General features: G+C 36.0%; 2 protein-coding genes across 2 annotated transcripts; both read right to left on the bottom strand.

Moving 5' to 3' along the window:
- Positions 1 to 617: 617 nt before the first annotated feature.
- VTA1 (vesicle trafficking 1) lies at positions 618 to 82,174 on the bottom strand. Its single transcript, XM_010354965.2, has 8 exons — positions 81,938 to 82,174; positions 60,327 to 60,421; positions 56,982 to 57,109; positions 56,226 to 56,301; positions 31,969 to 32,077; positions 23,186 to 23,362; positions 17,760 to 17,840; positions 618 to 2,872 (listed from the first exon to the last, which is right to left on the bottom strand). Exons 1-8 carry the CDS (start codon positions 82,047 to 82,049, stop codon positions 2,727 to 2,729), a joined length of 924 nt encoding a protein of 307 aa, XP_010353267.1. The 5' UTR covers positions 82,050 to 82,174; the 3' UTR covers positions 618 to 2,726.
- An 8,962-nt stretch (positions 82,175 to 91,136) lies between these two features.
- Positions 91,137 to 92,907, bottom strand: GJE1 (gap junction protein epsilon 1). The gene is given in 4 exon segments (XM_030928793.1): positions 91,137 to 91,370; positions 91,372 to 91,530; positions 92,025 to 92,219; positions 92,869 to 92,907. Coding segments are annotated over 4 exon segments (627 nt in total).
- Between the last annotated feature and the right edge of the window lie 28,989 nt (positions 92,908 to 121,896).

Here is a 121,896-nt window from a genome sequence, read left to right as displayed (position 1 = left end):
CTATGTATGTATCTGCCTAACTACTCTTTTCCTTCTTTGCTCAAATGTTACCTCGGGGAGGTCTACGCTGGCTATCCTATTGAAATATGCATATGTCTGTACACACGTAAACATCTCCTATTCTGTCCTCAATGTTTCCTCCATAGCATTTATCACTATTTAATACAGAAGTTCCCATAGTGTGGTCCCCAGAACTTTAAAGTTCGCAAGTGATGCTGATGCCGGTCATCCAGACACCACACCTTTGAGAACCAGTTTCAGGAGAATCTGTTCTCAGACTTGCAACATTTCTAATTTGGGTAGAACTACACCACTCAAATTTTAGGGACCACCTTAAGTGTCTCTTAAAACTCAGAAGGCTGGGACCCATCCCTAGAGTTTCTGATTGGGTAGGACATGTGGGGCCCAAGATTTGTATTTCCAATCACACTCAGAGAGCCACTGATGAAATGTACTGTATATTTTATTATCTATTTCCTGCCTTTTAGAACGTTAAACTCTGTGACGGAGGGACCTTTTTTTCCCTGCTGTTTCTGCTTGCAAAGAACAATACCAGGCACATAGTAGCTATTCAGTAAATATATATTGAAGGAATAGATGAAAATTGCTCATCCTATTGTTACATCAGAACACATCTCCTAATTTTACTGTAACATTTTATAGGAAAAAATACAAATACAAAGTTAACAAACATTGTATAGTTCAATCCCCTCATGCAAGAAAGCATTTTTAAGCACTGGGCCACATAGACAACTGGGATTTCCTGATACTTGGGAAATAAATTATTAACAATTTACATTACTAGAGCATTACTATTGACACTAAACATTTATGAAATGCTACCAAGGTACTAAGCACTTCGGGTACTGTCTCTTTTAATTCTCGTTAACTATTGAGATGGCTAGTGGTGTCATTTCCATTTTACAGAGAAGGGCTCTGTCACACCATGCAGCCCACTATCAGTGAACTCCATAGTTTCTATATCATCTCCTTCCCTTCATGTGCTCTCCCAACTGGGAACCAAAAGGTACGGTATGAAATAGGAGGTGATAGGTTTACTTTTTAGTGTCCAGACATACCAAGGTTTAAATTAAAATTTGCTGAACATCGTATAACACTAAAGGTCATCCTGGCGATCTAGTAACGTTCTGAAGAGCACTGGATTTCTAGATGCAAATGTGGAACCCTACAAATGTTCATACATCTTGTAAAAGATAGGAAAATGTTTTTTAGGAGGCATGTTTTTTGGGGATATTTTTGTGATAATTTAGAATAGTCAGTCTGAATATTTATTCTACCAAACCTTGTACAATAGCATTACATTTATGCAGAAAATAATGGATATAAATGATTATGAGTTAGTGATGCGTTTTTTCCCAAACAGGCCATTAGACTAGGTGTCTTTTTCTTAGAGGGCCAAACAGTAAATGTTTTCGGACTTGCAAGCCATACAACTCTGCAGTTGTGAAAGCAACCACAGACAAAACATAAATGAATGAGTATAGGCTTGTTTCAAAGAAACTTTATTTACATTAACAGGTGGCCAATCCATGGGCCAAAGCTTGCTCACCCTTGTGTTTAAAGATTTCCATCTTAGTAGCATGAATAAAATGGACCAGATAAATTTCAGGTAACTTTGTCAAATTTATCTTTAAAAACAACAACAACAAAAAAACTGTCTCTTCCTATAGAAACACCCATATTCCTATAAATAAAAATGACTTTTAAAAAAGACAATTCTAGCAGGCAAATAAAAACAGACATTTGTCTTTGTAGTAAGTTGAATTAGCTAAATGAATCCTTGTATTTATTTTTCACACAGTACAAATGAAGGTGGTACACAGTAAGTTCATAATTCCCCACAAAACTTATAAACTTAACAAATGGGAATCTAAACGTAATATTCTGAATCATCCATAGCTATCCACTGTGTGGAATCCATTCTACAGCAGCAGAGGAGTACCTTAATTTAAAGCACCAAGTTTCCAGGCAAGTATCTGCTTTTCATTCTCTAATACATGCAGTCAAACTGCCTACTGCAGCAAATACCAATTCATCTTATGCTTTGATAAGGTAAAGCAGTTGGGAAATCAACATTATTCGTAAGTCTGAAAGTGATTCTACCTCTTTACCTTATCGTATTTTCTCCCATGAAATACTAAACTTTTAATGGAGTTATATTTAACATGAGAATAAAAAATAAAATTGAACTGAATGTCTTTTCAGATTAATCCAGCAGTTTAGAATGTTCATATTTGTTTTATGTCTTGAGGGAAACAAAAACATAATTTCTAATTTAGAATATTCTGGCAATCTTTATTAAAAGTTACATTTATAATTTTATAGCAAAGTAATATCATCTGTTTGTCCAAACATTAAAGATTTCAAAAAATTCCCCTAATGTATGTAAATACAAAGGTTATTCCCAGTATACGTTTTATAGAGGTGTGTTTTCATTTGTTGAAGCAGGGTTCAATGGGAATTTTTAGGGTATTGCTGACATCAGCCCTATATACTCAGAGATGACTGAATCTACTAAATGGACAATGAAAACTGGTTGAGGCTGCTGATGAATGCTTCAATAAAAATCTGATACACACAGATTTCATTGTCATATTAAACGAAACCAAGTCTTCCTTAAAACTGTGATCCTGATAGGCTGAAGATAGAGTAATGGACTGTTAGTTCCTCATGCCAAAAATACATGGGTCTGTTATACAAAGGCTTCATTCTCTGCCTGTCGTCAGTAACTTGAGCGCCTTTTGTAGATTCTGTACAGCAGTGCTTACATCTTCATACTGCAGAGCACTGCCAGCATATTTGCAGTACTTCTGAGCTCTAGCAAAGTCCTCTGGGGTTAGACGAATATCCCCTAGAAGAAAAAAAAAATCAAGATATTTATAAGAATATAAAAAGTGTTCTGTAAGGTTGGGCAAATGCTTATGTTTAAGATTAAAAAATATATTTAAGGCTATGTAAAAACCGTAGTTTTAGTCAATCTCATAAGAACTTTGATACATTTTCTTCATTCTTTTCAATTGTCTTTTTATTACTAAAATAAACCATAGACACTTAGATGAATAAGATTTTCCTTCAAGAAGCAATAAGGACAAACAAGGATAGTAGCTTTGGTGTCTATGCTAGAATCACTCAGCCTTTCTCTTCATGGAACAATACACACAGACTAAACCAATTCAACCCTCATTTGAGCTGGAATATAAATATCCCCTTCAATAAAAAAAAAGTGAATAACAAACTTTATGTAAAGAAAACCAGGTTGCTTAGCTTATTTTAAGCATGAAAATATTTTACATTTTTGTGCCATCTATGTAAAAATCTCTTAAGGTTTCTTAAATTTTATATCACTGAAATATGCAATTAAACAACCATTACATATTATTTCTCTAAAATTTATTCTTAGCAAGTTTCCTAGTTATACGTATGATGAATATGTAGGGCCCAACTAAACAATTTCAGTAACAAAAAATTAAAAACATTTCATTTAATCTAAGATGCAAATTTCCTTGAATATACATTTCTAAAGACAAAATTAAAAATGGACATTATATCTTGTCTTTTGAAATAACCACCATTTTCTTTGGAAATTTTTATGAGAATTCTAAGGAGTACTAATCAGAAGGCTGGGAGGCATAGAATATAACAAGCAGATAACATATTTCAATTCTGTTTGAAATAAGTGCAAGACTGCACTGATAAATAGAATGACTTCATTTAGTTGCTTTTAATTTTGCCATATGTATATATTTTATGCTGTGTGTGTGTATACACACACACAGCATTTCAAAGATTTCAAAGTAGGTAGCAACTCCAGGCAAGCTGATACAATATTCTGATCCAAATTATTGCTTTATAAAATTTTCAAAAAAGAGTACTGAAACAATATATGCTACAGTTTCCAGCACAGTGCCAGGCATCTGTAGGTACTCAGTAACTTCACTGCATGAATATGAAAAAGTTATATTTTAAATTATTTAGTCTATTTTAAAACTAAGTTCATATAGAATTAAACATTAATTGCAGATTTTAAAATACACATATATTTACTAGTGTAGGGTACCACAGTAAGTCTTCGAATATTTGTTGAACTAGTAGTATTTAAGATTACATAAAATTTGGCCTTCACTGTTGTGAATCAGGGATTACCGATTCCAATTTTAATAGAGGTTACTGACTTGGCGTTTGTTGCCCATTAAATGTAAACATCAGCTATCCTGCAGTTCTGTTTACAATTTAGTCAGGTATGCTCCAGTTCATATTTCTGATCTTGAAAAATACCTACCAGATTCTTTAATGGTTTTTCAAAATATATTTACCCTACATATGCTGTCTAGGTGAGAAAACATCGTTGAAAATTGAGTTTACTTTAATGCTACATTTTGTGCTTTAAGTCTCTCCTGTCTCAGGGCACTCTTTTAAATATACAGGGCATCCATCCAGAATTTACTGGACGTGCTGAAAGAAGGCCGTAATGGTCAGATTAATCTTATTTCTACAGCATTGGCTTTAGCACTGTTTGGCTGATGTATCACTTATTAATAAGGTAAAAAGGCAAGATCTCTGTTACTATTTTTGTTTTATAAACTTATCTACTAAGGATTAAATTATTTTAAAACACAAATATAGTATTTTTGTGAAATAATTTCAATATTTATAAAATGTGAATGAAAATATATTAACAGAAAAATATAATTATAAAATATATAGTTTACAGACATGCATAACTAATTATATAACTCATATATAAAATGCAAGAACTAAATAACAACCAGTGTATAGATTTAGATCCAAAATGTAATTCATAGACAGATATTAGATTTATTTTCAACAATGAAAAATATAAGCTAAAAAACCATGTTACTTGCTATTTTGTAACACATAGGCTCTCCTTTATTTTAAAAATATAGTAGTCTACAATTCATTAATAAAATATGAATTAAATTCTTAAACTAAGTAAAAATAAAATGCCACCTAATTATGAGTCTTTAAAATTAGCATTTAAAAACTCAACAAACAAAAAATATATAAGGGTAAACACATTTCAGAAAGAGAACAAGTGTTAAATTTCAGTTTATCTGATTTTATACTCAAAATGGTCAATATAAGCTTAATGCACCAAAATAAAAGCTGTTTTTCTATCATTAACATTTACTAGAGGCCATAATCAGAACCACAGTATGTGCAAGTGGACCCTAAAGATGTTTCAAAGATTAGAGGGGTTGCCTAATATATCTCTCTTCTGAAATTTTAGCTTATAAGTTCCAGATGAGTTGCAGACAGGACCATCTATATATAAGAAAGCTTCATCTCTTCAGAGGTCAGGACAAGATCAGGCAGAAGAGAGCTAGAACTATCAGTTAAATTCTCTACTACAGTGGCAAAGAGAGCCTGGGTCAGCACTGGATCAAAGATAACATTACTTGGTGTGAAGAGAAAACATTGTGTGCCCAGTTGACATAAGCATCCATTTCCAAGGTTGATATATCTAACGTCATAAGAGAGGATAGAACACTTGTAAATAATCTCCAAAATGAGTCTTTAGAGGCTCTTTCCAATTTTACTATATAGTTCTAGAAATTCTTATGTCAAAGGCCTTGGATGATCTCATTCTGGTATACTCTATTATCCTTTGACTTGGATGGAATGCACAGGACACAGACAGAACCTTCATACATACAGGCATTGCTAAAAGATGTCACTTAACAATTTCAACGACAGTAGTAATGCATACAGGCAGAATTTCATTATGTCAAGGGCTGTGCTAAATACTATTCAGATATTATATCACTTAATGCTCAAAAACCTTTTTTTTTTGTTTTTTTTTTTTTTGAGACAGAGTTTCGCTCTGTCACCCAGGCTGAAGTGCAGTGGCGCAATCTCGTCTCACTGCAAGCTCCACCTCCTGGGTTCACACCATTCTCCTGCCTCAGTCTCCCGAGTAGCTGGGACTACAGGTGCCCACCACCATACCTGGCTAATATTTTTTGTATTTTTTTTTTAGTAGAGACAAGGTTTCACCGTGTTAGCCAGGATGGTCTTGATCTCCTGTCCTTGTGATCTGCCTGCCTCGGCCTCCCAAAGTGCTGGGATTACAGGTGTGAGCCACCACGCCCAGCCAATGCTCAAAAAACTTTATGAGGTAAGTTGTCATTCACACTCTCATACTATTCAGAGATGTAAAAGTAAAAAAAGTAAACACTGTGCTTCAAATACCTACCTATGCAATCCCACTCTCCAGAGTCAGCCACAAATTCATTACAATATATTTAATATCCATTAATATCACACATATATGCATTAAAAGGTGATTAAGTACTAAGCACTAAGGAGAAATATGTAGCAGAAAAGGGATATAAGAAGTACTAGAAGCGGTGGTAATGGTAGTCACAGTGATTATAAATGCACTATTTTTTAAAAAACACTTTATTTTTTAGAGCAGTTTTAAGTTCACAGAAAAGTTGGGAGGAAGGTACAGAGATTTCCCTTATCTTCTCTTCCCCACCATGCATAGCTTCCTCCATTATTAAACTCCCCAACTTGAGTGGCACATTTGTCACAATTGATGAATCTGCATTGATCCATCAGTATTACCCAGAGTCCATGTTAGGGTTTACTCTTGATGTTGTGCATTCCATGAGTTTGGACAAATTTATAATGACATATATTTATTGTTATAGTGTGATATGGTTTGGATTTGTGTCCCCACTCAAATCTCCTTTTGAATAGGAGGAGAGGCCTGGTAGGAGGTGAATGGATCATGGGGGTGGATGTCTCCCTTGCTGTTCTTGTGACAGTGAGTTCTCATGAAACCTGATGGTTTAAAAGTGTGTGGCACCTCCCCCTTCATTCTCTTATTGCCGTGTGAAGAAGGTGCCTGCTTCCCCTTTGCCTTCCACATGACTGTAAGTTTCCTGAAACCTCCCAGTCATGCTTCCTGTGCAGCCTGTGGAACTGTCAATTAAATCTCTTTTCTTCATAAACTACTCAGTCTCAGGTACTTCTTCATAGCACTGTGAAAACAGACTGATATAGAAAATTGGTACAGGGAGTGAGGCACTGCTATAAAAATACCTGAAAATGTAGAAGCAATGTTGGAACTGGGTAACAGGCAGAGGCTGGAACAGTGTGGAAGGCTCAGAAGAAGACAGGAAGATGTGGGGAAGTTTGAAACTTCCTAGAGACTTGTTGAATGATTTTGACCAAAATGCTGATAATGATATGGACAATGAAGTGCATCCAGCCTCAGGTGGTCTCAGATGGAGATGAGGAACTTATTGGGAACTGGAGGAAGGTCATTTTTGCCACGCTTTAGCCAAGAGGCTGGAGGCATTTTGCCCCTGCCCTAGAGATCTGTGGAACTTTGAAACTGAGAGAGATGATTTAGGGTATCTGGCGGAAGAAATTTCTAAGCAGCAAGGCATTCAAGAGGTGACCTGGCTGTTTCTAAAAGTATACGCTCATATGCATGAACAGATTATCTGAAACTAGAACTTATATTTAAAAAGCAGAGCATAAAGGTTTGGAAAATGTGCAGCCTGACCATGTGGTACAAAAGAAAAACCTATTTTCTGGGGCAAAATACAAGCCTATGCATAAGTAAAGAGGGGCCAAATGTTAACAGCCAAGACAGTGGGGGACAATGTCTCTAGGGCATTTCACAGACCATCATGGCAGACCCTGCCATCACAGGCTTGGAGACCTAGAAAGAAAAAATGGTTTCATGAGCCAGATACAGGGCCAGCTGCTCTGTGCAGCCCTGGGACATGGCACCCCAGCTGGTCCAGCTCCAGCCATGGCTAAAAGGGGCCAAGGTGTGGCTTGGGCCATGGTTTTAGAGGGTATAAGCCCCAAGCCTTGGTGGCATCCACATGGTGTTGGGCCTATAGGTGTGCAGAAGGTAAGAGCAGAGGTTTGAGAACCTTTGCCTAGATTTCAAAGAATGTATGAAAATGCCTGGATGTCCAGGCAAAAGTGTGCTGCACTGGTGGAGCACTCATGGAGCACCTCTACCAGAGGAGTGCAGAGAATAAATGTGGGGTTGGAGCCCCCATGCAGCATCCCTACTGGGGCACTGCCTAGTGGAGCTGTGAGAAGAGGGCCACCATCCTCTAGACCCCAGAATGGTGGACCTACTGACAGCTTACATCATGCACCTGGAAAAGCCACAGACACTCAACACCAGCTTGTGAAAGCAGCCAAGGGGGCTGTACCCTGCAAAGCCACAGGGGTGGAGCTGCCCAAGGCCTTGGGAGCCCACCTCTTGCATTGGCATGACCTGGATGTGAGACATGGAGTCAAAGGAGATTATTTTGGAGCTTTACGATTGAATGACTGCCCTGGTCGGTTTCAGACTTGCATGGTGCCTGCAGCCCCTTTGTTTTGGCCAATTTCTCCCATTAGGAATGGGAGCATTTACCCAATGCCTGCATCCTCACTGTATCTTGGAAGTAACTAACTTGCTTTTGATTTTACAGGCTCATAGGTGGAAAGGACTTACCTTGTCTCAGGTGAGAGTCTGGACTATAAACTTTTGAGTTAATGCTGAAACAAGTTAAGACTGGTGCACTACTGAGAAGAGATACTTGCATTTTGCAATATGAGAAGGGCATGAGATTTGGGAGGAGCTAGGAACAGAATGATATGATTTGGACTTGTGTCCCTGCCCAAACCTCATGTTGAACTGAAGGAGGGGCCTGGTGAGAGGTAACTGGATCATGGGGGTGGATGTCCCCCTTGCTGTTCTTGTGATAGTGAGGTCTCATGAGATCTGATGGTTAAAAGTGTGTGGCACTTCCCCCTTCCCTGTCTCCTGCTGCCATGTGAGGAAGATGCCTGCTTCTCCTTCACCTTTCGCCATGATTTAAGTTTCCTGAGGCCTCCCAGTCATGCTTACTGTTAAGCCTGTGTAACTGTGAATCTTAAACCTCTATTCTTCATAAATTACCAGTCTCAGGTAGTTCTTTATAGCAATATGAGAACAGACTAATACACAGTGTCATGCAAAACAGATTCACTGCCCTAAAACTTCTCTGTGATCCACTCATTCATCCCTCCCTCTCCCCCTAACTCTTGACAACTACTGATCTTCTACCTCTTCTATTGTTTGCCTTTTTCAGAATGTCACATACTTGAAATTATACAGTATATAGCTTTTTAAAATTTCACTTTGTAATATACATTTAAGTTTCCTCCATGTCTTTTCATAGCTTGATAGCTCATTTCCTTCTAGCACTGAATAATATCCCATTGTCTAGATGTACTGCAGTTTATTTATCCATTCACCTACAGCAAGATAATCTTGGTTCCATCCATGTTTCGGCAATTATAAACAGAGCTGCTATAAACCTTTGCTTGCAGGTTTTCATGTGAATATATGTTTTAAACTCATTTAGGTAAATACCAAGGACACAACTGCAGGATCCTAAAGTAAATATATTTAGTTATGTAAGAAACTGCCAAACTGTTAAAGTGGCTGTATCATTTTGCATTCCTACCTGCAATGAATGAGAGTTTCTGTGGTTCCACATCGTCACCAGCATTTGGTGTTGTCAATGTTGTACATTTTGGCCATTCTAACAGGTGTGTAGTGGTATCTCATCGTTTTAATTTGCATTTTCCTGATGATATATGCGGTGAAGTATCTTCTCATATGTCTGCTTTCCATTTGTATATCCTCTTTGGTGAGGTGACTGTAAAGGCCTTTTGCTAATTTTAAAAGAGGGTTGTCTGTGTTATTGTTTTTTAGGAGTTTTATGTATGTTTTGTTAACAGTCCTTAATCAGATAAGCCTTTTGCAATGTTTTCTCTCAGTCTGTGGCTTGTCTTTTCATTTTCTTGACAGCATCTTTAGAAGGGCAGAAAATTTTAATCTTAATGAAATCTGCCTTATCATTTCTTTCTTTTATGGATCATGCATTTAAAAAGTCTTTGCTCAGCCCAGGGTCATCTGGATTTTCTCTTTGCTATCTTTCAGAGGTTTTATAGTTTCGCATTTTACTTACTTCTTAAACTTATTTTTATTAAGGTAAAGTATTCATATATAATTTGCCATCTTTATAATTTCAAAGCATGCATTTCAGTGGTAATAAAAACACGTATATTCTTTTTTTTCCATTTTCATCCTCCACGCCTTCCCCCTTTCCTTCCTAGCCTTTGGTAACCACCAATCTACTCTCTATTTTCATGAGATCCACCTTTCTTTGCTCCCACATGTGAGTGAGAACATATGATATGTGTCTTTCTGGGCTTGGCTTATTTTATTTAAAACGATGACCTCTAGTTCTATCTATGTTGCTGCAAATAATATAATTCTTTTATTTTTTTGGTTGAATAATATTCCATTGTGTATATATACCACATTTTCTTTATTCATTCATCCACTGATGGTCATTTAGGTTGATTCCATTTTTGGCTACTGTGAATAGTGCTGCAATAAACATGAGAGTGTAGATTTCTTGCAGCATATTGATTTCCTCTTTTGGATTTTCCTTTGGAATTGTTGAATCATATGGTACTTCTATTTTTAGTTATTTGAGAAACCTCTGCACTGTTCTCTATGCCTGTCTTTTGGTATGAGCCATTTTAACTAGGGTAAAATGATACTGCAATGTGATTTTGATTTGTATTTCTCTGACGATTAGTGATGTTGAGCATTTTTTCATATACTTGACATTTCATATATGAAATGTTAGATCTTTTGTCCATTTTTAAATTGTATTATTTGTTTTTTGCTATTGAGTTGTCTGAGCTTCTTATATATTCTGGTTATTAATCCCTTGTCAGATAGATGGATTGTGAATATTTTCTCCCATTCCATGGGTTGTCTTTTCACTTTGTTGGTTTTTTCCTTTGCCATGCTGAAACATTTTAGCTGGATCTAATCCCATTTGGCCATTTCTGCTTTATTTGCCTATGCTTTTGAGGTCTTCCACAAAAAAATCTTTGCATAGACCAATGTCCTGGAGCATTTCTCTAATGTTTTCTTGTATTAGTTTCACAGGTCTTAGATTTGAGGTTTCAGATGTAAGTCTTTAATCCATTTTGATTTGATTTTTGTGTATCATGAGAGATGGGGGTCTACTTCCATTATTTTGCATATAGTTATCCAGTTTTCCCAGCATTATTTATTGAAAAGATCGTTCTTTCCCTATTGTAGGTTCTTGGCACCTTTGTCAAAAATGAGTTGGTTGTAAATGCATAAATTATATCAGGATTCTCTGTTCTGTTCCACTGGTCCCTGTGTATGGTTTTATGTCAGTACCATGTTGTTTTGGTTATCATAGCTTTGTAGTAAATTTTGAAATCAGACAGAGTGTGATGCCTTTAGCTCTGCTCTTTTTGCTCAGTTCTGCTTTTGCTATTCAGGGTCTTTTATCATTCTATATAAATCTTCGGGTTCTTATTTTTTGGTGAAATGTCATTCTGCGAAGAATGTCACTGGCATTTTGATAGGGATTGAACGGAATCTGTAGATTGTTTTGGGTAGCATTGTCATTTTAATAATATCAATTCTTCTAATCCATAAGCATGGAGTATCTTTACATTTTTTATGTGTCCACTTCTATTACATTCATCAGAATTTTATATAGTTTTTCTTACATAGATATCTCATCTCTGTAGTTAGATCAATTCCCAGGTATTTTATATTTTTTTGTAGCTGTGGTAAATGGGATTGCTTTCTTAATTTGTTTTTCAGATTATCTGCTGTTGGTGTTTATAAATGCTACTGATTTTTGTATGCTGATTCTGTATCCTGTAACTTCACTAAATTTATCAGTTCCAACAGTTTTTTGGTGGAGTCTTTAGGTTTTTATAGGCATAAGATCATGCCATCTGTGAACGAGGCTAATTTGTTTTCTTCCTTTTCAACTTGGATGAACTTTCTTTCTTTCTTTTGCCTAACTGCTCTATTCTCTATATTATAAAATTGCTCTATACTAAAAAATTCTATAGAGAGTATTAATTCTACCAGTGGATTTTATACCTTGAAATGTTTTCTTCTGCACATTAGTGTTTTCTTTCAGACTGAAGAACTCCCCTTAGCTTTTCTTGGAAGATGGGTCGGCTTTTGTGTCTAGGAAAGACTGTACCTCTCCTTCATATTTAAGTGACAATTTTGCTGGATACAATATTCTTAGATGATAGGATTTTTTTGAAAATGTTGTTCCAATCCCTCCTGGCCTGTTGAGAAGGCTGTCGCCAGATGACTTGGAGCTCCTTTATATGCTATTTGCTTCTTACCTTTTGCTGTTTTAAGGACCTTCTCTTTGTCCTCGGCCTTTAGCATTTGATTACTACATGCCTTTAGGTAGTCTTATTTGGGGGTTGAATCTGTTCGGTGTTAAAAAAGACCTTCCTGTACCTGGATATTTATCTTTCTCAAGTTTTGAAAAGTTTTCAGTTATTATTTCTTTGAATAAGCTTTCTACCTCTCGTTCAGCTCCCTCTTGAACATCAGTGGCTCTTAGATTTGGTCTTCTGAGGTAGATGTCTATATCTTGTAGCCAGTCCTTTTCATTCTTTTTTCCCTCCTCTGACTGTGTATTTTCAAATAGCTGGTCTTGGAGCTCACTGTTTTTTTTTCCTCTGCTTAGTTCATTCTGCTGTTGAGAGCCTCAAAAGACTTTTCCAGTTTGGCAAATGTATTTATCAGTTCCAATATTTTATTTTTTGTTTTGAAAAATTATTCCAATATCTGTCAAATTTCTTTATGGCTTTTCTGTATTATCTTAGAGGTCAATGAGTTTTCTTAAAATTGTTATTCTGAAGTCTTGGTCAGAGAGCTCACAAACTGCTGTTTTGTTAGGGTCAGTTTCGGGATTTTTTTTTTTTTTTTTTTTTTTTTTGACGGAGTCTCATTCTGCCACCCAGGCTGGAGAGTGCAGGGGGGCGATCTTGGCTCACTGCACTCTCCACCCCCCAAGTTCAAGTGATTCTCCTGCCTCACCCTCTCAAGTAGCTGGGATTATAGGCATGCATCACCACGCCTAGCTAATTTTTTTTGTTTGTATTTTCACTAGAGAGACAGTGTTTCACCATGTTGGCCAGGCTGGTCTTGAACTCCTGACCTCAGGTAATCCGCCCACCTCAGCCTCCCAAAGTGCTGGGATTACAGGCTTGAGCCACCGTGCTCGGCCAGGATTTTTGCTTTGTCCTTTTGAGAAGGTCATGATTCCCTGTTTGCTGTTGTTTCTTGTGGGTCTTTTCCATGTCTTTGCACTGGAAGAATTAGTTATTTATTCCAGTTTTCTCTGTCCAGCTTGTTTTGGTTTTTATTGCATGTATTTGCTGACAAATCTTCACTGTTATGTCGCTACCTCCTTTTCAGCTCTAGGTGGCGCCGTACGCGCAGGTTTCCCTCAGTTTTAGTAAATGTTTGGAGCACTGAATGTCACAAATGGATTACACTGGCAGTGTGGGAAGGCAGACTAGGTAGGGGTTTGTGCTTACAGGACCTAGGAAATATACCTCCTGCAGCTTGGTACTGCTGAACAGCCACTCTGATTTGGTGTCTCCTTTGGCCAAGATGCAGAGTGAAGTCCCTGGGGCTGGGAATAATAGTCTCTGCTGGTCTTCAGTGATATTTTCCCTTCAGGCAGTCATGATGCTACCTGTGGGTTAAGGCAAGGACAGGTCTCCTGCCAAGGAACCCAAGAAGGTGGGGACGATGGTTGACCACTTCAATTTTACTTCTTCCAGTGTAGAAATTATGAGGTGGCGGAGATTTTCTGTGTGGACATAAGGGCAGGGCAGAAGCATCAAGAAAGTGGAAGTCCGATTCTCCTACTGGAGTTTTTCCACTTCTCTGTGGCCCAGGAACTATTTCTTCCTCATACTTGGGCTCTGGGTTGTTGCTGGTGTCGATCTCGGTGCTGTATATTTGTTTTTTTTTTTGTTTGTTTGTTTTCTGTTGGTGGGGAATGAAGTCAGTATGCTTCTACATTGCCATTTTGGAACCAGAAGTCCCTAGTTTTGGAGTTCAAATTTAGGCATCAGACTATTTTGAGTTAAATTTTGAGATGAGTGGAAGGTCTGTGTCTAGATTCACTTTTTTGTTTTTTTGCTGTATGTGACTGTCCTGTTATTCCAGCACCATTTGTTGAAAAGAGTATCTTTTTTCAATGGTATTCCCTTTGCTCCTTTGCCAAAGATCATATGACTTTTTCTATATGGGTCTATTTTTTGGACTCTCTGTCTCACTGATCTATTTGTCTGTTCTTCCGCCAATACCATACTGTCTAATTTACTGCAGATTTATGTTTTGAAGTCTAGGTGGTGTCAGTCCTCCAACTTTGTTCTTCTCCTTCACTACTATGTTGACTATTCTGGGTCTTCTACCACCCCATATAAACTTTAGATAGCTGGAGTTCATATGCACCAAATAACTTGCTGGGATTTTGATGGGAACTGTCCATAATCTATAGATCAAGCTGGGAAGAACTAACATCTTGAGAATACAGAGTCTTCTTATGCATGATTATGAAATCTCCATTTATGTAATTCTTTGATTCTTTCATCAGCATTTTGTAGTTTTCCTCATACAGATCTTGTAATGGGTTTTGTTACATTTATACCTGAATATTTTTGGTAGAACGCTAATGTAAATGGTACTTTGCTTTCGATTGTTGTGTTTATGTAAATACAAACACAATGGCAGTGTATTTTAATTTGAAATCCCACTTGTTTTGTGCTATGTGGAAAGCAATTAATTTTTGCATATTAATCATGTATACAGCAATCCAGCTATAATTGCTTATCAGTTTTTTGCTTGATTCTTCCAGATTTTCTACAGACCATCATGTCATCTATGAACAAAAATAGTGTTATTTTTTCTTTCCCTATCTTTATAGCTTTTATTTATTTTTCCTTTCTTACTGCACTAGCTAGGACTTCCAGTATAATGTTAAAATGTCAGTGTTGATGTTTATATTTCATCCTGAATGAAGTACTCTATGTTTTGTCATAAGCCTGGTACCTTTTGAAGGAGAATGTTCTTTGTGTCTAAGTCAAATGAAATCCTTTTCTTTTTTATTCCATAATTCTATTACTGTTCAAAATCAAGGCATATTTTTGTTTGCTTCCAAATTAAGATTTCTTATATAATATCAAAATTTTTCTTAGATGTTTTGTTTTAGTTTTTTTTTTTTTTTCTTACTGGCAGGATTCTACGGCTTCTTATCTATGTCTTTCATATTCTGAAGCTTCTATTCTATATATTACATGAAATTCATGTTACTTTTCTTAAAGGAGGGGAGTTCTCCAATTTCCTATTCTAATTTTGGAGCAATTGCTTTCCAAGCATGTGGGAAAGCTATCATAGAATCTTTCTTCTTTAGAGTATCTAAAGAAGTATATTTCACCATTTCTTATATTCCATATTTCACTTTTGCTTGATTACCACCCTTATCTTGATGGAGTACATCCTAAGTTCCTTAAAAAAGGTATGTGCTAGGCAAAAGGTGAGAGTTCTTACATATATAAAAATTATTTTGCCCTAACACCTGCCTGACAGTTTAGATGGGTAAAGAATTCTAGGTTTCTGGTTCTACGTGGTAGACTAAGCATATATAATTAACTATTCTTCCTCCTGAAACCATAATGAAATGATAAAGTAACACAAAAGGAAATAAATCCACAAAATTGAAAAGGAGAAGAGAAGAGAAAAAGAATGAAAAAACTGAAAAGGGAAAATTGACAAGAGATTTAAAGAACATCTCCCTAAAACTGTGTAACAAACTGCCCAGATAGTGTTAGGACTCTTAAGGTAGGTATGATATCCAGCTCACCCACAAAAGGCTCTCCTCATTCCATGGCTGAGAGGCAGGAAGGCTTAATTAGCCAGTTCCCACTCATACAGGGAGAACAGAAAATTCGAGGTGAAAACACACTGACAGACAGTATTAGAGGAAACTTAATAACAGCTATTAGAAATAAATGGCTGGGCACGGTAGCTCAATTAAAGCTTACCAAATATCCCAGCACTATGGGAGGCTGAGGCAGCCGGATCATGAGGTCAAGAGATCGAGACCATCCCCTGGCCAACATGGTGAATCCCCATTTCTAATAAAAATATAAAAATTATCTGGGCATGGTGGCGCACGCCTGTAGTCCCAGCTACTGGGGAAGTTGAGGTAGGAGAATTGCTTGAACCCAGGAGGCAGAGGTTGCAGTGAGCTGAGATTGTGCCACTGCACTCCAGACTGGCGACAGAACGAGACTCCATCTCAAAAAATAAAAGAAAACAAAAAAGATCTTCACTTTAAATATAAAAGGATTAAATATCATCTGACATAGGAAGAAAACAAAAGTCTGAATGAGAAAGACCAAAATAAACACAATGCCTGATTTGGGCTAAAAATCAGAGAAGTAAAGATTATACTTAAACCAATCATTTAGCCTGTAAACCAAACAACCAAAGTAACCTCAGAGATTTTTATTTTCAATAATGGTCAGTTCCTTTCTTTTTAGATAGATAAGTCACAATCAGAACTCACAATAATCTTTTTTTTTTTTTTTATTATTATACTTTAAGTTCTAGGGTACATGTGCATAACGTGCAGGTTTGTTACATATGTATACTTATGCCATGTTGGTGTGCTGCACCCATCAACTCGTCAGCACCCATCAATTCATCATTTATATCATGTATAACTCCCCAATGCAATCCCTCCCTCCTCCCCCCTCCCCCCTCCCCATGATAGACCCCAGTGTGTGATGTTCCCCTTCCCGAGTCCAAGTGATCTCATTGTTCAGTTCCCACCTATGAGTGAGAACATGCGGTGTTTGGTTTTCTCTTCTTGTGATAGTTTGCTAAGAATGATGGTTTCCAGCTGCATCCATGTCCCTACAAAGGACGCAAACTCATCCTTTTTTATGGCTGCATAGTATTCCATGGTGTATATGTGCCACATTTTCTTAATCCAGTCTGTCACAGATGGACATTTGGGTTGATTCCAAGTCTTTGCTATTGTGAATAGTGCCGCAATAAACATACGTGTACATGTGTCTTTGTAGTAGACTAATTTATAATCCTTTGGGTATATACCCAGTAGTGGGATGGCTGGGTCATATGGTACATCTAGTTCTAGATCCTTGAGGAATTGCCATACTGTTTTCCATAATGGTTGAACTAGTTTACAATCCCACCAACAGTGTAAAAGTGTTCCTATTTCTCCACATCCTCTCCAACACCTGTTGTTTCCTGACTTCTTAATGATTGCCATTCTAACTGGTGTGAGATGGTATCTCATTGTGGTTTTGATTTGCATTTCTCTGATGGCCAGTGATGATGAGCATTTTTTCATGTGTCTGTTGGCTGTATGAATATCTTCTTTTGAGAAATGTCTGTTCATATCCTTTCCCCACTTTTTGATGGGGTTGTTTGTTTTTTTCTCGTATATTTGTTTGAGAACTCACAATAATCTTGAACTAAATTAATATAATCTAGCATTGGCTTCCATGGCAGCCTTGGCTATACGTCTGTTCTATATTCGGTAGTGCATGAAGAAAATAACTGTAACAAAAGAGGATACCTTTGGATGTTGGTATTTTTAATATCAAACAATCCTGGTTCATTTGAGAATCTAGTGAACATAAGCATTCAAGGAAATTTATTTCAAATTACCTAGAAATTCAAATTTAAGTAACAACATTTAAATATATGGTACTGTCAAGGTAAAATTACAAAACAGCAACCCAAAACAGGAGATAAATGTATCTCACAAAACAGTCAGCTGACTTACCCTGGGAAATTGTATTGAAAAGTGCGGGATCAATGGCAGGTATAGTCTGTTGAGTAGGTTGGATAGTATTACTTGCTACACCTGCAAATCAGAAAAGCATAAATGGGTATAAAAGTATTACACTTTTTAATTATACAGTAGGGCAGCACTTAAAAATCATGAGGCAATTTCATTATTTTATTTATTTTCTTGAAACATCAATGGATTCTAATTGGATATACTTATTTGATGTTGGAGGATATCGAGTGTTTACATATGTGTATGGGTTATGCTTTCCTAATATATATTTTGTCTAATGCTTCAGATTACTTCTCAATTAAAGCTTACCAAATATCTGTAGAAGTAACAGACTTCCTACCTTTAAATTTCTCAGCCAATTTAATTTGGTGATAAAGTAGGACAAAATTCTAATTTAGTTTAACTTAGAAGATGAATCCAGTTTCATCACTGTGCATGAAATTATAAATTAATATTTGTAATTTTCTAGTTTACACATTTTAAGATATTTTTATATATCCTAACAATTATCCAATAAATAACAGTTTTGACTTTGTTAGAATGTTTCAAAACTGTCATATTAATGAGTAACTTAGCATTCTTGATTAATGGTAAGGAATATACTAAAGTTGAAGATTATTCATTAATCATCTAAAAAACTAACAAAAAGTGTTAAAAGCTCCCCCCCGAAAAAGGACTGAAATGATTCTATCAGCAGGAAAACAAAATGAGGAAAAGTTGATTATGGCAAATCAATGGAGTTAAACAGTCTCTCAAAATGGACTGTTTGCCAAACTAATACACTGAATTCAAACAGGCGATTTGTAGAAAGGGTAAAGTGGGAAAAATACTGGAATAAGAAAAAGGAAACAGAGAAAAAGGTTAAATAAAGAGGAAGTTTCTAGGGGAATGGATATGTATCCACTGAGAGTTCTAGAATAACGGTTTCACAAAAGATGGCTGAAGTTCTAAAATTTTCTAAAGGTCTAAAGTTTTTCTCGTATGAAATTCCAAAGTTCTTCTGGTGTGAAGTTTTGACTTTTAAGATTTTTCTCATTCCCAACCTAAGAGAAAAAATGGTTTAAATATACATTACTTACCTCACTTAATTGTGCTTAAGGACAAACTCGCTCCATATTTATACCCTTTGGAACTATTAAAAGCCATACAAATCTTGTTTTTTAACTAAAAATTGAAACATTTTAAAGTACATAGGGATACAGATGAACGGTGAAGTACAAATTTTATATAGTACAAAAAAATATAAAGGAGAAAGCCTGCCTCTCCTACTCCAAAGCACTTTAGGGCTAGCACCAGTTTCTATGACACCTTTCCACCCACCTACAAATAACTGTGTGTCCAATCCAATCCATGTATATATGTCAATGCTGTTCTTTGCTGAGAAATTTGTGTACTTGTCTAAACCAAAATCCTCTAGAAGGCATACTGTGTGTGTGTGTGTTTTGCAAATGGTAGTAAGTTCTGCATACGATACTGTTTTATGCATTTTTCACTTAATGTGTCCTAGCAATAATTCCAGATTAATATATATAAGTCGCGCTGTTTTTAATGGTTAGTGTCCCATCCTCTGCATGCATAGTTTATAAAGCAATCCACTACTGATGGACATTTAAGTTTTAATTTCCAATCTTTTGCTATTACAAATAATCCTACAGTAAATATTCTTATATACTGTGTATATGAATATATTTATAGAAAACTGTATAAAATATAAATCCAAAGTGAGGAGACAGACCAGTTTTAGGCTGATATATTCAATGACTATTTTTTGCTTGATTTTGATAAATACTCACCGAATGTATTTAAATTATAAACATCTGACAATTTTCTCCATAAAAGTTGCCAAACACTGAAAGGCATATAAATATATATTATTTTAAAAATGCTAGAATGTAAAATCTGAGATGGATCTTCAGAGACTAGTCGTGTCTAGTGCTTTGAAACAGGTGTACCTATAGCTTATGTAGATTACATGTATTTTTCATATATATCCTTATAAACAAGGTAAATCTACTACACTTTAACGGTCCAATCTATAGATCAATGCCATTCGTTGCTAAGTAATTTGCATTTCTGCCTAAATTAAAATACTCCAAACAAATCTCTAAATAGAGAAGGCTATCCAGAAAGTGTGATTAAACAGACTCCTGAAAGAACATAACATTTGGAGAGACACAGAAAAAGAGAGAAAGACATGTTACCTACATTACCTATGAGGAACAGCATAAGCAAAGAATGAGTGAAACCTTAATCATGAGAGATAGTGTTGACAGAAATGTGTAGGCCAGAGTATCAACAATAGGATATCAAAGCTTACAGAAGAATGCAAACATGGTACTTCTGACACAAGTACACAGCCTATATTTTGATCTATGAAGTGAGTTGCATTTTACAATGAAAGGGTAGCTTTGATCATAAAATAACTTCATTATTTAATCTAGCTTTATTATTAAAATCTTCTCCTGTAATATGAACTATAAAAAGCTTTTGTTTCTTGAGAAAGAAAAAAACACACTGTATCAACTACACGTGATATCTGCGCAGTGGTGAAAGCACAAGAAGCAAACATTTCGCCTGTTTAAACAATCACTATCCCTGTCCTCATTGAACTCCCTTTGCTTTTTTGTGGAAGAAGTAAAAACTGCAAATTAGTACATACTATTCTTTTCAGCTATCTTAAGGATTTCCCTTTGATAAAAGTGCATCCTGGACCTTTATATGAGAGAAAATAAATCATTCTTAAAGTGAGTAAGAAGGGAAACATTTGCTATTATTTATACATTAAAAACATTATTTTGTTTTTTATTAGGCAACTATGAACTTCTTTTTTTTACCGTTTCAAATATAATAGAAAAAAAATCTGGGGCTAAAAGGAGATTTCAACATCTCAAACCAATCTTAAGGGGAAATATACTATCAGAAAAGTAGGTTTTGAGAGGATTTGAGTTCCCTAGAGGAAGGAACATAGAAGGCAGGTGGCCAAAACATGAAGTCAAGAAAACTTGGATTCAAATCCTGGTTCTGTCATTACCGGGTATGTTTGTTTTCTTAGAATAACTGCTTAGTCTCTTGAGAGTTTGTGAATTAAAGACAGTAACATATAATATAGTTGCGCGAGAATAAGTGTGGAAATTAGCTATGATAATCATTTGACTGGTAAGGCTACAAGAGTGTATAAAATATGATAGGATCTCATTCTATAAAAGTTTTAAGTTTTTTAGTTTTATTCTTCCCTCTAAGGAACAAAAGAGAGAGAAAACAAGAGGCTCATGCTAGAGTTAACTGGATCAAATTGAACTGTTTATGACAGAAAACTTTGTAATGGAAAACCACCTAATATTTATCTTTATGTCATGACTATTCTAGCCAGGAGATACATTGTGTATTAGTTTGAACATATAAAACTACCAATACTTTATCGTTTTTGTTACACAAAACTAGCAATTTCATATGGATCAATCTACTATAGCCCTCCTACTAAAAGTGTTCTCTTTCGTATACCCATAGAGTTTACCTATATATAAAATATACATTGATATGCCTATGCCACAACTCTGCCTGGAGATATACTGTCTAAAACAAAACTTTTTGGACAGTCTTTCTATAAGGTTAATATCCTACCCCCAGTTGTGATACTTCTCTTGATTTGCATAATAATTTTAAGTGACCATTAACTTGCCATTAAATACCTTGTCTCTCCTTGGCACAGAAATAGGAAGGAAGAGGAAAAAAAAGAGGGAAAGGTGGCTAATTTACTGAACACTCATTTTGCGATAGGCCTACTACTAGTCCATTTTTATAGTTTTTTCCCTTTTAATAATTAAAATAACCATGAGAAGTATGATTAATTTCATATTAGAAAGAAGAAAAATTAAGGTCATGAGAGGTTAAATATCAGCTGAGTTTATGCTTTAGCACGGGGTAGAAACAAATAACCAATATGATTTGCCTCCTAAATGCATTTTATTTCCTCTTGGCTCCTCTATAGAATGCTTGTGTCTAGGACTCTTGATCGGATTTAAACCTTCAAGTATAATTTGAACAGTATTCATCTAAGGCAAACAGATCTAAGTAGCTGGTTTCACTTACATTATTCTACACTGGAAATAATGAATATTTCTAAACATAACAAAATACTTATCATTGTGTTCCAAGAAATTTTACTTCCAAAACAAATGCAAATAGGTTTGTCTATTAATGTCATCACACAGGCCATAAAATATTGAAATGTCAGGGTAAAATATGCTGAATGAAGACACAAAAAGAGATCAGTGCTAAAATTATCATTTCATCAATAATCTTAAAGAAAATGTTAGCAATATTTTTGCAGATAATATAAACTTGAAAGTTTAAAACAGAAGGAAAGACACTAATCATACTTGATGTTACAATGATCAAAATAGAAAACTTGCATATAATGTAATTCACGCAAAATAACTTACAAGGTTTGGGTAAAGTAAGGCTGACAAATGAAAGTCAATAAAGTAACAGTGTGTTACATAATAGGAACAGTAGAAATCAGGGCTCGAAGGATGACTATCATTCCATTCATTAAGTATTTTAAAGCATTTATATAGTTTAGTACCATAAGTCACCTGGGATAAAAGTAAATTTTTAAGAAAAGTTTTTGAAAAAATTAAATTAAATGTAAAATTTAAATAATAGTTGCAAGTGTGCTACTTGGAGATAAAGGTGACACGTTGTCAACAATGCAATTAAAGGGAAGAGTAACTGAAATTTTGTCAAAGTGTCTTTACTGACCCTGACTTAACTACTGAGGACTAATTTTGTCAGATTTTTAAAAATAAAAACATACACATACAGCACTGATTTATTCAAAGATAGGTCTTTCCTTCCTGTTAGTTTTTTAAAGTGTCACATTTGTAAGGTTAAAAAAAAAATAACCCAAATCCCTCCTTTCACTTGTCTTATGATTTCATTGTTACTGAGATTTTATGCCTTAAAGCCCACTCCCTATCACGGGCAGAGGCATAGTCCCAAGGGAATAAAACAAACTTAGGTATCACAGTGAGACCCTAACTGACACATCCTTTAATCAACCCCACTCACCTCTGAGCCATTCTAAAACAATAGTGAGGGGAAAAGAAAGGGAAGAGAAGAAAAAGAAAAACAGCATATATATGAAAAGCATAGAAACTAATCTTATTAATAAAATATAAAGTTAATAGTAATCAATGCACATAATACTTGTCATTTCTCAAATAACGAGAATACAACTTTTATTAAAACTTTAATGAAAATAATTTAATGTTTCTTGTGGGTTCAAATGGAATTCAAGGAACTTGTCATGTTTCACGACCATCATTATGAGGCACATATATGATAAGAAATGCAGTTCTTATTTATAAAAGGGGAATTAAATAAATCATTCAGTTATAGTTTCCTACCTGTGCTGTGAGGCACTTCTGCTGGTGTATTAGCTGGAGCGTGTGCACCCGGAGGAATCTGTATTCCAGTATAGTTGCCTGATGGCATGTTGCTTGGGTCATAAGTTGAAGATGATGATGGCTGAGTTGGCTGAGTGGGCAGAGAGGCTGCTCCAGCATCTTCATTTTCTTCAACATCTATCAGATCACATATACACAATGTTATACTAGCTATTTTGAAATACAAATGCTAAGTATTCTTATTTCACTATACACATGACAAATAGGAATCTTTAAATGCAATTCTATTTAATGCAGTGGAGAAGCAGGCTCTCTATGCTTAAAACAATATTTTTAATTTTTTTATTTTCTTAAAAAATGTAAACGTACCTGACAATATGATTACCACGTCTTTCAGGTTAATATTTTCTAATTCTATAAAATCTCTGCATATAGTGTGTGTGCGTGTGTACATATGTGTGTAGATATATATATATATACACACACATATATATATGTATTTTTTTTTTTTGAGATGGAGTCTTGCTCTGTCGCCCAGGCTGGAGTGCAGTGGCATGATCTGAGCTCACTGCAAGCTCCGCCTCCTGGGTTCTCACCATTCTCCTGCCTCAGCCTCCTAAGTAGCTGGGACTGCAGCGGCCCACCACCACGCCCGGCTATTTTTTTTTTTTTTTTTTGTATTTTTAGTAGAGACGGGGTTTCACCGTGTTAGCCAGGGTGGTCTTCATCTCCGGACCCTGTGATCTGCCTGCCTCGGCCTCCCAAAGTGTTGGGATTAAAGGCGTGAGCCACCGCGCCTGACCTATATTTTTCTTTAAAATAAACTTTCTTTAAACTTATGAAGACTCAAGGACATTTCTGGCAAAACATGTCACATTTACGCTATCCAATAAGAACTCCATTTTCTGACAGCTGACTTTCACTTAAGATTTACTGTGTACTAGCTACTAAATGATTGTGAGTTGTTCAATGCATTTAGCTAATAAAAACAGAGGAATAAAATTTTGCATTTAGCTATGTAGAAAGAAATGAGATATTTCATTTTGAAAAGTCCTGAAATGTAAACTTTTAAAATATACTGTATCATGAGCCGAATTTGAAAACTACTTTGAAAAACTGAATTTTGAGTATAAAATAACAATCAGCCACTATTGGTAATCATAATAACTTAGAATAAAAGCAAGCTAGAGCTACAGGTTCATCAAAGAGAATAGATCTTACTGCTTCCTACCACATTTTTAAATAACTTTTTTGTCTGATTATAAACAGGTTATTCAATGTAGTTAATTTCAAATAGGAAAAAAGTTAAATTTACTTACTAATCTGAGATGAGCATTTTATCAAGCAACCTTGTGGATGTATTTATACTTTACACACATTAACATGACTTTTCCCAATACTGGAGAACTCTAACGTTTTTACATTCTGAGAAAGAAAAAAGCTCCACAACATAAAAGCACTAGAGCATGATCAAAAGTTGGTAGAAACGAGAGTAAAGGTAAGAGGAAATCTTACCAGGTAACATTTGATTTTATGTGGCTTTTCATCTGAGGGCACTCAATAGTCTACACAAAAGAAAGAGTTGCCAAGAAGTGAGTCATGAAATGTTTGTATGAATCCCAACTAAATACCTACAAGTTCCTGAATTATGCACACTCAGGTAAGACTCTAGGGGGCCCTGGAGAAAAGCAACAACTTACAGCTGAAAGTGGGGGACAAAGTTTGAGTTCTGGCAAGTCAATGGTCTGCTTGAACAAGAATCAGGACTTTGCAGAGAAAGATAACAGGCTGCAGAGGAGCTTCAACATGTTATCAACAATAGAAGTTATTAAAAATCAGGGAAGAAAAGGAAAATGTGAAAAAAAAAAGAGTCTACAAAAAAGACCTCAAAATGACTCTGATACTGAAAATCAGCAAAAACGCACTTTAAAGCAGCTATGACAAATTTGTTCAAGGCCATAAAGAAAAACATAGACATAACAAATGAAAGAGAAAAAACTAACCGGAGGGGGGAAAATTGTAAGAGGAGAAAAAAAACAGATGGGATTAACAGAAAGGTAATGGCAAAACAGGTTTAAATCTAGCTATAGCAATTACATTAAATGTAAACGAACTAAACACTATTTCTCACACGGGCCGAGAGTCAGAATAAAAAAGTGCTTTTATGTTTTTTGCAGGAAATGCACTTCAAAACACAAAGATCTAGATTTGTTTAAACTAAAAGGAGGAAAACTGACATACCATGCGAATATCCAGTAGACAAAAGCTGGTGACTAATTTTAATAATAAACAAATAGAATCAATGACAAGGAATATTAGCTGAGATAAAAAGGACCATCATAATGATAAAAACGTCACATAAATATCAAGCTGACAAAAGCTGGGGTAGTAAACTTTAAAATCAGGACAAACAGAATTAATAACCTGGAATATCAGCAAGATATAGTGGGATGTTCCATAATAAAAAGGTTAGTTCATAAAAAATAACTATAAAGGTACATGTGCCTAATATAATAACAGAGTCTGAAAATGAAACAAACTGACAGAACTAGTAAAACCACTATAGTTGGAGACTTAACACAGAACATCATAACGAATAACTGCAGAATACATTCTTTTCAACTGCACATGGGACATTCACCAAGACAGATCATATGCTGGGCCATGAAATAAATCTTGGTAAACTACAAAATACTGAAATCTTTTATAGTATGTTCTCCGACTAAAATGGAACTGAATTAGAAATCAGTAAGATATCTAGAAACATCTCCAACATTCTGAAATTAATATATTTAAATAATCCATTACTCAAAGAAGAAATCACAAAGAAAACTGTAATTATGGTGAACTGAGTGATACCAAAATTTGCAGGATGTCACTAAAAACCAATGCTTAGAGGGAAACTGATAGATTTAAATTCTTCTATCAGAAAAGAGAGATTTAAAGATCAAAGATCCACATTTCCTCCCTAAGAAGCTAAATAAAACAAAAGTAAATTAAACTCTAAGTGTGGTGCAGGAAAAAATAAAAGGAATAGAAAAGAAAAAAGAAAAAAACTTACTAAATACTTGTTGAAATAATAAAAAAAAAATTAAAACATCTCTGTCAAGAGGTTGGGGGGAAAAAAGAGGAAACAGCTATTATGAATATGACAAATGAAGGAGGTGATATCAAATACATCCTACAGACATTAAAAGGATAGTTAAGACAATAAGAAAATATTATGCCATAAATGGCACTACCTCAGGGAAATGAACAAACCACTTGAAGATACAAATACCATAACTCACCCAAAAAGAGATGATCTGAATAGTCCTAAATCTATTGGGGAAATTGAATTCATGGTTAAAAACCCTCCTACAAAGAAAATGCAGGGCCTAGATGGAATAAGCAGTGAATTACATCAAACATTCAAGTAAGAAAAAATACCAATCTTATGCAAACACTTTCAGAAAACAGAAGGGATTACTTTCACCTTGTTTTATGAGGCCAGTGTAACCCTGAAACCAAATCTCACAAATACTGAAATGTAGACATATAAATTCTTAATATCAGAATCAACTCCAGTCATATAATACAAGGCCTCATCATGACTAAGTTTACCAATGAGTGCAGGGTTGGTTCAACATTTGAAAAATCAATGTAACTCATATTAACAGAAGAAAAAAAGTCCTATGACAATTTCAATTAAGTGCATAAAAAGCACTTGACAAAATTCAATATTTATGACAAAACTTCTCAGCACCCTAGAACTAAAGAAAATTTCTCAGTATTGCACAGGGCAAAAAACCAAACAAAACAATGGACATATTTATTGCCACTGGCACAATAGGCAGGAAAAAGAAATGAGGATTGGAAAGGAAGAAGCAAAACTGTCTCTCCTTGCAGATGACATAATTATCTACATACAAACTCTCAATGAATTTACAGAGTAATTATCAGAATCAACAGGTAAATTTAGCAAGGTTGCAAGATAAAAGATTATACAAAAATCAATTGTAATTCATATTAGAAGCAAACGACTGGAAAATTAAATTATAAAATTAATTTCATTTACAAGAGAATGAAAGGACACAAAATACTTGAAGTAAATTTAACAAAAGAAGTATAAAACCTCTACTCCAAAAAATCTAAAATACCGCTGAAAGAAATTACAGAAAGCTTAAATAAATGGACAGATATATTATGTTCATGTACTAAAAGACAATTAATTCTCCCTAAGTTTAATACTAATCATAATCCCAGTAGGCATTTTTTTCTAAAAAAGAGAAACTGAAAATCTATTTCTAAAATTTATGTGGACGCTCAAAGGACAGAATAGTTAAGATAAAGGAAAAAGAAAAGAAGACTGAGTTACTCAGCAGATGGGTCAGAGTAATACACCCAAATGAGGAACGTGTGGACTTCAAAATCCAAATAGGTCCACTAGGCACTGTACCTCTATTCTTGGTTATAGGAGTGGCTAGATACGACAACATCACCTTAGTATGAATATCTTGACATGCCCCATATTACTAGAACTTTAGAAATTTCACTGAGGTTCCTGAATTTTAGTCAGACTGATTTCCCATTCTCTGAGAAGCAAATGTCTTACCACTAAGTTCAGATTAGTTGCTCACTAGGTCCAATCAGCATAATGTCATCAATATAATGGACCAATGTAATATCTTGTGGAAGGGTAAGAAGGCTATTGAGATCCCTGTAAACTAAATTGTGACATAGAGCTGGAGAGTTGATACACCCCTGAGGTAGGACAGTGAAGGTGTACTGGGGCCATGCCAGCTGAAAGCAAACTGCTTCTAGTGAACCTTATGGACAGCTATGAAGAAAAAGGCACTGGACAGATCAACAGCTGTATACTGGGTACCAAAGAATGTTAATTTGCTCAAGTAATGAAACCACAACTGGTGCAGAAGTTGCAACAGGAGTCACATAAAGGAACATAATAAAGAATAATGGGTAATGAATTATAATCACTGAATATAAATTCATGAGCCCGTATTGATGTAAATAATTAAATAAACACACACATTTATTTATGTATAGACTGGAAAGTCCATCCTCATGGAAGAGTGCCAACTAATTAAGACAAAAAGAATGATAAATCATCAACCTAGGGGGTGAAGTTGCATAAAAAATATAGGATATTTACGTAATATCCAAGTATCTTCCTTAAATTAAATAGCAAAGGGAAAAATAACTTTAATGGGGAATAACTCAGAAGATACCACATTACCCAAGTGATCACTTAACATCACCAATATTTCATCAAAATCGTATACTTCTAATATAAGCCAGGGAGGATAAAACCTTATTTTGGGCTATTCTGCAAAAAATGCATAGGGTTAAACTAATTATGAGGCAACATCAGACAAACAAATTGAGGAAAAGTTAACAAGTAATTGTACTTTTCAAAAACATCAAGGCAAAGAAACACTGGAAATCCTGGGGAGCTACTCCAGATTAAGGACACTAAAGAGATATGGCACCCAGATGCGACGTATGATCTATTTGCATGAGGAAAAAAACTACAAAGGGTATTACTGAGTCAACTGCTGAAATCTGAATACAGACGGAGATCAGTTGATACACTGAATAAATACTATACTTCTCAATTTTGATAAGTATACTGTAGTAAAAAGAATGCCACTATTCTTAGAAAACACAGAAGTATTCAGGAGTAAAAGAGCAGTATCTCTAATTTCCTAACAAAGACCTCTCTCTCTCTCTCTCTCTCTATATATATATATATACAGAAAATAAATAAATATATATATAGAAAATAAATACATATATAGAAAAAATATACATATATATATATATATCGTCTTGTGAAGCCATAAGCCATTTCTAAAGAGATACAGCTAAAAATCATGACATTAACACCAGATTATGATACCAGGTTGTATTTTAAAATTTTACACACACACACACACACACTATCTATCTATCTATCTATAAATAAAATAACCTCATGTCCTTTCTTGTGTATGTGTGGTAGGGAGAGTGGGGAGAGAGAAAAGGGGACAAGGGGTGAGAAAGAGAAAGAGACTATGAATCAATGAGAGAATGTTTAATGTGGGATCAAAGGCATATCGGAATTCTTTATATCATTCTGGCAATTTTCCAGTAAATTTGACATTGCATCAAAACAAATTTACCATATAAAATGAGTGGTTTCAATGATCTATTGTTCTTTTTTTATCATTAATTCTACAGATGCTCATCAACATATGATGGTGTTACATCCCAATAAACCCACTGTAAGTCAAAAATCTAAGTAAAAAATGCATTTAAAATACCTAACCTACTGAAGATCATAGCTTAGCCTGGCCTACACGAAACATGCTCAGAGCACTTACATTAGTGCAAAATCATCTAACACAAAGCCTTTATGTAATTTAATAAATACTGTACTGAAAGTGAAAAACAATGACTTTGTAAGGGTTCTCGAAGTACAGTTTCTATTGAATGCATATTGCTTTGCTATCTTCTTAAAGGTGAAAAAGTATACGTTAAACGATAAGTTGAAGCCTGTTTGTAATATCTATTAAAATGTCATGGTGATGTGGTATTCAGCTAGAACTTAATACACAGTACTGTTTTCAAAAGTATATACTCTTGTTCTTTATCTAAGTTAACTAAAGTACAGTATCTATTATTTTATACTGGTTTTACTAGAAATTCAATTCCAGAACAATAAAAAATTAGGTTTTTGTGAAATATACTATCTTTTACACTTAGACTATGATCCAAGAGTTAATCCTAAAACACAACAGAATATAATTCTACATTCAGAAAAAGAAAACAAATCAAAGTCTTAAGACTTTTCTCACACAAATTCAGATTTAATGACATTATATCTTGTAGATATATAGGCTATCTTTGAGAAGACATTATTAGATATTATGACATTAAGCCCTGATTATGACACCAGGTTATGTTTTAAGTTAAAGAGTTGAAAAAGTATGCAGTGAACATATTCTTCTTTATATTGTAGAGGATTTATTATTAATATTCTGTAGCTTACAATTTTCTACTATCCAGAAACTCCATCAAATCTGTATGAAAATAACAGAAATGACAATTTCCATTTAAGCTGACTTTTGGAAAACAAAAACTATCTACATTAAATAATCTATTTGGTATTATTAGTAGTAAGGGCCTACAATAACCATTTCAGAACAAAACAGATCAACGTGATAATCAAAATGCACACTTCCTACTTTCAAAGGCAAAATGTTAAAGAGTTTTTAAAGAAGTCATTGATATTGAAAGAAAGCCAAAAACCCCAAATTGACAATTTATTAGGTATTTCAGTATACCTAAAATGAAACATCTAAAATAGTCCTGAAAAGTAAAATGGCTAGCTGGTTTCACAAAAAAATGTCTAGGATGAATTTAAAGACCAGATAATTCCACTGTTCCAAAGCATAGAAAAAGACTAGAAACATTCTATTTATGAAGTAAGCATAACATCATAACATTGATACCAAAAAGGAAAACTGTAGACCATTTTTAGTTAAAAATGTCAATGTAAAAATCCTAAATGATATAGTAGTGAAATGAACCTATCAGTATAATAAAAAAAAATATACCATCACCAAGTGGGGTTTATTACACAATGTAGAGCTGGTTCAATAATAGGCAATATTTCAATATAATTCATTATAATACTAGATCTAAAGAGATTAATCAGATTGGGGTTAGCCAACTATGGCCAGTGGGGTGGTAGCCTGTTATTGTAAATAAAACTTTACTGGAACACAACCACACTCATTTTTTTACATATTATCTATGGCTCCTTCTGTACTATAACAGCAGAGCTAAACAGTTGCAACAAAGACAGTATCATTCATAAACTGAAAATATTTATTATCTGATCCTTTAAGAAAGTTTACTGATGCCTGTAATGGATAATTATCTTCACATATGCCTAAAAGTGTGTAGCAAAATGCAAGGATCGTTTGGAATTTTCTCAGTTCCAAGAACAGTGGTCATTCTCTTTATAACCATCTATTTACTACGTCTAATACATAAAAAACAAGTAAGTGAAAAAAGGTTTCCCTTTTCTATTACACATTAACTGAAAGGCCAAGTAAAATAATGACCTTTATTTTTTTCATGATTAAAATTTGTAAAACACATTATGTGATGGTAAAATTTTCCTGTATATATAAAGTTTTAAAAAAAACACAGCCAGGTACAGAACAGCATGTATATTACCAGTTGTGTGAAAAACGGGAGCATATATGTTTCTACTCGGTAGTAAATTCATAAAAAATGATCTCTGTAAAGATACACAAAAAAACTAAAAACAATGCTTACTTAAGTTTTGGTAGGAGATGTGGTAGACAGGAGAAATTCACTTCATATTTTTTATATACTCTATGATATTTGTTTTGAACCATGTGAATGTAAGTTACTAACTCCCCAAATAACCTACACAACTCAAAGACATTTACAAAAAATTATACAGTATTCTTCGTGGTTTAAAAACATTTTATAAATTATAAATGGATTGCCTTTCCTATATAACAGGAATGAAATCTGATTAAAAGTAGGAGACAGATAAGTCATTTTGTTGACATGGACAGGTATTACAAGTTTGACCTTTATTTCTATTTCTCACTGTCCCTAAGTTTATGATTTTATACTTAACTTTTAGAGATTCTGGGCCTGATGAAAACAAAATTGTATTGTTCCCTCCAAAAACTCTGAATAATCTACTGAATAATTATGATTCTACCAAGTCCTTTTACTCAGAATAAATAAATACATACCATTATCTTCTTCAATTCCAACAGGGCCTGCTTGAGGAGTCTCCCCATTCTTTAAACAATTATGGATGTATGTTGCCTTCCATCTGGCATACTTCCTGTGTTTCACATTCTAAAAGAGAGCATTTTTATATCAACATTGGACTATAGTAAAGAAGTAAACAGTAAACATTTATGATGATCTATCTCATATTTCTGAGATAAAACCTATTTATGCAGATTACAGCTCTGAAAGAAACTGGCAACTGCCGCCCTATTGCTAGAATCCACCAAGTATTTAAGGCTTGACAGAATTCATGAAAAGCTATTGTTCTCAAAACGCATGCCCAGTTCTCTTTTATCATTTAACATTTCAGAAAGGATATGCAAGGTAAAAACAGGAGTGTCCTTCCAGGAAAATCTGCATCTCTTCTGCACAGGGGAGAAACAGGCTAAAGTAGAATTCTAAGACTAAATATAAAAATAACAATAGATTTAATTATTTTCAGTAAAGACAAAAAAAAGACCTGTACAAATGAAGAAAAAAAAAATTAAGATGATGTAGTGGTTAAAGCAAATGCTAGACTGATAGGTAAACCTGACTTTTTAACTAGTCACGTGCTAGTTAACAGCTCTGAACCTCAGTCACACTGATTCTAAAAAGGGAAAAATAATACCTAATTAGGTTGTTGTAAGAAGAACTGAAAAGATGAAGAACCTGTTAGTTGCCTCTTCTATGCCTTAAAACTAATTTTACATGATATGCTAATGTTACAGGATATAAGATTAAAATTTGCTTTAAAAAATATAAAAACCTCTTAGAATTTTGGATGTGCTAGTGATTTTTAGTTTATATTTTCAACTGACCTTTATAGTGGCATCGTTATAACTTGGGAACTTGTCAGAAATGCAGAATCTTCAAGCCCACCTCAGATCTACTGAACCTGATCTACCAGTGCCAGTCTGCACCTGCACTACAAGAACCCCAGGTACACATTATAGATTGAGAGCAAAATATGCACATTAGAGTTTGAGAGCGAATGTGGTTTTACTATCTGAAAACAGGCATGGTGGCTCACATCTGTAATCCCAGTACTTTGGGAGGCTGAGGCAGGCAGACCACGAGTTCAGGAGTTCGAGACCAGCCTGGCCAACATAGTGAAACCCTGTCTCTACCGAAAATACAGAAATTAGCTGGGTGCGGTGGCAAGCGCCTGTAATCACAGCTACTCGGGAGGCTGAGGCAGGAGAATCACTTGAACCCGGGAGGCAGAAGTTGTGGTGAGCCAAACCATGTCACAGCATTTCAGCCTGGGCAACAGAGCAAGAGTCTGTCTCCAAAAAAAAAAAAAAAAAAAAAAAAAAAAAAGAGAAATAGCTAGGCACAGTGACTCATGCCTGTAATCCTAGCACTTTGGGAGGCCAAGGAGGGTGGATGGCCTGAGCTCAGGAGTTGGAGACCAGCCTGGCCAAAATGGTGAAACTCCATCTCTACAAAAAATACAAAAAATTAGCCGGGCATGGTGGCAGACACCTGTAATCCCACCTACTCAAGAGGCTGAGGCACGAGAGTCATGTGAACCCAGGAGGCAGAGGTTGCAGTGAGCCAAGACTGCGCCACTGCACCAGCCCGGCTCCAGACCTCCTCCCAGCCAAAAAAAAAGAAATAGAGTATCCTTTTGCAAAGATCCACTAGGTCATTGATGAGTACAAATGCAGCATGTGGTCCAGATACTTAGTTGAGTATTCTATAATGTGAGTCTCTAGATACTACTAGAGGTAGCTTCTGTACAGAAAACTAAAAAAATTAACCCCTAAATTACTGAATTTGTATCACATTTCCTTCTTATCAAACACTCCTCTTACATATTCAATTAAAAAATCTATACATGGATTCTGATTTTTCTTCCAGGTATGACATTTTGCTCCACTTCACAAATGAGCTTTCCAACAGAAGTATCCACATTTAAAGTCTTCACTTCTTTACCATTCAGTTCACTCTGGGGCTGGGGAGGGTGTATTTCTTTTCTGTTTACTTCATATTCTCCAGTAACACAAAAGGTTAGGGAATCTGAATATGCCTGTGTCTTTCACTGGTAGGGCGCCCACATCTATCAGCCTGTACCTCACTTAAGTTTTCAGTTCATTTGAGGAACTGACCTTGTTAATATCAACTGCCTAGTCCATTCTAGAAAATCCAAGGCACACTTTTTAGGTATCATCTTACCAAACTGCTACACTCTGTAAATATATTAAAAGCCCTGGACTATGCCAATCTTTGGGAAACATTCTCTATCTCTGGTTTGTGACACTCAATTCTCTTGGTTTCTTTCCTATCTCCTTTGGCTCCTAATCTTCCAGCTGACCTTCAAGTAATTTTAAATACTCTGTCCTAGCAGAGAGTGCAAAACAGTGGGTGCAATCAATAATAACACATATAGAATTTTTAATAAGAATTATGTTTTCTATATTCAAATATGGGAAAACTTACAGAAAAGCCAAATTTCTAACTTCTCTTTTAAAAATGAAAGATCTGGGCCCACATTTATTTAGTAATAATTATCTGAGCTGAATGAATACAGGCAGTTCCCTTCAGATAATGTACATTCATTCATTCTCCCTCTCCCCCATCTCAAGTTCATACAACATATCAGTTGCCATTTGTTATCTTACAGTGGGCTGTCTTAAGTCATTATACCACCTACCAGATTCATACAAGCATCATGATCCTGCCATCTAGCTTATTTTTTTTTTTACCACTTCATATGCCTTCCCATAGCTTTAAGTACTATTGATAAATTTATTATTCTTAAATTTATTAATCTAGCCAGAATCTGCTTGGACAAATATCCAACTCACTATGTGACATCACCACTTGGATGTCTCACATACAATTAAAATTAAAACTGTTCTTTTGATCCCCCTACCACCTTTCCTTTCCTCTGGGAACTTCACTCTCAAGTAAATGGGAGGAGTCATTTTTAACAGTTATCCCTATGCTTTGCCTCTCTCCCCACTCCCTTACCTAATTCACTAAGAATCCAGTTGATTTTCCTTCTGAAACATACCTTGATTGGTCTTCATCTCCCCATTTTCGCTGCAATAGCCCCCTAATTTGTCTCAACTTCCATTCTTGCCCTAGCCCCTACCACATCTTCCTCATCTAGTACTCCGAGTACAGGGATCTTTCTAAAATATAAATCCATTCATATCAATCTTTTCATTTAAAATGCAAAATAAATTCTAAGTTTGGATACAAGGGTCTACTCTACCTGATTCTTGATTGTCCAACCTCTTCTCAATGTCCCTATCCCATTCACTGACTACTATCCAGCTATGTATTTTTCTGTTACTACACATGCCATGGCCCATACAACCTATTTGCCTGTTGTCTTTTTTCTTCCTTACCCAGCTAACTCACTCCTATTCAGCTCATTCCTCATATGTCAGATCAAATGCCACTTCCTAAGAAAGGTTTTCCTAATGTTCCCAATCTAAGGTCAGACTCTCCAGTAATCTTACATCTTTTTTTAAAACAACATTTATCACAGTTTGTAATTATATAAGGATGCTGACAAAGTGTCCTCTCCGACTCTCAAAACACACACATACGTTACAATATAAGCTCATTAAAAGAAGAGTCTATCTGTTTATACCAACCACTTGGCTTTGTGATCAGTATGTAGTAGCTGCTCAAGATGCATACATATCTCCAACGTATGAAGCTTAACTGATTCTAACTGAAGTTTCTGAATAAAGAGATCATTATTTCTGTCGTACGTAAGGGGCTATTGGATTTAGCAAGTTCTGTTACATTTATGATACAGTTAGATAGAATGACTTGAAATTTCCAGTGTTTGTTTTAGGCCTATAGAAACAGCAATAACCTGTGGTTCACCTTTTTCTTTCGTTTTCATTCTTTCAGAGCAAAGAATATATGCTAAAGCACTGACTTTTCCAGACTTTTAATTTTTCAAAATCTTGAGTGATTAGAATTGAAGGGCTACAAATGTTAGATTATTATCAGATTTGAATTTCTATGTTCACATGTCCACTTGAATTCAGTATCTGCAAAATGACATTCTTTTAAAATGTTTATTATTAACCTATGCTCCAGCAATGAAAACTAATGAAGCTAATTAACTACTCTACATTTTTAGTGGTTTAAATTTTCCCTCTTTGGGGGAAAACATAAGATATGTATAGTTAACCTCAACATACTTTTAGGCTCTGTAAAAGTTTGCTATTAATTAAGACCTTTAATTAGCAATATGGGATATATAAAGTAAGTCAATACGTTATTTCTGCCCTTAGGGAGCTAATCATCTGGCTATGGATATGAAATTAAAATACAAAGAACTATTACTATAAAAACACACTTAGTAGGAAGTATTAAACTTGTTTCCTATAGTAAGTACATGGAACAATTCAGAGAATAAAGAAAAAACAGAATAAGGTAAAGGAAATGATGCTTTAGTTTGGCCATGCAGGATGGGTAAGTTATGAAAAAAACTGAAGCGGTAACAAGATTCTGGAGAGAAGGAAAAGTACAAGCAAAGGTAGAAATAAGGAAATATTTGGGGAATAAAGATAAAGAAATCAATATGCCATGGATAGAAGACACATATTAAATGCTAGTTGGATAAGATAAATCCAAGGCAAGATTAAAGTATTGGACTGACATCTTTAGAACATCCTACAGGTTATAAAGTATTTCCACACATTTTCCTCTACTTGGTCCTCATCAGAACCTCGAAATTTAGGCAGGTCACATTGTACTCACACTAAGGCTTTGAGACATTATAGGACTGGCTCAGTATAAATACAGTTTAATCTGGCATTCAAGGCCCTCCACCTTGTGGACACTCAGTCTTATTTCCATTTCCCTCAATCAAGATTGGATTCCTGTCTTACCTGCATTCTCTTCTCATGTTATTCTCTCTTATCTAATATGGTTTCCTTTCTGCCCAGTCTCGTTTCCTCCAAGGCTAAGTGCAAATGCTTACTCCCTATGAAGCGCCCTAATTTCCACTAAGTCAACAGTTATTTATTATTTACTCAAGTCAGATACTATGCTAAGTGCTGGGGATCCATGAGATGAATGAGTCAAGCATGAGCTTTACAGTCTAATGTGAAACCAGGCAATAACTGACATTCCTAAATCTGGCACATGTCTTATCTGAAGTCCCATATTTCTTCATCCTTCTTTCTTGGGATTCAATAATCCTATCATTTTAGAGACGAAGAAATGTAATTACAAAAATAAAGTAATTTACTAAAGGTCATACTGTTTTAGTAGTAAAGTTAGCCACTCATTCGGGTCTATCTTGGTAAACTACAATTACCACACTGCAATTTGCAACTCAGATTAAAATATATGAAATAATAGAAAATAAGCCTTAAAGGTCAGCTACTTAATGTTTATCAATGTAGAATGTATCTTTTGGTAGTTACAAAGAAAACTATTTTAAAAGTAGATGAATAAATTGCTAAGGAAAGTTTAAACTGCCTTCTTTGAGGGTCTTTAAAATTAGGCCAAATTTTTTTCTATCTGAAATAATTTAATCCTGTCTAAAGACCTAGTGGAAAAGTTGTAATGACTTTAGAAGGTTCTTTCAGTCCTAATATCTAAGTATTAGCAGTGTAGAGAAGTTTAAAACAATTTGGGTTTCTGCATTAGTAAGCGAAATTTAAGAAACTAAGTTGAAAAGAGCTCATTTCAGTAAAGCAACTTAACATTTTTTATTTCATACTGTTTCCAAAACATCCCTATTCCTAGACACTGATGCATATACTATTTAGCAGAAATTTCTGGCAGTTGTAACCCCACTAATTCACTTTTCAATGTTGTTTTATTTAAAATAAAGGATGTAAAGGATGCTGGATACTAAACATTATTTTAAAAAGAAATTTTCAAGATGTATTTTTGAAATTCATTAACTCCTTTTTGCTGATTAGACATCCTTTCTAAGAAACAGGAACTGCAAAAAGAACTTTTACTTTTGTCCTTGGCCTCTAAGTTCCTGTTTTGTTACTGGATTCATGAGAATCACTGACAACTGTAAATTTTGGCCACTTAAGAATTACCGTGAATTTTCATTTAATTTTTAAATCACTTGCTACACTGAAGCATGACTGGTTAGAGAACAGCAACTGCAGGCTGGAGCAGAGATTTTCAAACTTAGTACCTTTAAGAATCACAAGAGTGTAATAATAAATTCCTGGCTAGAACGATGAAAAATTTGATATAAATTATTCTCCGTTAGCATACCAAAAAGTCACCTTGAAAGACAAAGTTTTAATTCTTCTGTCTCTATCTAATTCTTCCTCTTTGATTTTTATATTGGACCCATCCTAGGCAAGTTTTTAATCCCCACTACTCACTGCAACAGTTTTCGTCAAGGTTACAGATTACTTCTATATTCCTATTAGGTTGGTGTGAAAGTAATTGTGCTTTTTGCCACCTAAATTCAAGGCTTACATGCCATCTTCCTTGACCCCTATCAGCATGAACAGGTGATTATTTCCCACCCCATTCCTTGATGCCCTACTTTATACTTGCTTTCTTGGTTATCAAGACCTCCTGGTTTTCCTTCTCCCTTGCTGTGCTCCTTCAGTCCTTTATACTGGTTCTTTTTCATGTCCCAGTGTCAGGAGTACCTCAGGCTTCAGCTCTTGGATTACTTGTCTCCTCTTTCTACACTTGATGATCTCATGCAGTCTAATAAATATACCACCTTTAAATACCATGAGGTGTATTTGCTAACTTCCAAATTTATATCTTCTGTTCAGACTTCTCTGAACCTTAGGATTTTGTATAAGTATATATCCAATTCCACATTTCTTATGTATATTTGATAAGTCCTGATTTTCCCCCACAAGTCTATAAATGGCTACAGTGGTTAAGAATGATCTTACAGTTGTCAGGTCCAACTCTTGGGAGTCATTTTTGAGTTCTCTGTATCTTTTACAGTTTGCCAATGAATCTGTTAAATTTTGTCAGCTCTACATTCAAAATACATCCAGAATCCAACTACTACTCACCATGTCCTCTTCTGCAAACTCTGATCCTAGCAAGATCTTTTTTACCTTGATTATTTAATAATGTACTAATGAGTTTGCCTTTTCCAATCTTGTCCATTACAGAAAGGAAAAAATACTTTAAAAATACAAGTCAAAATTTATCAATTCTCTGTTTGAATCCTCCCCCCCACCACCCTCATCCTCATCTCCTATCCTATCACTCCTTCTCATTCTGGATTCTGCCACATTGTTCTCCTTGTTATTTCTTGAACAAGAATAGGTAGCTTGTACTGTAGTCTCAAAAATGTAGCACTTTATCTTGCCTCTTCCTGGAACTCTCCCCAAATTACATGCAAAAATGCAATACACATTAGCCTGAGAATCCACAGCTTTCATAACACTTTCAAAGTAGTCAGTGATAACAATGGGATTAATAACCTCTAACTTTGTGGCAACATCACATATACATTTATACTCTTAGTCCTTCAACCTCCCAAGTTATTATATAAACAAGACTTCCACATAACTCCGAGAACACTGAGAAGTGGTATAAGAAATGCTTGAAAAACACATACTAAACAAATGTATTATTAAAATGATTCAGATACTGAAATATTTATAGTCACAGATTACATGTATTTCCTGATATTTATTCAACATTTTAATCTCTTTATATTTTTCAAAGCAACTATAATTTCATCAAACAAGTTTTTAAAAAGGAGTAACTATAACTTAATACACAAATACATAAATATAACTCCTCTATTTTTAAAATATCATAACATTGGAATATACATTCCAAGTAAACAAAAGATTTCCAAACAAGGTATGGTCAGTAACTGTTTAATACTTAATCTACTGGGGTAAGACAAGAAACCAATGTTAATTATTTTCTGGGGAAAAAAAATATATAGTTTTCATCAAACAGGAAGTTTTAAAAATAGGACAACATACTCTCATATGTCTTCTACTCAGATTCTCCAACTATTTAATTTTTGTTTTATTCATTTATTTCTATATATAAATATATAAATGTATACATATATATATATATATATATATATATATATATGAAAAGTGTGTGTGTCGGGCCAGGCGCGGTGGCTCACGCCTGTAATCCCAGCACTTTGGGAGGCCGAGGCGGGTGGATCATGAGGTCAGGAGATTGAGACCATCCTGGCTAAGAAAGTGAAACCCCATCCCTACTAAAAACACAAAAAATTAGCTGGGTGTGGTGGGGGGCGCCTATAGTCCCAGCTACTCAGGAGGCTAACGCAGGAGAATGGCATGAACCTGGGAGGCAGAACTTTCAGTGAGCTGAGATCACACCACTGCACTCTAGCCTGGGTGACACAGCGAGACTCCGTCTCAAAAAAAAAAAAAAAAAAAAGCTTGTGTGTCTGTATGTATCTATTTTTTTTTCTGTACCATTTAAGAGTAAATAGAAGACACTGTGTCCCCTTTCCCTTTCATTGCACTTTCCAAAATCTAGGACAATCTCAAAAATCAGAAAATTTAATATTTCAACAACACTACTGTCTGATCCACAGTCCCAAGAAATTTTGTCAATTGTCCCAATCATGTCCTTTGTAGTTATTTCCCCCCCAGGCCCAGATCTAATCTAAGGAGCATGATTAGTATTTCTTGAACTTACTTTTTTTTGTTTGTTTTTTAAACAACACAAATTTATTATCTTAGAGTTCAGTAGGTCTGCTACACATCTTATCAGAATAAAATAAAGCTTTCAGCAGTCTGTAGCCCTTCTGGAGGCTCAATAGAACTATTTCCTGCTCATTCAGGTCATCATATGGTTGTAGGACTAAGGTGCCTGTTTTCTTTCATTTATTTATTTATTTTATTTTTATTATACTTTAAGTTCTAGGGTACATGTGCACAACGTATAGGTTTGTTACATATGTATACATGTGCCATGTTGGTGTGCTGCACCCATTAACTCATCATTTACATTAGGTATATCTCCTAACTGCTATCCCTCCCACTGCCCCCACCCCCTCCACAGGCCCCGGTGTGTGATGTTCCTCTTCCTGTGTCCAAGTGATCTCATTGTTCAATTCCCACCTATTAGTGAGAACATGCGGTGTTTGGTTTTCTGTTCTAGCGATAGTTTGCTGAGAATGATGGTTTCCAGTTTCATCCATGTCCCTACAAAGGACATGAACTCACCCTTTTTTATGGCTGCATAGCATTCCATGGTGTATATGTGCCACATTTTCTTAATCCAGACTGTCACTGATGGACATTTGGGTTGGTTCCAAGTCTTTGCTATTGTGAATAGTGCTGCAATGAACATACATGTGCATGTGTCTTTATAGCAGTATGATTTATAATCCTTTGGGTATATACCCAGTAATGGGATGGCTGGGTCAAACAGTATTTCTAGTTCTAGATCCTTCAGGAATCGCCACACTGTCTTCCACAATGGTTAAACTAGTTTACAGTCCCACCAACAGTGTAAAAGTATTCCTATTTCTCCACATCCTCTCCAGCACCTGTTGTTTCCTGACTTTTTAATGATCACCATTCTAACTGGCGTGAGATGGTATCTCATTGTGGTTTTGATTTGCATTTCTCTGATGGTCACGGATGATGAGCATTTTTTCCTATATCTGTTGGATACATAAATGTCTTAAGAATTGTCTGCTCATATCCTTTGTCCACTTTTTGATGGGGTTTATTCTTGTAAATTTGAGTTCTTTGCAGGTTCTGGATATTAGCCCTTTGTCAGGTAAGTAGCTTGCAAAAATTTTCTCCCATTTTGTAGGTTGCCCGTTCACTCTGATGGTAGTTTCCTTTGCTGTGTAGAAGCTCTGTAGTTTAATTAGATCCCATTTGTCAATTTTGGTTTTTGTTGATATGGCTTTTGATGTTTTAGACATGAAGTTCTTGCCCATGCCTATGTCCTAAGTGGTACTGCCTGGGTTTTCTTCTAGGGTTTTTACGGTTTTAGGTCTAACATTTAAGTCTCTAATCCATCTTGAATTAATTTTTGTATAAGGTGTAAGGAAGGGATCCAGTTTCAGCTTTCTCCATATGGCTAGCCAGTTTTCCCAGCACCATTTACTAAATAGGGAATCCTTTCCCCATTTCTTGTTTTTGTCAGGTTTCTCAAAGATCACACGGTTGTAGATGTGTGGTGTTATTTTTGAGGGCTCTATTCTGTTCCACAGGTCTACATCTCTGTTTTGGTACCACGCTGTTTTGGTTACTATAGCCTTGTAGTACAGTTTGAAGTCAGGTAGCGTGATGCCTCCAGTTTTGTTCTTTTGGCTTAGGATTGTCTTGGCAATGCAGCCTCTTTTTTCATTCCATATGAACTTTAAAGTAGTTTTTTTATTTCCAATTCTGTGAAGAAAGTCGTTGGTAGCTTAATGAGGGTGGCATTGAATCTACAAATTACCTTGGGCAGTATGCCCATTTTCATGATATTGATTCTTCCTATCCATGAGTACAGAACGTTCTTCCATTGGTTTGTGTTCTCTTTTATTTCGTTGAGCAGTGGTTTGTAGTTCTCCTTGAAGAGGTCCTGCACATCCCTTGTAAGTTGTATTCCTAGGTATTTTATTCTCTTTGAAGCAACTGTGAATGGGGGTTCACTCATGATTTCGCTGTTTGTCTGTTACTGGTGTATAAGAATGTTTGTGATTTTTGCACATTGATTTTGTATCCTGAGACTTTACTGAAGTTGCTTATCAGCTTAGGGAGATTTTGGGCTGAGACGATGGGGTTTTCTAAATATACAACCATGTCATCTGCAAACATGGACAATTTGACTTCCTCTTTTCCTAACTGAATACCCCTCATTTATTTCTCCTGCCTGATTGCCCTGGACAAAACTTCCAACACCATGCTGAACAGGAGTGGTAAGAGAGGGCATTCCTGTCTTGTGCCAGTTTTCAAAGGGAATGCATCGTTTTGCCCATTCAGTATGATATTGGCTGTGGGTTTGTCATAAATAGCTCTTATTATTTTGAGATACATACCATCAATACCGAATTTATTGAGAGTTTTTAGCATGAAGGGCTGTTGAATTTTGTCAAAGGCCTTTTCTACATCTATTGAGATAATCATGTGGTTTTTGTCTTTGGTTCTGTTTATATGCTGGATTACATTAATTGATTTGCATATGTTGAACCAGTCTTGCATCCCAGGGATAAAGCCCACTTGGTCATGGTGGATAAACTTTTTGATGTGCTGCTGGATTTGGTTTACCATACTTTATTGAGGATTTTTGCATCCACATTCATCAGGGATATTGGTCTAAAATTCTCTTTTTTTGTTGTGTCTCTGCCAGGCTTTGGTATCAGGAAGATTTTGGCCTCATAAAATGAGTTAGGGACGATTCCCTCTTTTTCTATTGACTGGAATAGTTTCAGAAGGAATGGTATCAGCTCCTCCTTGTACCTCTGGTAGAATTTGTCTGTGAATCCGTCTGGTCCTGGACTATTTTTGGTTGGTAGGCTAATAATTATTGTCTCAATTTCAGAGTCTGTTATTGGTCTATTCAGGGATTCAACTTCTTTCTGGTTTGGTCTTGGCAGAGCATATGTGTCCAAGAATTCATCCATTTCTTCTAGGTTTTCTTCTTTATTTGCGTAGAGTTGTTTATAGTATTCTCTGATGGTAGTTTGTTCTGTGGGGTCGGTGGTGATATCCCCTTTATCATTTTTTATTCCATCTATTTGATGCTTCTCTTTTCTTTTTTATTTGTCTTGCTAGTGGTCTAAAAATTTTGTTGATCTTTTCAAAAAACCAACTCCTGGATTCATTGATTTTTTGAAGGATTTTTTGTGTCTCTATCTCCTTCAGTTCTGCTCTTAGTTATTTCTTGCCTTCCGCTAGCTTTTGAATGTGTTTGCTCTTGCCTCTCTAGTTCTTTTAATTGTCATGTTAGGGTGTCAATTTTAGATCTTTCCTGCTTTCTCTTGAGGGCATTTAGTGCTATAAATTTCCCTCTACACACTGCTTTAAATGTGTCCCAGAGATTCTGGTATGTTGTATCTTTGTTCTCATTGGTTTCAAAGAACATCTTTATTTCTGCCTTCATTTCATTATGTACCCAGTAGTCATTCAGGAGCAGGCTGTTGTGTTTCCATGTAGCTGGACGGTTGTGACAGAGTTTCTTAATCCTGAGTTCTAGTTTGATTGCACTGTGGTCTGAGAGACAGTTTGTTAAAATTTCTGTTCTTTTACATTTGCTGAGGAGTGCTTTACTTCCAACTATGTGGTCAATTTTGGAATAAGTGCAATGTGGTGCTGAGAAGAATGTATATTCTGTTGATTTGGGGTGGAGAGTTCTGCAGATGTCTATTAGGTGCACTTGGTGCAGAGCTGAGTTCAATTCCTGGGTATCCTTGTTAACTTTCTGTCTTGTTGATCTGTCTAATGGTGACAGTGGGGTGTTAAAGTCTCCCATTATTATTGTGTGGGAGTCTAAGTCTCTTTGTAAGTCTCTAAGGACTTGCTTTATGAATCTGGGTGCATACATATTGGTATTGGTATTGGTATTGGGTGCATACATATTTAGGATATATCATTAGCTCTTCTTGTTGAATTGATCCTTTTACCATTATGTAATGGCCTTCTTTGTCTCTTTTGATCTTTGATGGTTTCAAGTCTGTCTTATCAGAGACAAGGATTGCAACTCTTGCCTTTTTTTGTTTTCCATTTGCTTGGTAGATCTTCCTCCATCCCTTTATTTTGAGCCTATGTGAGTCTCTGCACGTGAGATGGGTCTCCTGAATAAAGCACACTGATTGGTCTTGACTCTTTATCCAATTTGCCAGTCTGTGTCTTTTAATTGGAGCATTTAACCCATTTACATATAAGGTTAACATTGTTATGTGTGAATCTGATCCTGTCATTATGATGTCAGCTGGTTATTTTGTTCGTTAGGTGATGCAGTTTCTTCCTAGCATCAATGGTCTTTTACATTTTGGCATGTTTTTGCAGTGGCTGATAGCAGTTGTTCCTTTCCATGTTTAGGGCTTCCTTCAGGACCTCTTGCAGGGCAGGCCTGGTGGTGACAAAATCTCTCAGCATTTGCTTGTCTGTAAAGGATTTTATTTCTTCTTCACTCATGAAACTTAGTTTGGCTCTATATGAAATTCTGGTTTGAAAATTCTTTTCTTTAAGAATGTTGAATCTCTTCTGGCTTGTAGAGTTTCTGCGGAGAGATCTGCTGTTAGTCTGATGGGCTTCCCTTTGTGGGTAACCCGACCTTTCTCTCTGGCTGCCCTTAGCCTTTTTCCCTTCGTTTCAACTTTGGTGAATCTGACAATTATGTGTCTTGGAGTTGCTCTTCTCGAGGAGTATCTTTGTGGCATTCTCTGTATTTCCTGAATTTGAATGTTGGCCTGCTTGCTAGGTTGGGAAAGTTCTCCTGGATAATATCCTGCAGAGTGTTTTCCAGCTTGGTTCCATTCTCCCCGTCACTTTCAGGTACACCAATCAGATGTAGATTCTGTCTTTTCACACAGTCCGATATTTCTTGCAGGCTTTGTTCATTTCTTTTTAGTCTTTTTTCTCTAAACTTCTCTTCTTGCTTCATTTCATTCATTTGATCTTCAATCACTGACACTCTTTCTTCCAGTTGGTTGAATTGGTTACTGGAGCTTGTGCATTTGTCATGTAGTTCTCCTACCATGGTTTTCAGCTCTATCAGGTCATTTAAGGACTTCTCTCTACATTGGTTATTCTAGTTAGCCATTCGTCTAAACTTTTTTTAAGGTTTTTAGTTTCTTTGCGATGGGTTCGAACTTCCTCCTTTAGCTTGGAGAAGTTTGATTGTTTGAAACCTTCTTCTCTCAACTCGTCAAACTCATTCTCCATCCAGCTTTGTTCCATTGCTGGTGAGGAGCTATGTTCCTTTGGAGGGGGAGAGGCGCTGTGATTTTTAGAATTTTCAGCGTTTCTGCTCTGTTTTTTCCCCTTCTTTGTGGTTTTATCTATGTTTGGTCTTTGATGATGGTGACATACAGATGGGGTTTTGGTGTGGATGTCCTTTCTGTTTGCCAGTTTTCCTTCTAACAGTCAGGACCCTCAGCTGCAGGTCTGTTGGAGTTTGCTGGAGGTCCACTCCATACCCTGTTTGCGTAGGTATCAGCAGCAGAGGCTGCGGAAGAGTGAATATTGCTGAACAGCAAATGTTGCTGTCTGATTGTTCCTCTGGAAGCGTCTTCTCAGAGGGGTACCCAGTCGTATGAGGTGTCAGTCTGCCCCTACTGGGGGGTGCCTCCCAGTTAGGCTACTTGGGGGTCAGGGACCAACTTGAGGAGGCAGTCTGTCCGTTCTCAGATCTCAAACTCCATGCTGGGAGAGCCACTGCTCTCTTCAAAGCTGACAGACAGGGACATTTAAATCTGCAGAGGTTTCTGCTGCATTTTGTTTGGCTATGCCCTGTCCCCAGAGGTGGAGTCTACAGAGGCAGGCAGGCCTCCTTGAGCTGTAGTGGCCCCCACCCAGTTCGAGCTTCCTGGCTGCTTTGTTTACCTACTCAAGCCTCAGCAATGGTGGGCACCCCTCCCCCAGCCTCGCTGCTGCCTTGCAGTTAGATCTCAGACTGCTGTGCTAGTAATGAGGGAGGCCCCATGGGTGTGGGACCCTCCAAGCCAGGCATGGAATATAATCTCCCGGTGTGCCATTTGCTAAGACCCTTGGAAAAGTGCAGAATTAGGGTGGGAGTAATTTGATTTTCCAGGTGCTGTGTGTCACGGTTTCCCTTGGCCAGGAAAGGGAATTCCCTTACCCCTTGTGTTTCCCGGGAGAGGCGATGCCTTGCCCTGCTTCGGCTCTCACTCGGTGGGCTGCACCTAACATCCTGCACCCACTGTCTGACACACCCCAGTGAGATGAACCTGGTATCTCAGTTGCAGAAATCACCCGTCTTCTGTGTTGCTCACACCAGGAGCTGTAGCCTGTAGCTGTTCCTGTTGGGCTATCTTGGAATCACCTCAACCTTGACTTTTTAAAAAATATCAACCAAGCAGTAAAATGTCTATTGATTTGTCTGATGTCACCTCATGATTAGGTTTGGGTTATACATTTTTGGCAGCATTATCACTGAAGCGGTATTTGTCTTTTTCAGATCATCTTATTAGGATGCACATGATGTGGGCTGTGCCAACATCAGTGGTGTTAGGTTTAATGACTTGGCCTAAAGAGGTATGTGACAAGTTTTCTCATTATTGAATTACTATTTTCCTCTGAAAGAAATAAGCAATTTGATAAGATATTCATAGATATGTATATTTACTTCTTTTTATCAAACTTTCCACCTACTACTTTTAAAGCTCACTAATAATTTTCTAATTTTATTATTATTTGTACATTTATAGTTAGAATCCTATGAAAAAGAGCCTTCTCTGCTCTTCTATTATTTATTCATTCATTTATTTCTTCATGTGTATCAGTCTGGACCTATACAGATTCTTTATTCAATGAGTTATCATCCATTACTATCATTCTAATTTTTATGCTCAAACTGTCCCTGGCTTGGACAATGGGAACCCTTTCAAGTCGGCTTCTGGGTCCTATGATTATGATAACACTTTCCTACTTTCTGTCACAAGAAGGTCCGGCCTTATCTATAGCTTTCCTGGACTCAGTCCTAGATTAAGCACTTTCTATGAAAGTCCTGGTTTCTTATGCAGAATAAAATTAGAATAGAAAATCAGGTACTAGGGATGCTCACTGTGCACTCACTGCTACTGGTGCATCATTGCTCCTAGGAGAGCACAGAGACACACAAATAGTACACATACAGTATACATATTATACCTATATATCTATTCATCTAATATGTTTAAAAGCATGAATTAATAAGATTACAACAATTCCAACTTAATAGCATAACACAATCTAGTCTTCTCTCATTCCACATCGTAACTAAATTCCCCAAAAGTGAGAAAACTGTCTCCCTCAATATATTTAATCATTTGGTCACTCCTAGAATACAGAATAAGCAGGTTTAGAACTGCCAACTCATACTAAGACAAACCAAACTTATAAGCAAAATAGTTCAATATTTAACTTCTGCAGTAAAATGAACATACTTTGAGATGTATACATCTTCTGTGCACAATATTTTGACAAACAGATTAGTATACCTGGGTAAACCATACTTCTAATTATATCCCTTCCTAGAGCAACTTCCTTTGGTGTGCATGCATGTACACATACATACACACACGTGTATGAAGGCAGTCATATAGTTTGCATTCTTCCGGCTTTCTTCCTCAGCATAATGTCTACGAGATTCATCCATGTTGCAGGTTATATCAGTAGTCAGTTCCTTTTTGTATCTAACACCCCAATGTGTTTGCCAGTGCTCCTGTTGGTGGACATCAGGGTTGTTTCTAGCTTTGGGCTATTATGAATAAACTTCCCATAAGTGCTCCTGAACTAGTCTTTTTCTGGACATATGTTTTTATTTCTTTTGGATAAAAACCAGAAAAGGAATTGCTGGGTAAAAGGGAGTATGTTTAGCATTTAAAAAAAAAAAAACTGGCCAACTCTTTTCCTAAAGTGGATGTAACATCTAACATCTCCATCAAGCAATGTATGAAAGCTCTTGGTTTTTCACATTCTAGACAACAGTTTATGTGGCCACTCTTTATTAGTGTTATTTTATTGATTTTTAAAAACTATTCTATCAATGACTAACGGGGGGTGTTAAAATTTCCAACTATGATTATGAATTTTTTCTTATTTTTCTTTTCTTTTTGTCAATTTGTTTCATATAGTTTGAAAGTCTTATTCTTAGGTGCACAGATATTTGTAACTGTATTGTTTTCTTGATGAACTGGCCCCTTTATTATTATAAAATGTTCCCTTTTATTTCTAGTAACACATCTACTCAAAGCCTATTTTATCTATGGCCACTTGGGATTCTATTTACTTAGTATCTGCATTGAGCATCTTTTTCCATATTTTCATTTTCATAATATTTATCTTTATATTTGAACAGTACCTGCTATAAACAGTATACAGATAATTGAGAAACAGAATAGTGGCAGACAAAATATTAAAAAATAAAAAAACAAAAATGTTGAAGGACTGAAGAAAATAGACTTTAGTTTTATAATGACATGAAATTAAAAGGAAAAAAAAAAAAATCAAGAAATGACCAAGAAAAATATCACTGAGTAAATGAGATCTATTTTAGAAAAGTTATGAAATAGAAGTTATATATAAACAAGTATAAGGTATTTTTCCATCTACAGATTAAAAAATGAAACACTACCGCAACTTTTCAAGCAGAAACTAATCAAGAAGACAAAGCCCCCTCTTCAAGTTCTTGCAATATAATTTATTCAAAAATATAATACACAAAAATGTAGTTAATACATTCATAGTGTAATATTCATAAAGTTAGAACTCTAAATACAGGTGGGGGAGAGCTGAGAGAATGGAGAAATTCATGTAAGGACTAGAATAATGTAGGTGAGACTCGAAGAGAAGATAAAACTTAGGCAAAGCCAGCTAGAAACAAAACATTTCCAAGGGTGAAAAATGAGAAGACAGTGAGCAGCCTGAACTACAAAGAAAGTAGGACTGGCAAATAGTGGTGCAAGCAGAGTACGGAGCATTACAGAAAACCTGAAAATCTGACAGAGGAGTTTGGACTTTGTTCTTCAATGACAGAAGAATGAATTGCAGGGAAAAAAAAGCTCAAAATAGGACGCATTAGTTATGCACACTGCATAATTCATCTTGTGAATCAGTGGCCTTTTTGAAAGGGGATGGAATTTTAAGTAAAAAGAACTTAATTAGAATACCCCAAATCATCACATACAGATATCATACAGAAGGCTTTGGCTATTCAGATTGTTTACATCTTGTATTAGTCTATTTTCACTGCTATAAAGGAATACCTGATGTTGGCTAATTTATACAGAAAAGAGGCTTCACAGTTCTGCAGGCTGTCCAAGCAAGAGTCGAGTATCTGCTTGGCTTCTGGTGAGGCCCAGGAAGCTCTTACTCATGATGGAAGGCAAAAGGAAGCCAGCGTGTCACAAGGTAGGAGAGGCAGCAAGAAAGATGCCAGACTCTTTTAAACCACCACTTCCCACATGAAATAACAGGGCGAGAACTCACTTATTACCATGGGGAGGGCACCAAGCCATTCATAAAAGATCCACCCCCATGACCACTCCTCCCACCAGGCCTCACCTCCAACACTGAGGATCACATTTTAACATGAGATTCGAGGGGGACAAACATCCAAACTATATAATTCCACCTCTGCTTCCCGCCCCGCTCAACTCTCATGTCCTTCTCACATTGCAAAATATAATCATCCCTTCCCAAGAGTCCCCTAAAGTTTTAACTAATTGCAGCATCAACTCAAAAGTCTGAAATCTCATCTAACAATCAAGGCACATTCCTTTCACTTGTGAGCCTGTATGATTAAAAGCAAAGTATTTACTTCTAATAAAGAATGGTGGTACAGGCATTGGGTAAGCATCCCCATTCTAAAAGGGAGAAACTATCCCCAAAAAGGCGTGATAGGCCCCACACAAGTCCAAAAACCAACAGGGTAGACATTAAACTTCAAAGTTTCAAAATAATGCTTTACTCCATGACCAGCATCCAGGGAACACTGGTACAAGTGGTGGCCCTGGGCAGCTCTGCCCCTATGGGTTTGCAGGGTGCAGCCCCTGTGGCTGCTCTCATAGGTTGGAGTTGAAAGCCTGCACCTTTTCCAGGCTCAGGGTGCAAGCTGTCAGTGGCTCTACCACTCAAGTAGGCCTGGGTGGTGGCAGCCCCGCTCCTACAGCTCCACTAAGCAGTGATCCAGGTAGGACTCTGTGTGGGAGCTCCAACCTCACATTTCCCTTAGCACTGTCCTACTAGGATCTTTCTGTGAGGACTCTACCCATGAGGCAGGCTTCTGCCTGGGCATACAGGCTTTCCCACACATCCTCTGAAATCTAGATGGAAACTGCCAAGCCTCCTTCACTCTTGCATTCTGTGCACTTGCAGACTTAACACACCATGTGGAAGCTGCCAAGGCTTACAGCTTATGCACTCTGGACCAGTGGCCCAAGGGATACCTGCAGCCCTCTGAGGCACAGCTAGAACTGGAGCAGCTGGGACAACCATAAAAATTTTCAAACTTTAAATCAATTAAAAATAATTGTCTGCATTATAAAGATGTTTAAATTAAAAGACAAATATACAAATAAAAATTATGCCATTCCCTTGCCCATTTTCTTTTTTTATTTTAGATTTCAGTGTTTCCCAAAACACATTCTATGAGAAGGAAAACAACCAATTTTGAAGAAAGTTTCAGCTTTGTTAAAAAGCTACGGAATATCAAGCAGTTAAATTAACACCAGTGCCTTTCCTTATCAACAAACAAACCAGTTATGGTGAGTCTTGAACTATATCTAAATGTATCTAATGAGTATACATTAAAAAAAAATTCTGTCTACCTGAAATCTTCAAACTCTTCTTTTCCCACTTTTCTGTTTCCTGTCTTTGTCTCTACCAGTGTTTTCAAATTACACAATGAAACTAAAGTGGAATTGTAGAGGAGGAAATGAGTTAACACTGCTAAATGCTTTGAAGACCAGTTTATATCCATGGTTTTGGAACAACTCATCTTTTTATAGTATTTGAAATAAAGGTTATAATAGTTTGTGTCTTGTTTTAGGCATATAGTGCTTAAATGACAGGTAAATAAAAAAACATTACATGTTCTTAGACAACAATGAGGACCTGTGAGAGGGCTGATGCTGCTGACTATCTTGCTTATCAATATTTGTAAGGGCTGGTAAAATCACAGCTGAAGTGTACTTCTCCCTTTTCCACCTAAACAAGCATTACTGAAAACTCCTGGCATTTTAAATCATTATTATTATTATTATTGGTTTTTTTTTTTGGAAACAGAATCTTGCTCTATCACTCACGCTGGAGTGCAGTGGCACAATCCCGGCTCACTGCAACCTCCGCCTTCTGGGTTCAGCAATTCTCTGCCTCATCCTCCCAAGTAGCTGGGACTACAGATGCAGGCTGCCACATCTGGCTAATTTTTTGTATTTTAATAGAGAAGGAGTTTCACCGTGTTGCTCAGGCTGTTCTCAAACTCCTGAGCTCAGGCAATCCACCTGCCTCGGCCTCCCAAAGTGCTCGGATTACAGGCGTGAGCCACTGCACCCGGCCTAAATCATCGTTTTTTAAAAACCTCAGTAATCACCATGAAGACTCTGTTTCTAAAATGGAAAACGATGGAACAAAATACAATACTGAAAATAAGAGAAAACAAGTCTGAATAAGGCTGATCACACTGGTTGGCCTGAGGCATATGGATAGACTTAACAGTATTTTCCTTTCCTTGGCTGACTTTATACAGTTAGTCAACCTTAGTTTGTAGTCAAAAATCAGTTTACTAGCCATGTCAGATCACTGTAATATACTGCATATGAGAAAAGTTAGTATTTTGAGTGTCAAGCAATTTGTACACTTCTACAAATGTACAAATATGTACCTATACACAATTTTTGCTGAAAGTGCAAACTTTATATATAACAAATTTAAGTTAGTAAAAAGCACCTACATAATTACATATTAACTGTGTATACACATTTTTCAATACAGATATGCAGGATTTATGGAAGGCCCAAGAATATACTTCAGCCCAAAGCATATGACCACAGAGATGTCCCTTTCCACTCTGGCCATAGAGGTTTAATTTCTTCTTTCCATCCCATTCCAGACCCCTCCAACTATCTAGAATCCTTTATCCACCAACGAAGATGCAATCTCCTACTTTATCCTAGCACTAGTGCAAGGCAAAGGGGCTTAGGGAGCAGGTTATGTAGTGAGATAGGGGGTAAAAAAAACCCTTTACCCTTACTCTTTAGTAACTCTAATATCTACACAAATCCCATCCCATCACCCCAATCTCACCTGAAGCCTTCTCATTGGCCTCATTTACAGTGTTTGCCCTAGTTTCTATGTTCAAAAAACTAAGGAAGCTGGTTCTTCATTAATGGTAGCTAAAAGTAGCTAAAAGTAAACCTAGATTTTTCTCCTGAAATACAGATAAATTATGTAGTTTATGTATGTGGAAGTGTTACATATTCTTTAAGTGAAAAGAACCTATTACTTACTTAAGATTTCTGGAAATTTTGTTCTTTTTCCTATGACTATTACTTAACCTGTTAGCTGGGTTCACCAGTTAGCAGTTATAACTTTAAAGGATTATGTGCTTGCTTCTAAAATGCATAGGTGAAGGTAGCTTCCCTAAGTAAGAAATAGGAGAAGGCAAGGAGAGCACAATAAACCATGTGGCATTCTGATCTGCTACTCTGCCTTATCATGATCCTCTCCTCTCGTATCTTGAATTTCCATTCGCATCTACAAATGTGTTTCTTTATTAACTTCTCCTCTTACATTGCAAAAATAGGTATTTACCAAGGGTTTTTACTTAGTTATCTTCTCTCTCATTCAAAACAATCCACTTACCTGAAGGGTTGGTCTAATCTTATAACTTGAATTGTCCCCTCTACTTTGCTGTCTTTTGCTTATTTATTTCCAAGAGGCTTCTGGTGATTCCTTTTTGGTTGTCAAACTTGCAACTCTAATTTTAAAATCTAAGTTTCAATAAATTATTGCTTCTCAAATCAAAAACAACTCATCATGTACGGTTCTCCACCTCTCAAATAAGGCCCACAGTTAATCATCAACCAGTTTTTTTTTTCTTTCTTTTTTTTTTTGTCAAATGGTTTTGTAGTTCTCCCTCACTCCAGTTCATTGTACGGACTCCTATTATACAAAGCACCCCAAGGCATAATTCTTTACTCAGAAATACAAATTGAAGATTGCAGGTCTTCCATCATCTGTCTGACCTGGCGTATGACTTACTCTTCTAATCTGAATTCTCACCATTCTCCTTCACCTACCTAGGACTCTCCAAAGTTCTACTGAACCACTCAAAGCTTTCCATCATGTCATATTTATATTACCTCTGTATCCCCAAGTATTTAGCATAGTTCCTCACACTAGTAAAACAGAGAAGAAAAGAAAATTTGGATCATTAATAACAGGAGATGAGGTGAAAGGGATTTAAAAATGTGGATCCATGAGGTTATCAGAATATAAAAAGGTAATACCCATAGGTTATCAGTTCTCCTTTATATGACTCTGTACAAGAGTTAAAACATCTGAGAGCAGTGGCTCTGAATGGGCATTGCTCCATACCTGAAAATATCTCAGGTGGTTTCTGGTTAGCTCAGTTACTGGGAAATGACACTGACAGTGTGTGGGCAAGGGCCAAAACTGCTTTATGTTTTGGAATAAAAGGGACAGTCACATTAAAAAAAAAAAAAATGTCCTGGCTGGGAGTGGTGGCTCATGCCTGTAATCCCAGCCCTGTGGGAGGCCGAGGCAGGCGGATCACGAGATCAGGAGATCGAGACCATCCTAACCAACATAGTGAAACCCTGTCTCTACTAAAATACAAAAAATTAGCCAGGTGTGGTGGCGCATACCTGTAGGCCCAGCTACTTGGGAGGCTGAGGCAGGGTAATCGCTTGAACCCAGGAGGTAGAGGATGCAGTGAGCCGAGATTGTGCCACTGCACTCCAGCCTGGTGACAGAGTGAGACTCTGTCTCAAAACAAAACAAAACAAAACAGTCCTTCATTTGTCACAACTCTGAAATGTCCTGAACAACTTTCATGCTGACAAAACCCCTGCTTATACTCATCAAGCTTAGAGAGTAACTTCATTTTGAATATAAAGAAAAAATAACTTTTTGCAGTTTTGCTATACAATCTTTTATAAACATGCCTTATACACTGATTGTACTTTGTTTTGTTTGGGACTTTAATAAGAGCTAGTCATCATTTTGAAAAACAAAATTCTATCACAGAAAACAACATTGCCCATAGTGTTCAACATTCATATATACACATTTGTATCCATCTCATTTATAACTCTTTCTTTTTCTAGATTAATACATTCCCTCTCAGAAAATAAATTCTCCACATGAATGGTAAAGCCTGTTATGGTGAAAATAATACTGAACTTAAGGCAGTAAATTTGTCATTGAGCCCCCATTTGCCCATGTATAAAATGGTTATGTGCTTTGCTTACCTTACAGTCATTATGGGAATCAAACTGATAAAATGAACAGGAAGTATGTTATAAAATATTAAGTCCTATATGCATTTTACAAGGGAAACAAACCATTAACAATAATGCCGACTAGAAATGAAACAGAAAAAAAGGTCATAAAAAGATTCTACCTCCAGTGGCAGTGTGTTGGCTCACACCTGTAATCCCAGCACTTTGGGAGGTCAAGGCGGACGTATCACCTGAGATCAGGAGTTCGAAACCAGCCTGACCAACATGGTGAAACCCCGTCTCTAGTAAAAATACAAAAATTAGCTGGGTGTCATGGCATCTGCCTGTAATCCCAGCTACTAGGGAAACTGAGGGAGAAAAATCACTTGAACCCAAAAGGCAGAGATTGCAGTGAGCCAAGATCGCGCCATTGCACTCCTGCCTGGGCAACAAGAGCAAAACTCTATCTCAAAAAAAAAAAAAAAAAAAGATTCTACCTCCACTATGTTCAACAAATTACAGTGTAAAAACTTAACAACATACAGGATTAGTAATATGTTAATACTTAATAAGATCAAACTCTAAACCTATGCTGTCCAATACTGTAGTCACACATATGTTGAAGTATAAAATACATGCTGGATTTAAAGAACTTATTACAGGCCAGGTGCAGTTGGGTTCACACCTGTAATTTCAGCACTTTGGGAGGCTGAGGCAGGCAAGATTGCTTGAGCTCAAGAGTTCGAGAGCAGCTTGGTGAAACCATGTCTCTACAAAAAAATACAAAATTAGCCAGCTATGGTGGCTTGTGCCTGTAGCCCCAGATACTCAGGAGTCTGAGGCAGGAGAATTGCTTGAGCCTGAGGAGGCTGAGGCTGCAGTGAGCTGAGATCACACCACTGTACTCCAGCCTGGGCAACAGAGCAATAACCTGTCTCAAAAAACAAACACAAAAATAAAAATAGAGAACTTAGTACAAAATTAAAGTATATTATTGGAAATAATTTATTTTTTAAAAATGGCCAATAAAAAATGCAAAATTACATTTTTTGCTTGCATTAATTTCTGACAGACATTCTGCTGTAAATAAACAATGCAATAACAATATTCATAAACAGAAACATTACTGATCTTCGGCTAAGAAGACAATAAAGAATGTACACTCACTTCATCAGTGAGTTCTCCAAATACTGTTATGACATCTATCAAAAGACTTGCAGTATAGAAGGACTTGATCATGTTTCTGGAAGAGAAAAGAGAGTCGGTCTAGTTTAAATATGAAACACATTAAAATGTAGTTTTGTCATGTAGCTGTAAGAAAAAAAAATTCCTATCTTTATAAAAGCACTCTGAAATTATTGTTTTAAATAAAATCAGATTTCAAGAAAGTAACAAAAATGGTTTTATAATCTGTTACTATGAGAAAGTAACAAGGCTCATATTACAAGTAAATGCGCCACGGCAAGACTTTTTGTATGTTTTTGATTTTAGAAAAATGTAATTATAGTATTATCTGACTCCATATGAAACCATAATGTATTTCTTTACATGCAAATATTATACTGAAAACTCATTTGAATTGACTGGGGTGGGTACCTTCAAAATCAAAATCAAAATTAAAATCATGAGGCGAGGTTGTGATTTTGGCTAAAATCAACTCAGATTTTACTAAATGTTAAACAACAGCTAAGTAGAGTATATTTACTAAGTAAATAAATCTGCCTGGGTATTTCTTCTTTCAGCCATTTTCTTTTAAGAGAAAGGCCAGAATTTGTAACCTAAAATTACTGTGAGGTTCGATAATTTTTTCTAAAAAAACCTAAACCAATCAGCAGGTTAGAAAGTGTTCCAGAGAAAACTAGTTAGTTTTGGTTATACAGTTACAAAATTAATAAAATAATTTTTATTTTTCTCTTTACTTACTTGTGAAATCGCCCGGCACGATCTTCATTGTCTGCATACAAAAACATTTTCAAAGCATAATTCTCCAAATGGGCACAACCCACTATTTCTTGAGTAATAGCTTCATTATCACCCAACTGCTTCTTTAGCTAAAATAAAATCAGATACATAGCTTATGATTTTGGACTCTTAGAAGTGTTGGCTTAATTACAAATAATTCTAATAATCATTTTAAGTAAATTATTTTACATTCATTTCAATAAAAGATGTTATCAATGAAATCTTGCAAAAATAGTTGGTATGCCTCTGCCCAATGCATTTAAAACAAAATCCAATGCTTACAACTTTGAAGAAACACACTTATGATAAACTGAAAATATAATTTAGCTCTAACAATCAAAATAACCAAGCATAAAACGATAACATATTCAATTATCCATATGAAGGAAGCATCAAATACTTCAAAATGATGTTTTATTACCCAAACTATAAGTTATTCTAAAAATAGAATTAGAAAATAATTTCTAGGCATATATAACTTAAAATTTTAATTTATTCCCATTTTTTCTGTCAAATCTAAAAAAAAAAAGACTAGAAGGTTCATCATGTCCTAAAATAATATCTCTAGGCTGGCCACAGCGACTCACGCCTGTAATCCCAGCACTTTGGGAGGCCAAGGGGGCGGGTCACGAGGTCAGGAAATTGAGACCATCCTGGCTAACATGGTGAAACCCCATCTCTACTAAAAATACAAAAAGAAATTAGCCGGGCATGGTGGTGGTCAGCTGTAGTCCCAGCTACTCGGGAGGCTGAGGCAGGAGAATGGCATGAACCCGGGAGGAGGAGCTTGCAGTGAGCCAAGATCGCGCCACTGCATTCCAGCCTGGACGAATGAGCTAGACTATGTCTCAAAAATAAATAAATAAATAAATAATAATAATATAATAATGTCTCTCAGAGCACATCATGTAAAAAACAAAAAAGATCTAATTCTAAGTAAGGTATAAGACAACAAACTCAGAATCAAATTATGGAAGCTTTTAAAATTTAGACAAATATATACTTGCAATCAGTGCAACTTATATCTGTAAATTTTTAGCCCTTTTCTATAGACAAAATAATTTAAAACATTAAAAAAAAGTTCCTAATTTTTACTCAGACTACAATACAGGAATAAAATAACTCCCTGGAGTATCAGATCTGAGCATCATACTAGTTGATGAAAAACTGCTTTTTTTTTTAAAGTAAAAAATTAAAATTAAAAGAAGCCCCAGGATTTTTCATAAAATCAGCAAAGTAAATACTTTCATAATTAAACAGAATAACTTACGGTCCAGAAGAGATTTAACGCTGAAATTTAAGGAAATTTTATCTATGTTTATCCTGAACAAAACAGAAAAAAGAAAAAAAAAAAAAAACCCACAGGTAACAGTAATTTATGTATCCAAACTGCAAAATCATTTGTAAAGGCAGATTTCGTTATAGAGTAATTTTAGTGAGGGTAGGCCACTTCATCTCATCTTCATCAGAAAATATCTGACAGCAAAAACATAATATATTTGAAGTTTTAAAACTGTAATACAAACATCATAGTGTGCCCTCACCACAGAATAAACTTACCCTACCTGTCATTTAATGTAGGTAGTGATAAATTCCTGATGAGTCCCTTTATAAATGTGATTTTACACTTCAGAAAACTGTTTGAATTTTGTCTTATCCAAGAACTATTATCTGAGCTACTACTGCTATGCAGTGAAGTTAATAAAGAGACATTATACTACACAAAAAGCTAGAGTTGGATTTTACAAATATACTGCTATGTGTGAGAAACATTCTCTTCTACCCCAACCCATTCCCTAAAAAGAGAGTACTCAAATTTATCTTGTATCCACAGAAGCAGCTGTAGAAATGGAAGGCCAGATAGGTTCCAGGAACAGCTGAATTTCCTCAGTGTTGCCATGAGGCTGATTTTGGGTACTTAACAGTAGCAGATGACAGGAGTCAATAAGCCAGAGAGCCAAACCAAGTGAGAGAACACTACTGCCCATGGCTGCTTTATACAACTAGGTAGGAAGTTCTGTCTTCGCATAAGTCTTGTTTGAATGATAACCTCCTAAAAATACATAAAAACAATGAAAACAATGAAAAGCTCTGGGCTGACTAGTATAAGTGTTCTCATTTTGGTTTTTATTTGTCTAAATTTTCTCAAAGCAAAATAATACAACTGATAGAATAAATAGGTTTCTAATTCTCCTGAGGTTGGATATCCAAATAAGCAAATAAAAAGTAAGTCACGACTATTAATGTAACAGTCTTGGAGGAGATGAATTAATGAGTGTACCCTGACTTTGTTAGAAGAGAAACCAGGTATGGCTGAGTCCAGGAGTTACAGGACAGAGTCCTCATTACTAAGTGTGACTACTAAGGTTGGCACTGCCGTCTTTGTGCACTGACATCCAATCCAATAGGCACTTCTCAGTAAGTACCTCTACAGTGATCTGTGAAGTTATATTAGGTTCAAGAAGGTGATTAACTAGTCACCTACCACTTTCCTGCTAGCAGGGAAGGATGCCTAAACCCTAAGAATATCTTGCCCTTGGGAACCCAGAGAGGGAGGAAGAAAAGATAAGTAATTGGCATCATTTCCTTCATTGTTCCTTTCACTAAATACACACCCTATTATTTCATTATTACAAGAAATATTAAGATTCCCAAATTAATCACCCATGTAACTGCAAGGGAAGGTTAGAAAGGGTTTTTTACGGTTGGGCATGGTGGCTTATGCCTGTAATCCCAGCACTTTGGGAGGCTGAGGTGAGTGTATAACTTGAGGTCAGGAGTGGGAGACCAGCCTGGTCAAGAAGGTCAAACTCCATCTCTACCAAAATATACAAAAAAACTAGCTGGGCGTGTTTAGTGAGTGCCTGTAGTCCTAGCTACCTGGGAGGCTGACGTAGGAGAATTGCTTGAACCTGGGAGGTGGAGGTTGCAGCAAGCTGAGAGATCACGCCACTGCAACGCACTCCAGCCTGGGTGACAGAGTGAGACTCTGTCTCAATTTAAAAAAAAAAAAAAGAAAAGGTTTTTCACCTATAAAAGGATGAGCCAAAGGCTATCTATAATAATGTGGAACAAGATACGATGGCATATGCAAAGATATTTGAACATACTTTAATTAACACTCATAACTCCTCTGGAAGTATACAGTAAATAATTGAAAAAACTTATGTACTAGTTTTTCCTCAGGTATAATGGCATTGTTGATTGTTGCCAAGGGAAAGAACTAAAATGACAACACAGACACACAAATGAATAAAATGGTATTTTAACCATAACCGGAAAATAAATGATTAGTGTTCAACTTACAGCTTCTAACTGATCCATTAACTTTGATAAAAATTTGCGACATTCAGGAGTTTTACTATCGATCTTCATTCCAGTCTGCATTGCGTATAAACGACCTAGAAAGAAAAGATAATTTGAACAATTTCATTTTTAAAAATCCATGTTTATGAGTGTTTAAAATATAATTGCTAATAAATAATTTAAAATTCAAGTACATTTAGAAATAAAACTGATTTACTATGGAAGTTATAAACCTAAAAAGCACAAAAATATTATCCAAAGAATGCAAGATATCCATAATGATAAATTTTTTTTATCAAGTAAAGCCTTCTCTTCTGGCATTATGCAAAAAAAAAAAAAAAAAAAAGAATGACTAGGTATGTCCTAAGCTATCAAAGGCAACTATAATTTAATTGGTAAGACAAAGCACACAGCAAACAACCATACGTACAAGAGCACCTGCCAAATGCCAAATAAGTGATACTGACAAAATATATAAAATGGGCTGGGATAGTGGGAAATGAGACTTGAACTGCGGTTTATAGAAAGAATTGCTACAGTAATTTTACATATACTCTCTCTTTGAATAAATATATCTTCTCTTCAAAGAGTTAATAAAAACAACTGAGATAAGGCTAAACCTAAACAGCTGACACCACAATTTTAGTTGTTTTCCCAGTGATAAGAACTGTGAACAGTTCTGGTGGTAATTGCTGTTACCACTGATGTATACATACGATGTCTGTAATTGACCCCTTACATTCAACAATATGCCCTGGAGATCTGTGTCAGTGTTAATGTTCTACAGTATGAATGCATCAAGGTAACAAAAGCACATTCAGGCAGCTCTCAAAATTTCATTATAACTAATGTTGTGCATAAATGCAACAACAAAATGCAACGAAATTTTTGAATGAAGACTGATGGTAAAACTCATGAATTGCAAAATACCTCCTTGTGCACAATGCAAGAGAGTTCCCAGGGGAACCAAGAGGTGAGATTCCTGGGTCATAGTCTCTGTGCCTTTTTCATTTTGAGACCTACTGTTAAGCTGCCCCCACAAAACAAAAGTATCAATACACAGTTGTATCTGCAATATATACAAGCACTCATTTTGCCTAAACTCACAAAACACTTATTAAACTTACATTCCTATCAACCTGAAGACTAAAAGCACTCTGTTTGATTTTATATTTTCTTTCCTAACCACTAAAAAACTATTAGGTATTTACTGAACAGCCCTATATTCTCATTTATGAATTAAGGATAGCTATCAAAATAAAATAATCTTCTGCCAAATTGGTTTGCTTTTAAACAAATTGACTTGTAGCAATTCTTTACACAGTATGAAGTAGAGATATAATGTTCCCCCACCAAATGAAATCTTCTACGTGTTTATTCTGTCTCTACCCTAACTAGAATTTACACTCCATGATGACAAGGATGTTAGTCTATTTGGTTTGCTGATGTATCCTTGGCATCTAGGATAGAGGTTGGCCCTTGATAAACATTTTCTGAATAGATAAACACATGAATGAAAGAATAGCTCATTTTATCCTACTGATTTAAATGTCATTTTTATCATTCATTATCATATATTAAGTTTCCATGGTATACTAGGGCCCAGCTCTGTATACTGCCTACCCTGCTGTGCTATTCTATGGGTCTATCGTTGTTTGATTTACTAGAGCTTTATAACAAAGCTGAATATATGAAACTCTCAGAATTTCCAACACAATTATGTTTACATGTCAAAAATTCTCTTTAAAAATTAATACATGCGTGAAACAGTTACCTATTTATCATATCTGTGTGTTTTAAATTTTAATGGTTTTATCTGGAGAAACTGCTTTTTAGTGCTTAGGCTTTGAGGGCGTCATATTACAGAGCTTGAAGTTTAATTTAATAACGTATTCATAACCACATATCAATTTTAAGGATTCGATCCATCTAGATATTAAGGAGAGAGAGAGAAAAAACAGAGTTCCAAAAGTTTCACCGAGATTTACTGCTACCCAGTGTAGTGCATGTTGCTTTCACTGCACACTAACTAGCACTGGAGATCACTTTGACATACAAAGGGATTCTAATTTGATCTCAGATTAAATGTTACCTTCTCACAAGGTAATATCTATAAGTCTTAATATGCCCTTTCCTCCTCAAATTTAAGCTTATTGTATTTTACTGTATTGCCAAAATTTCCCAAAGAATATTAGGTATCCCTTATCTTATTTTTAAGAGGATACTTCTAGCAGAAAGTAGGATCAGTTCCATGCCAGGTGGCTCATATTCCCCTAAGAGAGCCACCACCCTAAGTTATACTGAAGCTAGCTAGGTCCTTGAGACCCATATGATCCAAGGGATTGGCAAAACAATTGGCTAGAGTATCAAAAATAAAATATTAGCATTTCTATTGATACTTTATCTAATTCTTTAAAAATTTATATTTTACATATCTCTTATAATACAGTATTAGTACATCAATATGTAAATGTAATTCATAAATAGTTTACATAACATATTGCAGATTTGTGTTCAATGTTTTTTCTAACTCATATGGATAGGTGATGAAAAGGTCGAGAATTGCTGCTTTATGGCATCCTTACCTTACTCCTCTCAACTATGAACTATGTTTTCTTGCCCCAACCTAGCCCATGCCTCTTCCCCACACCCCCATACCTTCTACCAAAATCCCATGGAACCACTGCTTTTCATCAGCGTACTCCTCTATATTTTCTGATTCCTTCTCCTTCTCTGTCTTAACTAAAAGCAGATATCACTTGAAGAAATCACTGTATTTGCAGTCCTCTTTAGTAACTTAAAAAAAAAAAATCTATCACATACCTCCTTAGGACTGGCAAGCTGCTATATTACTAAGGAGTTGTAATGTACCTAGCCCAAAGAGTACATTTCCCAGTACTCTCCAAAGCAAAGTATGGCCATGTAACCAACACTAATATTATGTACCCAGAAATAGTTAGGAAAGACTGTTGTAATGTCTCCACAAAAGGGGGAACGACAGCAGGGAAATATCTTGCAGACCCTCTCCCTTTTTTGTTCCCTACTACCTAGAATATAAATACTAGATGACTGAAGCCCTAGTACCTATCTTGGGCTACAAAGCAACCTTGAAAATGGTAACCATGTGCTGGCTGGTAGACCTGAAACTGGAATCAGCTGGGGTCCCTGATGACTTACTGGAATTGGTACACTAGCACAGGGTACTGCCAACATCAGACTTTCTTTAAAATACAGAGTAAATCCTTATTTTACTTACCCATTGTTATTTTGGATTTTCTGCAATAAGAGAGTAAATCAAATTCAAATGTAAACACAGCCCATATTCACAATTCTTATTGACCCTTGACCTCCAATAATTGTATGTGCTCTCTTTCACTCAGTGGTCATTCTATAATTAAATTGCCATCTCAAACCTCTGCCAAAATCAATACATCAAGCACCCACTCTCTAAACATAATCTCTTCTTCCAACATTCAACTATGCGCATTACTACAGGTTTCCAGTTCATTGGCTTCTTACTACTTCTTCATTACCATCAGTCGTCTCTCCTTTAACTTCTCTCTGCAACTAGCTTTGATGTTACATTTTAATAACTTTATTTTATTATCTCCTTCTACCTCTAAATTTTTTTATTACATCCCTCTGGCAAAAGCATACTCATATATAAACCCAACTATCCTCTTTCTCTGTACCCGCATCCAAGTAGCAGAGACTGATGACAGATTGTCTTCATTACAAATATCATAATTATCAATCTCAAATAGGCTTGATACTTGCTTTCCCAACATCCCAATTGACTATTTCAAATGCACTTTAATCTCTAAGACAACCGTCTTACCCAAACATACATATACATTAGGTAATTACTCATGATCTAAATGTGCACTGACCAACATAAAAAAATGATTAATTTGAAGGATGGTACCGACAGTGTCATCTCCCTACAGGTCTTTCTCTCTCTTTTTTTTTTCTTTAACCACAGTAGTGAACACTATGTGAGGCCTACCATTCATGGAGCAGAGTTAGCTACTTGATAGATCAATTTTGGGAAGAAATATAGAGAACAACCCAGTCAGTAAAGAAATAAGGTTGATTCCTAAGACTGTCCTTGGCTTTAGTGACAGCCATTTCAGGATGTAACCATTAAGCAAACATGCAGATAATTAATATAGCACATACAAATATAAACAAAATTTCTACTTCTTGTCCTTTTGAAGTTAACCTAATCCAAATAACTAATAGTTAAACACAGTATAATAATAATATAGTTTAATAAGCCTGGCCTACATTCATTTCTTTCTTAGTTTGTGTGCATATTTAGTCGTTGCAATTGCAAGGACGTTATTATATGGTAATACCTTTAATTGAAGAATTGGATCCTCTCAGCATTAAAAGATTTAGGACAAAAATTGGCCTGGCTTTTATATTTCTAAATAGGTTATGTTGCAAAGAATTCTTAAGTACAAAAAATTTACCATAAGATACATTTTCTACTATTAATAAAAAGGAAAATTCCTTGAATTCACTTAAGAAAACTCAGTTTAAGTACACTAAAACATCTTTTTGCCACAGGGATGAAAAAAGGATCTCTTTCATAAAGAACTCTGAGACAAGTAATTCATTCTAGCAGCAGCAATATGATGAAAAATTAATGTCTAACATGGAAAATACCTACAAAAACAGAACAAATAAACATGTAGCTAAAATCATGTATACGAAAATATATTTGATTTATTTCATCAAGGAAATGTTTATTTTTATGAATAAATATTATATTTGAGTAATGAAGCATATTTGCAAAAGGATTAAATACTTTCCAACATGACTTTAATGTGAGACATTTAGAAAACAAACATTTACTAATTCTGAAAGTATGTGTAATCCAGAGTTCCTCAGAATTTGAACATTAACATTCTGACACATCCTTGCTTATCCATAAGGACATAAAACTATGAAATATGCATAATAAAAACACATGCAAAAAGATATAAAAGCAACTGTGAGGAGTGAGGCTTTGATAGGTTAAAAACTGTGGCACTCAATAGAATACATACTGATACATAAAAGCAAATTTTATTCCAAAAAATAGAACTGAATCTTATTCTCTTCCTAAGTATATTTCAGATCTCTTCTATATGGTTAGTGTGGGGAAAAGAAGGAGAGATCAGCCTGTTACTGTGTCTATATAGAAGGAAGTAGACATAAGAGACTCCATTTAGTTCTGTATTTGAAATGCTGTTAATCTGTGACCCTACCCCCAACCTTGTCCTTGCAAGAAATATGCGCTGTGGTGACTCAAGGTTTAATGGATATTGGGCTGTGCAGGATGTGTCTTTGTTAAACAAGTACCTGAAGGCAGCTTGCTGGTTAAAAATCCTGCCCGTCCCTGGGCAATGGAACATCTCCCGGTAAAACCCATTGTGTGCTTTGTTTACTGAGCAAGGAGAAAACTGCCTTTAGGAATAAGGTGGGGCTTGCTGGAGCAATACTGCTAAAAGGTTTATGGAGATGTTCGCATATGCATCTCAAGGCACAGCATTTTCCTTTAAACTTATTCATGTTACAAGGATTTTTGGTCATATGTCTTACTGCTGATTTCCTCCCTACAATGATCCTATTGTCCAGCCACTCCCTTATCTTTTTGATGGTAAAGATAATTATCAATAAATACTAAGGGAACTCAGAGGCTGGTGCCAGTGTGGGTCCTCTGTAAGCACAGCACCGGTCCCCTGGGCCCTGCTTTTCTTTCTCTATACTTTGTCTCTGTGTCTTATTCCTTTTCTCAAGTCTCTCGTTCCACCTAACGAGAAACACCCACAAGTGTGGAGGGGCAGGCCACCCCTTCAGTTAGTATTATCCTTTGTGAAGGGCTTTCTGAATCAATGATTATTACACAGTTTTTATACAAAATATATCCAACTACTTTCCAAATTAAATAATTTAGGCACACTATTTGACCAAAAATAAAAAAAAGGAAAAAGGAAGGAAACATGAATGAATGCCTGCTAATGAAGAATACTTACTTCTCTCGTCCCTTCATTAAATAGATAACTTTTGGAACTCCTATCATAACAGTGATTTTAAGAAAAAGTCACTCCTGATTTCCTATTAAATGATGTAATGAAAATCAAAGTATAGGGTAAGAATACCTGGCTTTTTCATTGTCCAAAGAATAAACAGATAATCACTGGGATTCTGAATATTAGCGTTGTGCTGACACATAGCAAACACTAAGTGATGATCTGATTATTAAAATGAGAACACGGATTCTACTTCTGGCCTTAGTGAAGTAACTATGGTTATCATCCCAGTGTAAACAGAAAAAATCTGGACAAAATATATGAAACAAGCTTTCAGACAACAAAGACAGAGGAAGACCATGATACCTGGAGAAAGGAAACAAATGAGGTGGCACCAATGATCAACCCAGCATTCTGCCTGGAAGCACATGCCAAACTAAGACCCAGGAAGAGGAGTCCCAACCAGAAAACAGTCCTCTTGAGCTGAAAAAACACACTGGAGTGAATTCAGGGAGACTGAGGCAGTTGTACATTAAGGGGTAGAGTTCTAAAGAGAAGGGAGCTATGCAGGAAAAAACCCAGAAACCTGAATAAGGGTAACCTGGAGACTCAGCTGAATACTAACATGTGGCGTGCAGGGGGAAGCTCCTCAAGGCCAAAGAATGAACAAAACCTGTTCAATAAGCTGAACTGTTCCCAATGCACACACAGGGCTAGAACGCATTCAAGTTCCAACAAGAGAGAGTGAAGAGTCCTATGTGTTACACTGGGTATTCAGTAGACAGTCTGAAAGAACACATTCCTCAACACATCACAGCCTTGAGCACATCACATCCCCCCACATGCCTCCACTTCCTGGGCCCGACACAAACACATCACAGCCTTGAGCAATGCCTCCCCTTCCTGGGCCCGACACAAACACATTCCTCCATATATCTCAAAGAAAAACAACACCTGGAGAATCTCCGATAAGGTTACAACCGTTTGTAAAAGCGCAGGAACCAATAAGAAAGCTGCTAAAAGTATAATTTAAAATGTAAACCAATTGTAATGCTGTAGCCTAGAGAAATGCCTTGTTCCTCTGTAACCTGACAAGTCCTGTTTACCTCGAGCTATAAAAAGCAAGCGCACGCATTGTTCTGGGCCCTCTTGTATGTTGTGGAACGGAGGGACCAAGTTCGAACTTGCATTAAAGATCCTTGCCGCTTGGCTTTGACTCTGGACTCCGGTGGTCTTCTTCGGGGAACAAACGGTCTGGGCATAACAAGTCCATGATGGGCATACTTTGGTAGTGGTGTTAAAACTCTCCCTAGAGCAAAGACTACTTTAGACCTACCCCAAAAAGCTAAAAACAAATAAAAAAACAATACACAAAAGAATCAAATTGAACTCCAAATTACTTAATTGTTGGCCAGATTGAATCCCTTCAAAGAAAGACCACAAACTCCAGACATTCAAGAACGTAAAATTCACGAAGTCCTACTGCCAGTGAAAAATTACTGAAGAGGCCAACAGATAGGAAAATGTGATCCACAAGAAGAAAAAATATAAGCCAACAGTATGAACAGATCAAACAATGACAAAATAATAAAAACAGGAGATAATGACATTAACATACTAGAGAACTATAGAAAGAATTTTAAGAAAACAATGAATAGAAAGGAGAAATGGAACATACACAAAGAAATCCAAATGAAACTTCTAGAGGTAAAAACTATAATACCAGCAGGGCGCAGTGACTCATGTCTGTAATCCCAGCACTTTGGGAGGCCGAGGCAGGTGGGTCACGAGGTCAGGAGATCGAGATCACCCTGGCTAACATGGTGAAACTCTGTCTCTACTACAAATACAAAAAAATAAGCCGGGCGTGGAGACAGGCGCCTGTAGTCCTAGCTACTCAGGAGACTGAGGCAGGAGAATGGCATGAACCCGGGAGGCAGAGCTTGCAGTGAGCAGAGAGGCGCCGCTGCACTCCAGCCTGGGGTGACAGAGCGAGACTCCGTCTCAAAACAAACAAACAAAATATATATATAATATCTGGGCCAGGTGTGGTGGCTCATGCTTATAATCCCAGTACTTTGGGAGGCTGAGGCAGGCAGATCATGAGGTCAAGAGATCGAGACCATCCTGGCCAACACAGTGAAACCCCGTCTCTACTAAAAATACAAAAATTAGCTGGGCATGGTGGTGCGTGTCTGTAGTCCCAGATACTCAGGAGGCTGCAGCAGGAGAATGGCTCGAGCCCAGGAGGCAGAGGCTGCAGTGAGCCAAGATCACATCACTGCATTCCAGCCTGGCAACAGAGCGAGACTTTGTCTCAAATAATAATAATAATAGTAATAATAATAATAATAATACCTGAATTGAAAAATTCAGTGGGTAGGACTAATAGTACAGACACCAAAAAAGAAAAGAGTAGTAAACTCTGGAACACTGCAATATAAACTACCCAAAGTAGTTTATATAATTTTTAAGATGGGGTCTCGCTCTTTGCCCAGGTTGGAGTGCAGTGGCACAATCTCAGCTCACTGCAACCTCCACCTCCTGGGTGCAGACGATCCTTCCACCTCAGCCTCCCAAGTAGCTGAGACTACAGGCGCAAGCCACCCATCGGGGTAATTTCTTTTTGTATTTTTGGTAGAGACAGGTTTTCACCACGTTGCCCAGGCTGGTCTTGAACTCCTGAGCTCACGTGATCCACTTACCAAAGTTTTGAGATTACAGGCATGAGCCACCACGCTCAACCAATACGAGATTTAAAACTTGGATCTTGATGAGTACTGAAAATCATATGTATGTCATAAAATATAAAAATTTTTATTTTTACATTTTATAAATTTCTTTAAAAGAGAAGAGTTAAAAACATACATAAGGTTTACGGTATAAGTATAAATACAATGTATGACAACTATAGGCAAAGGACATGAGGGGGAAAAGACAGTAAAGATCTTTCCTTATTTATATGCTAAGTGGTATGAGACAGTAGACTATGATAAGCTATTGTAAGCATTCTAGAGCAACCACTAAAAAATAAAATAGGAATATCTAGTAACTCCACAGTGGAGCTACGATGGAATTCTAAGAGAATTTCAATTATCAAAAAGGCAGAAAAAGGAGAAAGAAGAAACAAACAACAAATGAGACATAGAAAACCAACAGCAAGACTTAAAACCAAACATACTTATTACATTAATTATAAATGTTTTAAACATTGCAATTAAAAGGTAGAGGTTGCATAATGGATAAAAACATAAGACCTAGCAATATACTATCGACAAGATCCCAGTGAACTGGAGTAATAACTTGACAATAACTAATATTAAATGAGTAATCACCATGGATCACGTACTCATTTAGTCATATAAAAATAGAAAAATTGATTAATCCACCAAAAATGTTTGTGAAGTTGATCTTACTATTATCCTGAGTATATTAATAAAAAACCTGAAGCTCATAAGGTCATGGGGGGCCATAAACGGTAGGTTAGGATTTGACTCAGGCGCAGTCTGGCTCCAGAGTCATTGTACCCTGCATCCAGCAAGACGTCTCTCTTCATACACATACATAAAATTTTATATAACCACAAATTTTACATACATGGCAACATGTAATTTGTTTGTACCCTTCATTTTTACATTATGCTGTAGGTTATGGCATCTTTTGTGATAAATGTAACTCCACATATTTTTAACAGTTACATAATATAAACTTTCCATACTGATGGGAATTTAGATTTTCAATTATACTGGCTCTTGGGGGAGCTAAAAAAGTGTGGAGGCTTTTTTTTTTTTCCTTCCATTTTAAAATGCAATGTCTGGGGGTACTACTACCATTTAAAACAGTATCCTGAAATGTACTGGGCAGCCCTGACAACAAATTGTTCCTCCAAGATGTTAACAGTGTCACCAAATAGAAATAATAATAAATTGAGGTTAAAAAAAAAAAAAAAAAAAAAAACAACCCAAATAGTAGAAACATAAAAACCTGACAAGCCACAGAAAAATAAATATAAAAAAACATAAAAAATGTAAATGTAACAGCCCAATGAAGAATTTCAGTGAAAGTAGGAACTTATATCAAGCATGGTTATTGAAACCTACTATATATAATCCTTGACTGTTCAAGAGTATATAAGCTTCCACGTTGAACAACCAAATGCAATTGTCATAGAAGACAAACCTTATCAAAGATGCTTAAACTTCTATGAATGCCAAAAAAGAAATGAAAGTTAAGAATGTGTTATTTGACTCCATAGCCCCTTTGACTTTATGTTTTTTTCTAAAGAGATGTAAAATGAGTTGACATTACTCAAAAAGGAAAGTATTAAATGACAATTTAAAAAAATAAAATTCATGTTTGCATGTATGTTCACAAAACAAACATAAGAGGAATGGAAGGCTAATGGATAAATCAGCAGTCCAACATTCTGTGTGTTTATTGTCTTTGCTGCAGTCAAGTACCCTGAGAAAGCTTATTAATTAAAAAAAAGTGAGTACTCAAGCAATAAGACTATAGACTCTAGTTTATCATTCAGGAACCAGCAAAGACTGAAAGGAACTGCTTCTCTTTATTGGTTTAGTTAAATTTGTCTGAATGAATTTAAAATCCAATTTCTATGTGATTAACCACAACAAAAAATAATAAAAGGCAAGTTCTTTTTTTTTGAGATGGAGTCTCGTTCTCTCACCAGGCTGGAGTGCAGTGGCACAATCTCGGCTCACTGCAACCTCTGCCTCCTGGGTTCAAGCGATTCTTCTGCCTTAGCCTCCCGAGTAGGTGGGACTACAGGCGCACGCTACCATGCCTGGCTAATTTTTGTATTTTTAGTAGAGATAGGGTTTCACCATATTGGCCAGGCTGGTCTTGAACTTCTGACCTCGTGATCCGCCCACCTGGGCCTCCCACAGTGCTAGGATTACAGGCATGAGCAAGTTATTAATGCTAATATCCATGTAGTTTACCATCTATCAATAAAGAAATCCATTATTATTTATCATTTACACTAAATTAATATTTTCTACTTGAATGTCCTGTAACATCTCAGAACTGAAATAACTATTTATACATACATACAGCTTCCTGAACAACCGTACTATATTTAATTTTCTGATGATATAAACAAATGAAGACTCTTGAGACTGTAGATACTTTCACCGAACTGTTTACTAACTTTACAATGTCACCCCCTAGAGGAAGCTTTAAAAATTGAAACTTGAAATTTTATACATTTACTCATGGCAAAATGAAAAAGGAAGGGGAAAGTTCTTTCCGAGTTTAGCTTTATCCACAGTACCAAACCGGGCAGAATCAAAATATTCATGTAAGAGTACCCACTTTCAGTACAGATTCAAATATTTTCTGGCATCATTAAAGAAAAATAAAGAGATGGAGCTCAGAGACATACTGTTAAGAGAAAGCATCTCCTTCATTTTCCACTCTCCACTTAGGGAATCTCCCAGATTATTTCACTGGTTTTTTTGCCTTTTTCTTTTGTCATGGATTGTACTATTCCCTTTCCCCTCAGTTACTCTGTGGCTCACTCAATAACTGGTTCTCTAATTACTAGCTACTACCAACAATTTTTCATTTAACCTTTTTTTTCTTTTTTTATCTGACTTCAGTTATTCAGGTCCTGGTTCAATCACTTAGTAACGGAAGGACTAGAAAGATTGTGAGGATCAAATCCGACATCCTGAAAGAAAGCACTGTTAAAATGCCAATCAGCTACAGGAAGGCTAGTTGTTTGCCTTCCTTATTAGGTGACAACTATATGGCTACACTTCCCTCTAGGGATCACAACTGCCTTAAAATTCAGGTCAATTTGGCTAACATTTTTTGAGCACCTGTTCTTTAATATGTAAATATCTCCAGTGGCCTAGCACTACCAGGCAGAGTAAATGAATAAAGACTGGAGCAGAGTGTAAGCCTTCCTCAGTTTACAGTCTAGAAGAAAGACAAGCAAATGAAAAACCAATTATGGTAAAGCTACACCAAGGTACAAAGAACAAAAAGAAACACCTTAAAACCAGGAGACTTAAGAAAAGGCCTCCCAGAGAAAGTGACATTCAAGCTAGTAGCCAAAGGATAAAAATCTAGTGAGTGTAGTGGGGAAGAGAAGAGGTATCAAGGCAGAGAAATAGAATGTTAAAAGGCTTGGAGACAACACAAAGTGCCTAATGTTTTAGTAGCAAAGTGAAATTAATTTGTAAAACTACAAAAGGTGATTCAGAACTCAAATCATGAGGGGGTCACTGAAGACAAAGATTTCTTCAGATAGACATATGGAACTGCGTGTATAATAACTCCATATCCTACACTTTCATGTAAACTTCCCCCCATGTTATAAAAGATGCTTTGTAATGTTTAAACAATTACATTACTTTCTATGTAGCAGATATAACATAATTTACTTAGCCATTTCCATAATGATATGTATTTTAGGATATTTTGAGCTTATCACAAATGTATAAATAATCATTCAGGAAATTTCTTACTAAATGTATGGTTATTTCCTGAACACGTTTCCCCAAATTGGAATTACTGAATTAGATACTTTACATTTTGCCAAATGTTTTCCAAACTTTGTACCAATCACACAACCATGACAGCAAGGATTTGACCACATACTCATTTGTACTGAGTCATATTTTTACAAAAATTGTTATTCCATTTTAATTTACATTTATTACTAACTAGGATGAATGCTAATGATTAGTATTCCCTCCTTCAGTAATTGTATGCACCTATTTTTAATCTATGGGGATCTTTTTTATTTTTAAGGGATATTTATAAGCTGATATATGTATCAGGGATATTCGCTCTTTGTCGCTCATCTACTGGAAATGTTTTTTCCTGATACAGTACTTGTTAATTTGTACTGCCTGTGTCACACACAATTTCTAAATGTTCACAGTCCACTCCATCATTTACTCCGTGTTATTTTCACTAAGCATTAGAAGCATATCATTCTAGTGGCAACAGGGATTACACGTTTGAAGCAAAAACTGGGAAGCTATGACATTAGCTTAGAATGTCTAAGGTATGGATATAGTAACAGAGAAAATGAGAAAATAAAAACAATTTTAAAACTTTTATGATTGGTTGATTATGAGACATATGAAATAAGAAAAGAAAGATTAAGTTTTTAACTTTCAGCTAATAAATTTCAAAATACAGTAGAAATGAAAAATTTCCTAGAAAACTCTACTATATCAACAATGGCTCAAGAGGAAAATATTTTTCTAATGGAAGAAATTGAGAAATGTAACTTCCCCCAAAAGTGCAAAGCTGTGTTGAATCAATGACTTTTTTTAAATCTAAAAAAAGCGATAAATCTGCTGCCTTTTTAACCCAACTCACATTTGAGAAAAAAAAAATAAAAGAATAATTTTCTCAACAATATCTAAGAAACCAGAGTAACATTGTTACTAAAAATCTCAAAATGATAACATAACTACAATATAGTAAGAACTCTCAAACAACAATAATGAGCAAAGACATGCAGACATTTTACTGAAGATGATATCCATATGGTAAATAAGCACACGAAGAAGTTTTCAACTTTATCAGCTATCAGGGAAAGAAAAATTAAAACCACAGTGAGGTATCACTGTACCTATTAACAGTAAAATTAAAAACAGTGACACAAAATGCTGGTGAGAATGAAGAGAAACTGGATCACTTATCATGCATGTGTTGCCAATAAGAGTGTAAAATGGTACAGCTGCTCTGGAAAACAGTTTGACAGTTTCTTATGAAACTAAACATGCAATTACCATATGATCTAGCAATTGCATTTTTGGGCATTTATCCCAGGGAAATGGAAACTAGGGCTGCACAAAAACTATATGTGATTATATTCACTTTATTCATAATTGTCACAAATTGAAAACAAATTAAATGTCTTCAATGATTGAACTGTTACACTATAGTACACACATACCATGAAATTCTACTGAGCATTAAAAAAGGAATAAACTTGGATAAATCTCCAGAGAGTATGCCAAATGAAAAAAGCCAACAGCACATTTTAAATGATAAAATTTTAGAAATGGACAACTAGCTACTGGCTACCAGGGGATGGGGGTGAGGTAGCGAAAGGGAGAAGGTAGGTTATATTAATAAAAGGGCTACAAGAGGAATTCTTAACTATTCTTTATCTTGAATATGGTAATGGGTACAGGAATCAACACCTGACAAAGCTGTTTAGAACTAAATACACACACACACACACACACACACAGACACACAAATACATGTAAAACTGAGGAAGCCTGAATAAACCAGTGAATTGTACCAATGTCAATATTTTACTTAGGATATACTATTAGTTTTTTAAGATATTATCATTGGGGGACATTGGGTAAAGGGTACACAGAATCTCTCCACAATATTTCTTACAACTACGTGCGCTGCATGTGGACCTACAACTATTTCAAAAGAAAAACTTTAATTAAAAAAAAAATGCAAAAACTAATGGGATTCTTTCCAGAAATGGAGGGATGTTTCAAATATGAGAAAATTTACAATTTTGCTACTTACTACATTAAAAAGTTAAAAACATTAACTACATTAAAAAGTAAAGATTACAGTAAAAAAAATGGCCAAAAGTAATTTGATATACATTATTTCAACATTCATTCCTGATTTTAAAAGAAAACAAGACCAAACAACTTCGAAATGTAGGAATATTAAGGTAATTTTAAAAAGTGATAAAACACTAGAAAATTCCCATTAAGGCCAGAAGTGAATCATTTTTGGAAATGATAAAAATACTAGAAAGGAGAGGGCACAAGGTGTAAATCATATGATAATGACCTATGACTCAATCAAAAATTTACTATAAACATAGTAAGGTAATGAGTTAAGACAGAGTACTGGGATTGTTTCCATTATGTTTTGTCATTGATTTGTGGTAGAACATTAAAAAAAAAAAAAGCTGTGAATTACTGTATAGTTCATTTATTCAATCAACAGGTAAGTTTTACAGGTTATCTATCATGTCTTGGATACTATATTAGGACTTGGAAATTCAATGATCATCGTAAGACATACTCTTGCTCTCATACAGTTTACATTTTAGTAGACTATTCATAATATTTAGAGAGGAGGCATTCATTAAGAATTTATAAATTCTATTTATGTGTCAGCTGGTAAAAAAAGAAAAAGATAATCCCTGTCCTCCAGGAGAATCAAGATTGAAAGATAAACAGATGTTTATATTATAACACATGTGATGAGGGGCACACAGGAACAATTCCTAGATCATCTTTAAGAGGTCATGAAAAATAATCTGTAGGAAGTAAAATTTGTACTGAGTCAGAAAGTTAGTCAAATTAATAGGAATGCAGAAGGATTCCTGGCAGAGGGTAGCACATAGCCCATGGAGCTTTTATGAATCAGCAAGTAGTTCAGCAAAAAAATCTTGAATTTTTTTCTCACACAAAAAAAAAGTTCCCTTGTTCTAGGAATTTATAAAATTATTATATGCTCTGAGAGTATAGAAATGGATCCCTTAACACGTTTGTAAGTTGATGTCTACATCTTTTCACAAGAAGGTTTCACAGGTACAAAAAATATGATTTCTATACTTCATCAAATGTTGACAAAAGTTATACCTTTCAAACTAAAATATCATAGCAACTTGATATTTATCATGTTTTAAAATACAAAAAGTTCTTTTTAAAGAGTCAGAAATTTTACACTATTTTCTTCTTTTAACCCGTATTTCCATTTACTTAGCCTACAGAATTTCATGTTAAAGGAACAGATTTGTATGCTCAAATTTTTACTTGATTAACATAACACATTTATCTGCAACAAAAGATTGAAAATTGAAATTTAAATTTTTACAAAATTTCCTGTGAAATAAGGTGCTAGGTGTTAAAATCTTCTTCCAAAATTGAGTCTGCAATTGTTATAATACATAATTATCAAAACAACAAAAATAACACACATTTCAATAATCATTAAATATAAAAAGTAAAATTTTATTGGCAATACAGCTTATAATGAATTAAATCAAATATTTATGTATTAATATTATTTACTCCCATCATGAGGAAGAGGAGACTATTGGGGTTCTATTGTTATTTTTATAAATTAAATTCACAAAAAATAATCCCCCCGAAATCCCAGTTTTTCCGACGTTACACAGCAAAATCACCAAAATCTTTTTTTTTTTTTTTTTTTTTTTTGAGACGGTGTCTCGCTCTGTCACCCAGGCTGGAGTGCAGTGGCGCGATCTCGGGCTCACTGCAAGCTCCGCCTCTCAAGTTTACACCATTCTCCTGCCTCAGCCTCCTGAGTAGCTGGGACTACAGGCACCTGCCACCACGCCCAGCTAGTTTTTTGTACTTTTTTTAGTAGAGACGGGGTTTCACCGTGTTAGCCAGGATAATCTTGATCTCCTGACCTCGTGATCCGCCCGTCTTGGCCTCCCAAAGTGCTGGGATTACAGGCTTGAGCCACCGCGCCCAGCCAAAATCACCAAATTCTTTAAATTATTTCTGGGTTATAGGCTAAAAACCATATAATCATCTATCATCAAATATTTTAAATAATTTATAAGCTGACAAATTAGGCCGATTTTAAAATTTGTTTAAAAATTAAAAAGGGTTTTTTACCCCACCATTACTCATTTTCTTAATTCCTGTGAGGTATGCAAAAATATATTACAAAGTTTCATCATCTTCTTTCAATCAGAGCCTTCTTATTCATTGCAGGACGCAGAAAAGATTGGGAAAACTTGAAATATTTGTTCCAACGTCCCTCAGCAAAAAAAAAAAAATAAAAATAAAAAAACAAAAATAAAATAAAAATTGTAACAAATAAGGTTTAATCTTATCGGTGATTTTCTTCTTTCTCCTTCTCTTTATTCTATTTATTTATTTATTTATTTATTTTTTTGAGATGAAATCTTGCTCTTGTTCCCCAGGCTGGAGTACAATGGCACAATCTCAGCTCACTGCAACCTCCACCTCCGGGTTCAAGAGATTCTCCCACCTCAGCCTCCGTAGTAGCTGGGATTACAGGCACCTGCACCACGCCCAGCTAATTACTGTATTTTTAGTAGAAACGGGGTTTCACCATGTTGGCCAGGCTGATCTTGAACTCCTGACCTTGGGTGAACCACCCACCTCGGTCTCCCAAAGTGCTGGGATTATAGGCGTGAGCCACCGCGCCTGGCCAACCTGTTTTAAATGTATTTCCAGAAGAACAAAACAAAACAAAAAAACTCAGAGCTGAAGATTTTAGCTTATTTAGTTTAAAGAGAATGTCTACCATACTGTTTAAAAGGCACTGTCAGTTGCTAGCGCCAAACCAATCAGCCAAGTAAGAGTTACTTTTTCAGAGAAATACAACTTAATATTCCAGTTGGAATGTAAATTCATGTCCCCATTTTATTTCTGAATTCTAATTCTAAAATAGCAATAAGCTGCAGAGCCTTGCAGGAGCTTGCTTGGATGAAACAAGGTACTCTCACCTTCAGTATTTCTCCTTTGTTCTTGGTTTTGCTCTCAACTCAAGAATGGTATTCTTTAAAAGGCATGCAGAATGAGGCGGTAAGGTCAACTCATGAAAATTTTTATCATTTTGAGAATTCAGAATACTGCAACACAGGACCGTTTTTAACATGAGGCATTACCCTTAACAGATATATGTATAAATGTAAGAGACTCTGAAAGTCTGAGATTTCCCACTGTGGTCCCTCCATGTCCCTGTCCCTACAGCTAATCTTCCTCACATCTTCTTGCACATGACCTTGGCCCCAAACTGTTACTCCTCACCCTCCTGATAAAATCCAAATGACCTAACAATGGCTGCTAATATCCCAGAATAACTCCTCCCTCTTCTGAGATCCACTGACCCACTGCTCCTGAAAAGAGACAAACTCCAGGTGACTCCCTGCATCCCCCATATACAACTCCAGGTGACTCCCTGTATCCCCCATATACAACTCCAGGTGACTCCCAGCATCCCCCTTATATAAAGTTCCACGCCCTTACCCCCTTTCCCCCAAATTAGAATGCTCTTTGGAAACTTTCATGCTTAGCATTTTTTTTTTTTTTTTTGAGACGGAGTTTCGCTCTTGTTGCCCAGGCTGTAGTGCAATGGCATGATTTCGGCTCACTGCGACCTCTGCCTCCCGGGTTCAAGTGATTCTCCTGCCTCAGCCTCCCACGTAGCTAGGATTACAGGCACGCGCCACCACACCCGGCTAATTTTGTATTTTTAGTAGAGGCGGGGTTTCTCCATGTTGGTCAGGCTGGTGTTGAACTCTCGAATGAAGTATTTATTCTTTGCTCTGGCTGGTTTTCTTCAATGTAAGACCAGGAAAGATAGGAAGGTCTATCCAATGCCTTAATTAATGGAGGCTTCACTGACACCGGTAATTTGAATTGCCTCTTTTGTCTGGACACCTTGGAGGATTTTCCACCTTCTCTTTCAAGGCAATACAACATAAAAACACTCAGGATGCCTGAGAGTATGCTGTTCTCCATTAAAGTGGGAGAAAGACAACTGTGAACAGGATGAGGAAAAGATAAGCAGCATGTTATATACTACTTTGCTACCCTGATCACAGGAGCTTTGTCAAGATCAGTTTTTGGAAGGAAAACAATGGAAGTCAAGAAAGGAAAATTGATTCCTTTGGAATTATTTGCCTACTCCAGTTTGAAGAGTGCTGGTCTAGCCCGACTAGCCCACAATTGTAAGGAAAGAAGTCACCATGAGCAGTGTTCTGTTGAAAAGCAGAATCAGACCCACAAATACAGCAGCTACAGATGTTATCAAAGAGCAAATATAAATCGATATATTTAAAGTGTTCAAAGAAATAGAGTGTTTAAAAACATCAGTAACAAGAAACTATCAGAAATGAGCAGGTCAATATGAAAACAAAAAGACAGCACTCAAATAAAAAATTAAAGTAGAAATTCAATAAAAGGGTTAAACAATAATACACAGGGAGGTGAAGATAGACCTCAAGAAATTACACAGAATGCAGCACAGAAAAACAAAGAGATAAAAAAAAATTACAGAATCAAAAGACAAGGAAGTTAAATGGGAGAAGTGCAAAACATGTCTAATCAAACTTTCACAAGAATAGAAATAGAAGCAACATTTGAACAAATAATAGTAGAGAAAATTTTCCAAGATTGATTAAAAACACCCATCTACAGATTTAGAATGCCAAAGTCCCAAACAAATACACAAAAAGAAATTAAAGCTTATAAAATCAGAAGGTTAAGTCCTAAGAGATTCATACATTGATAACATTTTTAAATTAAGAACTTTGGAACATCAAAGGTCTTCATAGAGTGAAAAATGAAACTGAAATGGGAGAAGATATTTACAACACATATAACAAATGATTAACATCTAACATTATTAAGACAAGACTGTGACAGATAAATGGGCAAAAGTAATAAACAAGCATTTCAAAAGCGAATCACAAATGGTTAATTAACATATGAAAAGATGCTAAACCTCATTAAGACTAAGAGAATTGCAAATTTTGCTCCAATGAGACACTACCATTTCACACTCACCAGACTGTCAAAAATTAAAAAGTTTAATAAATCAAATGTGGTGGGCATATTGGTGTTCATTTTATTATTCCTTAAACTGTCTGCACATTATATATGCTTTCACATGCACATTTCATAACTAAAATTGTTAAGTGTCACCTGAGCAATAAAAATATTTCTTCGTAAGCCTGATGAGAGCAGTTTCAGTGAAATACTGGGCATGAAAACCAGACTGCACAGGATGAAAGGCTCTACAAGGTAAAGGCGTAAAGCTAACTTACAGACAACTATTTCAAGCTTACCTATGAGGCTGGAAAGGCAGAGCTGCAACTTTAGGGAATGTCATGGTGAGACGTTCTGTTTTATTTTTAAATAAAGGAAACTGGATTAGGTTTCGAAACATCTAGAGGGAAAGGACGACAATGAAAAAAGTGTCCCTGGTTTGTCACAAAGATACATAATACAGGGATCAGGAACAGTAATTTCCTTTAGGGATGAGAGAGATTCTTTGTCCTTATCCCATCATTCCTAAACCTCATCCACTCCAGTCACAATGGTCTACTTGCTCCTCCTCCTAGCAAGCCTCTACCTCGGGACTATCTATATCCTCTATGGAGAATACTCTTCCCCAGATGGTGCAAGGCATGCCTTTCACTCTTTTCTTTCCCCAGATGTCAACTCAGTGAAGTGTTCCCTGACCACAATGAAACTGAAATCCCATCTGCACTCCCTGCCACCACTACTACTGATACTCTTGTTCCTTTTCCTTGCTCTGTTTGTCTTCATAAGCTCTTAACACTCCACGTATGATAGACTTTATATTGTTGAAACTCTCTACCTCCATTGTATGTAAGCTCCAAAAATGCAGCAACTGCAGTCACAGCGCCAACTAATGCTTGACACAAAGGTAGCTCAATTAACACATACTGAATGAATATGGACCCTGCTTGAGGAAACTGAAGAACAAGTATAATGGAAATGATGCTGTAAGATTTGAACAAAACGAAGTAACGCACAGAGAATACTCAATTTGTTGCCCACAAAGAGGTGACATTTGGGTTAAATCTTGAATCATGAATTTGCGAAGTGCAAGAAAAAGGTGCACATTCCAAGAGTGGAACATGGGAGGTCTGAAAGGGCCTTGCACATTTGAGAAACAGGGTACATTTGGAGTATGGTACAGATAACAGTGACCAGATTTTAACTAACCTTACAATATACACAACAAAGGACACATTATATCCAACTTCTCAACTCTAAAAATCATTTTCTGAATTATAGTTGTTCAGTTACTTGTTTTATTTTGCAGTAACGAGTACAGAATACAAAATAAAGTTAACACAATATTACCGGAACTACTCCCTTTACTCACTGCAAGTTTGAGCAGAGTTAACCTATGTATTTTTTTTAACCAAACTGTAAATTAAATGTATAACACTCAAAGTGCAAATACTGCTTTCAAAGGTCTCAACAGCAAGTATTATTCAAAGAAGTCAAAACTAAAAATTCTGTATGGTAGGAGAGAGCAGATGGGTGGGGAAAGGGGAATGGTCAAATTCAACCGCTTATTTAGTAGCAGATACTCCCCATTTAACCATCTGAGTTTTTGAATGGGCTTGCATGCTGTCATAAATAACTTTCACTTATTACTATGTTTTCAACTAGTCTATCATCCTTTTATCCACATCACTACTTCTTTCGGACACTCACCTTCGTTTTAAACCTAATTCGATTTATTTTCAGGATTCCTATTTGAGACAGGAGGCTCTTGTGTGTTACATACAGAGATAAAACCTTGGAAGATCGTATTTCACAGTTCAAGAGCCCGTGTAGTCAGTACTGGAGTATTTAAGCACAAGATAGGGGAAGCAGTGGACGCCCTAGTGCTTTGGGATTCCTACTGCCAGTGGGTGGGGACCCAGGAAGTTCCCTGGGTAGACTGGAGGTCAAAGCTCAGGTTCAAAGCCAGGGGGGCGGGGCATGCCCCAAGAACCTCGGAGAGGTGTGTGGGCCCTAAAATGCAACTGGGAAAGGAGGGGCGCGGCTACTCGAAAAGACTCACAGTAATAAGCCACCACAGGGTCCCGCTTGTCATGCTCCTGAGCCGTCCTCAGATGATGCTGTATGCTCTTAAACTGTGCGGGCAGCGGGGGCAGCGGTGCAAGCGCGGCCATCTCTACTCAGAACTCACCACTTCCTACTCGCGCGCCACCGACACTTCCGCTTCCGCCTGGGCGGTAGCGCGCACAACCGTTCAGAGCAAATCCTGCCCTCTCTTCCGTTGCTGAGCGTCGTCAAGACAACTACGAATCCCCAGCTGGGACAATTTCAGTGTGTTTGGCTGTCGGCGGTTAGAGCCCACAAAACACTGAGCATTTTGGCGCCTATGCCGCGCATGGCGCTAGCGCTCTCTGCTGGTAGGAGGGAGGGTTTTTTTTTTTTTGTTTCGCTTTTTTGTTTGGTTTTTCGTTTGTGGCAAAAGGAAGGATAGAAAAGGAAAAACAAGAAAATAATGTATGTTGACTAGGAGAAAGTGTAAAGGCAAGAATAGCCTTTGGTGTCATTCAGGAATTACCACTTCCAATTAATATTCCATGTTAATATTCCATATAATAGTGTCCGTTAGAAGCCTTTTTGATTTTAGAAGCTTTAATTTCAGTACTTGCATGAGAGAGAAATAATGTGTTTAAATTGTAAATTAAATTTTTCTGTGTTGACATACTGGACAAAATAAACAGATTTCGCCCCAACTTAAACACTAAACACATGAAGCGTAAAGAATATTGAACTTTTGTTCTCATCTGTCTAGTATGTATTTTAGTGAATGAATAACCAGTAGATCACCTTTTTTTTTTTGCCTGGAAAGTGACTAACAATTTGCAAAATATTTTCATATGTATTATCTTTTCTTAATGTAAGATAGGGTGTTTGGGACTTTTTCAACGCTGGTAACTCTTAACCATTGTACAGTAGGCATCAATTTTTCCTTCTACCCTCAATGACTTCAATTCTCTTCCACTCCTCTCCATCCCATACTTATATACTTCAGGACTGTACACTTATTTACTTCCTCAAATAACCTTCTTCTTTATTTTATCTCAGTCCTCAGTTTTGAGGATTCATCTTAAAACTAGTTTGCACTGAAATCACACTATCCCCAAGAGCCAGAATCTCCAGCTCGGAAATTCCCCTCTGCCTACTATTTTCTGATCACTCTCTCACGCCCATAAGAAACCGCTCCATGTCCTTCCTTATATTATCCCACTCCACATACGTTGTCTAGACCTGTTTGCAAAGTCCATCATCTTATTCTGGGTCGGGCTTTTTTACTCAGTTCTGTCTTCAGGACTAAAGTTTGCCAGTCTCTTTCTCATTTACATACATTCATGCGTACTCTTATTTGCACACCCTCATGAGCAGGGCTGAGGGAAAAATGAGAAAGTGAAGTGGTTGGAATTGGATTTTACTCTCTTATCTGCCAGTATATGCTCTTTTCTTTTCCTTTCCTTTCTTTTCTCCTTCCTTCCTTCCTTTCTTTTTTTATTTCTTATTTTATTTTATTTTTTTAGACAGGTTCTCACTCTGTCACCTAAGCTGGAGTGCAGCACACTATCAGAGCTCGCTGCAGCCTTGAACTCCTGGGCTCTTGCCTCAGCCTCCTGAGTGGCTGGGACCACAGGCACACACCATCATGGCTAATAATTATTATTTTGTTGCCTAGGCAGGTCTTGAACTCCTAGGCTCAAGTGATACTCCTGCCTCGGCCTCCCAAAGTGCTGAGATTACAGACAAGAGCCTCATACTCTCTTCTTTCTAAATATGCTACCCCTTTCATGAGATGATAATTGATTTGATGGAGAACAGTACAGACACAGTGTTAGTGTAACACACATTGAAATTAGGCTATGAATCAAAGTAAATATTAATGACCATGAGGTTGCTTTTTCTTGTTTTACTATGATATTTTACTAGAAAGACCTAAATTCTTCTTCTCCATTCATCTCAGACCAGTTTCTGAAGGATCTGACATCACCCTCCAGGACTGGGCTAGAACCTTGGCAAGTAAGGGGAGGGCAGAGCTGTAGAACAAAATAGGGGGTGAGGGCAACCATAGGAAGAAGAAAAGGGAGAGGAACTAGAGCTGACAGGTGTTTTGATGGGAAAAAACTTTTTGTACCATTCCCTAGACTCTATGTGTGATCATCTGGCAATAAAAATATTCTGTGTCAGTTTGGTCAGAACCATCTTGGTGGCAAATGACAGGGCATCAGTCAATGTAATCAGGATAATATATCTATGGCTGTATCTTTTTAATATACTATATATGGTAGAAATTTGGCTTCCAGTATCATGAGACTTACATCCTATTGTTTTAGCATCCCTCTAAGGAGAAATAATTTTTCCTTAAAAGTTCCAGCAGAAGAATGATAGGGAAGACCCTGAAAACTTGGTTAGGACCATTTGCCACCCCATCCGCCCATGGCTGGGACATGCAGACATTATAAACATTACATTTTATGTTTTAAACATGGATATTTAGTTGTTCGGCACCATTGAATTACATTAGCACATTTAAAACAATAAGCTAACTATATGTGAGCAAACATATTTCCAGTCTCTTGATTGTTCCCATTCCATATGTCTATCTTCATGCCTGGTCTACATGATTTTGATTATTGTACCTTTAAAGAAGTCTTCAGAGTATGTAGTGTAAGCCCTCTGTCTGTTTTTGTTTTTGTTTTTGTTATTTTTTCCTTTGCTTTTTCAAAATTGTGTTGGCTATTCTAGGTCTCCTGTATTTCCATATAAATTTTAGAAACATCTTGTCAATTTTTATATAAGTTTCCTAGGATTTTGACTGGAATTATATTGAATTTACAGATCAGTTTATAATGACTGAAGTTACAAATAAGTAAGACTTCCAAGCCATGGATGTGACATGGTTTATTTTTCCACTTAAAATGGTGCAGTGGCTCACGCCTGTAATTCCAACACTTTGGGAAGCCGAGGTAGGTGGATCACCTGAGGTCAGGAGTTCGTGATCAGCCTGGCCAACATGGTGAAACCCCGTCTCTACTAAAAGCACAAAATTAGCAGGGTGTTGTGGCACATGGCTGTAATCCCAGCTACTTGGGAGGCTGAGGCAGGAGAATCGCTTGAACCCGGGAGGCGGAGGCAGCAGTGAGCCAAGATTGTGTCACTGCACTCCAGCCTGGGTGACAGAACGAGACTCCATCTCAAAAAATAAAAAATAAAAATTAAATAAAAATTAAAATAAAAAATCTTTAATTATTTTCATCACTGTTTTGTAGTTTTCATTGTGCAGGTCTAGCACATATTTTGAAAAATTTATCCCTATGCACTTCATATTTTTTGATTCCATTGTAAATGATTTTTTTACATTTAAATTTTTTATTACTCTATAGAAAAATTATTCTTCATAAGTTTATTTATTTATTTAAGAGGCAGAGTCTTGCTCCGCCACCCAGGCTAGCGGGCAGTAGCACAATCATAGCTCACTGCCACCCCAATCTCTTGAGCTCAAATCATCCTCTCACCTCAGCCTCTGGAGTAGCTGGGACTACAGGCAGGCACCACCATGTCTAGCTAATTTCCTTATTTTTTGCAGAGGAGGGGTCTTGCTGTATTGTCCAGGCTAATCTCAAACTCCTAGACTCAAGCGATCCTCCTGGCTCCACCTCCAAAAATTCTGGGATTACAGGCATGAACCACAGTGCTTGACCTACAAATTTAATTTTCTAGAACATTCTTTAGAATTTTCTATGTACGTGATCACGTCTGTGAATAAAGATATTTATTATTTTGCAATTTATATATTGTTTGTGTTATTGTACTTATTGAATAAATATATATTTATTATGTATATGTTTATTTTGTTTTTGTCTTATTGAATTTTAGTTCAACGTTAAACACACGTGGGAAAAGTAGAGAGCCTTGCCTGTTTTGAGACTACAGGGGAAATTGCTAATTCCTGTAGGTTTCTTTAGATGCTATTTATCAAGCTTAGGTAGATCTCATTTAAAGTGAGAGGTTTAGGGTTTTTGGTTTGTTTCATTATAAATGGGTGTTTATAATATAACTTTTCATTTCAGGGATAAATCCCACTTAACATGATGTATTATTTTTATATATATTGCTGGATTCTATTTGTAAATATATTTTTGCTAAGAATTTTTAATATCAACATTATGCTGGCCTCTTTACATGAAATGGCAAATGTTCTCTTCTAATTCCTAAAAAAGATTTTGGAGTATTATTTCTTCCTTAAAGATTTAATGGAATTCACCGCTGAATTCATCAGGGCCTGACATTTCTTTATGGGAAGGTTTTGGATTTAAAATTTTAAAAATCCGTATATGGATAGTTATATTTTTTGTTTATGTCTGTCAATTTTTAGTAGTTTGTAATTTAGAAATTTTTTCATCTAAGTATCAAAAACTTACTGACCTAATATTGTTCTGGATGTTTCCTTATAATTGTTTCAAGGTTTTACTATAATGTCCCTTTTCTGATTTATCTTATGATTTTCATTTTCTCCGTTATTATCTCATATTATCAAACCAGAAATTATAAGTTTTATTAATCTTTTCAAGGAACCAGATTTTGGTTTAATTGATTTTCTCTATTGTCTTTGGGTTTTATATCACTATGTTTTATATTTGCATTTTTATTTGCATCCTTCTATTTAATTTGTATTTAAAGTATCTTTTAAAAACTTCAGGCTGGGCATGGTGGCTCATGCCTGTAATCTCAGCACTTTGGGAGGCTGAGGCGGGTGAATCGCATGGTCAGGAGTTCGAGACCAGCCTGGCCAACATGGTGAAAACCCATCTCTACTAAAAATACAAAAAATTAGCTGGGTGTAGTGACGGGTGACTGTAATCCCAGCTATTCGGGAGGCTGAGGCAGGAGAATCGCTTGAACCCAGGAGGCAGAGGTTGCAGTGAGTCGTGATTGCGCCACTGCACTCCAGCCCTGATGATAGAGTGAGACTCCTTCTCAAAAAAAATAAATAAATAAACAAATAACAAAAAACCCCAACAACTTCAGAAAATGAACAGTTAAAATTACTATATAATGTCTTTTCTAACATAATATTTAGAACTTCCAATATCCCGCCAAACACTGTTTTAACTGCTTTCCACTTATTTTGATAAGTTGTAATTGCAATTTTGTTTAAAGTAGTTTTTAATTTCCCAGGTATTTTTTTTCTTTGATCCATGGGTTAATAAATGTATGTTGTTAATTTTTCAAACATTTGGATGTATCCCTCATATCTTAATTTTATTAATTTCTAGTTTAATTCCATTGTGACCAGAGACTATAGTCTGTATGATTTCAATCCTTGAGACTTTCTTATGGACCTCTTTTGGTGAATGTTACAAGGATCTCTTTTGGTGAATGTTACATACACACTTGAAAAGAATGTCTGTTCTGTTGTTGCTGGGTGGAGTATTCTATAAATATCAATTAGTTCAAGTTATGTATTAATAATTTATAATCTTCTATATCCTTTCTGATTTTCTATTTACTTTGTCAGTTTAGATGCTATTACAGAGAGAGAGGTGTTGAAATCTTTAGCTATAATTGGATGTATTTCTTTTTTCAATCTACCAAGTTTTGCTTCATGCATTCTGAATCTCTATTAACTGGTGGCATGCATATTACAACTATTATGCTTCATGATGAAATTATACTTTAAACATTATGAAATGTCTCTTTAATCTCTGTCATCATTCCTTGCTGTAAAATTGACATGAGTTTTCTCATATTAATATAGTCAATTGAGCTCTCTGATGCTTAGGGTTTGCATGATACATCTTTTCCCATTTATTTTCTATAAAATATTTAAGATTTTAAAATATTAAAACTTTAAATATTTAAAAATGTTTAAAGTGGGGTTCTTGTTAATAATTTGGTCTGGCTTTTAAAAAACACATTTAGACAATCTCTACGTTTTTGGAGTGCCAAGATCTCTTGTATTCATTGTTCACTATTGATATGTTTGGGTTTGGTTCCACTACCTTGTTATTGTTTCTATTTGTTTCACCTGTTTTTGTTCTCTTTTTTCCTTTCCTGCCACCTTTTGTATTAATTGAATGTCTTATGATTCCAGTTAATTTTGTTCGTTTGCTTGTTAAACCAAAATTGTGTTGCTTTTTTAAACTAGTTGTTTTATATTTTATAATATACAACTTTATCACAGCAAACTTCAAATGATAACATACTTTACATATATTACAAGAATCTTATAATTGTATACTTCTACACTTGATTTGATTTGCCAAGGTTTATCAATTTTATTGTTATTTTCAAGAGTGATCTGGGATTTATTTTATTTTGTTTGTTTTCTAAAATATTTCTTTTTACCTATATCCTTATTAAATTATTTTTGTTTATCTCTGTTTAATAAGTTCTTGTTTGCTTTTTGAATTACATTTATGATTTCCTTTTTCATAATAGATTTATTTTCAGCTGTCAATTTTCAGTGCAATACAAATTTGCTCATATCTCATAGGTTTTAATATGTAGTATCTCACTTCTTGTTCATATAAATAGTCGGAAAAACTTCAGTTTAAATTATCTTATTTGACCCAAGAGCTTTTTATGAAATGGTTTTAAATAGCATTTCAAATGGTTAGATTTTGTTTAGTTTTGATGTTCTTATTAATTTTTACTATATTTGCATTTTAGTCAGAAAAATTAGTTTTCATATTGGAATACGAATTTTTATATATTCAGGACTATATAGCTGTGTGCTAACAATTCTGATATAATTACTAATAAAATGAAATCATAGTAGGTCGGTAGTGAATTTCCAAGACTGTCTAAACCACCTCTCTCATCTTATTTCTGTCTTTAAACATAACAATATGTAGTGTTTAGTTCAAAGAAGTAGAGGCAAGCAAGGTTTCTTTGGTGGCTTAGAGATGCCATCCTTCCACCTTGTCATTTGAAGAGATCAAGAGCTCAGGGAGGCTGAGGAAGCTAGATTTTGACGGATGCTACAGTAAGGTGAGAGCTGGAAAATGAGAGAGCTCCAGAGATCTGCAAAGGGCCTTTCAGTGAGTCCTGATCAGTGCAACATCTTTAAATATCTTTCCAGGAAAAGAACTAATTGAAAGGATCAAAAGGAACAATACTCAAGATTCATACAAGACTGAGAATATTTGCTATTCCCAAAGTCAGAGTGGAAAAATCTCTTAATAAAGAGATATATGTTGACCATGCCCTACCCTAAAGGATGAATTAGAGTAAGAATAAATCCAAGTGTTTATCTATGATTGGGCAATAATATTAAGGGGAAGTCTTCTATGGGATTTTTTGGAAAAATGATCTTCCTTGGGAAAGAATCCTGAGAGGCAAACCAGAATAAGGTCCTTTTGCCCCATCTCCCTTCTTGCCTTGGACAGAGAGAACCTGTTACCTGTAGCAATGGCAATTTGTGTCACCACCACAAGTCAACCAGCAGGAGGGAAGAATTCAAGATTTTTGAGACTAGTGAAAGGATAGTATTTCCAAACCACCAAAGAGGCATCTGATAGAGCACTCAGAAAGCTTCTTCCTTAGTATTGGGGCAAAACTGGCCTTTCAGTAAGTACTACGCTGGTCATATATAACAAAGCTTAAAAGGAAGCAGAAAGGATCATCTGTTTCCAAGTAACTTAACTGTGCTCCAGAACTAAGTTGAAGAATATTTATCAGAAGAAAAATAACCGGCATCCAACAGGATAAAACACACAATGCCTGACATTCAATAAAAAATTACTAACCTTGGAAAGATGCAGCAAAAATAGGACCCATAATGAAAATGTGTATGTTTGCCGGCAGATTGGCAGGAGCATTCTACCTTGAATGCGGGCAATCAAGGGGTATGTTATCTATAGAGAATTTTAAAATAAGGATAAAATATTAAACATGGTTGCTGTTTATTAACACCAATGGTTAGTTATTCTAAACAAAGAAAGTCAATACTTATCCTTTGTAGAGTGGACAATTTTTACCAGTCCCCACCCTGTTGGCATGCTACTGCTATAGTATGATTTTATAGCTCACGTGCTAGATTATGATTTTATAAAGGTATTAAATCTTGATGATCTTTTTTTATACAAATTTTTTAATGCAGTACTTGTTAACAAATAGACATCAGTAGCTATTTGTGGAATGAAGATAAGTTGGATTTTCTCCTGTGCTCTCATGTAGAGAAATCCTCAATGATGAAAACCTTAGATCCAGAAATTCATGATATCAAACATAGGCTGCATAAAGCTTAAGGAAAAATGAAAAACCTTAGTATCCGAGTATACTCATTTCCCTGTTAAGTTACCAGTATAAGGCAGTAATACATAAGGATTTTAAATAATATCAAATGAGTCAAATGATTGTTGGTAAGGCAGGCAGATAAAAATAAATGCACTAAATCAATATACAATTGTCTCTGAAATAATTTCATAGCTATTGAGGAAGTCTAACTTAATATAAACACAGTATTCCCTTTTGATAAATATAGAAGTTATAGTTACAGAACATCTGTGGGCACAGAAAGGTTTTTTTTTTTTTTCCCGAGAAGAAACAAGGATCCCATGTGCGGTATTATCCATAGCATTTTTTATTTATTTGGTAACTATATTTCTATATCATTTTGATATTGAAACTTTCAAGAAAACTGATTGAATAAAATTTTAAAAATGTAATTGTTCAATTTCTTCAAAGTAATGGTCAAACTATAGAATTACTCCTTAATAATTAATTTATAACTTTTGTGCTTAAATAAGTTATATTTTACATGAATGCAAAATAATTACACCCTCAAATTTAAAACTATATAGTTCCACAGAAAGGAAAATATGAAGATCGGGATTACGACTTTGGCCACCCAAATTAACCTACCTGAGCATCAATTTTCCACTTCGTAAAAAAAGACAATAAAAGTTTCTCTGGCCACAAAAAAACTAATAAATTAAGATGTATGTGAGAGAACTCTGTAAAAGCACCATTTAAAAATAAATTAACAGTAGTTCTGTGTATATTTTCTAATAAAAGTGATCAAAATTAAAATAAAATGAAATATTTCTTCAAGAATCCTTATCTTACAACCAGGCATTATATTTTATAGTAGACATAAATTTCAGACACGTTGAAGTAAGTTTGTTTTGAAATTGTGGTACTCACTGAGTATGATAAAACTAAATAAAAATGATAAATAACTGTAGCATGACAATAGGTAATCCATTCTTTGGTCATTGTCTGAATGGAAAGTATAATCTTCTAAATATGATCTCAAAAATCTCAGCAACACATAATACCATTGTAATTGCTGTAAATGTATACGTTGCAATGAGAAAAATGGTTTTTTCAAAGTATTCTGGAACCATGCGTCTTATAATCATGTTTTCCCCAAGAAATCTAGCATCACACAGGTAAAGAGATTTTACTTGGAAACCAAAGAGTTAAATCTGAAGCCAAAATGCTATTTGCCTCTAGACTAATTCTTAATAAAACAGAGAGTATATAAATTACAGTGCAAATAGGCTTTTGAAGAATGCATTCTTGATTGATGCTTTTACATGCAGCATAAAGATGGAAAATAGGTCCAGGAACCAGGACAATCACTAGTTGTAATGTCCAGCACACCTAAAGTATGTCAGAAATATCTTAGTAAATCAATTAATCAATATGTAACTAAAAATACACTAAAAACGCCACTAACTCTCAACAGAGACTAACTTAAAAATTCCAAGTTTCATAAATATATATGTCTTAATATAATGAAGGTAGTAATGTTGAACATATTTATTGTGAAAACATAGTCATATATTACTGTAACTGCCTCTTAATGACTGATAATGATGAAGTAGTTTATTTTAGCCAGCTAATTTCTGTATTCCAAATACAGGTCTGGAGAATAATGATAACATTAGTAGATAACAAAATGCCAGAATTGGAAGAAACTCCCCAAAACTCAATTTATCTGAAATATACAGCTAATTAAAGAAAAAGTAACATAATCCTTAAAAAACAAACAAACAAACAAAAAAAAACCTGTTAGGGTATTTCTCATATTATGACATTATTTTACATTTAAAGAGAAAATGAGTTTGTTGTAGAGTTAATGTTTATGTGCACACAGAAAAACTTACTTGTGGAGTGATTGGCCTGAACTCATTGTAACAGAAGAGATTTATTTCTCTTTTGTCTGTATCGCAACTGAAGTGCAAGGCCTCATTCCCATAGACTGCAAAGCCTAGCACCCTGAGGAAGAACATTTGGATTGATCAAAAGAAAAGGGTGTGGAATTGACCAATCACAGTTGGAGGTTTAACCTGTTATGGTTTTAGGAGAAAAAAAAATCTTTTAAACACAAATATTAAAGGAGGACATTAAAAAAAAATCCTTATATCACATTTAAAAAATGTAAGATTCAAGAAGTTTTGAAGCCAAATCGACCCTTAGAGATCATCAAATCAAATATAATTCCTGCATTATGAGATTTCTCACTCTTAAAATATGAAAAGCAACATTTGATAGGGACATGTTGCTAATCAAATGTGTAATTTTGGAAATATTTAAACAACTTTGAACTCAATATCCCCACCACTGTAATCCATTTGAAGTAAAATCAGAATATCTAATACTTCTTTTTGAAAATTAGATAACAAATCCAGTAGTAAGCTCAGTCCATACACTATCTTAACAATCAAATAATGTTTATTAGTTTTAATTAAAGCTTTTTTCCCCTACTTCTTAATTATGGAATTGAGAGAGTGAGCCACACTAAAACACCAACAGCTAAAGATACTTCCTGAATTTTTCTCTTTAGAGTTTTAAATTCAGAATATTTTGAAGTATATGGTTGATACTTACAGTATTCTCCATAGATGTAGAGAATTTACTCACCAAGACTTATGCAATTCAGGTTAAAATACTCAGAAAAGACTCATACAATTGCTTTTTTTTTTGTATAATACTTACACATCCTTCATAGAAGTTTTTGATGTAATTTAGAGACATGTCTCAGGAGATGTTATCCTGGCATTCCTGTGGGTTAATTCTTGACCCACATTGCCAGTTTGCTTCTGCCAGAATCAAGCTCTTTTATTCTCTCAGGACTGTTACAGCAGAAAACACTCATCACTACAAATTTCTCTCTCCTCTTCCTTTTCTCTTAGATCTCTGGGGCCCCATTCAACCTTCCTATCTCTGTCCCAAAACAAAACAAAAACAAAGAAACAAAAGCGGAGAGCATGTGGCCAATCCAATAATCCCTTGACTTACACTGTCAACATAGCCAGCCAGGAGTGCCAGCAAAGCAAGAGACCAGCCCCACAAAGGTTCTGAGCACTCAACGCTTCTACAAATACCTAAAAATGGACTGTATCTAAATTAGTGGGCTCTTTAGCTTGGAGTTTTCTTTGATAATGTTGAAGTAATCTTTTTATTTTCCTTTTTATTTTATTTAGGTGTGTCCTAAAGGATAAGTACATGGGAAATATTCCTGATTCTTTATTGTTTACTTCCATAGAGTATAACTGATTTCTGGGAAGTCTTAAGAAATTGTAACACAGGATATAATAACTATTGCATTATTGAATATTATTGATGTATTGCTATATTTGTCTAGTTGTTGAATGCTTGCCACAGACATGGAAAAATCTGTAATTAGATCTCTGGGCTAAGGAAAAAGATAGCGAACTGCTAATTAAGGCAAGACCTTCCCATCCTTTCTGTTGTCCTTCAGTAGATACATCATCTATTAGACATTGTTATGGGTGTTGAGGACCAGCAGGCACCAAGACAGACCAGTAATTACCTTCTGACTTACATATCTGCTTGCTATCTTCCATCCACCTATAATGTCATACAGCTAATTGTTGATTATATTTGCTTTCTTTACTTGCCTTTCTCATTTTCTTGTGATCTGCCAAAGGTTGTAACTTCAGACAATGTCATTGCTTTCTTCCAGCAAGTGGAGAAGTGACTGCATGATACATATATTTGTAACCAATAAACAAGGGACAGTGTTCTTGTTGAATAGGAGTGCTATGCTGGATAAGAAGAAATAAAAATGGACAGCTTAATGATCCCTCAGAATGGTTAGATAAAAGATATTTGTGTATATTCCCATCTTCTCAGAATCAGAATTTCAGGTTTACTTTGTGTTGATTCCCAAGAAGGGACATCTAAAAGCCCTAACAACTATTTGCATAAGATGGAATAGTGCTTTGGCTTTTACCATTGTACAGTATTGAATGCTATTGTTTAGTCAACTGTATACAATTGTCAGACATGTAGAAATCATCAGTGTCTCTTTTCAGGGATGTATAAAATTGTCTTGAACCTTAATTGCATGTGTAGAAGAAGGGAGTGTGGCATCATTGTCATTGCTGAGATCTACAAGGGGCCAAATAATTAATACCAATCTTTCTCTTACATGTTCTGATCCAATTGGGTAATAAGACAAAGGAATAAACCATATGTGGGCCAAAATATCACACATAAAGATTAGGCTGAAGAGCGATGTTGCTTATCTTTTTAGGAAAGTGTGATCCTTAGTGAGACTGGCCTCAAATATATGGCAATTGGTACAAAAGGGTGTTTATTGGAGTGATAACCTGGGTTTCTTGCATGCTAATGGCCGCAGGTTCCATAGTCGCAGGTTGCAAAAGCAGAAAAAGGGCGATTCTCAATGCACAAGCATTGTTTAGTACTCAGCTTGCTTCATGTTTGCTAATGTTACATTAGGCAAAGAAAGTTCCAAAATGAACCCAGATTTGAGAAACATCGTCTACCTCTTGATGGATCTGTGAAGTCACGTTGCAGAGGTGTGAATGTATGAAAAGAAAGTATTTGTGGCCGACTTTATATTCTATCACAATGTGCCCACTGATTACAAATATTAACATCCCTCCCACATGTCTTCACTTTCATTACAGGATGCCAAAACTATCATCTAATTGTAGAATTAAAATTGAAGTCCAGGATTTTGTGATTTGCATTATATCTGGAGGTGGCTACTCTTGATCTAGAATCTGGAGAAACAAAGGGAAAAGTTACATTCTACATGACATCAATATACAATGGTGATACAGGAATAGGATGACTACAATAGACACTTACACTTTAAAAGTGGAAGAACAGGAGATATGTAACTGTCACTGGTCCATAACAATTCTGAAATCTTGCAAGGAAAAATATTGCCTGTTGTCCCTACTCTGGAGGCAGGGAACATTCCATGATTGAGGCACAGTTGTATTACCCTGAAAGCTGTTCCGCAGTATATTATACTCTCCTTCTTAAAGGAAGTGGTTCCCTGGTCCATTGTGGTCAGTGGCCTGTAGTTCCATTCTCTGTGTTCTTGGCTGAAAGCATCTTCCCTTTTTCATTAAAAAAAGAAATGATTATGCTTGAATAAATAACATGCTCAGATTGCTTCTTGCTAGATAAAAGCTGGGGGGTCAGAAGTCTTTTTTATAATTTGACCAATATCTGGCCTTTTAAGCCAAAGTAATAGCTGTTTTGCTGATACAAACCTCTTAATAACTCTTTGGCTTTCTGTGTAATAGATTTAATATACCTAGTTTTAGTAAGAGTCATATAATTAAATAAATATCTCTCTCTACAAATATATTTATGGCTGTTTTTGGATTAGACTTTTCTGAAGTGCTCTTAAGATATTTAGAAATATTTTGTCTAATTGAGATAGTCATTAGTCATGCCTTAAATATTTAAAAAGTCTAATCAAAGGACATTATAGCCACACCATTGATTTGACTTTTACCCTAAGACCATTTCTTACATTAGAAAGTTTTATTGGCTAGGGAGACTAGAAATGAGAAAAAATATTCACGTGTAGCCAGTCCCGACCTCTCTATATTTTCTCCAAGTTCTTCCTGCAAACTCATCTCTAGGTCTCTTTACAAGGTAATGTAGATTGATTGCTGAAACATGGGTAACTGAGGGGGAAATAAACTTTGACCTTATTTTCTCCTCTGAAGAGCTCAGAAAATTATTGGAGGACATAGCACCTGGATGGTGCTGCAGAGCTTGACCCTTATCTACACTCCTCATCAGATCTCAATATGAAGAGCAAAGGCCAAGCAGAGAACTAACCAAGTACAATATATATCAAGGGTGTAGTTGAGAAATACAAAGGACCCCATATAAACAAATGGCATCAATGTGAGTAGGAGGGAGCACACAGTACCTAAGATCACGGGCTCTGGAATCAGAGATTTGAGGTCTCAAGCAGATTATTTCACACCTGTGAATCTCAGTTTCTCAAACTGGCAATGAAAATTGTATTTACCTCAAATGATTGTTGTATGTGGGTTATTAAAGGATTTGGAAAACATTTATCCTGTCCTTAATGAGAGCCTGGATCAACTATGGTCTCCTTGTTATACAGACTATAATATATTAACAAATTAATACTCCTTAAGCAAAGAAAAGTCACTACTTCCTTGAGGGTAAAGAACCTTTGTGTTAGCCAGAGTAAGAGTGTTTTTTGGAAGAATAAATAATACATACAAATTCCATGTCTGTTTTCAATGTCTTTTCTCTCTCTCTCTCTGTCTCTGTACTTGGAAACTGAGTGCATTTTCCTTCTGAGTATATCAGGATACCAAGACATCTACTTGTCAGCAAGGACTAGTGGGATTGAACCCCAGAAAGGCTTATGGCTGTTAGTTAATTTAATCATCAAAATATACCTCTGTTCTTTCAGCCCTAAAGATTTTTTAGTAAGTGTGGCTGGGGAAAACTTAAAATCACGGCAGAAGGCGAAGGGGCAGCAGGCACATCTTTGCATAGCCAGAGTAGGAGGAAGAGAGAGAGAAAGAGTGGGGAGCTGCCTACATACTTTTAAACAATCAGATCTCACGAGCACTCACTATCACAAGAGTAGCACTGAGGAGGAAATCTGCCTCCATGAGCCAAACATCTCCCACAGACCCCACCTCCAACACAGGATTACAATTCAATGAGATTTGGACACGAACACAAATACAAACCATATCAACATTTAAATCACAAAAAAGAAGTAAAATTATCTCTGTTTACAGATAACATAATTATACAAGTAGGAAACACTAAAGACTCAACCAAAAAAATCCTGTTAGAACTAACAAATGAGTTCAGTAAAGTTGCAGGACACAAAATCAGCACACAAAAATCAGTGACATATCTGCACACAAACAAAAAATGAGCTATCTGAAAAAGAAGTTAATAAAACAATCTTATTTTTACAGTAGCTGTAAAAAGAAAAAAAAAATACTTATGAATTAACTTATCCAAAGAGGTGAAAGACTTGTACAATGAAAACTATAAAACACTGATGAAGAAAAGACAGATAAATGGAAAGACATTCATATGCATGTATTGGAAAAATTAATATTATTAAAGTGTCCACACTATCCAAAGTGATCTACAGATTCAATGCAATCTCTATTAAAATCTCAATGGCATTCTATACAGAAATAGAAAAAATAATCCTAAAATTTGTATGAAACTACAAAAGACCCCAAATAATCAAAGCGATATTGATCAAGAAAAACAAAGCTGGAGGCATCATACTTTCTGATTTCAAAATATACTATAAGGACTACAATAATCAAAATAGTATAGTATTGGCATAAAAACAGGCACATAGACAAATGGAACTTAAGGGAGCCCCAAAATAAGTCCACCAGAAGGTCAACTTATCTTCAACAAGAATGTAAAGAAAATCCATTGGGGAAGTGATAGTTTCTTCAACAAATCATGCTGGCAAAATTGGATATCCACATGCAGAAAAATGAAACTGGACCTTTATTTCACCCCTTATACAAAAATCAACTCCAAATAAATTAAAGTTTTAAGTGTAAGACTTGAGAACATAAAACTACTGGAAGGAAACATAAAGCAAAAGCTTCTTTACATTGGTCTGAGCATGGATTTTGGATAGGACACTAAAAGCCAGACAACAGAAACTAAAAAAAAGATAAGTTCTTTGAATTAAAAAGCTCCTGCACAACAAAAGCAAAACAAAACAAAGCAAAACAAAAACCACACACACACAAAAGTAAAAAATCTTCAAAACCAAAACCAAATAAACCCCCACAAAACCCAACGTTGAATGAGCAACCTACAGATTGGGAGAACATTATTTGCAAACTGTGTATCTGATAAGGGTTAATATCCAAAATATATAAAGAACTCATACAACTCAACAGAAAAAACAAAAATTCCCCCAAATAACCTGACTCAAAAATGGGCAGAAGAATAAATAGACATTTCTCAAAAGAACAATAGATGGCCAATAAGTATATTAAAAAGTGCTCAACATCTCTTATTATCAGGGAAATACAAGTCATACTAATCAAAATCACAATAAGATATCACTTCACATCTGTTAGAATGGCTATTATAAAAAAAAGATGTGTTGATCGAATGTAGAGAAAAGGAAGCACTTGTACACACTGTTGGTGGAAGTGTAAATTGATATAATAATTAAGGAAAACAGTAGGGAGATTCCTCAAAAAATTAAAAATAGAGCTACCTTAATAACTCAGCAATCTTACTTCTAGGTGTATACCTGAAGGGAATGAAATTATTATCTCATAGAGCTATCTGCACTGCAGTGTTCGCTACAGCCTGATTCAACAATAGCCAAGGTATGGAAACAACCTAAACGTCCATCCACAGATTAATGTATAAAGAAACACACACACACACACGTACACACACACACACACACACACACAGAGAGAGAGAGAGAGAGAGAGAGAGAGAGAGAGAGAGAGAGAGAGAGAGAGAGAGGAATATTATTCAGCCTTTAAAATGAGGAAAATCCTGCCGTTTGCAACATGAATAAAAATGAAGGACATTATGTTTAAGGGAAATAAGCCAGAAACAGAAAGACAGATACTATATGATTTCACTATATATGGAATCTGTAAAACAGTCAAACTCATAGAAGCAGAGAGTAGAATGGTGATTGTCAGAAGCTAGTGGGAAATAGGGAGATGGTCAAAGACTAGAAAGCTTCAGTTATGCAAGATGAATAACTTCTGTAAATCAAATGTACAGCAATGTGACTATAGTTAACAATACTGTATTGTATACTTGAAATTTGGTAAGAGGTAACTCTTATATATTACATATTCTTACTGTGAATATGTGCGCACACACACACAGGTAATTATCACACACACATGAAGATAATTATGGGAGGTGATGGATATGTCAATTAGCTTTACTGTGGTGATTATTTCACAATGTATATGAATATCAAAACATGAAGTTGTACACCTTAAATACATACAATTATTTGTTAGCTATACCACAATAAATATGAAAATAAAAAAGCAAGTTACATTCATTGCTTTAGAGCTGTGCTTTTCTATGTGTTTGTCCTTATTCACCCATTTTTTTCATTTAAATAAATTTTGAATATCTATAATACCAGCTGCTGTGCGAGGTGTTAGAAATTTGTGAGAACAGTGTAGCCCTTGCCTCCATGGGGCTTACATAATAGCATGAGTACTTGTGTATGTATGTATATGTGTATGTGCATACACATGTATATGTGTATATGGTTGAAATGTATGCTGCTGATAATTTGCTTAAAATAAAGCATGATTTATATTTAATCCTTCAGAGTATGGTCACAAACTGTCTTGGCTTATTTTACATCTGGAAAACAAGGGGAAGTAATCTCTATATATGTTTCCTCTCTACCGTTTTTTGATTCTCAGTATTTTGCATTGTGTCAGAGTAATTTACCCTTCTTCTCATGACATACCCAATGATGGTAAAGTGGGGTTGAAGTAGAGGTCAATTTAGATACTCAGAATAGTATGTTTCACAGACGGACAGCTGAGATAAGGCAATCTGAATAGCTGCCTAGATTCATAAATCGCAACCCTTAGCCAATTCACATCTCACTGAAATCTCTGACCTGCCAAAATTAGGTTTGTCTTTCTGCATGAATAATTTATATTTTCTGGAATGGAACTGGGGATGGCTTAGTAGAAAGGGTCAATAACCAATCATGTTATTTTGGGCAAATGATTTAACCTTCTGGGGTATGTTTCCATGTCTCCAAAAAGAAGGGATTGGATTCTATGATGGGTAAGTAATTTCACAATTCTATGGTTTTATGATTCTAATTCTTATAACCATACTTAGAAGTATTGTACTTGCTCTGAGATTTATTGTCAGTAATTTAGATGGTGCCAGCAATTGCTTGACCTAACGGTTAAATTGAAGGTCGTATTTTCCTCCTTTTTCAATGAGTTCATATTTAAAATATTCCTAAACTGCATGATTTCTAGTTGTATAACACATAAAACAATTTCTTTTTTGGATAGGTCACCCACATATCTACAGCTATTATTTTTGGCGAGCGATATGCCATCCACATATCTCTATAGGAAAGCCCTGCCTGGAAATCCAGAAGACTTGAGAGTGCATTTTTTTTTCTCTACTTTACTGGCAATTATTTAAACACACAATATTCATTCTGCTAGTTTCAGTTCTCCATCTGTAAAATGGAGAAAATGATTCTTACCTACTAGACATGTTGTGATCAAATGAGATAGTACATGAGATAATATCTTGTACAGTGCCTGATACATATGGGTTTCTCCAAAAACAATATTTTCACTCTTATTACGGAGACTAGACTCATTCTGGCAAGCTTGGGAGAAAGTGTACCAAAGAGGTATAAACTTGGGTTCTTGAATAAACAAACATGGATAGGTACATACCTTGTAATAAAGAAACCTTGGAAAAATTACCTAACATGTCTAAGCCTACTTTCCTCATCTTCTTGGGGTTTCTGGAGCTGTCTTGATCTGTGGGTTTGTTTTCAATAAATTTTGGGAAAAATAATCAGCCATTATTTTTTCAAATATTTTTTCTGTCCCCTTTCTGTCTTCAGGGACTCCAATTTTTCAGCTAGACTGCTTCATATGGTTTCAAAGGTAACTGATCCTCTCTATATTTCTCCTTTTCCATCTTCATTCTTATTATATTTCATTATGAAGAGTTACTGTGTTAATTTCACTAATCTCTTCGCTATAGAATCTCATCTGAAGTTAATACCATTCATGGCTTTAAAAAAAAATATCCAATGTGGTATTTTTAGCTCTAGGAAGGGGTTCCACAAACTATAGCTCATGGGTGTGCCACCTCCTCTGTGAAATAAGGTTTAATTGCAGCCTAGCCATATCCTTTCATTTACATATTGTCTATGATTGCTTTTTGTCACAAGGTCAGAGTTGAATAGTTTATTGTTTAAAAATGCTAATGATCACCTCAGGCTTCAGGGAGTTGTAACATTTTCACTGTGGAGGATCTTTCCTTGATGTAGATGGCTGCTGACAGATCAGGATGTTGGCTGCCAAAGGTTGGGGTAACTGTGGCAATTTCTTAGTATAAGACAATGAAGTCTGCGACATCAACTGACTCTTCCTTTCATAAAATATCTCTCTGTAGCATGCAATGCTTTTTGACAGTATTTTAACCACAGTAGAACTTTTTTCAAAATTGGAGCCAATCTTCTCAAACCCTGATGATGCTTTATCCACTAAGTTTATGGGATATTCTAGATCCTTTGTTGTTATTTCAACAATATTCACAGCATTTTCACCAGGAGTAGATTCCATCTCAAGAAATACTTTCTTTCCTCATCCATAAGCAGCAACTCCTGGTTTTATCATGAGATCACAGCAATTCAGTCACATCTTCAGGCCCCACTTCTAATTCTAATTCTCTTGCTCTTTCCATCCCATCTGCAGTTACTTCCTCTACTGAAGTCTTGAAACTTTCCAAGTTTTCCACAAGGTTTGGAATCAACTTCTTTCAAATTCCTGTTGATATTTTGACCTCCTTCTATGAATCACAAATATTCTTAATGGCATCTAGAATGATGAGTTCTTTCCAGAATATTTTCAATTTACTTCGACCAGATCTGTCAGAAGAATCGCTATCTATAGCTTTATTAAATGTGTTTCTTAAGTAATAAGACTCAAAAGTTGAAATTACTCGTTGTTCCATTAGCTGTAGAATGGATATTGTGTTAGCAGGCGTAAAGACAACATGAATCTCTTTGTACCTCTACACCAGAACTATTGGGTGACTAGGTGCATTGTCAATGAGCAATAATATTTTGAAAGGAATCCCTTTTTTGGAGCAGTAAGTCTCAATAGTGCATTTAAAATATTCAGTAAACTATGCCATAAACAGATGTTGTCTCATCTAGGTTTTGTGATTCTATTTATAGAATGCAAGCCGAGTAGATTTAGCATAATTCTTAAGGGTTATAAATTTTTTTTTGAATTCCAAATGAATATTAGCTTCAATTTTAAGTTACCAACTGTATTATCTCCTAACAAGAGCTAGGCCTGTCTGCTGAAGCGTTGAACCCAGGCATTGACTTCTTTCTAGCTATGAAAGTTTTAAATGGCATCTTTCCCCAGTATAAGACTGTTTTATATACATGGAAAATCTGTTGTTTTGTGCTGCCACCTTCATCAATTATTTTGGATCTTCTGCATAACTTGCTATAGCTTCTACATTAGCACTTGCCACTTCATCTTGCATTTTTATGGTATGACAATATGGTATGGCGATAAACCATCTTGCATTGCGTGGTATATTTTTATGGCTGCTTTCTTCAATCCTCATAAACCAATCTCTGCTAGCCTCAAACCTTTCTTTTGCAGCTTCTTTACCTCTCTTAGCCTTCATAGGACTGAAGAGAGGGTATTTTCTGGATTAAGTTTTGGCTGAAGGGAATGTTGTGGCTGGTTTTGTAACCCAATACAAACTCAGCTGCTCACTTCTTGCAAAACCAACAACATGGACAAAATTCAGTGAAAGGAAAGTGACTTTATTCCAGAGCTAACAGTGGGAGAAATGGCCAAGGCTCATGCCTTAAAGGAACCATTTCAAACTTTATGCTGAGGAGAGGGACTTAAAAAGGGAACCGGGAATGAGAGGCATGTGGGGAGTAGTGCTGAGTACAGGGTCTGTGTGTCTTGTTCTGGCAGCTATCTTGAGTCATGGTCCACCTGGAGTGTGGTCTGGGGTCATATCAACAATACCAAGGCTGGGTATTGACTACCACCTTGAGATAATCTCTAGAATTTTGCAGCTTAGATCTCCATTCCTGGTCTGTCTCAAAATTAGCCCCTGGAACTTCTAAGTAAGCACATAATTAAATACAAGTATATAGTTAGGTAAATGTGCATGGTGTAACAGAGTGTAGAGTGGGAAAGGGAGGGAAACAAAGAGTTTTAAAGCATGTTTTAATCATTTTTTTTTTTAAGACTAAGGAGGGAATAAAAGGTTTCTGTCATTTGCTTCAAGGTTACATCTTGAGACTTGGGAGAAAATAGAAAAAGAAAAAAAGGTTTTAAAATGTGTTTTGAGACTAAGCTACTGAGTTACAGTTTGATCTTCTATCCAGACCTCTATTATTTTCCCCATGTCAACAATAAGGTTTTGTTGCTTTCTTATCATTCTTGAATTAATTATAGTAGCACTTTTAATTTCCCTCAGGAACTTATCCTTTGCATTCACAAGTTGGCTAACTAGAGCAAGAGATCGAGCTTTCAGTCTATCTTGGCTTGGCTTTGGTCATGCCTTCTTCACTTTGCTTACTCATTTCTAGTTTTTGATTTCAAGTGAGAGACCCATGACTCTTTCTTTTGCTTGAACACTTAGAGGCCTTTGTTGGGTTATTATTTGGCCTAATTTCAATATTGTTGAGTCTTAGGGAATAGGGAGCCCTAGGAGATGTAGAGACGTGGGGAAACAGCCAATTGGTAGAGCAGTAAGAACACACACAACACTTGTCAATGAAATTCAACATTTGGTATAGGCAGTTTTTGAGGTGTCCCGAAAAAATTACAATAGTATCATCAAAGGTCACTGATCACAGATCATCACAAAAGGTGTAATAATCATGAAAACTTTTGAAATTTTGTGAGAATTCCCCAAATGTGACACAGAGACACAAAATGAGCACATGCCATTGGGAAAATGGTGCTGATGGACTTGCTGGATGCAGGGTTGATACCTACCTTTAATTTGTAAAAAATGCGCTATCTGCAAAGGACAATAAAATGAAACACAATAAAATGAGGTAATTCTGTAACAGGTAATTTTTGACTGGATGTCCGATGTTGTAAATTTTATTTTGTTGTTTGCTGAATTTTAAATAATGTTAGAATTTGCTCTGGCATGCAGTTAGTTTACAGGAATCAGGTAGATATCTTTGAAGCTTTATTTAAACATTGGTAAGGTAGGTTTAGATTAGCTTGTCATATAGGGCAAATTTAGGCTCACAACCAAAGTAACATATTTGTGAGTATTCTACAGGGAAGACCTTACATTGCAAGGTCTTTCCACTCTGCTCTGGAGACAAATTACTTTCAGCCCTCTTTGTATTTCAAATGTTTTCAAGTGTCTCTCTGGCCTTGGGTATTTTCTTGTCACACATGAACAGGTCAATACTCAGAGCCTCAAGTAGACCTCTCTGCAGATCTCTGAAGTTCTCCCTGTTTAGCTTCTACCTCTACAGTACCATATTCTTAGCAAATTCTAACCATCTTTATTCCTCCAACATTGATCTCTGGTTCCTCAATTTAGTGAGACCACTGGGCTCTGTTAGGGTTCCATCTTCCTAAAAGGTGGTATGAAAACTGCCTCTGGAGTAAGCCGATACATTCAGGGATCACTCAATTTGTTTCCCTTTTCTCAGAGATTACAGTCCTGTGTTACTTGTTTTCCAATAGTAGTCTCATCTTTTATAATGACTGTTACAGGTTTTGTCCAATCATCTGGTTTTTTAGGACAGAAGAGATTATTCAATCCCTATTATTCCACTTCTTCCAGAACACAAAAGTCTCTTAAACTGGTCTTGTGGTTCTTAGTAATGTTCTGAAGAGTTAAGATCATTGGATATAGGACCTCTGAATAAATACAATGTCAATGTTACAATATTTGTAATATAGTACACATGGCTTTATACTTAAAATGATTTATACTTAAAATGAAGCCAACAGATTTCCATGCAAGTGGCAAGTAGCATAAAGTCATTAATAAGCCAGACTCTGTGGGATGTTTAGTAAAATTCTTAAAATGAAAGACTCTGAAACTCTTTGTTTCAAGGCCGGTAACTTACTGTTTGTATGTTCCTGGATACATTTTCTGTTTTTTTTCTGGGTTTCAATTTTCCTTCTGTAACAGTAAAATAACACTTACCTCATAGGGTTCCTGTTACGATTAAATTAGATAAATTGTGTAAAGTATTTAGCATAGTATTTAAACTGTAGATACCAAATTAACATACAATATTATTACATTGTTGCTATTTCTGTGTTGTTATTGAGAAGTTGGTAATTTGTTATATTGAAGATGAGTTTGTAAACCTTTACATCCCTACCACATGTAGACTCTTTGGCAATCCTTCACACTTTATGTTTTGGGTGAGAACAGACCAACTTACTTGGCATAACTGGTTGGACCAGCTCTTAGGGCACCAGCCAATGGCAACCATGAATAGACCTGGTATAATAAGCCAAGCCTAATGAAATGGTCCTATTTAGATGAGAGTATCCTGACCCAGTCATATGTCCCTTCTTGGTGTGATGAATGCTCTGATCCTTCACCTAAGCGCCATTTCTCTACTGCTGGGAATATTGGCTGCTGACAGTGTACAGCTATTTCACTCACTGAGCATAACCCTCCATTGCAGGGAAATATTTCAGCCAGTTTATGTCACTTCCTAGAGGCTGACACATAACCAGTAACTGGCTGATGTGGTGCTAAACGGCCTACTCCCATCTCAGTTCAGAACAATACTCAAGGTTCATTCCATCTGCCCTTGGCATTGCCTAACACTTCCGTTGCAATGACATTGCAGGTGTTTCTTTCTCTGTTCAGTCCTGCCTTCCTCATTTCTTTATGCAGGCAATTCCTGAGAATACTTTTCAATAAAATTTCTGCAGAGAGCTTATTATCTCAGAATCTTTTCCTATGGAACCCAATCTAATGCCCTTGGGGAGCATGAATGTAAGACACACACAAATAAGAGAATGCTGTATTCTGAATGCTGACAATCCGCTACTCTCACCCTTCGTGAGACTTGACATAGGCCAATTAGAAGTACTGAGATAAAAAGTTGTACACCTGCTAAGATGGTTTCTATGTCCTTCCTTCCATGGGTTTCTTAACCAAAACCTTCTATTGCCTTAACAAGTCTGTAAATGTTTTCTAATTATAAACTGAAAGACTTTTATAAAACATGTGTTCCTAAATACATTTCATGCCTGCTGAGTAAGAGCTTAAAGAGAAAGAAAGGTTATAGAAAAAGTGTAGAAGCAGAGGCAACTAGCACAGTGCCTTCTGAAATTTAAAAAATGATAGCTCTAAGCAACTTAGAGGTCAGTCCTTCAGATGTTCCTACCTAAAACTGAAGGAATATAAGTGTGATTCTTCAATTAACAAGTTCTTCCATTATGAGACAATCTGCATCATATAAAGCTAACTTTGGGAGCTCTCATCTGAAGTAATCAAAAACTGTCATTAGCAAATGAGAAACATTTGCATTAAGGTTGGCTATGTGTATGTGACTAATGTTGTTAGTAATGACCACAAATATAAATGTATTAGAACTGGACTGTTAGCATATACCATTCAACATGCTCAGATTTTTATGTTATTTCAAATCACTTTAATACAAAAGGAGTTAATGAACATTATGGCACCAGAACTGGATCAATTAGATTTATTGGTAGGAAGATTGTACTCATTTTTCTGGAAGATACTGATTTTAAAATTTGTGCATGCCCAGTTTTCTTTTCTTTTTTTCTGTTTAGGGACAGATACATCTAATAGTCAATGGTTTTTGTGAAATTATTTGTAACAAGAGTCAAACTCAGAAAGCCCAGGTTTAATACTACTCCTATATCAGTGCTTATTCCTCATGTCATCCCAATTTTCATCAATATAAATCCCATACATCATCAATTTGTTATCATTTTTCAATGTTGGATATAATGAGAAATTGTAAATGCTTTTATTGCATACTTTAGTGTGAGAAAAATTAATGATTGCCTTGTTTGGCAAAGCAGTGTACTAAAATGTCTTCTTAATTTTGGTACATACTGAATCATATTTTGTACTATTTTTTCATATTTGGCATCATTGAAATGCATAGCATTCCTTTAATTTGGGAAATACTTGTAGAATTGAACTTTGGTTCATATAATCAGTCTTATGTGCATAAACTCCAGATTAATTAATTAAAACCTCATGCTAAATTGCTGGGTTATCATTAGAATTTCCGTCACTTATTCCCTTTGTGACATGTTACCAGGGAAAATTCACTGCTTTGAATAATAATGAGTTTGAGACAAATTTAGCTTTTGAAAGCTGATTAATGCCTTTTCCTGTTGTGAGCACCTAATTTATAAGACACCTTTGCTTCCTTTTATAAGGAAAACTTAATGTCCATTATTCCTTGTATTTCTACTTATTAAGTATTGAAATGTGCTAATTTATATTTAAAATATAAATATAGATATAAGGGTGTAGATTTATCGGAGCTGGCAAAATATAAAACTATATGCAAGGCGATTATATTAATATGTTGCTAACTACAATTAGTTGACTTTTTGGAGTCATATGAACTAAAACTGTTAAAACCATCACATATTTTCTGATAGTTCCAAAAGAAGTGATTTCTCTAGCTCTATATGTTAGGGCTATATACTTTTCAAGGAGTAGTGAAAGCTTCTGTAAATGTCTTGGTGACCTTTAGTGACCTTGTCATCTCAAGCATTATTGTACACACAAATAAATGGAAGCCGGTTCTACTATTTATGTTATTGGGATGGGAATGGAAACAATTTAAGACATGAGTTTAAGGTGCTGCAAGTTTTTAATAACAGTTTTTATCTATAAAATAAACATAGGATTTCTTAACATTTTCAGTGAGGTGGCAAGTTTCTAATAATATTAATCATGATCATACTAGCAGAAGTTAATAACTGATAAAAAACAATTATGCTAATGGCAATAATAATAATTGTGACTTATTTGTCTAATAGTGAATAACATTTACAGTAATAATAAGCTGAAAGATGATTTATACCAATAAATCAGTTGGCAAAAATTTATAACAAATTTTAACGAAACATGAATAGGTAAGAAATAAAAAGAATGTGCCTAAATAATACCTGGCTAAAAATTGCTTATCAGTTGTCAAATGATACAAAAAGATCTTTACAAAAAGGAAGACTTCTGCTGGAATGAATTCCCTGAAGTGGTAGACAGCACAATTTGGAATTGAATGATATCACAGATATGATATAAGGGACTTCTCTTGATATCAAGATGTCAGTACTCAAAAGCATCACTACCTATGTAGTGGTGCTATTTAGTGGACGTATGGTCCTGGTAATTTATCCTTGAGTTCTTCCTAAAAGGCTCTGAAAATAGAGCTCCTTGAGGGCCTCTATTTGTGTCCAAACAAGATGTTAATAACTCTTACATACCCTCTTAGAGCCATTCTATATACTGCATCCTACAGTAACTGCAGGCTGAAGAGGTATTTTTGTGTTAATGTGGGTATATGTGTTTGGGTATCTTTTTGGGAGACTAAGAGGGTGAAGAGAGGAATGGATATTGTATTAGTCCATTGTCATGCTGCTGATAAAGACATACCCAAGACTGGGTAATTTACAAAAGAAAGAGGCTTAATTGGACTTACAGTTCTACAAGGCTGGGGAGGCCTCACAATCATGGTGGAAGACAAACAGGAGCAAATCACATCTTACTTGGATGGCAGCAGGTAAAAAAGGAGAGCTTGTGTAGGGAGACTCCCATTTTTAAAATCATCAGTTCTCATGAGACTACTTCACTATCAGAGAATGGTGCAGGAAAGACCCACCCCCATAATTCAATCATCTCCCACCGGGTTCCTCCCACACCATGTGGGAATTGTGGAAATTCCAATTCAAGATGAGATTTGGGTGGGGACACAGCCAAAACATATCAGTTATTAAAGTTCATACTTTGATTGAACCCTTAAAATTATAATTCAAAGGTGACCGGGCACCGTGGCTCAAACCTGTAATCCCAGCACTTTGGGAGGCCAAGACGGGCGGATCACAAGGTCAGGAGATCGAGACCATCCTGGCTAACACGGTGAAACCCCATCTCTACTAAAAAATACAAAAAACTAGCCAGGCAAGGTGGCGGGCTCCTGTAGTCCCAGCTACTCGGGAGGCTGAGGCAGGAGAATGGCGTGAACCCGGGAGGCGGAGCTTGCAGTGAGCTGAGATCTGGCCCCTGCACCCCAGCCTGGGTGACAGAGTGAGACTTCATCTCAAAAAATAAATAAATAAAAATAAAAATAAAAACAAAATAAAAACAAAGTCGTTAATTTTCACAACTATTATCAAATTTCAAAACATTTTAGTGTTTAAATTTGATGACCATGGAAGCAAACATTAAGTCTAAGAACTGAAAAACAGCTATTGTTTACAGGAAGAAAGAATAATACTTCTATGTTTAATGATAGATTACCTCTCTTCTCCATTTCTACTACTTCTACACTAGTGTAGTTTAGGTCTAGCCTTAAAAGTTTCTCCATTGTCTTCTTATTGTCATATTACCTGGTCAAAAACATCTACACCCACCACCAGAGTAATAATCCTATTTTTGACTTTGTTGTTTCCTTCCTAATTCTCCAGAGCTTCATGACCATAGACTACACATCTTAACTTAGCATTCTGAGTGTTCAACAAGTTGGCCTTTCTAGTCTGATCTCCCATCTTTCTAGAAAATCTATGCTTCAGGCAATCCTAACTCCTATACCTCAAATATGCCTTATTTTTTTTCTGCATGTGGATCCTTTGCATGTTCTAAAAGATCCTATTTTACCCTCCCAATGTACTCTTCATCTTCCCCATTAAAATCCTATTTATTTTTCAGGTTAAATTTAAATTTCTTTTCTCTATGATCTCATTCCTGGTAACTGAGTAAAAGCAAATTTTTTGAAATTTTAGAACATTTGGCAATACACAGGCTAATATGAGGTCACTTGATATATTTGTATAAATTAGAAAAACCAATCGATTTGAGCAGAAAGTCCTGAAGGCACACAGCTTGGTGAGCAAACAATCACTCTGAGTGAATTAGAAAAGAGTCTCTCTCAATCTTTGCAGATTTAGCTCCTTGCCAGTATGTATGACTTATTGATTAGAGATCTGCTAAGTTTCAGTTCTCTTTACTGTCACTAGCTGAGTGGACTTGAATATATTATTTTACCACTCTAGATTTACTTTTGTCATCTGTAAAATAGGAATAACAATATGGAGTTCACAGTGTTGCCATGAATATGATAAGAGATAATGAAGGTAAATTAGCAGCTTGATATCTGGCTTATAAACTCTAATCATTAAATTGCACCGACCATTACAACAACTATGTGTTACGTTACCATCTTTACTCTCAAGGCTCACTTGTTGTTCTCCTTAAAGTTTCTGTATATTAAATATAGTTAGAGACACAAATACATTTTTATTTATATTTGACTGAAATGTTTACTGATGTTCATTATCGTCAATACCTCAAGTAAATATTAACAGTACCACATTTCTTGAACCCTGATGTTATTTTCCTCTGCTGTTGACATCAGCTAGACACATGCTGACATGAAATAAATATGAGGAATATAGGAGTCTCATATTAATACCCTGACTTTGATTTAAAGTTACGACAGGTTTTGAGAAAGACATTTATTAGCATGATCCATCACTCTCATTCGATTACTGAAAAAATTTTCCATTTCCTGAAAGAAAATTTGTGAAAAAGTATTAGATTACCAACCACAAAAATGTCAAAACCACCTAGTTATCTTAAAAAAATGAAAAGAAAAAAAGGTGATAGAGATGATTATCTTACACAACAGCAAAGAAAAAGGCATTAGCTTTGACCCATGGAGACTGCCTTCAAGGCATAAAGGTAATTTATTTTTCCAACCTGGGCTCATTCAAATTCTCTTTTCTGGCAATATTGCTGCAGGTTATATGCAGTGGACCAAATTCATACCAGTCTTTTAACCTCTCCAGAACACTTTGCAACTGCATGTATATATAGGCTTTGAGTGGCGCTTTTTCTACTTTGTAATTGGCTCTTCATGCTGACAAATCCCTGGGTGATCAGGAGGGATGGCCATGAAGATGTCATGTAGGGGGAATTGAGCAAAAGGATGATTTCTGTTACACATTAATATATTTGCATGTGGGAAGTGGGATTGATTTCAATATTTTGGCTACATTTATATTTACAAAATGTCAAAGCCTCCACATAAAGGTAACATTTCAGGCAGTTATCTTTTATGTTTATGACAATCATTTAGAGGTTTGTAGATATTTAGATGCTTCCAAATTTGGTAAGGCTACTTGATATTCTTGTATATTGTAGATAAGAAAACATGCAAAGTGAGCATCATTTGATACTTGAAAACTTGTGTTCTACCTGCACTATGTATATGATAGAAAGAATAAATGTAGTGAGTGTATTTAATCAGATATATGGAATCACCTAATTTCTATTTTATTTTTAATTATTTTATATTGTTTTATTATTTCAGACAAGACCTACAGAAAGGTGATGAAAGAGTCAGAGCTTGTGAGAGGAACATTTCTTATATATAATAAATCTGTTTTATAGACCTCACCAACAGTTGAACGTCAGTAAACTTGATACTTAATCACATTAAGTTCCTCATGCGCTTCATGAATCCTTTAGCAGTTTCAGCAAAACCAGAAGTTTGAATCACCAGCTTTATTTTTATTAATGAAGTCTTCATATGCCACTCTCAGTGTGTATGATTCAATCTATTTTCAGAACTGAAAAATAAATATGACTTTAGACTATAAAATAGTTTGTCTATTTTTATTGAAATGAGAAAACAATATAAAAGGGATTCTAAATCATTTAATGTGGAACATCTTCAGCCTTTGAAAGTACGTATTTCAGCTTTTCCGAATGCTAAGCTTAATTGCACCTAAAAGTAGCATCTAGCATGTATCACAAATTTAGTTGTGGCATTTAAAAAATTTTTGAAAAAATGTATAAAATTCCAAATGCTATTGCATTATGGAATAATGCTTTTACATTTTTAATGTTTTGTGGTTCCCAAGGATTTTTCACATAAATTATTTTATATAATTTTTGTTATACATTGTGAGATGGGTAAGGCAGGTATGGCTTAATAATATTTGCTTTTGTCAATGTAAATCCTCTTTTAATCAAAGTAACTGTCATATTTATATAAATGTAATTTATAACGAATTCTTTTTCTGATATGACATTCAGTGCTCTGGTAACTGTACCTATACTTAAATAGCACTGATGAAAATAAAACGCTGGAGATGTCATCATTCTATTGTCATCCTTTTGTTACTTTGATTTGGTTCCTTTTGCGTTTTCAGCCAGTGATTTGTAACTGAGATTTACAAAATGTGACCAGCACTCAGTAGGTGGCGCTCACGAGACGTACAATATCGAATTGTCAAATTCTATTGCCACAGAGGATTTATCACTGAGTTTAGTAATAAGGATGTTGGGAGTAAATGCAGGCTGATTGTACTGTCTCTCATTTGAGGAGTGCAGATGCCACATCAAATTATTTGACAGATTTATGCAATCCATGCTTTATATTAATTTGAGCATAATGTTTATTGTTTCTTGTCTACTTCATAATGCTTGGAAAAAAAAAAAAAAGAATCTTTTTCCACTGAAAACTAAGCCTAGTTTTTCACGTAAATGAAGTGCTTCCCTGACATATGCTGCAAGAGGAGAAAAATTAGATTATATTGTGGTGATTCTGTTCAACATGAAATATCGAATTCAAATGAGATTATTGGGAGCTACTAATTGCTTAGAAATTAGACTCCTGCTTATCTTTGAAAAATACCTAGCAGGTTATTTACCAGTTTCTCATTCAGGCCAAGTGTTCCAAGTTTAAAAATTACTATTTTCTTTTTCGTTTTGCTCATGCTGGTCTCTAACTCCCAGCCTCAAGTGATTCTCCTGACAGCCTCTCAAAATGTTGGGATTACAGGTGTGACCCACTGCACCCAGCCAGAAAATTACTGTTTTTTGACTCTGTTAAACATTTGGAATGAAAATCAGATGTACTGTGGCTATTAAATACATATTTTGAATAAGAAAATGCTACCTAATTAGACAGGGTTGAAGTATTTGCTTACCTTGTCAATTTAAGAATTAAGCTGAAACATGACATTGGCTTTTGTGTTGGGGAGTGCCCTGATGGTTCCTGAACAAGCTATTTGGGTGCCATCTCACCAAGAAAGAAACGGCTATGTTTTAAATGGAAATTCAGAGGCATTTACTTAAAGCATACTAATGCATGTTCTCTGGTCACCTTTCTACACAGATTAAATCAGCATTGACATTTCTGCTACCCTAAGTTTTTCACTATTCAATTTTCATCCAATAAAAACCAATCTCATCTCAGTTCTATGTTTCAATTTGCATAAAATGATTTATTCACTTTTTTGTAATCCTATTTGAAACTGGTGGATGGATAAAACTATTTTAAAGAAGTTCCCTCAAATATGACTAAGGTTAAGAGGTGAATACATAAGTGACAAGCTAGTGGTTTTTTTTACAAGTAATATTAATAACTGGAAAATTCATAGAAATCATATTATTATATAGCCAAAACAACTTTTATCACTAAGAAAATCATTTAATTTTGTTTGGGTTTTATCAACAAATCAGAAGTTATGACTGTTGTATTCATTGCCCCTTGCTAATAGAAATGACCTCTTCTTAGGTACCAGGTTTTGTTGTGTAGGGTGGTATAAAGGCTAAGCCTGTGTCTCAGTGATTTCAATGTGTAAGACTTTTTTTTTTTGAGATGGAGTCTCACTCTGTTGGCCAGGCAGGAGTGCAGTGACGCGATCTCTGCTCACTGCAACCTCTGCCTCCCAGGTTCAAGCAATTCTCCTGCCTCAGACTCCCGAGTAGTTGGGAATACACGCGTACGCCACCACTCCTTGCTATTTTTTTTTTTTTTTTTTTTTTTTAGTAGAGATGGGATTTCACCATGTTGGCCAGGCTGGTCTCAAGCTCCTGACCTCAAGTGATCCATGCACCTTGGCCTCCTAAAGTGCTGGCATTACAGGTGTGAGCCACCGCGCCCAGCCAGTATGTCTTATTTGATCTATGTCTAATTACACTTTATTTTTATCAAAGCTATTAAAGAGACTGATGTAAGCTATATTACTCATTTGGAAACCTCCATTATTAGGGGTTTCTGACAGATTTTCTATAAATGAATTTGGCAGTTAAGACGAAAAGCTAATGATCTGGGCAGGTCCTCCTTCACCTCCTTCTCTTTCTTCCTTTAGTTAACACCTTTGTTGATATATAATTCATATCAAATGCCATTTACCCATTTAAAGTGTACAATTAAATAGTTTTTGGTATGTTCAGAGTGTGCAACTGTTACCATAGTAAGTTTAAATGTATTATCAACCTCAAAAGAAAATCCACATCTGTAAGCATTTCCCCCCAACTCCGCTAGTTGTAGGAAACCACTAATCTTTCTGTGTCTCTAGATTTGCCTCTTGTAACATTTCATATAAATTTCATGCACTCCATTTCATATAAATGTAATCATACAGTAGTGACCTTTCAAAATTAGCTTCTTTTACTTAGCATAATACTCTCAAGATACATCCATATTATTGCTTATTGATTCCTTTTTAATGATAGCCAATATTCCATTGTATGAATTTAATACGTTTTATTTAATCCATTCATTAGTTGATTGGACTTTTGGTTTGTTTCTACTTTTTGGCTATTAGGAACAATTCTGTGATGATTTGTATATAGTTTTGTGTAGACATATATTTTTAATTGTATTGGCTATATACCTAGGAGTGAAATTGCTGGATAATATAGTAATTTTATGTTTAGCCTTATGAGAAATGGCCAGACTGTTTTTCAAAGTGGCTGCACCACTTTAAATTTCCACTAGCAATGTGTAAGGGATTGAATTTCTTTATATGCTTGCCAACGCTTTTTTTTGTGTGTGTCCACGTATTTGGTTGTAGCCATCTGTCTTAGTTCATTCAAACTGCTATAACAAAATATCTTAGACTGAGTAATTTATAAACAAGAGTAATTTATTTTTCACAGTTCTGAAGTCTGGGAAGTCCAACATCAAGGCAACTTCTGGTGTCTGGTGAAGGCTCATATCTACATATGGTGCCATTTTGCTGCTGTTCTGACATGTGGGAAGGGGCAAATAAACTCCCTTGGGCCTCTTTTATAAGGGCATCAATCCCATTTATAAGGTTTCTACCTTTATGACTGAATCACTTCTCAAAGGCCCCACCTTTTAATACAATACCCCTATGCATTAGGTTTCAATGTATGAATTTTAAGAGAGTAACAAACATTCAGACCATAGCATGTCATCGCTGTAGTCATACTTATGAGTGTGACAAGGTAATTCACTGTGAGTTTGATTTGCATTTCCATGATGGGTAATAAGATTGAGCATCTTTTCATGTGCTGATTGGCCATTTATATATATTCTTTGGAGAGATGTATTTCTTTCTCTTTCCAATGAATACCTGGGGCACGTGAAGGAGATAAAAAAAAAAAGACATATTTTTCTTACTTCTGACCTTATATCCTTGAGTCCCAGTAACTTTTGCAGTTGCTGACCATGGGTGCAAGTGTGGAAGGGAAATGTGGGGTCAGAGCCCCAACACAAAGTCCCCGGTGGGGCACTGCTTAATGGAACTATGAGAAGGCGGCCACTGTCCTCTAGAGCCCAGAATGGTAGATCCACCAATGGCTTGCACCATGTGCCTGAGAAAGCCTCAGACCCTCAATGCAAGCCATGGAAACAGCTGAAGCAAGGAGGTGTACCCTGCAAAGCCACAGCGTTGGAACTGCCCAACACTGTGGAAGCCCACCTCATGCATCAGCATGACCTGGATGTGAGACCTGGAGTCAAAGAAGATTATTTCAGAATTTTGAAGTTTAATGACTGCCCTATTAGATTTCAGACTTGCATGGGGCCTGCAGCCCCTTTGTTTTGGTAAATTTATCCCATTTGGAATGAGTGTGTTTATCCAATGCCTGTACCCTAATTGTATCTAGGAAGTAACTAACTTGCTTTTGATTTTACAGGTTCGTAGGAGGAAGGAACTTGCCTTGTCTCAGATGCGACTTTGGACGTAGACTTTTTGATTAATGCTGAATGAGCTAAGAATTTGGAGGACTGTTGGAAAGGCATGATTGGTTTTGAAATGTGAGGACATGATATTTGGGAGGGGCTAGGAGCAGAATGATATGGTGTGGCTGTGTCCCCACTCAAATCTCATCTTGAATGGTACTTCCCATAATCTCCACATGTTGTGGGAGGGACCTGGGGGTAGATAATTGAATCATGGAGCGGTTGCACCCAGGCTGTTCCTGTAATTTTTCTCACAAGATCTGATGGTTTTATAAGGGGCTTTTCCTCCTTTGCTTAACACTTCTCTCTCCTGCTGTTCTGTGAAGAAGGATGTGTTTGCTTCCTTTTCTGCCATTATTGTAAGTTTCCTGAGACCTCCCTAGCCATGCACAACCGTGAGTCAATTAAATCTCTTTCCTTTATAAATTACCTAATCTCAGGTATTTCTTTATAGCAGGGTGAGAACAGACTAGTACATAACCATACTGGTGTTCCCTTTTATGTAAGAAGTCATTTTTATCATGCTGCTTTTATTATCATTGTCCGTGAATATTTTTACTTTGATATGTCTAAGTGTAGGTTTCTTTGTCCTATTTGGAATTTATTGAGTTTCTTTGATGTATAGATTGTTTTAAGTCAAATTTGGAAGGTTTTCAGTCATTACTTTTTTGAATAACGTTTGTGCTCATTCCTCTTTGTCCTCTACTTCTGTTACTTTCATTATGCACATTTTGGTTTGCTTAATTATGTTGTACATATTTCTATGAGGCTCTGTTTATTCTTTTCTTTTCTTTTTCCTTCTCTGTTTTTCAGATTATATAATCTCTGTCAATCTATCTTTAATTTCCCTGATTCTTCTGCCAGTTCAAATCTACTGCTGAGCACGCTAGTAAATGTTTCATTCCAAGTACTGTAGTTTTAAACTGCAGAATTTCCATTTGTTTTTTAAAATAACTTTTACTTTTTTATTGATAGTCTCTATTTTTTGAGACATTGTCCTCATACATTTCTTCACTTCTTGATGGTATTCTTTAGTTTTTAAAAATATATTTATATTAGACACTTTGAAGTCTTTTTTCTGCTAAGTTTGACATTTGGATTCTCTCAAAGGCAGTTTTTGTTGTGTACTTTGTTTCAGTATAAGGGTCACACTCAGTTTCATTGTATGTTTCATAATTTGGGGTTGAAACTTAGACATTTTAGAAAATATCCTGTAGTAAATCTGTATATGGATCCCTTAAAATTTGTTGGATTTTTTTTAGTAACATGGTGTACCATTTCAATGATATCTATTTTTTCCCACAATGTTCAACCTCTGATGTCACTACTCAGAGGGTGAAGGCTTGGGTGTGTGCATCGTTACCCTGGGATGAAGTGGTTTTAGCAATATGCTCTTTGATTCTTTCTTTCTCTAATTTCATTATTAATTTGTCTGCCACTGTATTACATCCAGTTATTAGCCTCCTTGAATTGCTGACTGATTGCTTCATAGTTTTCAATAGTGCCTTGGGGCTATTAATTGTTCCACAGTGTAATCCAATTAAATTCAGCTTCCTTTCCAAGACTGGTTTGTGAGGCCTTTCTTTGATATTTGTTCCAACCATAGGGGGGCTCTTCTTAGCTATCTTTTTCTTTAATTCTGACAAACATATAGCTGGTTTATAATTTAGATAGTTCTTCTCATGGAACTACCAGTTTCTTCAAAATTTCTTGCCACCATAATCTTCATTGTTGTTAAGAGTGGCGTTCAGTTTGAACTTCCCCACACTGTTTCAAATAGAGTCATTTCTCTTGGAGAGAGCTTTGGAACTCTCTGCTTTTAGAACTTGCTCCTGCCCACCCTCCCACAAAATTTCTGCTACAGCCCTGGGGGCAGGGGTAGTGACTTGTTTTCTCTGAGTGACATCACTGCTTTACAAATAGAGTCACAGGCTAGGGTGGTAGCCTCCTGTCTCCTCAGCTTGTCTCTCCCAGCATGGAATCTACCTGCTACAAGTGAGTTGGGGTGAGGCTGATTAATGGGCTACTTACTGTACCTGCAGTAGAACTTTTGGCCTATTAATGTTGTTTGTATATAGTAAGAAAGCCCAAACCACTCAACTGATTTTGCCTGGAATAGAGCATAGATCGAGGGAGAATGAGAATTGGTGGTGGCTGCCCCTCCCCTCCCGGGGAGATACTACAGTATATATCTGAGGGTTGAGGGGAGAGAGAGTCCTGTGTTCTTGGCTGAACACACATGAATTTTGTCATGCTTCTGTCATGCTGAGCTGGGGTTGTGTGGAATAAAGAGAGTGGGTCAAGTCTCAAATGCCATAGACTTTGGCTGGTTTTAATAGATATTATTGAAAAACATTTCTTCATTTGGTGTGTGCACTTTAGACAATTTCTAAAGCTTTTAAATGGTTAAGCATGTTTATAATTTTCACCAGTTACAATTCTTTCACTGGGGATGGTGTTTGTGGAGTTCTTTATGCTGCCATTTCAGAATTAGTTCTTTCACCCTGGGCTACTTCTGCTTCTTTTTTTTGTAATAGTATATATAAAATTCCTGCTTAATTTAGAGTACAATCTCCTTTCTATCATTTGGTTATGTTGTTTTCACATTTTATTTTCATTTTGGAAAAAACATGTAGTTAAACTTTTTTATCAGACTAAGAAGCTTGCCACTATTTGCCTTCCTTCTGCAATAGGATAGCCATCACATTCTTGCAAGAATCTTCTATTCCCTGAAGGTCTCTTTACCTTAAAAGTAAATTCTATTTGCCTTAATTTTCCTATGCCATGTTCTATTTTCCTAAAATATCTCTTTGATCTGGTAGTATGGCTTTGTTTTATCTACCATATATATGCTTTATCCATTGTTTGCTAACTGCCTGGAGCAATTAGGAAACACTATTTACACACATAAATATTGTGTTTCTCAAGACATATTTAAGTGGTAAAGACTAGCCCTAATATACCTTTAACTGTGTGTGCCTGAGGGCCTTTCATAGGTCAACTGGGTTATAGGTGCTGTAGTACCCAATACGTGACTCCATTCGTGATTTCCACATTGTCATGGGGAATTTCATGCTTCAATATCTCTACATTTTGTTCTTAAAAAACAAAAAAAGGTAACTGCCATGATGTGAATGTTTTTGTTTCCTTCAAATTTATATGTTGAAACCTAATTCCTAGTGTGACGGTTGGGGGGCTCTGGGAGGTGATTAGGTCATAAGGGCAGAAACCTCATGGGTAGAATTAGTGCCCTTAAAAAAGAGGCCTGAGGAAGCTTGTTGGTTCCTTCCACCATGTAAAGATGTTGGAAGAAGGCAGCATCTGTGAAGAATGACCTTTCACTAGATGGCAAATCTGCTGGTGACTTAACCTGGAACTTCCCAACCTTCAGAAGTGTTAAATCAAGTTTAGCCTAAAGCTGCCTCCTTACATATTTCAAGTTTAGTCTAACGATTTATCTGTACACAGTGAATTACAACCTAAATGAAAGTGTAAACAGACAATAATCTACTCTTATGCCAGTCACCAAGTTTTGGACAATCAAAGGGGGACAGTTATTCAAATCGTGTTCAAAAGAGGTAAACACTGAGCTGTATCCAATCTGCTGTTTCTTTTTTTGCTTTTATTTTTTGAGATGGAATTTTGTTCATTGCCCAGGCTGGAAGGCAATGGCACAATCTCAGCTCACCACAACCTCCACTTCCTGGGTTCAAGTGATTGTCCTGCCTCAGCCTCCTGAGTAGATGGGATTACAGGTATGCACCACCACACCCAGCAAATTTTTATATTTTTAGTAGAGATTGGGTTTCATCTTGTTGGCCAGGCTGGTCTCGAACTCCTGACCACAGGTGATCTGCCCGCCTCGGCCTCCCAGATTTCAGGGATTATAGGTGTGAGCCACCGCTCCCAGCCCAATTGCTTTTTCTGTACCTTACTTTCATTTTCTGAGCGTCACTTTCCTTTTTCTGTATATAAAACTTCTTCCAACATGTGACTGCGCTGGAGTCTCTCTGAACCTTTTCTGGCTCAGGAAACTGCCTGATTTGTGAATTTTTCTTTGCTCTATTAAATTCTGTTAAATTTAATTTGGCTAAAGATTTTCTTTTAACAGATGGCATCAGAAGTGAGATCCAAAGTAGAGCTTCTAATGACCCCCAGGAACATCAAGTAACCGAGTGAGGTACCTGCTGGGCCCATTGTGTTCATTATTCTCTTGCAGCAGCTGGGAATTGTGGTAAATTCTCTCTTGAGTTCCCAAGCTCCATGGATTTGTTTTGAACTCTTCAAGTTTGTTTGAGCAAATTTCTGATACTAACTGGATTTGGAAGTTCCAGTGGAAATTAGACTGGGTCTAAGATCAGATTGGTTCTGATAATTAACTGGCTTGGATCCAGTTAGAGTCCTCTTATGTTTAACTAGGCCAGAAAGAAACTGGTAGTTAAGTGGCAATATTACAGGGGCTGTGAACTTTGGCTTTTGGAAATTTGAAGGGATTTTTGTGTTATCTATCGCCTTTCTTTGTTCTTGAACACTTAGGTAGGGAAATAAATAATTGGTTAAGTTGGTTAAAGAGATCTGAGAGCCAAAGCCAATATCTGAGGTACAAATAGGACCCTGAATTTCTCAATTGACTATGTCCTGGCTGACACATGCATAAGTATTAAGTTCCAGAAGCAGCAAAGACTTATAGAAATGGCAAAATCTTACTAAAGATAATTTAATGTTACCATGGAGGCTAGGCATGGTGGCTCATACCTGTAATCCCAGCACTATGGGAGGCTGAGGTGGGTGGATTGCTTTTGTCCAGGAGTTCAAGACAAGCCTGGGTAGCATGGTAAAACCCCATCTCTACAAAAAATACAAAAATTAGATAGGCATGGTGGTACATGCCTATAGTCCCAGCTACTCAGGCAGGCTGAGGCAAGGAGGATCACTTGAGCTCAGGAGGCAGAAGTTGCAGTGAGCTGAGATTATGCCACTGTGCTGAGATTATGCCTGGGTGACAGAGTGAGACCTTGTCTCAAAACAAAACAAAACAAAACCAAAAAACAAACAAAAAAACCTTTAGAAAATAATTAAAAAATACAAAGTTACAAGGGAATGTTCCAAATGAACAACACTGCACTTAAAGAAGTGCATTTGAAAATGAGGGCTCCCGAGGTGACAGCAAGATGGCCGAATAGGAACAGCTCCAGTCTCCAACTCCCAGCGCGAGCGACACAGAAGACCGGTGATTTCTGCATTTTCAACTGAGGTACTGGGGTCATCTCACTAGGGAGTGCCGGACAATCGGTGCTGGTCAGCTGCTGCAGCCTGACCAGCGAGAGCTGAAGCAGGGTGAGGCATCGCCTCACCTGGAAGCGCAAGGGGGAAAGGGGATCCGTTTTCCTAGCCAGGGGAACTGAGACACACAACACCTGGAAAATCGGGTAACTCCCACCCCAATACTGCGCTGTAAGCATACAGGCACACCAGGAGAATATATCCCACACCTGGCCGGGAGGGTCCCATGCCCACGAAGCCTCCCTCACTGCTAACACAGCAGTCTGCCGTGATCTATCCGCAAGGCAGCAGCGAGGCTGGGGGAGGGGCGCCCGCCATTGCTGAGGCTTAAGTAGGTAAACAGAGCCGCTGGGAAGCTCGAACTGGGTGGAGCTCACAGCAGCTCAAGGAAGCCTGCCTGTCTCTGTAGTCTCCACCTCTGGGGACAGCTC

The sequence above is a fragment of the Rhinopithecus roxellana genome, chromosome 4, assembly GCF_007565055.1.
Source record: "Rhinopithecus roxellana isolate Shanxi Qingling chromosome 4, ASM756505v1, whole genome shotgun sequence".
Lineage (NCBI taxonomy): Eukaryota > Metazoa > Chordata > Mammalia > Primates > Cercopithecidae > Rhinopithecus > Rhinopithecus roxellana.
This window is presented reverse-complemented; position numbering and strand designations above follow the sequence as displayed.

Coding starts and splice junctions, on each gene's coding strand:
- VTA1 (XM_010354965.2), bottom strand. CDS start 82,049: ATGGCCGCGCTTGCACCGCTGCCCCCGCTGCCCGCACAGTTTAAGAGC. Junction 60,422..81,937: donor CCCTGTGGTGGCTTATTACT/GTGAGTCTTTTC, acceptor TTTTCTTTCTAG/GTCGTTTATACGCAATGCAG. Junction 2,873..17,759: donor TTTCAATACAATTTCCCAGG/GTAAGTCAGCTG, acceptor TTTTTCTTCTAG/GGGATATTCGTCTAACCCCA.